Source organism: Rattus rattus, chromosome 5 (genome assembly GCF_011064425.1).
Source record: "Rattus rattus isolate New Zealand chromosome 5, Rrattus_CSIRO_v1, whole genome shotgun sequence".
Taxonomy (NCBI): domain Eukaryota; kingdom Metazoa; phylum Chordata; class Mammalia; order Rodentia; family Muridae; genus Rattus; species Rattus rattus.
Window position 1 is genome coordinate 10,956,832 of NC_046158.1, and position 136,433 is coordinate 11,093,264.

General features: G+C 50.9%; 2 protein-coding genes and 1 pseudogene across 4 annotated transcripts; 2 read left to right on the top strand and 1 right to left on the bottom strand.

Moving 5' to 3' along the window:
• Positions 1-6,721: 6,721 nt before the first annotated feature.
• On the top strand, positions 6,722-73,039 carry Nacc2 (NACC family member 2). Its single transcript, XM_032903051.1, has 6 exons — positions 6,722-6,825; positions 39,552-40,488; positions 64,102-64,266; positions 66,456-66,561; positions 67,101-67,198; positions 68,287-73,039. Exons 2-6 carry the CDS (start codon positions 39,612-39,614, stop codon positions 68,796-68,798), a joined length of 1,758 nt encoding a protein of 585 aa, XP_032758942.1. The 5' UTR covers positions 6,722-6,825; positions 39,552-39,611; the 3' UTR covers positions 68,799-73,039.
• Positions 73,040-102,099: 29,060 nt separating this feature from the next.
• Positions 102,100-103,520, bottom strand: LOC116900015 (annotated as a pseudogene).
• Positions 103,521-105,497: 1,977 nt separating this feature from the next.
• On the top strand, positions 105,498-128,150 carry Ubac1 (UBA domain containing 1). 3 transcript variants are annotated; one of them, XM_032903052.1, is made up of 10 exons: positions 105,501-105,838; positions 110,529-110,649; positions 111,850-111,923; positions 116,053-116,160; positions 117,352-117,454; positions 117,639-117,747; positions 118,867-119,101; positions 119,936-120,022; positions 121,185-121,323; positions 127,626-128,150. In XM_032903052.1, the coding sequence occupies exons 1-10, from the start codon at positions 105,701-105,703 to the stop codon at positions 127,739-127,741; spliced, it is 1,230 nt and encodes a 409-aa protein (XP_032758943.1). In that variant the 5' UTR covers positions 105,501-105,700; the 3' UTR covers positions 127,742-128,150. The 3 variants fall into 3 exon arrangements, with proteins under 3 accessions (XP_032758946.1, XP_032758944.1, XP_032758943.1); XM_032903055.1 differs by lacking the exons at positions 121,185-121,323; positions 127,626-128,150 and adding an exon at positions 120,319-120,375 and having other exon boundaries at positions 105,498-105,838; positions 119,936-120,112; XM_032903053.1 differs by lacking the exon at positions 121,185-121,323 and having other exon boundaries at positions 105,499-105,838.
• Positions 128,151-136,433: the final 8,283 nt, after the last annotated feature.

A 136,433-nucleotide genomic window follows, 5' to 3' on the forward strand; every position in this document is an offset into this window, starting at 1 on the left:
CTGAACCAAGTCCTCTGCAAGCGTAGCGTGTTCTTAACCGCTGAACCATCTCTCCAGCCCTGCCGTGTGACTTCTCCAGGCCCCCGCCTGGCCACATTTCTCCAGCCATGCATAGGACGCTAAATTCCCCATATCCTCATCAGCCCCGATTGTTTCATTTTTTCCACATCAGCTGCCGCATTGAGGGTGATGTGGAACCTCGCTTTGTCCTCCTTACTTACTCAGCAGTCAGTCTCAGAGGCTGAGAACAGTCTAGGCCTAGATAAGATTGTGTGGAGGCTGGAGGTTTCCAGGACTAGCAGCCGGTCTCAGGCCTTGAACTTACCATGACACGGAAGATGACCTTGAACTCCTGGCCCTCCTATCTCCATCTCTCAAATGATGGTATTAAGAGTGCGTACCACACCTAGTTGATGCAGTGCTGAAGACAGAACACAGGGGTATGTGCATGTTGGGAAAACACTGTGCTAACCTGTACCCAGTACCCAAAACTTGCTGATACAGTGTATTCACGGGGTCTACCTTCCCTGCTGAGACAGAGGACCATAAGAAGCTTGTTGCAAGATCATATGTGAACCTTGAGATTGTTTTTATTATTAAAAAGACAAAAAACAATTTCTAGTCGTGCTGTGGCCCAGCCCTTTGCACCTCAATCCCTGGTTGAAACGCACAGATACATCTGGCCTTACTACACACATTTAACCCCAAGCAATGAAGATAAAGTTAATTTGTAGAAAGAAGTACCCATATTTGAAAGTGATGTCTAATTGTGTGGCAGATAAAGTGACAAATCAGAGGAAGATTTGACAGAATAGGATATGTCCAACTCTCACAAGAAGAGAGAGGAAGAGGAAGTCACTCGAGGAGTAGTGCAGAGAGAAGAAAGGAGGCAGTTGTACTGGGGGAGTTTTACAGGTTGAAGAGAGAATGAGCCAGAGACGGAGAAGAAGCCAGAAGATTAGAACAGATTGCCAGGGGCTGGAGAGATGGCTCAGCGGTTAAGAGCACCAACTGCGCTTCCAGAGGTCCTGAGTTCAAATCCCAGCAACCACATGGTGGCTCACAACCATCTGTAATGAGATCTGATGCCCTCTTCTGGTGTCTGAAGACAGCAATGGTTTACTCATATACATAAATCTTGAGAGAGAGAGAGAGAGAGAGAGAGAGAGAGAGAGAGAGAGAGAGAGAGACAGAGAGACAGAGAGACAGAGAGACAGAGAGATTGCCAGAGTTAGTTTGAGGCCAAGCAGAGCAACTTAGGCTGAGGGAGAAGCCAGACTGAATCAACCTCTTGGAGAGGAGTTGGAGCCAGGACAGCTGAGTTGGGCCAGCCAGCCAGAGCTCAGAAAGAGCTAGAAAGGGTGCAGGTCCCTGAAGCTCAGGGTGACTCCTGGTATGAGGTAGACCCTGTGCAGGGACTATTGACATGGCCTGTGGCCCCAAACAGGGAATGGGTGGTCCATACCCATTCACAGGATGGGTAATACTAAGAGACTAGAGGCTAGGGGTGGGATACAAGGGAAGAACCTGTGTGGGATGCGCTGCATGGGGGACGCCGCTCATACACCCCAACTTCCTGTGCCAGGTAAGCTGGATATCCAGCCTCTGTGCCCGGAGATAAGATAATTATGGTCTGCTGTCCAAAGCTGACCAACAGGACTGTGCTCTGGCAAGAGTTCAGTTTGCAGCCCCTGCTCGGTGGTGGAATGAAACCCTGATTGTGTTCTAGACTAGTCTTGCTTGGAACAGCCTTTGCCCATTTGCATTCCTGGGAGGTTTACTTTGCTGGGTTTCTATTGGGGAGCACAGCCTTCCTATGGGGAGGACACAGCCTTCTTATGGAGGACACAGCCTTCTGAGTCTAGCACTTCAGGCAAAGGCCTGTGGAAGGGTCTGGTCTCAATCACTAGGCACCCCGGGTACCTAGTGCAGTTAGAGGTGCCAGCACTCAGGCGATGGTGAAGGTATCTGTCCCTTACCAGCCTGTGAACCTCCCATCGCGTCCCCGGGCAGTTCCCAGGACAGGGAGACAGACAGCCTCAGGCTCTCGGGCTGCAGACATCTGTGGGTTGCTACAGCCAGAGCCCAGACAGTATGGAGAAACAGGGCCTGTACCTGTATATGTAGGTCAAGCATGGACAGGAGTGCCAGGTAGCCCATGGGACTCTTTCATGCAGAGGGGAAATGGCATTTATAAGACATTCGGGGAACTAAGGATGTGACTCAGTCAATAGAATGCTTGTCTGGCATGTACAAAGTACAAAGACTGGGTTTGACCTCCAGCACCAAATAACCCCGGTACGGTAGTACACGCCTGACCTGTGACATGTGAAGAGAAGGAGCAGGGCCAGAAGTTCAAGGGCATCTTAAACTACATGGTGGGTTCAAGGCCAGACTGTGTCACTCGAGATGCTTTAAAACAAGACGAGGAGGAGGTGAATTTGTGCTAAAAACCTCACTTGGGCCCACAAAGTAACCGAAAGCAGGACGAAGGCGTATCTGCCTTCAACTGTCTCCTTTCTTTGGCTGAAGGCGACAGATATAAATTGTCATCCTTAATCTTCCCCTGTAGATCCCTCTTGGCTTCCCAAGGCCCACGGGATAGACTTTCCTCCTAGATAAAGATACGAACCTTCAAAATGAACATATTAGGGCTGGGAACAGAGCCCTAGGTCAGTGGAAGAGTTTTTGCATAGCCTGTGTAAAACCCTAGGTTCGAAAGGCATTGGACATGTTAACAGTGTAATAGCTTATCAGTCCGACCTACAGGACAGACCAGAGCAGAAACCATGATGGGCCAGTGGTGAGCAGGACCACAAGTTGGTCAGGGACGCTGAACTCTTTTTTTTTTTTTTTTTTTTTTTGCCCTCTGTTTAATCCTGAACCTGTCAGAACCCTGTAAACATTCTTTGGACTCACTGGCCCCTTTGCTTGCCCCTCTTCCTAATGTAGACATATTGGATAAGATTCCTTTGTTTTTCTTGTATTCTGCACACTTGTGTGCATGCATGTGTGCATGTTTGGAAACAGGAACTTACTATATTTGCCCTGGCTGATCTGAACTCACTATGTAGACTAGACTGACCTTGAACTCACTTGTCTCTGCCCCACAAGTGCTAGGACTAAAGGCAGGTGCCACAATGGCCCAGACTTGCCTTGAATTTGCTATGTAGCTGAAGAGGACCTTGGCGTTCTGATTCTCCTGATTCCACGAGCTGAAGACCTAGGCATGCTGGCAACCAGGCCCACTACTCGTCTCTTTGTCGTATTTGGAAATGGGTAGCTAGGCATAGCTAATTCTCATGACAGCAGGGACAAAGGCACTGGGGCAGGAGAGTCCCAGAACTGGGGTGGGGGAGGCAGCTTATATCTGGGGTGTGAGAAGGGTGACAGGAAGTCCATCCAATGAAGCCATCACTTGTTATAGTGCTGAAGGTGGTTTGTGGGTATTTATTGAGTAACATCATGGGTGGAAGAAGCACAGGCCTTGAATTGAAAGAAGCAGGTCTCATCCTCGTCCTAGGCATTCAGACCCACACCCTGGAGCCTACTCAGAGGCCTCTGGGGACTTCAGTCCTCAGGGCGAAAGCTCCTAAGCTTTCAGAATTCCCAAGAAAACAAGAGTTTTGTGTGGTAAAGTTTCTAGCACGTGGGTGCTTAGGGCCCCGCCTTTATGGCTACCCCTAGTCTGGTGTTTTCCAGATAAAAGGGGGAAGACCCTGAGGGCTGAGGTGGAGGTGAGCCTGCCCTTCACAGACTTTGTTGTTAGCAAGGCTGATGGTCGGCAAAGCCTCATGCAGGACAGACAAGCACTCTGCCACCAAGCTATGTCCTGCGGCCACATGCTAGTCTTATTGCACACTGACCAAGTGCAGGGAATGCACTGCACAGGCCCTCACTCTGCAGACTCTCGACTACAGAACATCAAATAGGTGAGCCTGGGCTTCCCACGTCTTCCTCCTCAACCGAATTCTTCTCATGTATAAAACAGGAATTAGGAGGGCTGACCTCAGGTTCGTCGTCAATGCTGCGTTAGGCAATGTTCTCAGTATGAGCCCAGGCACAGGCCAGAATTTGTAACTATTCCATGCTCGCAAAAGAAAACATACAAGGAGACAAGCAAATGCTCGCGTGCGTGTGAGAAATAACTGCTACCTGTTGCCTTCTTCTGCACAGGTACAGTTGTTTGTGGGCATGTGTGGGCACGCGTCTGCACATACATGTGGAAGCAAAGGATGATGCTCCTCTCCCTTTATTTACTGAGGTAGGCTTTTGACCTAAACCCACAGTCACCAGTCATGTCCGATTGGCCCTTATGTGAGTCTAGGCAACCTGAACCTTGGTCCTCGAGTTTGCACAGCAAGGGCTTTATCCACGGAGACATCTGGTGTTTTCTTAACATATCATTGAATGAAAAAAAGAAAAGGAAAGAAAAAGAAAGAAGGGGGCTGGTCCTAGGTATGGTAGAAGAAAAGGTTTATTGTAGATCTGTGGGAGTGTAGTCAGAGGCAGGGACTTCTAGAAGAGTGCAGAGTAGACATGACTAGACTGAGCCGGGCCATGTGGGGAGGGGAAGAGGGGAAAGAAAAGGGGGGAAGAGGGGAGAAGGGAACCAGGTGCAGCAGCCAGGAGGCCCAAAGTTACAAAGATCGGATAACCAAAATGGTCGGATTATATAAGGAAAAGCAACCCAGTGTCCTGGGTGGGACAGTTCAGGGTATAGGGCTGGGCATGCCAACTAGGAGGACCCTGTAACCGGGACTGTGGGCACTGGAAGAAGCTGACAGCCAGGTTCACCTACTAAATAGGCCCCTCAGCTGTTTGTCCCAAGTCTGAAATCTCACACTCATTAAAGAAAGTGTTTATGAGCCAGGTGGTGATAGCGCACACCTTTCACCTCAGCACTCTGGAGGCAGAGGCAGGCAGTTCTGAAAGTTCGAGGCCAGCCTGGTCTATGGAGTGAGTTCCAGGACAGCCAGGGTTACACAGAGAAACTCTGTCTTGAAAAAACAAACAAACAAGCCAAAAAATAGTTTTTTGGGCAGGGAGCAGTGCTCCCATTCAGCATAAGAGGAAGTCCTGGGCATTGGCTTTGCCACATGTTTCATTAACAGTAACTTTTACAGAGGTAAAGGAAGAACCAGATGTGCACTGAAAGGTGCTAAATGGCTCAGTAGAGGGTATGGGAGAGGTTCCTGGCACCATCTCCGTCTATGGGTCCCTTCTGTACATAGTGACCTAGCCCTGGTCACTGTGTCTCACGGACAGCCTCTGGTTTCCTGGAGCTCACCGTGTAGACCAGGTTGGTCTCGAACTCCTCCTTCCTCTGCCTCCCAAGTGCTGGGAATAAAGGCACTGGAGCTGGAATTTAAAGTTAGGAGCCTGAAGGAATCCTCTGCGGTTACGGTCTCCAGCCTGGCTCAGGCTTGGTAAAGCCTTGCTCCCACTCACCTGTATGGAGTAGGTGGCAGGAAAGCATCATCGCTGGTGCTTCCGGCCGGCTTGCTTAGCCAAGTTACTTCTAGTTCAGCCACGTGTGGTAGAGGGTCTCCAGCGTGTAGACTCTTGCTCCTTTTCCTCAGTTTCCCTGAATATAGCAGACAGCCATCAATAGGCTGACAGTGTGGGGGTGGAGGTTTGGACCTGGGACCAAATTTAGATTTAAGTGGGGTTCTGGGGAAAGTCAGGAGTGAGGTTCCATATCCTTTTTCCTGGTGGGCTGAGCTTGTGTGTGTGTGTGTGTGTGTGTGTGTGTGTGTGTGTGTGTGTGTGAGTCTGTGTAGTCAGGGTAGGGTTTGGGGTGTAGGAAGTGTTTTCTAGAAGCAGAGCTGAAGCCAAGTTTAGGCTACGAGTCAGTTATGACCAAAAAGCATGGACAAAGATTGAAGCCAGGGTCTGAGATGCTCTGCCAAGCAAATGCCTAATAATGACCTTAGTCAGCAGTTAAGGTCTTGGGAGGGATGGGCCAACTTTTATTCACTTAATGCCCTTCCTCCCCAGTGACCTTGCTCATGACCTCTTTCCTGCCGCCATTCTCTCTGCAAGCACCCTTATGTGAGCATAGGGTCAAAATGGCTGCGACCCTTGCAAGGTGCTGGTGCCTGAGCACTCACAAGGACTCAGGCTGGGAGGGCAATCAAGGGGGCTCCTGGTTACTTTGAGGTTGAGGTGCGTGGCCGGTTTTATTTCTAAGCACTTGACTTAAAATCAGATCTCTGTCCATGAGAACGTGGCCTCGAGCAAACAGAGAGCACAGTTGACCATGTCTGGAGACACTGTGACACGCCTGAATCCCACTGGGCCTGAAGTACTGCCAGAGCCTCCTCTACATGGCTGTAAGTCGGTGGGCAGCAGGCACCAGGGCCCGGTGGTACTTATTCCAAGGCTGCTCAGTCACGCAATTTCCCATCCAAGGCTGGTGGGTGCAAATGCGGCCACGGGAAATTAAAAGGTTGAGGCTCGGTGCCCCAAGTCCTACTCCTGTTCGGCCACTGATCCCATCCCCTTCGGTGCCCGGTGCAGGCTCGGACGCTAAGCGATCTGAAGGCACGGCGCAGCAACTCTCCAGATCTCCCACCCGACCCTTCTAGGATTCCCACTCCCGCGCCCACCTGGCGACGAGTGCGCGCGCGCGCGGTCGGCGCTCTGTCCCTTTAAACAGCCCGCGGGCGCCTCCCCCGCGCCCCGCCCCCGCCGCGGTGCGGCCGCCGGTGCTGGGCGAGGTCGGAGAAAGTCCGCGGGCGCCGGAGCTCGGGGACGCCGGAGCACTTCCTGCCGCGGGCGGCGCCGCAGCTGCCCAGGCCGGACTGGGCCGGGTGCCCGCAGGTACGGCCAACTTGGCGCGCGTCGCGCCGTTTCCCTGCGGGCCAGTCGTCCCGCCTGCACTTCCTGCAAACTCTGGCGGCGCGGCTGCCCAACTTGCGCACCCGCCGCCTGCCGCAGTGCCCGCCGCGCGCCCGGGGTGCGGCCGAGTGGGGCGCGGGCCGCGCTGAAGCTGCGCGCTGGCCCCAGGACGGAGAGGCCGGCTCGCCGAGGTGTCCCGGCCCAAAGCCGGGCCCGGGCTCGGCGAAAGCCGGCACTCCGGGCGCGCTAGCGCCTTCCTTTCCCGTTGGGGTCGTCTGGCCACGGGAGACCCCGGTTCGTCCCGCACTGGAGGGGAAGCCCCGATGACACTGGCCTCTGGCCAGAGCGCAGGGGACACACCCCTCCTGGCCGGCCAGGTCAGAGGCAGCGCGTCTGCGCATCAGATTCGGCCCGCGTCCGTCTTCCTTAGCTAGGTGGGCCGTTTGGTGCCAGGGGTCGTCACTGCCTCCCTTTCTCCGGTGCCAACTCCAACTTTGGGAGACACTGGGTTTCGCTGCAGTGGGAGGGGGCTCTTGGCTTGTCCCTTTTTCTACATCTCAAAGTTGTTCATGTCTCCGGACTCTTCTCCAAGAAAACTCAAGGGTGTGTGGGCTGAGGGAGGTGAGATTGGCAGTCTCCACGGTTTTTCGCTCGAGGCTGGGACTCGGTTCCCGCTTCTCTTGTGCATATGTTACAGGAGCCTTTGGGGTCGCCTCAGCCCTGCATTTCATGGGCAGATCTGTTCCGCGCTGCTTATTGCTGATCTCCTCCTGGTGCTTCTTGAACCCTAGGGTTTGCCCCCCCCCCCATTTTGCTCCTGGGAGCTGACCTCACCGGCAACACCCACTGTGCCCTACTCCCTCTCCTTGGAGATTCTGGATGGAGGTGTTTGTTGGGCCCTATACTCAGAGCTCAGGTGTAGCTCTGAGGAGTGTTGCGGCTGAGTCCGTCTAAGGTGGAGTGGGCTGGGCCATGATCCTGGCTGGCCTGGCTGGGTTCTTGGTCCAGTAAAGCCCTTCCTTCTGAGCAATTCATGTGCATATTCGTGTGTGCGCGTTCATGTTCTGGTCCTCTCTGGTGCAGCCCTCTGGTCCTGCTCTTCTGCCTCTGGTTTCCTTTTCTGTCCTCGACTAGAAATTCTTGACTGCTACTCCCTTTTGTTTCCGTCTTGATGAAGGGTGAGAGCAGGATGTTCCATGGTGCCCTGCACACTGTGGTCTTTAAAGACGATGTCCTGGGAGGGTTAGCTGTGACTTTTCATTGCACAGTTGAGGGGACAAAGCGCGTTCAGCTACGGGGTGGACAGCCAACATTCCTGTCTCACCCTCCAACTATTTTCTCCAGGCCCGTGGAGCCAGCCACTCTTCCACCAGGGTCCTTTACCCTTCCTTCCCTCAAGGATGCTCTGTGACACTTCCTCACTGGGTGAGACCCAGGGCGGTTGGCCACTGTTCTTTGGGCCAGCTGGCTGGAATTAGCACAGTAGAACAAGGTATCTCCTGTCACTTCACAGTGGCCCGGATCTTTCCTCAGCAGTCATGCCCATGGCAGGATGGTGCTGGGTGATTCCGGGAGCTGGAAGCCATTTAGAATGCTGGGAAACACTATCAGAGAGAAACGCTTGTGCTGCAAGAGTTGAGCACCAGGCTGCTTCTGAGCTGCTCACCCTCCACCATCGGTCTGCTCTGTGGACTAACGGCATTATGTGTGGGTGCCCAGAGTGTGCTTCCTAGGAGTGGGCTTGCGTGTGAATTGGACAACCTTCCCAAACCTCTTTCTTCAGACTAGTTCTGCACTGTCCTATCAGAATAGTGGTTTGAGGTGGAGAGCTGGGGTGCCACAGAGTCCTGTTTGCCATAGAGGTCCTTTCTGCCTGATTTACATGGTGGCCAGTGTGATCTAGGCAGGTCTTGGCATGGGGTCCAGCACTGATGGGGCAGAAACTGAGGGCTGTGGTTGCCTTAACAGAATGTGAGTCCCTGCCTCTTAGATCCATGCCTTTGACATCCTTGATCCTAGAAGGTGTGTGGCACCCAGTGCCTGCCAACTCTGGCTGTCCATGTTTTCTGTACTTGATGCCCCAGACCTATTCTCTGCATGCCGTAGCCCATGAAGTCACCCCATCTCCTATCTTCCTCCCACCTGGTGACTTCCAGGGAGTTCTCTGGAGAGCTTACGGTGGATCGAAGTCTCCTTGGGTGTAGGGGTGAGGTGAACCACCAGGCCTCCCTGCCTGCTGAGGGTGTGTGTGCTGATTGTTGGTCCAGTGACCATGAACCACTGTCAGACCTCAGTCCCTTCCCTTCCTCTGCCACAAAGCCACACACCCTCAGTGTAAGGGTCAGAGAAAGGGACTTGTGTGCACATCCCTGGCCCAGTATGTGCTGCTGTCTCTGCAGGTCCCCACCCTTGCCTTGGTAGCTGCTTATGTGTGTCTGGCCCATGCTGACCTCCTGCTGGACCTGAGTTCTCAGGCTGACATAGGCTGCCTTCCAGCTCTGAAGAGTTGTGGCTAATGGGAATGGAGTTGGATGGTGATGTTCTAGGGGTCACCCTGATCTGAGGAAACCTGCGTGGACTTTGAGACCTGTTTTTGCTTTGCTTTTTCTTTTTTCTTTCTTCCTTTTTTTTTTTGAGTCAGAATCTTCCGTAGTTCAGGCTGGCCTTGAACCCAATATGTAACCGAGGATGACCTTGAACCCTTGATCCTGCAGCCTTCTAAGACCCGGGATTACAAGTATGTGTCCTTACACATTCTCCAGGCCTGGCCCTTTGGAGAAGGGAGCAGAGCCATGTGGTAATGCAAGAGATACTTTTTCAATGCAAGGGGCAGTTACCGCCAGCCCCTGGGACACTGGGCTTTCGCCGTTCCTGGCAGGTGTAGGCTCCCTGCACTGGCCGGTGGGAAGTGTGTAAAGTCTGCTGTGCCTGAGTGTCATCAGGTGATGAAGGGGTACCGCCGCTCTCTCCTCAGGCAGTGTGAGCAGCCTGGCCCTGAGTTATCATGAAGTGGTTGGGGAAGCTTAGTTAGCGCCCAGCAGTCTCTACCAAGTTTCTCAGATGTGAGTAGCCCTGCTCAGAGCCTTGCCCACCATTGCCTCTTTCTGGTTTTTCTTTCTTTCAGCCTTACACCATCCCCACCCCCACCCCTAGCTGGGCCCCTACTACTGTGGAAGCAGCATGTGATCTGGCTGAGGTGGCCGCTCTGGCCTGCTCTCCAATGCAAGGATCCTGGCAAGCTGTGTTGCTGCTTGAGCAGATTTTCACTTTTCCTAGGCTGCCTCCTGTTGGCCTCCTGCGAGTTCCTAGAGCCAGACTGCTCTCTCTGCTGCAGGTGGCCGGGCCTGTCGTTGACATTGGAAGTTTGGGTTTTAGAAGCAGAGCCCTCTGTGTCTGGTTCTCCCAGACTACAAGCCTGTGAACATAGAGGAGTCTCTGTGTCCTCAATTTGGAGCTCACATTGTCTCTTGCCCAGAGAGGAGTCTGAGCCTAGCAGAGAATGAGCAGACAGAGAACGGACTCTGACCCAGGCTCTGCCTGCCCTGGAGTCTGCAGTGCCAGGCCTGGGTTCTGGGAAGCTGCCGGATTAGGAATTTGAGGCCAGATTACTAGAGATTTTGCCCTCTCTCAAGGCTGTGTGACCCACCCTCCCTGGGATCCACCCTAGGTCTCCAAGCTGGCTCTGCCTGGCCTAATGCCCTTGGGGTGATGAGACCCTTGGTGAGAATGTTGCTGGCCCTTTAAGGGGAGGCTGGTTCAGTCTCAGGGAGAAGGAGGCTTTTTCTCTAGAGTTGTTTCCAGGTCCCCAGGGAAGGGCTGGCTGGGGCTCTTAGAAATCATGCCCCTCCTCCCTGCACCAGGCCTGGCATCCAGGAGGGCATCCAGCCACAGATGGGCCTCCAGCTCCAGGCCCGCCCCTTGCTGGTGTCTGGGAAGCAGGCAGGGGTGGGGTGGGGCGGGAACAACTTGGGGCCTAAAAGTGCCCATATATAGTCACTGGGGGTGAGCAGGGAGTCAGGCCTGTGAGCTGTCTGATCCTGGGGTGGCCATTGCCCCCTGGCATTCCAGTGGGGAGGGATTGCCTTCTGAAAGGCAGGAGGATCTACAGTAAAGTACACTGGGTCCAGCAAAGCCAGCCCTCAAGGAGTGTTTGTTGATTGAAAATAAAATGTCCCGATTCCTCTGTAGACAGATCCAAGAACACTTTGAAAACTTCCATAAGAGTCAGAGGTAATAACTATGTCCATAGTCAAGAGTGGTTTGCAGCCCCTGATGGGATGAATAGGAGGGTCTGGTACCTGATGGTGAGGCCATCTTTCCACCATGAGATGCTGAAGCCCCTTTTATGGGGCCACTGGGTGTCTGTTCTCACTCACAACCCTATTTGGAAGAGAGGGGCATGCTTGCCCATCCTCTGGTGGTTCCTGAGTCTTTCTCTTCCGGTTCCTATGTTGCTAGATGGGGGATTTGAATGGTGGGGTTGTTGGGGATGTGGGCTGCTACCTGTGTGTAGGTCATCCCCTCCCTACCGGAGCCTGGGGCTTCTTCCTTAGCCTGCCTCTTCTCTGCCCATTCACTCTTTGCTACACTTGACTCTACTTTTAAAAGTCACAATGTTAACACAGTTTTTGGTCATTCAATCTAGTTACTATTGTGCTGCTAAGCGCCTTTGTTAAATTTTGTATATTGATACTTTTTGTTGTTGTCAGCAGTTTTTTCTTTCTTTCTTTTTAAGATATAAAGCCATTAGGGTGAGAGAAGATTAAAAAGATACATTACAATTAAAATGTTAATGAAATCTGCATCATGCAACTTTCGAAACCCTTCAGGCATTTATCTTGCCTGTGTCATGTCCATTAACTTTGGCTATTCTTATTCCACACTGACCCCTGCTGAGAGATTTGTGCTATAATTGGATTTTTTTTTCTTAAATAAAAAAAGGGGAAGGGGGGGGGAAGCTTTTAAGAAAATAGAGGTTGAATGGCCGGTCCTGGTCCTGAAATGAAGAGAGGAGAAAATGGGAAAGCTCGCTCCCTCACTGGGCAGGCTCAGAGCCCATCTCCCTCCTTGGCCTTAAGATGTGTATTTGGGGTGTGGCTTTGCAAGATGGAGAGGCTAGAGGGATGAGCATGTGGGCCAGGTTGGGGTATTGGGTATACTCATTCCTCAGGGAAGAGCCAAGATGCTGGAGTGTGTGTGATAGGAGACCCCCCCCCCCATCGCTCCCCTTTACCTGTGACTATTTAAGGGCACTCTGGTGTTTCTGGCTAGGGCTTTGGGCTATAAAGGGGGATTCCCCAAGTCTTCCCAGGACAGTTGAGAGTTCAGGGCAGGACTGTGTGACTTCCGGGCAGGCAGGTGGGATTTGTGTGCATAGGTACGCATATGTATGCACATATGCAGTTGCGTGCTCATGTGGCCCATGGCCAGCAGCTCCTCTCTGTCCCTGGGACTGGCTTTCCCGGGACAGCTCCGTGGGCACCTGGCAGTGCTGGAGCTGGTCAGGTGGTTGGCAGTGGGCTGCAACAGACAGATTTCATGTCTATGTTTCTGCAACACCTTTCTATAAAGGGAAACATAATTTAAAATATGATTACTTAGTGTTGTAACAGAGCCCCAGCCGCTCTGCTGTGAGGGAGATCATTATCAGTCTGATATTAACTTGCAAAGAATATTATGCAAATTGCCTGTGACTTGGGAATCCTGGCAGGCAGGGCTGGTCTGGCTTCCCTGGAGCTTGGGCCCTTGTCCTTGGGGCTGAGGCTTTTTCTTCTTCTCTCCTCGCACATACCAGCCTCTGCCCTCAAGGTCCTCATGTCCTAGCAGCGGCCCTGAGCCTTAGGTCTGTGGGGGCCCCACCCACATCCTTGACTCCACTTTGCTACAGTGATAGGAAACTAGAAGCCTTTGGCAGGCTTGCTGTGATGTGGGGGTAGCATTTATCTGGGGTGACAGTACTGTGATGATGATTGTGGCTGGGCCTCGACACAGCACTCAAGCTCCTGTGACTCAACAGCCCCTGAGGAGTAGACAGAACCAGGGGAGGCAGTTGTCCCACTGGTTGTAGGACCACTGGGTTTGGGCTGCTTCTAGAGTATAGGGTAGCACCTGGGAAAGGGGTTACTCTGAGCTACACCATCATAGGAAGGAAGTGTTCTCATGTATCTACCTTCCCAGTTCATCCTAATGGGCGTAGCACAGTCTGGCTAGGAGAACATTTTTGTTCCACTGTAACAGAGCTCCACAGAGCAATGCCCCTGACTTTAAACAGCGGAAAGGCCTGTTTTGGGGTTCTAGAAACAGTGTATACCTGCTGCTAGTGAAAGCCCAGTAGTTGCTTCCCTAAAGATACCCACTGGGTGTCACTGAATCTTGCTGTATCCCTAACTCCGGATGCAGTGCCAAGGTCTGCATGGGAAGTGGGTACCTGCCTGAGTGTTCCCAGAGCTGGGGGCGGGTGTGTGTGACTGCTGGCACCTGGTAGAGAGGTATTCTCTCCCCAGAGCAGGCAGGGGCACTTGCAAAGGCCAGGAATAGATAGAGGCATCCTCAAGGATCATATTGATGCTTATTCCAAGTGGTTCTACCCATAATGCCCGGTTTTCATACCCAGGGTCCTCTTGGAGTGTGGGCCCCAACCCTTACTGCAGTTGGGTCCTGATCCAGGGCCTAGGTTCTCTGTGTATGGAATGAGGGAAGTGGATCATGACCTCTGAACTGCATCCAGCACCCGACTTTAGTCAACAGGGTCTCTGGCCAGGGCTGATCCATGGTGAGCTCTGGGAAGACCACCTTGTATCACATCAAGCTACCTTCTTCCTGACTTAGCCAGTCCCTCTCCTGTGTGCTGCTACTCTGCCCACTTAGGATGGCCTCTGGAGGACTTTGGGTGCTATGCACACTTGACCTTACCTGTACCATTCTCCCTGCTCTCTCCTTGTCTCTGCCTCTTCCCTTTAACTCTGGAGGAGTTCACCTCAGCTTCTTAACCCACCAATGCCCTGTTTGTGAATAAGGTCCTGTTGGAGGTTCTGGTCCAGGACAGAAAACCTTAGTGCTGGTGTCTTCTGCCGTACGTGCCAGCAGGGTGGGCTTAGGCAGTATCTGCTGCTTCTCAAAGCCTAGCGGAGGCTATGTGAGTGGCAGTCCAGCTAGAGCTCTTTGAAAGAACAGAGCAGAGGGGACCGAAGGCGGGAAATGGGGCCAAGGCTTATGTAAGCTGTGGGATAGGAGAGACAGACACTGTGTTAATTATTGTAACCCAGTTTAGCAGTGAGTCTGTGTCACATGAAGTGGCCTGGAAACTGAAGCGCGTGGGTCACAGTGAAGCCCAGGGGTGACATGGCTGACACAGGAACAGTGTGGGGTGCATTCCAGCCGAAGCTGTCGGGGAGGCTGAAAGAATGAGATATCCTTGGGGTCCTAACCACCCCGTATTGCAGGGAAGTATTGCTCCACAGGCCTAGGCACCCTTGACCCTGCCTGCGCCAGTGCTCTGTCTCCTTGTCCCACCTCTTCTCTCTAACTGCAGGTGAGCTCACCTCAGCCCCATTCGTACCTGGGACTGAGCGTCAGGCCAGGCACTGTCTGGACCAGCAGCGGCCTCGTCAGTCTGATGTCTCTGATGTCGGTGTCGGTGGGGTTAGCTTGTGCAAAATGACAGCCTTGGCTTCTCTCCTGTCACACAGCAGGCTCCCAGGTGACCAAGTGTGTGGAGGATAGAGCCCATGGACCCTGGGGTCATGGGAAGCTGCCCTGAGGTTTGGCTCTAGACCACTCGGGAGGTTGTTCATGGCACTGGAAGTTATGTCATGATGTCCTTGAGAATCCCCACTCCATCCCCCAAACACTGTATGGGACACCTCAGGGTTTGGAGACACCTCTGTCCCTACCGGCAGGGGCCTCTAGGAAGGCCGACCACTACCTTTCTTGCTGGGAAGACCTTGGTTATCTTCTGTGTGCTTCTTCTGAGGGGTGACAGAACCTATAACCCATAGACCAAAAGTCTATGATCCCTTCTTTGGGCTCCGATAGGGTGACATGATCTCCTCCAGCCTGAGGCCAAGGGTTGTGGAAGGGTAGCCCTGCCCTTCTGAGCACTCTGAAGTGATTCTGTCTACCCTCTATCCTTGCCCCGCTGACCACCGCCTCCACTGATCCACTGGCTACCCAGTATTGACAGGTGACATTGTAGTTCAGATCCTTGAGGGAAAGATTAGCAATAATGAAACTTAGAGGCTGCGTGTGCTGTTTAAAGCACTCTTCCCAGGTCTCTTAGGAGTAAGTTACCCTGCATACTTTAGTGTATCTTGTTCAGACAAGAGCCACCTGCTACCTACCGGTGCCAGTGCAGGCTGTGACCCCCCTGGCAGTGCATGCTCCAAAAACTACTCAGCAGCTCTTACCTGGGGACATCCCTTCATAGTAAGACATCTGGTGCAGAGGCCACTTCTGGTTACTTGTGTGGCCAGAAGGTAACTTTATGTTTTTAGTGAATCTGTGGGATTTATTATTTTATTTATATATCTTTTTTCAAAGAACAGTTTATTGGCTACACTGCAATAGTAGCAGTGGCTGGCTGGGTGGTAACTAGAATTCGGATTCCAGTGTTGTTTGGTTTAATTTTTTTAACATTAACCCCCTCTCCCCTGCCTTGTGTGTGTGTGTGTGTGTGTGTGTGTGTGTGTGTGTGTCTGTGTGTGTCTGTGTGTGTATGTATGCGTGTGTGTCTGTGTGTGTGTATCTTTGTGTGTTCTCATGTATGCACAGTGTGGAGGTCAAAGGGCAACTTGTAGAAGAGAATGCTCCCCCCCCCCCCCCCCCCACATCTCTACCATGTGGCTTTCAAGCATCAAATGTAGGTAGTCAGGCTTGTGGCAAACTGCTTTACCCCACCGAGCTATCTCACTAGCCCTGTTTGTATTGGAGTATTGGGGGTTCTGTTTGCTTGTTTGTTTTCTTGAAAACAGTCCCCACTGTGTAGATCAGGCTGGCCTCCGAGTCCTGATCCTCCTCCCCCAACCTCTCCAGTCCTAGGATTACAGGTGTACACTGCAAGCCTGGTCCCCTGGGGTAGAGTCCTGACCCATCCCTTGAGGTCAGCTGTGGGATCGTCTGCTCTGATGAGGACTTTCCTTCTCTAACATCTTCCAAGCTCATCTGCCTTGTGAGGTACACCTTGCTGTATGTGACGTCTGGAGCACTCGGTGTGCCTGGTGAACGTGCTGCTGCTGGGAATGCAGTTAACAAGCACTGTCCCTACTGGCCTCCACTGATACGATGGCGACCCTCCATCCTTGCCCCTGCTGACCTGGGATGGTCCACTGTCTCTTCTCAGTTCTTTTGGTCTTGACCCAGAGGCCAGGCCAGTTGGAAGGACGTTGGGTCTGCCTGTGGCTTCCCTGATTCATACTTGTCATCACACATGCACCACTGTGTCCTCTGGTGTCCCCTCTACAGCTAGAGCTGGTGGCATGCTCCGTGGCGTGCTCCATGCCGTGCACCTCATCACTTGGAGAGCGTGTCTGTCTGTTGTTTGAGGTTTCTCTTTCTGGTTTTGGGACAGTCTCTCACTGTGCCCCAAATGTCCTAAAACTAGCAGTGTAGCTCAGACCGGCCTTAACTTATGGCAATCCTCCTGCTTCAGCCTCTTGTGTCCTGGGATTATAGGCATGAGTTGCCACACTTGGCTCATTGCCAGAGTCTCTCAGGCTGGACTTGGTTGAGGACTGTGTGGCTACAGTGGAGGAATGTCGGCACATGGGATCCTGAGTGTGTGTGTCTTTGGTAGAAGCAGGAAGCTGTAGAGTTATGGAATGGTGAGGGATGCTAGAGGCATGTTATGACCAACAACTGTTTCTAGAGAGGCAGGTTCCCCCAACCCCTTCCTGCTTTTTGAGACACAGTCCCACTATGTAGCTTGGAACTCCACGTTGAGAACAGTCTGGCCTTGAACTCAGAGTTCTCCTGAGAGGCCAGAGGCGCAGGTCTCATCCTGGATGCAAGCAGCATGTTCTTGGGGATCCTTGGAGCCTGATGTGCCCACACAGAGAAGCTCAGAGCTGGTGCCAGGCTGGCCCTGCTGCTGTCCGTCTCCTGTTCTTTAGATTGTGGGACTGTGGGGAAGAGGTGGTGATGTGTCCAAGCCTGGCATCCCCATACCTCATGATTGGAATCTGTCTCTCTCTTGACCCTGAAGTGCTTGGGTCTTCTTGTTTGATACTAGCAGGGTCCCTTCAGAGCTGCGGCAGACAGTGTGGTCAGGACAGCCTCGTGAATGGGACCGCAATTGGGAAGGACTAGGAGCTGGAAACGTAAATCTTTCTGAAGGGCAGAATGTTTACTTGAGGTCCTGTTAAGTGGCACTCGTCTCGTACAGGCCGTGGGGAGTTTCTCTTGCCCTGGCCAGCCTGCGGGAGTACCAGCAGCCCCTGGCCTGAGCTCAGGTTCACAGTCTGGGCTTCTATTGTCTCTCGGCCCGCGTCTCCATCTGCATCCTGTTGTTGGAGTAGAATACCTAAGACTGGACAATTAGGAAGACTAGAGGTTTATTTGGGTCCACAGGCCTGGATACTGGGATGTAGAGTATGGTACCGTACCTGCCTTTCACAGCTCCTGGATGGGGGCGCTGATGTCGTCCCAGCTCACAAGGGAAGTAGATGGACAAGTGGATCTGAACCTCAGGTTGCTTTGTGACCCCCCTCCTATAGCCAACCTGTTTATTTTTCTGCTTTGTTTGTTTGTTTGTTTGTTTGAGACAGGATTTCTCTGTGTAGCCCTGGCTGTCCTAGAACTCTTTGTAGACCAGGCTGGTCTTGAACTCACAGAGACTCCTGCCTCTGCCTCCTGAGTGCTGTGGTTTAGTTATTTTTTTTTTTTTTTTTATGGTATGTGACTGCATATGCATGTACACTACATGAGTACAGTGCCCCTTGATGACAGAAGAAGGCAACAGAGCCCCTGGAGTTGGAGTTTGAGACAATCGTGAGCTGCCATTCAGTCCTTTTCAAACATAGTTCTTAACTGCTACACCATTTCTCCAACCACAGGAAATCCATATTTGAAGTTACGACTCGAGGACCTTCTCCAGGGTCACTGCCCTGTGACATTCATGCTCTCTCTCTCTCTCTCTCTCTCTCTCTCTCTCTCTCTCTCTCTCTCTCTCTCTCTCTCTCTCTCTCTCTCTCTCTCTGAGGCAGGGTTTTCCTGTGTACCCCTGGCTGACCTGGAACTCACTCAGTAGACCAGGCTGGTCCTGAACTCAGAGGTCTGTCTGCCTCTGCCTCTGCCTCTGCCTCTGCCTCTGGAATGCTGGGATTAGAGGAGAGCACCAACACTGCCTGGTATCCTGGTCTCATCTTAGTTTGGTTCCTTACATTCACAGAGGCCCTGGTTTCTGAGCTTCTGCGATTATGTGAAGTTTGGATCTCCCATTACCTGTTGTTTCCTTTTCTCTCTGAGCGCTTCCTCCATACCCCAGTGCCAGTTCTGCTGACTGCCAAGTAGCTTCCCCAGTTTTGGACATACTGATGAGGGTACCCTGAATTAATTAATTCTTTCTCTCGTTCCCTCTCACTTTGTCCCCCTTTCCCCCATCTAGTCTTTCTCAGTGCTGGCCTTAAACACAGAGGTCCACTTCTCTCTGGTTCCCAAATGCTGGGATTAAAGACATGTGCACCATGCCCAGGTGGCCCTTAATTCTTTACCAAACAGGTGAGGTGGCATGCACCTGTGGTACCAGCTGCTTGAGCCTGGGACAGGGCATTGTTTGGGTCTAGGAGTTTAAAACCAGCCAGGATAATATAATGAGTCTTTATCTCAAAAAAAAAAAAAAAAAAAAAAAACACAAAACAAGTGAAATGCTACTGGTATGGCAGCTCATCCTAGAATCCTAGCACCTGAGAGGCTAAGGCAGGAAGTTTGCCAAGATTTCCAGGCCAACCTGGGTTCCAGAGTGAGTTCCAGGTCAGCTGGGGCTACAGAGTGAGGTTGTGCCTTTATGTATATGAGTGATGCATATGAGTGCTGTACGAAACCTGTATGCCAGAAGAGGGCATTGGATTCCATTACAGATGGATGTGAGCCACCATGTGGTTCCTGGGAATTGAACTCAGGACCTCCAAAACCTCTTAACTACTGAGCCATCTCTCCAGCCCTGAGGTTGTGCCTTTAAACACCCAAATAATCAACAACAGAAACCCAGTCCTGACCCTCAAAGAACAGTTGCCAGCAGTCCCTGCCCTCTCCAGCTGATTTTCCTCCCTGGGACCTGAGGGGCTGAGGGGAGGACATATTGACCTTCAGAGCAGAGGTAGTGATGTTTCTGGAATTGAGGACCAGCACAGTGTCAGGAGGGCTCTTTTCAAACCTCTCAGTCCTACTAGGAGAAAACCGAATAGATCATGTCCTCAGCACAGGTCTACACTGGCGGAACAGCTCTGAGACAACCTGTGTGTTCCCCTGAGCTCTATAATTAGACAGGCCTGAGAAGGCTAGTGGGTAACTGTGGTTTGAGGTAAACTGTGTGAGATGGGAAATGAGTAAAAAAGCCAGTTTGGTTGCCTACAAAAGACAGTGTCTGATTTTTCCTGAGAGGAGAAGAAAGTGAACCCAGGAGTTGTGCTGACTGTGCAGTGGCGTGGTTGGATGGCGGCCTTGCTGCTTCAGGATCCATGCAAGCTGAGTCCCCCAAGGGGGCCACAGGAGGGATTTGTGGAGAGGTGCTAGTAGGAAGGCGTTGTTTGGTAGGACTCAGCTGCCCCAGTGCTATGGGCCACAGATCTCCTAGGTATGCTAGTTGGTCTGCCCTGGGCATAATCACACTAGCCCCCTCCTCTTCAGGGAGGACACAGGTAAACCTGAGCCTTCAGAGGCCAAGCTTCTGACTCAAGGAAACCAAACAGATAGGCAGAGCTAGGCTTGGGGGTTCAAGGCCCTCCACTCTGCAACAGGGCAGAGGGATCTACGCGAGGCCTGTCCCCACACCAGCTAAGGCAGGGCAGGGTCTGTGTCCTGACTTGAGGAGTAGGCAGCCTTCACCATCTGTGGGTCCAGAGCTTCCCTAAGGCTTCAGGTGCCCCTCCCTGTGATCCTGACTGAGGCCAACTGGTACGGAGTGTCCTGAGCCCCTAGGCAGTGGCCTGTCCCTGGGTTTGCCTTAGCTCTACTTGGGGAGAGGAGAGAATAAGTTCATTACCTCTGCCAGCCAAGCTCAGGCAAGCAGTCCCACACCACTGTCTCCCTGCCCTAGAGGCCCAGGTGGCTGCTTGGGTTTCCAGAAGCCTGAGGGATGGAGAGTTCCAAACTGGCCTCAAGGGTCCCATTTGGCCAGGGATTCCTCCTCCAGGGATCGTTTCCTGTGTCTTCTTTGGTTCTGGGATACGGGAACACCCTGTTATTTTTCTCCAGGGCTGTTTGCCTCCTTGGTCACAGGCCCAGGTGACCATGACAAAGCTTCCAGTGCACTTGGGGTATCTGGGACAGGAGGGGACAACTGTCCTGGACATGTACCTCCTACACATACCTGGTTTTGCCAGGCCAGCTCTAAGGTGGTTCCATTTTTCCTTCTGCCCCTTCTGTGATGCCTCTTTTGTTACTCAGGCTCCTACCTGGTCTACACAGTTACACTCGCAAATTGGAGAAGAACCCCTGTGGGCTACATTGTGCTGTCTGCACGGCTGGAAAGATTGGTGCTATGGGATGCAGCCAAACTTCCTAAACTCCGCTTGGCAGTGCACACCCCATCTTGTGGTTCAGAGAACCTAGACTGAATTTTGGATGCCTTTGGGGGGGCACCCCAGGTGGAGCAGCAAGGGGGCCCAGGCCAGAGAGGAGTGTGTGTAAGAGAGGCTGCTCTGGGAAGGGAAGGGGGATGGCCATACTCTACTTTTTGGGTCTCTGTAGAGTACAGTAGTCATTCCTGAGGGGTATGCATCTCTGTGCCTGGTGGGCACTGCTGATCTTGGCAGCCTTTAGCAGTTCAGACTCAGAGGGCCTCCCTAGCTTGGTAGCAGGGAGCACTTGTTTGCAGCCATTGTCATCCGGGGCTCCTCTTTCCACAGCGACTGCAGTGAGTGACTTGCAGGCCATTCCCACGGGAATGAGGGCACATGGGTCTGACTGCTCAACGCACAGTGTGAATTTTGGGATTTTGCTGCGTTTTTGAGACTTCCTGGGATTTTTGGAAACTTCCTGTCCCTAGACACAGAATAGACCACCGAGGGATAGACCACCGAGGGAGGCCTCACAGCTTCCTGTTTTCAGGTGTAGCCAGCTCCAGGCCTCGGTGAACACATTGACATCCAACATGAGCTGGGATTGGGGCTCCTGAGATCCATGGAAGGAGATAGAGGGTCTTGAGCTCCAGGTGCCCTCAGGTCCAGCTCCACCTTCCCACCCGGAGAGCTTTGCCATTCCTTTTGAGGGGATCTGCACCTCCATGTCCTTTCTCCTGGAACATATGATCCCCTCGGCTGGAAGAAAGGAGAGGCTGGCCAGGAGTCCTGCTTTTGACTGTACTGTCACAGTGTCCCTGTTATCTAGTTGAGAGCTAGGTGTCTGTCTGACTGTTGCCTGCAGAGGACTTCCAGGAACTTTGGCCTGGATGGCTCCCAGAGTTGGCACAGCAGATTCAGTGGTTTATGCCTTGTGCTTAGAGAAAATGTCCCTTGCTTGGAATCCAGGATGGCACCCACTGCTCTGGCCAGCAGGGAGGGTGGGGTGGTTGTGTGCCAGACAGACCAAGTAAGAATCCCACCGTACCCGGCCGTACTGTGGCACTTTGGGTAAACACCCTGCTTCTCACTGGTCTCCACACCCACCCAAGAGGCGCTGTTGCTTACTCTGGGGGAGCATCCTGCCTCCTGGTGCCCGAAATGGGGGCGTAAGCCTCCAGTTGCTGAGGACGTGCAGTGCACACACATGTCTAAGCGGTTCTTAGGATCTGAGCCCTAAGCTAATATAGCATGTTTTTTTTTTTTTAAGCCATGATTGAAGTCAAATTAACATATTTACCTTCAGCGCTCCCGTGGGAACCGTTAGAGAATCTAAGAGGTGCGGCGGCTGCATTGCACTAGTGACAGTGACGTGGATGTTAGCTCCCAGGGGACAGGTGCCTGAGCCTCCCCATGGCTTCCTGGCTGCTTGTAATGTTCCCTAGATGAGGTGAGAGACGTATACAAATGATTCCGGCTGAGGCTATGAGGTGATTTCTGAGACCTACCATAGTCTCCTGAGGGCCGCTTGGCTCAGCCTGGCCTGCTCAACCTTGTATGTCTGCCCCACTATGGCCAGATCCAGTGTGGTGGTTTGAATGAGAATGGCCCCCATAGGCTCACGTATTCGAATGTTTGATCCTCAGTTGGTAGAGGCTGTTTGCAAAGACTGAGGAGTTGTGGCCTTATGGAAGGAAGTGTAAAGTCTTTGGAAAGTCGGTTGGTTGGTGGTCTGCCGGGGCGCAAAGGAATGTTTAGCTGAAGCAGACACAGTGGAAGGATGTTCTGCGAAAGCAAGCATGCGAAAGGACACACGAGGAAAGTTCTTCACTAAGAACATGCATGTATTGATCCACCTTACATTTCACATTTCTCCAGCCCCCCTCTACCCCCCAATATCCTTTCTTTCCCACTACCTTTGGTAGTTAGTAGGCTAGAAGGGAAGTTAAAACATTTAAGAACTATCATTAGGGGCTGGAGAGATGGCTCAGTGGTTAAGAGCACCGACTGCTCTTCTAGAGGTCCTGAGTTCAATTCCCAGCAACCACATGGTGGCTCACAACCATCTGTAATGGGATCTGATGCCCTCTTCTGGTGTGTCTAAAGACAGCTATAGTATACTCATATCCATAAAACAAATAATTTAAAAAAAGAACCATCATTAAAAGTAAGCCTTGAAAAAGTTAAAGTTGCAGAGGTCACTAGAGTCATTACAGGTGGGCTGTGAGGTTTCAAAGATTCCTCGCCATTCCCAGCTGCACCTCCCTGCCTCCTCTGTAGAGCATATCAGCTCTCAGGTGCTTCTGTAGTGCCATGTGTGCTGCCTGATCCTCCGCTTCCTTCCATGGCAGTGAGGGATTCACCCCCTGGAATGTCTACCCCCACATTAAACAGTTTTATAAGTCGCTTTGGTCACGGTGTCTTAATATAGCAATTAAAAAATAACTAAGTCCCTGTCTCCCCGCCTTCCCGCGAGTCTCAGGTGTTTGCACGCTGGCAGCTTCAGTTCACTGTAGTCAGGGGCGGTCCAGGGCGGAGAGCATGATCCCGCCTCAGATGTGCCTTGGGAGAGTGGGCTGCTGCACCTCTCTTGATCGTTTCTGAATCGTTGAGAGGCTTTGGCCCTTAGTCACCTGAATGGGACAGAGCCCACATGTGCTGTCCCCTTCATAGGCCCTGGGTTCGGAGAACATGGATTTTGGAAATCTGGAGTCTCAGGAATGTAGGGTGACAGGGCTGGGCACAGGACATGCTACAAGGTGGGGCTGCTTCTGGGCTACGGGCTGAGTGCCTAGGGGATGCCTGGCGCCTGCCTCCCACCACTGCTCTTTTTCGTGGTGCTCTAGATGGAAGCCAGGGTGAGACTCTGGGTTCAACTCCAGTATTAGAATAAAAAATATGAGATCAGGTGTCGTGGCGATGTCTAATCCCAGCACTCAAGAGGCAGACAGCTCTGGTCAATTACGGTTACATGGTAAGACCCTGTCTCAAGAAAAAAAAAAAGAATAAAAAAAATGTGTATGTGTGTGAGAAAGAGAGGGTGTGTGGTTTGTTCGAGTGTAAATGTTACTGATTTACATTTGTTAATCGATGTCTATATTCAGAAGAGATATGGAACCCTACTTTTCATTGTTTAAATATTTTTGCTTTATTTAAAAATATGTATCATTGCCTGTATGTGTTTGGGGGTAGTGCACAGGATGTGGGAGTCCAAGGACAACTTTGTATAGTCAGTTTTCAGCTTCTGCCTTCACATGGGTTCCAGGAGATTTACGCTGTGTGGTGCTTTGAATATGCTTGGCCCATGGAAGTGGCACTATTAGGGGGCCAACTTGGAGGAGGTGGGTCTTGTTAGAGGAAGTGCATCACTGTGGAGGCAAGGCTTTGAGGCCTCATATATATGCTCAAGTCTGGCTGGTTTGATCTAGACCTTCCTCTTGGCTGCCTTCTGTAGAACTCTTGGCTCCTGTAGTACCAGGTCTGCCTGCACAATGCCATGCTTCCCACTCTGATGACAATGGATTTCATGAACTCTGAACCATAAGTCACCCCCAAATAAATGTTTCTCTTTATAAGAGTTGCAGTGGTCATGGTGTTCTTCACAGCAATGGAACCCTGAGACACTTTAGGAAATGAGCTGGGGGCTGGTATGTAACTCTCTGGGTGCCTGGAGTGACCAAGTCTCTGAGTACATCCACCTTACAGTGAAAAAGAAAATAGCAAACTGGAAAATCCCTACATTCCTCAAGGGATTGTATGCAGAACTGTCTGCTACTTAAGCCCCAGTACGGCTCTTTGAATTTTGAGATTTCCTTTTGAAATTTTGAAATTTCCAGATTAAAATTTGAGTATCTTTAAGAAGTTTGTTTGAGCATGCTCTTTCACTGCATGTGGATCACGCACAGTAGAGTAGGTGTTTGCTGAAGAGCTGGTTCACTGGTTGCCGGCTGTCAAGGTGGGTGGTCCACGTGTTACCTTCACGGCAGGCGCTGGTATTGGTCTATAGTAAAGGCCTCTGCTTTCTTTTTCAGACTCATAGTTAATTTGTATATTTCCTTTTAAAAATATCCTTTGCACTTACTTGTGTTGTGTATTCAGAAATGTGCTGTTCAGTTCTGAGCGTTGATACTTTGTTGCTTTCTTTGTTGAGTTTCAACTTTATTCCTTTGTGCTGGTGGTCAGAGATTATTATTATAATTCCTCTTTCCCTCTCTCCTCCTCCCCCTGTGCTGGGTCTCAGGGTGTCTTTCTGTCTGTCTGTCTACCTATCATTTATGTTTCTTTCTTTCTTCCATTCATTCAAGATATGACCTTACTCTGACTGAACTAGAACTGACTCATTGTATCTCCCAGGTTGGCATCAAACTCCTGATGATGTCCTTCCGCTTCAGCCTTCTGAGTCTGAGCCACCATGCTTGTCATATTGCTTATTTGTGTGTGTGTGTGTGTGTGTGTGTGTGTGTTCATGTGTGTGTGTGTGTGTCAGTGTTCAATTATTGGAGGCAGAGTTTAATATGGCACAGCTGGTCTCCAACTTGCTGATGTGCAGTTCTGATCTTGAGCTCCTGACCTTCTTGCTTCCACCTCTCAAGTGCCAGAATTCCAGGGGTAGGCCACCATGGCGGGATTGATCCCATGGTATGTGAGGCTTAATTTCAAGTCTTAAGTTCCTCGTTTTTGTTTGTTTGTTGTTGTTGTTGTTGTTTGGTTGAACTGCTCTCTATCCTGTGTAGTGCTCCGAAGTCTCTGGGACAGTGAAGTCTTGAAGCTGCTGCTGGGTGGGGTGGTCTGCAAGTGATCTGGATACTTGGTGGAGTTTAGTTCTCCTGTTGCTGGTTTTCTGTTTGGTTGTTATGCCAGTCATTAGAGGGTTGGAAGGACTCCCATGAGCCTTTGGCTCCGCCACTTTCTGTTTCATGCTTAGAAGTACTGCTGTCGGCTGTCCACAGAGTGGAGCTGAGTGGTCCTCGAAGGCAGACCTCTATCCTACAGTGTCTCTCATTTGCTTTATACATTTTAATTACGAAGTAACCCTGCCTTCTTCTGATTATGTTCACATGACTTATTTTTTTCTGTTTCACTTTAGCCTGCCAATAGTATATTATTATTATTATTATTATTATTATTATTATTACTACTATATTTTTATTATTGTTATTAGATTTATTTTACTTATGTGAGTATACTGTAGCTATCTTCACTACACAGACACACTAGACAGGGGTATCCAGATCCCATTACAGATGGTTGCGAGCCACCAAGTGGTTGCTGGGAATTGAACTCAGAACCTTTAGAAGAACAGTCAGTGCTCTTAACCACTGAGCCATCTCTCCAGCCCGCCTGCCTATATTGTTACATTTGATGGTTTCAATTCTTAAAATGATATCTATGTAATTGTCAGTGGGGTAGGTATGTGCCTGTTGGTGAGGATGCTCCTGGAGCCAGAGGCATCAGAAGTTACAGGCAGTTCCGTGTGCTTCTGGGAACCTGACGCAGGTCCTCTGCAAGAGCAGTGCACGCTCTTAACTGCCAAGCCGTCCCTTTAACGCCATGTTTGAGGATTTCTTTCTTTTTTCGTTTGTTTGTTAGTTTTGTTTTGTTTTTCATGATGGAGTTTTCTGTCTAGCCTTAGCTGTCCTGGCGCTCCCTCTGTAGACCAGGCTGGCCTTGAACTGACAGAGATCCTCCTGTCTCTGCCTCCAAGACCTGGCATTAAAGTCATGTGTCACCACTGCCTGGCTTGAGGCTTTCTTATGCAGGACATAGAACTGGTTCGTACATTTAAAAAATGAATTAACTGCGTTTATGTATTTGTGTGTTTGTGGGGGGTGAAGGTTCACAAGCCACAGTGCTTTTGTGGAGATTAGAGGACAGACTGTGGGAATTGGTTTCTCCTACCATTTGGGTCGGAGGTCATCAGGCTTCATGGCAGACCCCTTTACCCACTCAGCCGTACTAGGATCATGCTCTGTAGCCCAAATTGGCCTTGAACTCACAAAGTAACCCAGGCTTGCCTTGAACTTGTGGTCTTCATGCCTCAACCTCTCAGTACCTTTTTTATTTTCTTTATTCCACCCTGCCCAACTCCCAACATACATGGAGTTTCAGTATGTAGCCCTGCCTGGCTGGCCTAGAACTTGCTGTGTAAACCAGGCCAGTCTCAAACTCAGATCTGCCTGCCTCTGCCTCCAGGTACTGGGATCACAGGCCTGCACCACCACGCTCCATGTGTTTTCCATTTGAGACATCTTTACTTATGTACTGCGGTTTACCCACGTGGTAGCAATGATTCAGACCTGGTTCATGAGAGCATTTTCATCACTCAACAAACAAACAAAAGTAGGCTAGGCTTAGTGGCACAGCCTTTAATCCTAGCACCTGGAAGGCAGAAACTGGCAGATCTCTGAGTTCAAGGTCTGCAAAAGCAAGTTCTTGGACAGCCAGGGATGCTACACAGAAGAAACCTTGCCTTGAAAAACTAAAACAAGGGGTTGGGGTTTAGCTCAGTGGAAGAAACCTTAAGGCCTGGGTTTGAAAAACTCGAAAAAAAAAAAAAAAAAAAAAAAAAAAAAAAAAAAAAAAAGAAAAAAAAAAACTAAAACAAAACAAAACAAAACAAAAAAACAACAGCCACAACTTTAGCAGGCCCTGTCCAGCCCCAGCCCTGGGCAACCTCTAATCTCCCTTATCTACCAATCACCTGTCCTAGACATTTTGTACAGACGGTGTGGCCTTGAGGGAAAGGCTTTTCCTTCCTGCGACATGGCTATCACACTCCTTCCCCTTTATTGCAAATAGCATTCTACCATGTGATTTTCCAAATTTATTTATCCTTCATTGCCTGATGCTTGGGTTATGCTCCCTTGCCTATTGTAACCAGTGCTTCTAGTAATCTGTGCTTTGCAAACTTTTGTGTAGATAATGTGTTTTCATTCCTCTTGCCTACACGCCTAGAAGTGGAATTTCTAGGTCATGCAGAAATACTGTTTGACCTTTAGAGGAGTCTGCATTTCATGTCCCACTATTGGTTATCGTCTGCTTTCTAGTCTGTCTGTCTGTCTGTCTCTCTCTCTTTCTCTCCTTTTTTTTCTCACTTCTTTCTTTCTGTCTCTGGTGCTCGCTTTTGTTTTGGGTACTGGGGATGGAAGCCAGGGGCTGGGTTACATGTTAAAGCCCTGTCCTGACCCAGCCCTAGCTGCATCTGCTCCTCACCGTGGTTTGACTCCGGTGTTCCTGCTGGCTAATGATACTGAGTGTCTTATGTACATATTGGACATTTGTGCCTATTCTTGGTGGAAAGTATTTTTAGATGCTTTGCACATTTTTTGTTAACATTCTGGGTATAAGTCACATCAGAAATATGACTAGCAGGTGTTCCTTAATAGATTTCCCCCTACTGTGCGTTTGGGGGTGGGGTGAGTGGGAAATGTGTGCATGTGTGTGTGTGCACAGCTATGTGTGTGCATGTGTGCGTGCACAGCTATGTGTGTGTGTATGTGTGTGTACACAGCTATGTGTATGCTTCTTCCGCAGTCAATCACTGCCCATCATATTTTTTGAAACAATGTCTCTCACTGAACCTAGGGCTCTGTTTTGGCTAGACTGGCTGGCCAGAGAGCCCCTGGAATCCACCCGTGTCCCTTTCTCCCAGTGCCAGGTCACAGGTACATGACACTGTAGCAAGGCTCTTCTGGCTTACGTAGGTCCTCACACTGGTGCAGGTGGTAACCACTGAGCCACCACCCAGCCCTTATTTAACTCCTTGCTGCCTTTGAATTCATGTTTCTCTGTGGTTTGAGGTCAGGGTCTGCCTCTCACACGTGCTTATCCTGTGGAAGGGAAGGCCTTGGCATCTTTATTAAATCAGTTGGCTATGCACATGTGAATTCATTTTAAGACATTTCTACCCCAGTGATCTACACTTGTTGTTGGTGGTGGTGGTGTTTTTGTTTTGTTTTGTTTTGTTTTGTTTTTTTTTATCAGTACCAGAGTCAGAACTACTGTAGCTTAGAGAGTAGGAGTGTGTGTTGTCCCTTGTCTGTAGATGGTCTCTGGCTGTCCCAGAACTCACTATGTAGACCAGGACAACCTCAGACTCACCATCTTTGCTTCTTAAGTGCTGGGGTTAAAGGAGTGCACTCCCACACCCAGGCATGAGGTCGTAGGTTTAAAAAACCATTTGTTCAGCCTGTGATTGTTCAATCTGTGAGCCTATAGGGCCCGGCTCTGTCTTGCCTGTTTTGCTTTGAGGCATGTTCGCAAAGCCCATATTAGCTGTGGATGACCTTGAACTCTGACACCCCTGCCTCTGCCTCCCAAGGGCTACAATTAGAGGTGTGCATCGCCACGCTGGTCCCTTTTTGAAGTTCTTAGTCTTGATAATAAAGGACTTTACAAATGGATTAAGAAGGAAGCTTGAGGATGGCTTTATCGAAGAGAAAACTAACAAAGGCAGGCAAGCTCTAATCTGGGCCAGAGGAATGAGATGGGAGAGAGCTGTTTAAGTTGGGTCTGAGAGAGCTGCAGGTTTAGCAGTGGGGTTTGGGGCTTTATGGGGTGGCGATGCGATAGGTGGTTATGGTTTTCCAAGGAAGGAATTCTGGAAACAGCTGCCCTAGGCCAGAGGGCTCTCTGGACCAGGTTGATTCCTGGATGGTCCCTTCCCTCACCACTTGTCCCTGGGGTTTTTGTTTGTGACAGGGTCTCATTAAGTGGCCTAGGTTTATTTTGAATCTTCCTTGTCCTCCTGCTAATCTGGGATACAGGTGTATGCAGCTCTGCCTGGTGAACCCCACTGTTTGATAGTTCTCAGCCTGTTAACATCTGGGAACAATACTCCTGGCTCAGGCTCCTTCTCTGTTCTTGCTTGTCTGAAGTCCAGCCGACCCATTTTATCATCACCAATGCTGTCTGCTTGGATCCGGGATGCAGGTGTGGAGTGGCCTCTTGAGGTCAACACCCATCAGCCCAGACCTGTTCATCCTCCTGTTCTTCAGTCTTAACCTCAAACCAGAAAGTTTACCCTTCTGTGGGTCCAGTGCTTGAGAAGGGCAGGCTAGCCTCACCTCCCAGGTTGTCCTTTCAGTCTTGGCCTCATTGCATGCCTTAGATCTGGAAGGACCTAGCAGTGGTTGACAGAACAAGGCCCCTGGCGACTGTCTCTGGAGGTTATCAGGCTTGGGCCTGGTTCTTGTTTTGTTCTTTGTTTGAGACATAGCCCTCGCTGTCCTGGAACTCACTATGCAGCCCTGGCTGTCCTGGAATTAACTATGTAGCCTGTACTAGCCTTGAACTCAAAGATCCACCTGCCTTTGCCTCTCAAGCACTGGGATCACAATACTGGGTGCACCACCACACCTAGCTTGGGCCTGGCTCTTAAGGAACCACACCCCCAGGTCTTTTCACAACCCAGCAGATGTTTGTCCTGATAACCTGGGCGCTCACCACTGAGGCTGGGCAGTAGAGTCTGGAGGTACCAGCTTGGCCCTCTGGCTTGTGAGGCCCACATGGAGTAGCTGATGAGGCCATCATGCTCAGCCTTCCCAAATGACTTTGTTTTCTGAAGTAGGCTGTGACTGTGGTGGCTCCTGGGCCTCCTTAGTGGGGATGGACTGGTGGTGAGTCTTGGAGCTGTGAGAGATACCTCAGTATCTGGAAAGAGTGACCGCCACTGTTTGCTGTTGGAGTCCCTGACTGAGAACTCCTGGAGCTGGGCACTTGGGGTTTTCAGATCAGCAATTACCTTTTATGGCCTGCGGTACAGCAGCCTGGGCGCTCAGACGGTTTTGTAGTCCTTGAGCCCAGTGCAAGTCCACAGCCCTCCTTACCGGACTCAATGAGTGCTGTGCAGGAGTTTGGCGAATGGGTTTCTCGGTTAAACTATGGCGTAGAACGTGAACACAGCTCTGTGTGTCCCTAATTTGCCCCCCCAGGATTCCTGCCACATTATCCATATTTCCTTTAATTTGTGGGATTTCTAGTAAATGGGCTTAAAAATAGTTCTGGGCCGATTGCCAGGGCAGATGCGGGCGGCAGTCATTTCACCAACAGCGATGGGGGTAACCCTTGTGTCTTTTGGGCCCGTGCCTCCAGCAGGTCCTCCAAGTTGGCACTCCTAGAGGGGAAAGGTACAGCATGCCACCTGTGGGTAGGAAGTCAGCTTGGTCTTGACTGAGGGCTGGGGACGTGTGACACACACACACACTCATACACACACACACTCATATACACACACAGACACACACACACATGCACACACACAGTCATGCACACACGCACTCACGCACACACACACACAGACACACGCACATACACTCACACACGCACACATGCACACACACACAGACACACGCACACACACACACAGTCACACGCACACACTCACACACGCACATACACACGCGCACACACACGCGCACACATGCACACACACACTCAACTGCACACTCACACACGTACACACGCACTCACGCGCACACGCACACATGCACACATGACTCACAAGCATGGGTAGATAGATACCCATGCACCACCCTGGACCCCCTGCACAGAGAGGCCCATTCTGCCGGCTGAGAACCAGTTCTGTCTGGTTGGGTTGGTAGCTGGGACTGCCAGCCCCTAACACTTCACTGAAAGGCAGAGGTGTTTACTGCCCAGTGTCTAACAGAGCCCAGCACACTTCTGCACTAGTATCTCTGAGCTATAATAAGTAAGGGTGGGGTACCTGAACCCTGTGCTTGGGTCAAGATACTGCTCTCTGCTCAGTTTTCTCAGCCTCTTGCTCAGCCCCTGGTCTTCTGTGGCACTGACTTGGCACGTCCTGTGTGAGACAGGCCTGCCTGAACTGGTGTCTGGAGACTTGGAGTGCCCCTCATTTAGCCCTTGGCTTCCCACTCAGCACTTCTGGTCCTTGTATTGCTCTTTCCTGGTGGCCAGAAGTGTCCTGAGCATGTCTCCGTCCTCAGCACAGGGAGCCGGCCCTTGTCTAGGACCCTGGTTTAGTCTGAGCCTGGGAATGGCTAAGCACTGAGGGCTGTCCTTTGTCTGATGTCTAGGTCCAGGACTCTTCAGGGTACCCTCGACGGAGTCTCAGCGGTATCCCTTCCCTTAGAGTTCTGTGATCTGTTTAAAGCCACCCTCAGGTTAGTGCCACATGCAGCAGTGTGGATTCCCAACTTGTCCCACAGCCCCTGGGCTCTGCCTCCACCTCTGGCCCAGAATTTCCCCATCCTGTAGGTCCCCATGCTCTTCTCCCTCAAGGTAGGGGAGGTGGGCCTCATCACCTCTGCAGGAATGGAATCTTCAAGGGACAGTGCTGTCATTCAAGGTGGGGATGGGTTAAAGCCCTGGGACCCTTTATTGACCCTGGTTCTATAGTCAGGAATGGCCAGAGGAAGGGGAACATCTGATTCCCCCCAGAAATCCATTCCCAGATAAGACTATAGGTAGTACTGATGGGCGTGTCCCCCCCCTCCCTCAGCTAGATATGGCCTCTGAGAGCTTTTCTTCTGCCTAGTGCTGCTACCCTCAATGAAGTGGGGGCTGGGCATCTGTTGTGGGTAGGAACTGTATTGGGATAGGAGAGCGAGTGGGAAGATGCCTTGGTCCTATTTTAAGGGACACACCCAGGTGAGGCTGACTTCCCCAAGGTCATACTTGGGTCCTTTGGGCCTGTCACTAACAGCTACATTGCTAGGGCATGGAAATGGGGGGCTCCCGGGCTGTGTCCTCCCCGATGATTTAGTGCTCCTCTGTGTGTCTGATTTACATTAGCTTTTTAAGCATAATTAGAAATGCAGGGGCTCTTTGTGTCTTACCTTGCCTCTGACTATTTATGGCATGATATGCAGATGAGGAGATCTATGAATATTAAAAATGGGGTGTTCTGGGAAGTGGCTGTCTGTACTGAGTTGGGTGACCCATAGCCCAGCATGCATCTATGCCGCTCGCCCATGCTCAGCTCCCTCACAGCACCTGGGATCCAGGTGACCCTCCCCTGGCGCCCTGGTGGGGAGGGTCAAGGTCGCAGACTGCTACGGGACCTGTGGCAAGTCCACAAGTGAAAAGGGTCAGCAGAGACAGCTGCTCCTGCTGTTGGCTGTGGAGTACCCCCTGGTGGGCCTGGAGCAGGGATCTGCTTCTGCTTCTTAGGGAAAGCTGAGGGGCAGGTGCGTGTGCGCACGGAGCTGCACTGGCTTTTTAAGTTATTAAACTATGCCCGAGGGAGACACTCTTCAAGCTTACGTTATTTAAATTACAAATACGAGTAGGGAAGATTGTCGGCTCTTCTCAAAACACTACTTAATTCTTTGGAAACCTTCTGGAAGCAATCTGTAGCTCAGGAGAGTTCTGAATAGTGGGTCTGCAGGGCTGGGGAGCCAGGGGTCAGAGAGGGAGATGGGTTTGTGGAGGGACATCCCTAGTGCTTAGACCAGTAGCTCTCAACCTTCCTAATGGAGTTCCTTTAACACAGTTCCTCATGTTGTGGTGACACCTCTCCCCCCACCATAAAATTACTTTGTTGCTACTTTATAACTGTGATTCTGCTAGTATGAATTGTACTGTAACTATCTGATATGCAGGGTATCTGATCTGACACCACAAGGGTCAAGGCCTCCCAGGTTGAGAACCGCTGGCTTAGAACACATAGATGGCTGTTTATGTCTCAGGTAAACTGTAGATGTCAGAACTGTTACCTGCGTTAGCTGCTCCCTGTGGACATAAGGTTCTACTGGGCCATACCAATCCACAGGGTCCAGTGTTACTAGATGCAAGACTGACTGACCACCATGAGGAGAAGTAGCAAAATCTGTCTTTGTGATGCTTGGATGTGGTGGTTGTGGTCCATAGAAGACTCGTGCTGGGTGGTCATAGGTCATGTCCATCTGTCCGTCCATCTGTCTCCCCTCCCCCCACACATACCTCGTGCATTGGTTTGCTGGTCTCTCTTTTTTTTTTTTTTTTTTCGGAGCTGGGGACCGAACCCAGGGCCTTGCACTTGCTAGGCAAGTGCTCTACCACTGAGCTAAGTCCCCAACCCCAGTTTGCTGGTCTCTCAAAGGACCAGCAAAAGAGCAGCTCCTGAGGGCAAAAAGATTGACAAGTCAATTTTTGAATTGGTGTGCCTCCCTTTTCCTCTTGGGGAAAAAAAAAAAAAGAAACCAGCTCACAGACAAGCACTGTGTTAGAACAGGATTTTGTGGCTGCTGCTGGTCCAGACCTGTGATCTGGAAGGAAAGAGCATCATCTACTCGGGTTTATGTGGTCCCTCCCTGCTTCTCCAAGGAAACCTATCATATTGGGGGACCCTATGCAGTGCTAGCTCTGGTCCAGTCAGTTGAACAGGGCCAGTCTTCCCCTTCTTGTTCTTTTCATTTGATGACCAAAGACTCCGGTTATGCTCTGGATGTCAAAATTAGGAAGCTAGATTATCAGATTTGATTATCAGATGTCCTTGACTAAGGCAGCCCTGGGCCTGCAGCTCCCAGGTCTGTGGTCCTGGTCTTCTCATCTGTACCATGTAGAGGGGTTCGAGTGGGCCGAACCAAGCAGCACATGCAGGTCCCGTGAGCACTGTGGGAAGGAGCATTGGCTTGGGTCCTTGTGTGAGATGCTAAAGATTCCATTAGCGGCAAGGCCTGGGGCAGCCTAGCTCTGCCTGATGGTATTTTAAAAGTTTAATGCAAACCTCAGGGCCAACCTGGTGCCTCACCCAGCTCTTGGAGACCTGAGCGCACCCAAGCTAGCAGCCAGGACGCTGGGTGGGTTAAGCCAGGGCCCTGGTGCCCCTCCCCCTTCCTTGGTGATGACATGTCTGGTCAGCTGTTGGGAAGGACTTAATAAAGAAGGTGCAGGCCTCCCTTTCTACCCTACACTGTGGTAGAAAGGGGTTTCTTTGCTCTTCACTGAGCTCCTGCCAGGCCGTGTTCCTGAAACCCCACATGCTGTGTGCTCTGGCATTTTCCATCTGCTGTCCCTCCTGGGGTTGCTGCCTTGCACAGACCTCCTTGTGCTTCTTCCCTGCCCCGGGGCGGGTGAGAATTCCTGGGGAGGGCTCTGTTGCAGTGCCCTCTTCCTACCCATGTATGCTGAGGTCTAAGCATTATTAATTTGACAGAATTAAATCCTGCAAAATAATTTAATTTCTCCTTGTTTTCCTTGCTGGTGGTCACCATGTAGACACCAAGCACCACCCTTTCCACTGGCTAACAAGTTCCTAGTCTTTGATGGGATGGAACGGCTTCTGTCAGATTCCAGTCAGGACATACAGGCCCTGGAGCTGAGACTGGTTTGGAGATGATGGGGAAGTTGGCCTCTGCTTTTGGTGATCCTGCCCTGTCCTTGGAGTTATCCTTGGAGTGGTTTTGTGCCTTTGCTTCCCAGGGGTGTGGCTCTAAGATCCAGGTACACCTTGGAGTGCCATGTGGCTGAAATCTGGGCCCTCATTTGAATCTTTCCTGGGAAGTTAGCTCTGGCAGGCTCTCCCTTCTGCTTGGGGACTGAACTCTGGCCCCTGTGTGCACGTGTGTCTGGATATAGTTCTAGGGCCTTCACCTCGGCCCCCAGTGCCCCTCGTCAGTTTTCTTTCCACATCTACCCGTTGGCTTTCAAGGGACCGGTAGGACCCTAGCCTCCCTTGAGGGATTTTCTACAAAGACCTCAGCCATCTCTTATCCTGGAGATGTCTGGGAATTCCCAGGAGTCTCCTGTGTGGGACAAGGACAGGAAAGGTGAGCACGGCAGCAGGGCTTGTGTTTGGCCTTGGGGTGTTTTCATAGATTTCCCAAAGTAGAGTACGCCCTGAAGATTTTTATGAAGAAACAGTTTCCTAGTGCAGACACTGTGAAGATGGATGGGGTTAAGCAAAGGCAGAGACTACCAGTTTACTACTTGACTCTAGAAACGTCCACAAGCAAACAAATACAGCATAGCTCACTATGGAGAGAAGCCATGCTGGGCCAGGAGGGGAAACAAGGGAATTGAGTTACAGAAGAGCCAGGAGGGTGCAGTGGTGCAGGACACCACTATATAGGGCTGGTACAGACAGTCATGAGAAGGCCTTGATGCTGGAGCCAGGCTCTGCCCTTCCCACGGAGCAGGCAGCCACACTTTGGCCCACTTAGATTCGAGGCTCCTTCATTCCCCAGCCGTAGCCCCAGGGTCGGCCCTGGCTAGTCTTACTGTCATGGGGCGTAAGCCAAGCCTCTGTTTGATTCTTTTCTCCTAAAGTTCAGCTTTGTCTTTGCCCCAGCCAGGGCTTCTAAGAAAGCAACCTAAAACCAGCTCTGGTCTGGTTCTTGCAGGCCGGGTGCAGGCATCAGCCTTGCCAGCACAGGTGGCCTGAGGACAAGGTAGCAAATGAGCCAGTTGTCCTCAGTCCCTGGGGACCTGGTCGGGCCTCGGCACCTTCTGGGAGGATAATGGCCCCTTCTCTGCAGGCGCTGGGCTGGCCCGGGTCCTGGGCGCCAGCCCCTGAGGCATGCACATAAATGCCTCACCTGCTCAGGTCAAAGCAAATCAGAGACATCAGCCTACAGGGTAGCAGGCCCAAGCTGCAAGCTTTATGGGTTTCTGTCTTGATTTGTGCTCTGTAACTTCCCCAGGGTCCACCCTGACCCCACCACATGACTGACGGGGGAGACTGCAGGTCATAGGAAATGGCCGGTGCTGACAGTTCTGAGAGTTTAACTTGGTCCACAAGCCAGGGCCGCTCTGTTGGAAGGGGCTGGTCCCATGGCTTTGCTCTAGCCTCTGACTCTGTACCTGGTTACTGATCCGCTTAGCCCTGAGAATTAGGACCCTTCTGGAGCTGGGTCAGCTTTGCTGGCCAGGCTTCCGGCGAGCCTGTTTGGTTGGGGTTGCCTGTGGCAGAAGCTGTGGCTCTCTGAGCAGAAAGCGTCTCTGTGGTGGGTGCTGTCCATTAGGGAATGGGGCCTCTTCGTGTGTGGCCAGGCTCAGCTGTTAGCCAGCAGCACATACAGCCCTGAGCACACCTAGTCTTGCCCAAGGTGGGCTTGTGAGGCCTGTTAGATTTCTGGAAAGAAGCAGCCACTAAGGAAGGGGTGGGAAGGTGGAGGACGGTTCTGGGTAGGGTATGGCCCAGAGGTGATCCTGCCAGGCCCTGGGTCTCCTGGCCTTGTGGAGACCCTCCCTTCAGCGGGACCAAACACTAGTTTGTAGTCTTCAGGTCCCAGAGCACCTCGTGGCCAGCCACCCTGAGGGTTCTCATTACCTCCTTTAAAGAGGCAAAGAGGACAAAGGCTTGGAGGGCGCTGCAGGCTGGGCTTGCTGGCAGCTTCCACTCCGGGACTCCCTTCCCTTCATCCCTCTTCAGGGGCTTCTTGTCTGGAGCTCAGGGTGTGTAAGTAAGGAGGTGCCAGATGGCTCTTCTTTATTGTTGTTCTCTTGGCGTCTTAGAGGGTACACTGGGAAGGAAGGGCCATTAATACTACCACTCTCTCTGAGCCCGTGTCACCTTGATACCACCATTGCCAGCCTCGACCCTTTCCTGTCTTGCAGGTAGGATATGTTCTTTCTGGAAGCACTGTTAGGGACAGTGAGAGAAACTGAGGCAGGCTGTCCAGTAGCTCTCCCTAAGGCCCTTGTAATTAAGCAAATGCTGTAAGCCCCGAAGGAGACCTACCCTTTCTTTCCCCAAGCAGGACATGACTGGCCCTTCCCAGAAAAAGATCCCATAAAGGTCATGGGAGACACCTTACTTAGCTGCACAGCTAGCTGGTCTTTATTCGCAAGTGTTTCAGGGAGCTGAAGGAGCAGGCACCCTTAATCTCACAGGGGTCTGCTGGGCCATAAAGTTCCTCCTTTCTTAAGGAGCCAGTCAGATATGAGGAGATGAGAGTGAGGTAGGGTTCTACTGTTAGGGAGCCTGTGGCCCAGCAGAGTGCTTGGCTCTGAGGCCCTGGGGAAAAGTGGGGGAGAGAGCTCCGGGGTCCTAATCTCTTCCCAGTCTGTGCCTTGTTAGGGCCCCTTTGGCATTCTCCTTCCTGCTCTTCACTCCCCATCTCCTGGTTGTGCTTGTACCCCATCCCCATTCCCTGCCCTGCCTCCTGCCCAGTCTCTTGCTACCCAGGAAGAGTTAAAAGTTCCGATGCTCTGCCAGCTCTGCAGACTGTTTGGAATAGTTTAAATGCTTTGACACTGGGTCTGTACAGGATGGCAGGGAGGCAGTTTACTGGGTAATTCATATGCAAAACTGCACTATAAATTTCCAAGCTGTCTCAGTTGCCGTGGCACCACGAAGCATTTCTCCACGTACAGTACAGTATTTCTGCCATCTTTGTTTGCATTGCAGTGAGTCATCAAAAGTCTGTCTTGCACCAACACCCGGAGCCGTGCATTCCTCTGGCACCAACGCGCCACTGTTTTTAAAGCTGGGGCTGGGAGCTGGCATTTACTTCAGCTCCCAAATCAAAGGCGGCTATTCATTCCCGAGAGCTGCCTGGATGTTCGTCTGCATCCGGCTGCTTCATTGAGATGCTGCGCGCTGCCCGGGAGAGCCGGCCTGGGTGCAGCTGAGCTGCGGCCGCCGAGCCCAGCGCCCAGCTCTCTGCCACCCCCACCCCTCCTGCAGGGCTCCTCACGCCCTCCCCACCTCAGGGTTCCTTGCTGCATTCCCCGAGCAGCTGGCGGGCCGGTGTGCGGGAGCCTGCTGCCAGGCTGAGTGGGCAGTGTCTGCCGCCGGCCACAGCCGCTAAAGGTAGGTCTTTCCTCTCCGGCTTGTGCCTGCCGGCCAGCCCAGCAACTTCTCTGTAGCGGGGGCACTGCGGGACACCCCGGCGCTGCGCCCACCTGCCCAACTCCTGGCGCAGGGTGGCTCCGCCCTCCTCTACAGCCACCCGGCGCCTCTGCGGCCGCCCGCACTTTCCTCCCGCGGGACACAGCGGCCCTTTGTGCGGCTCTGCAGAGTTGGGCCAGGGCCTGCGCCTTCTCCGGTCACCCCCCTTCGCCCCCCGCCACAGGCAGAGTCCTGTGCTGATAAACAGTGGCGGCCTGCCCTCTACCCCTGCCCCCTGGCGGGCTTCGTCCTGAGACCCTTCTGCTTACCTGGGCTGGGACCAAGCCAGCTGGGATTGGCCGGTTTTGGAAGTGGGGCGGAGGGAGGGCGCACAGGCGGGAGGCTGCTCTGCGACAAGCACCAACTCCTTTTGCATCCCTGAGGGTGCTCAGGACCAGGGTCCGGGTTTAGGGCGCCGCCGGGAGCTCCCAGGAAGTACAGAGTGTACCCAGAGTCCTTCCACCCGGCAAGTAGAGGTCTGTCCCCAAGGAAAGAGCAGAGGAGGGAGCCCACTGAGTTCTCCCTTAGTCCACCTTCCTTGTTCCTCCTCATCTGACAGAGGAAGCTTGAAGCTGAGCAAGGGCTATGAGAGGGGACAGCTGCTCTGCAGTTCCTCAGAGTGCCCTCCGCAGGCTGCTCAGCGGGCAAAGAAGAAAAACAGACCTGAAACTAAAAAGCCCTCCCTGCTCTGGGACGTCCTTCTCGGGGAAGGCTGCACAGTGAGGGGCTTTTGGGCTAAGGGAACTTTTTCCCTCTAGAGGAGGAGTCCCTGAGATTACTCCTGCCTGGGCTCGGCCTCTACACCTCCCACCCCAATCAGTGGGTGACTTCTCTGTCCAATTCACTCCTGTCTTGTTTTCTGGAGGGTTCAAGCCTCTGTCCTGTGTCCTCTGCATGGATGTGGAGAACAAAGCCCTACCCTCAGAATTGTTGGGAGTAGTCCATGGGTTCTGTGACCGAGTAGGTGACAGGGGTTCTCATGCCTGGCTAGGTTTAGGATCACTCTGCCCTACCTCCAAACAGGATCCGAATCCAGAGACACCTCCCTACCCCAAGTCCTTCTGGGAGGAATGTTCTAGCTAAGGAGAGTGTCTTAAGCAGGGTACTGCCCTTCCCTTCCCTTGTCCGAGGCTGGGAGCAGGTTGCTAGACAGGGGTGAGGGGGGATCTGGCATTTAACTGACCACAATGTTCCCCCAACAGATGTGCCTCATCCAGGCTGCCCCACGTTGAGTCTAAGACCCACCCACCACAGCACCCACCATGTCTCAGATGCTGCACATCGAGATCCCCAACTTTGGGAACACAGTGCTCGGCTGCCTCAACGAACAGCGCCTGTTAGGCCTCTACTGTGATGTGTCCATCGTGGTCAAAGGCCAGGCCTTCAAGGCCCACCGTGCAGTCCTGGCCGCCAGCAGCCTGTATTTCCGAGACCTCTTCAGTGGTAATAGCAAGAGTGCGTTTGAGCTGCCGGGCACGGTGCCGCCCGCCTGCTTCCAGCAGATTCTGTCCTTCTGCTACACAGGTAAGCTTACCATGGCGGCCAGTGAGCAGCTCGTGGTCATGTACACAGCCGGCTTCCTGCAGATCCAGCATATCGTGGAGCGGGGCACAGATCTCATGTTCAAAGTGAGCTCACCCCACTGTGACTCGCAGACCGCCATGATCGAAGATGCCAGCTCAGAGCCCCAAAGTCCCTGCAACCAACTGCAACCGGCCACTGCTGCCTATGCCACATCTCCTTCTGTGCCCATCCCGCTTCTGACCCGTGTAAAGCACGAAGCTATGGAGATGCCACCGGCCACTGGCCCAGGCCTGGCTTCCAAACGCCCACTGGATACGGGCCCTCGAGATGGTGTGGCGGTAGCTACAGGTGCTGCAGGGACACCCGGCACAGCCCCTCTGAAGCTGCCTCGAGTCTCCTACTATGGTGTTCCGAGCCTGGCCACTCTCATCCCCAGCATCCAGCAGGTACCCTATCCCCAGGGGGAGCGGACCAGTCCTGGGGCCAGCAGCCTGCCCACCACTGACAGCCCCACCTCCTACCACAACGAGGATGAGGATGACGATGAAGCCTACGATACCATGGTGGAGGAGCAGTATGGCCAGATGTACATTAAAGCCACAGGAAACTATGCAGGTAACACACGGCAGGGCTTGGCACGCGCCAGCCTTGCAGACAGCATTCAGAGAACATGTGCAGAGTGGGACTTTATGATGATTGCAGCCTGGTGTGGAAGGTCAGTCACTGTGCTGCAGCCAAGGTGTGTGGTCTGGAGGAGTTGGGCAGGAGCCCAGACCCTGCGAGTGGGGTCCGACGCTAGTCCGTCAGAGTTGTAGCAATGGTGCAGAGTTCCTTCCTGACAGCGAACTAATGAAGAAGCTGGGGGCTCTAGTGGCCCAGGAGGCCCTTTAGCGTTTAATGACTCTTACACTTTTGTCTAAGTATTTCCGAATGGGGCTCAGGGCCTCCTGGGTCTGGGTAGATAGCTTCTGTTTCCTTTTCATGAGGAGAACTGGAGCTGGTTTTCTCCTGATAGCAAGATACAGTGCTAGCCGCTACATTGGGCAGGGTGAGCAGACCCACTACAGTGAACCCACCAGTGTATATGGCCTTCTACTCCTGCTGACCGCCAGTTAGGAGGCCAGGGAAGGACCCAAGACCCCTTTGTTCCTGGGACCCCAAGGCTTGGAGGTTTCTGTAATACAGAGCCTATTAATAGTGTCCTTTCCCACTATGTCGATGGCTGTGCACAGCTCTGATATGGGGTTGGGGCAGAGTCCGTGTGAGCTGAGGGCAGGGGATGGTCGCCGGAATTCCACAGAGCCAGGAAGGGGTCCAATCTCTACTCATCCCTCAAGACCATCCTTGCCCATCCCCTACGCCCCCAGTGCCCTTGGCTCTGGCTCCCTGGGTGGAAGAGGGGGAGCAGGGCAACGTGTACCCGGTACCATGTGTGTTGAACTCGCCCGCTCACTGTCGGTGCTTGGGTAGTCTCCCTAGCCTTGCCGACACAGGGACAGCCCAGCTGCTTCAACAGGTTTCCTGAGGAGCCCGTCGGAGCCAGTGGCTTCGGAAGGTTTTGCAGAGTTGGCATGTATAGGGTGGGGACAGGAGGCCAGGCAGCTCTCAGCCACTCTTGGTCAGGCTAGTTGAGTACTTCAGCTCTCTTGGTTCATAGATGGTTCTGAGTTTTAGGGGCTGTGGGACAGGGACCTTTCCAGGGGTGTTCTGTGGGGCCTTGGGTGTCAGGAGGGAATCCGGTTTGACCCATTTTGTGGTGGTGAGGTGACCTGGAGCACGGACAGGCTGTGGGGCTGGCCCTGCTCTGTTGGCCCCTGTGCACAGTCTAGCTTTACTTGTCTTTCTCTTCAGCACGCTCGTAAGTGGGGCAGAGAAGGGGGTGCGCAATTTCTTGGTTAAAATCTAGGTTATTTGGTGGCGACGCTGGCTGTGCTTGGGATGGGAGTCATGGGATGAGCAGGTAGAGGGAAGACCTGGCCCTGACCCTGGAGCTGCAGGCTCCCTATGTCTGGCTTTGACTAGGGGGATAACCTCATACCTACCACCTGGGCAGGTGGCCCATTGCTCAGACAAGATGCCTAAGTCTGAACCGATGGACTCTGGATTATTCTCAGGTGCCTCCCTCTGGCTTCAGTTTCCCACCCCGAGTGAGGGGCTGGCCAGTGCCACTCAGGGACCGACTGTCTGCTGTGCGTCCTGAGGTGTAATGGTGGCTAGGATCCCCCTCACCTGTAGGAACTGTTTCCAGGGTGCTTTTGTACCACTTATAAACAGCACTCTCTCTGAAACCAGGCGTGCTGATCTGCCCTGTAATTCTAGCACTCGGGAGGTGAAGGCCGAAGGTTCAGAACTTCAAGGTCATTGGCTACATAGGGAATTGGAGGCCAGCCTGGGACACACTAGACCCCATCTTAACCTCCTCCCTAAATAATGCGGCACCCTTGTAACCCAGCCCTCTGTGTCTCGAGCCATTTTAGTCCCCTCCCTCTGGCTGCTGCTCTGAGCTTAGATGTCAGGCATTGCTGTTAGAAGCAAGGCCCTTGAGCTCTGTGGCGGGACACAGCCCCGCCTTCCGGAGGCTTGACCAGCTCAGTTTACACAACAGGATGCCCATCTCCGCTTCCTGCCCACCCCATCTATCTCAGCCTACACCGGGTAGCCCTTCTAGTGCCCAAGACTCTGCAGCACGGTAACAGGCAGAGATGGGCTCCTACCCTGAGGTGCTGCCAACCTGGGAACTACATGTTGTCATAGAGAACTCTGAGAGAGGACAGGCAGGTGTCCAACGTCACTCCCTTTGGGCTGCTGTGAGCCCTCTCCAGGAGTGAAGCACACACATACACTGTTCCCCAAGCCAGAGAGATTGTCAGTGTCCAACACTTCAAGAGCAGGAGGATGGTGCCCCAGTCCTGGATCCCAAGCCTCTTCCCCTCTCCTCCCTTACCCCCACCCCATCCTTCCCTGGCCCAGGAAGCTTATCTGAGCTCTCAGAGCTCCTGGCTGGGTTGTGTTGTGTCCACACAGCTAGCACTCAGGAGCTGGGAGCTGCCTTGGTCCCAGCAGCAGGCCCAGTGGTGTAGTGTGGGATCTGGGCTACAGAGACCAAGGGCCTCTCTCTGGTTCTGTTCCCCAGGCAAATCTGGCCTCCCAGTCCCTTAGAGGCAGACACGTTGCTGCTTCACTTTCTGGGGATCATGAGTCGTTACTGAGCTGTGGTTGGTGTCAAGGAAGGTCATGCCACCTTAAGGAGGTTACCCTGGTAGGACAGGCTGGGGCTTAGGTTGTAAACCCAAAAGGGCATGGAAGTGACCAATACCAGGAGGCCTCCCTGTCCTGTCCCACAAGAACCTGACCCAGGCCATGGAGCTCACCGTGTTCTGCCTTTCCCGATGCTTCAGCGTTGATGGCAAGCCCAGCTCTTCTTTCCCCGGGAAGACCCTTAGTTGTTCTGTCAGCTCCCACCCCCTGTACGTCTGAGTTAAACCTGCCTGCTTTATGCCATCTCCCCTCTAAGGTACCCACTACTGGGTTCTGCCCATTCTCCTGACTCTGTTCTTTGAGACAGGAAAACTGTTATCCATTTCTGCAGTCCACCGTGTGAGGGCTGCCCAAATTTAGGGGAAGTGGGGTTACTCCCAGAGCACTCACCCACTATCTCCACTTGACGTGGACGTATGCCATTTGGGAGTTGTACCAGCACACAGTGGCATGACTGACTGTCCTGATGCCACCTTCCAAAAGAGATCCCCAAGGTGGTCCTTGGTGTTTGCAAGGGGAGGGGTAGCAGATTGCTACTGTAGTTGTGTGGGGCACTGGGAGACCTGTGTGGGGCACTGGGAGACCTGTGTGGGGCACTGAGACCTGTATGGTCATTTGGTGCTTCAGCCATGCCATACCTGAGCTCACTGGGCTGCCTAGGCCTGTCCAGAGCCAGTGTAGCCAGGGAGGCTCCTGTCTGGGTGGCTAGTCCTGCTCACAGCCTCCTGGTTTTCCTAGCACAATGCAGTTTATAGTAAGACTCTCCTGTATGGCTGGCATGGTGCCCCTTAGAGGGTGTTCCTGCCACATCTCCCCATGAGTAGAGAGAGGGGCTGGATTAGGGTGCCGAGTCTGTAGGATAATCCCCTCCCCCAGCACCCCAGTCATGTGCCACTCTTAGCCTGGGCAGGGACATATGGTCAGAACCCAGCTTGTCTCATAGAGCGGCTCAACAGGAGTGTTTTTTACCCCTGGTTTTTACCCCTGTGTAGACCCCGAGAAGAAGTCAGTGTTGGTGGGGCACTGCTGGCTGCTGCAGTCGGACCTTCTTCCTTCTAAAGGGCAATGGAAGGCAGTGCTGGCCTCGTAGGTTATACAAGCCCTGGCCTTGGTTCCCAGTTTACTCTTGAACCCTAAGATTTCCACTCCAGGCAGTGGCTGGCCTAGGCTTCCGGCCTAGGGGGCTATAGATGTAAACCACCGTGTTCATCATCTTAAGCCAGGCTTTTATTTTCATTTTTATTATTTTAATTGTTAAAAAACGATGTGCATCCATCTGTGTGTTTTTCTGTGTGGGTCTGTGCACATTAGCCCAAAGAGGCCAGAGGCATCCAGTCAGTATCCAGCGCACGCCCCAGTGTGCGTGTGTGTGTGTGTGTGTGCACATGTGTGTGTGCGTGTGTGCACGTGTGTGTATGAACCACCTGCGTGCCTAGTACCCACAGAAATCAGAACAGAGCACTGGATCCCCTGGAGGTAGAGGTAAAGATGGTTGTGAGCCACCGTGTGGACTTGAACCTGGGATCTTAACTGCAGAGCCATCTCTCGGCCTCTCATCTAGTTTTTTTTTTTTTATTTTAAAGAGTGCTGAAGAGTTCCTGCTCTAATTTATAAACAAGTTCTTTTCGGATATATGTATAAAAATGCTTTCTCTAGCTCGCTCAGTGTCTCTGCTATCATGGTGTATATTGCAAAGACAAAGAGTAAAATGTTTTGTTGAATACCAATGTTTGACTTGTTTTTGAGACAGGGTCTCACTATGTAGACAAAAAAAGCCTCAAACTCACAGAGTTCTGCCTGCCTCTGCCTCCTGAGTGTTGGTATTAAAGGTGTGAGCTTTCATGCCCAGAAAGACTAGTTTATTTGTGTTTTTATAGCCAACTAAAGATTTTATTGTATTTTATTTTATTGACAAGGTCTCACTGTATGTCCCTCACCAGCCTGGAACTCACTCATCGTGAAGATGAGGCTGGCCTCGAACTCACAGAGCCTGCTTCTGTCTCCAGGGTCCTGGGATTAAGGGTGTGCACCATCAAACCCCTCAGGTTTCATTGTGCTGTGTTGTTTGGTTTCATTTTTGAGACAGGGCCTCTCAGTCCACGGTTGGCCTTGGGTTTGTTTTAGTCTTGCCTCAGCCTCCCCTGTGCTAGGGTTTCAGGCCTGAGTCGGGCTTGGTGAGATTCTGTCTGCCTAATGCAGAGCTTGGTATGAATTTATTCTTCATATTCAGATCACCGGTCCCCCTTGGGGGAGGCCTGAGGGAAGAGTTTGTTTTTTCTGTGTGGATGTTTGGAATTGTACTGAATTCACACCTGTGAGAGGGCCTGTTCAGGAGTTCTGTTTCTGTCAAATTCCCCACTGGCCGAGTAACTGTACTTTTAAATAAGTCACCACTTCAGGGGTGTGAAGCCCTTTCTGTTTTCCAATTCAAAAGTGTTTTTGCCACCCTAGCCATTATTGGTGTCCGTAGGACTCAGCCATAGGGCACAGTGGGCAGGGCCAATCTCTGAGCCACTGGAGCTCCTTCCAGCGTGGCTTCTCACCGTACCACGCACGTGGCAGTTCTACTGAGGTTTCCACCAGTGGGCCGTATCCATTGCTCCTGAGAGCATTGCAGCTCAGTGGTTTGGGATCATTCCCAATCAGGTAGCCATCACCCTGTCAACTTCAGAATGTGGTTCTCGCTGCCCACCACACCTCGCCAGCCCTGGCAGCTCCTGCCCAGTCTAGTGTCCAGACTCAGTAAGAATCATTATTACTGAAGAACGGATAGCTGCTTTATTTTTTTCTTGCCGAGTAAGATTCTGAGGCGGTGTCATCCTTTCTCTGGAAGTCCGGAGCTCACGGGTGCTTGGTGCCAGCTCACAGAGGCTGTGAGCAGGAAGTGTGTCCAGCCGCCCAAGCAGGCTCTTGTCCTCCTGTGTTTGGCACAGACCTAGGGGTTGGTTCGAGTCACTGTTTTCGTGTTATACTGCTTGTGATCTTATTTTCATTACTATGTACTCTTGTTTGTTGGCTCGAACCTACCACCTTGTGCTTCGAGTCCGGGGCCCTCCAGAGTTCTCTGAAATGTCGCTTCCCCCTGCCTGCCATATGGGAGCAGCATTTCACTGCCTCCTTCCAACTTCGGGGATCATCCCACCTTCCCTCAGCCCCAGACAGGGTTTTCTATTAGTAGCCGTTCCTATCTTGAACTGTCCCCGAGTTGTTGTGACATGACTGCACCTTCCAAGTGCCGTTTGCAGTTCTGTAGAGAAAGCTCGTGCGTCCACGAAAGATCTGTGTTCTTGCATTTTCATCTGTTTGTCCATTAGGCCAAGTGTCTGATTGTCTGAAACAGAGTCTCCTTTTGTAGCCCTGCCTAGCCTGTAACTCACGATGTAGACCAGGCTGGCCTCATACTCACAAAGATCCCACTGCTGGAGCTAAAGAAGTGTCACCTGCCTGATTCAGCAGCAGGGAAACGCTGGCCCTGTGTTTCTTACCCCCACTGCTTTTTAGTTTTGTTCTTTTTTGTTTGTTTTTTGTTTCCTTGTATTTTTTTTATTGAGATATGGGGACTTACTTGTGTAGCTCTGGCTATCCTAGAATTCCCCAAATAAACCAGGCAGGCTTTGAAGTCACAGAGCTCCTCCTACATGTGCTTCCTGAGTGCTGTGGATCACCACACCAGCCATATTGATTTACTTTATGTGTGTGTGTGTGTGTGTGTGTGTGTGTGTGTGTGTTCGTTTCCTGTTCTCGCACATCCGCAAGAGCACGCACGCGCATACCCACAAGCATGGACCTGAGTGCACTGAGCTGTCGTGTCCCCTGGAGCTGGAGTTAGAGGTGGCCGTGATCCTGTAAGTGATGTGGGTGCTGGGAACTAGACTCAGGTACTCTGAAAGAGAATACACACTCTTGACCACAAAGACGTCCCTCTAGCCTCCTCCTCTGTTGTTTTGAGAAAGTTTTTATCAGTTTGGCGATATTTCCTGCTTAAAGTCTGGATGGGAGTGTGTCACTCGAGCCTCCTGCTTGTTGCTCTTAATTGTGGGAAGGCTTTAAATTCTCAGTTTATTTTAACTGCCAGTATTATTACCAATTACAATTTCCTTTAATTCCCTTAGATGTGGCACCATCGAGATCCCCCCCCTCTCATTTTGCTTCTGTCATGGTAATTTGTGTACTTCATGGAACTTACCCATCTCTGAAGTCTAATTTGATGGTAATAGGCCCAATGCAGCCCCTCCCTCTCCTCCCCAAGGCCTCAGTCACTCGGGGAAGGCAGGCGCTCTACCACCGCAGCTCCAGCTGTCGGACGGCAGCAGCCTGATGGCCCCTCACCCACTTCAACACTCCCATCTGAAGTGCACTTCTGTACATGGCGGCTGGCTGACCCAGCCTTCTGTGGCTGAAGTACCGGCCCCAGCCCACTGTCATGCTGCAGCCGCTAGGTCTTATTTCTTGTGCCCCTTGCTTTTCCCCCTTAGCTGGACAGTTCTTGCTGCTGTTGGCTCAGCATGCGTGTGCAGCTCCAGGCTGGCATCTGTGTGCTCTGCCCTTCTGCACACTCCCGTCCTCCCTGCATCCTCCACGTGCTGCTGTGGTCGCAGCCTCTCTCTCCTTTCTCTGAGCAGTAAGTCTTGAGATAGGCTATTATTTTTACCTTAAATGGCTGGTTATCATTTGTCCTCCCCCTCTTTGCTAACTTTTGGCGTTTGCATGAGTAAGAGCTACTCCCTGGGATACAGCTCTCTAAGGATAAGCCGATATCAGGAGTCCAGGAAACCCATCCACAGTGGAAACTCGCAGTGGAGATGCAGGCTGATACCCCTTCTCCACCAGCCCCTCAAGGGCATCTCTTTCCTTTCGTCTCTTGGCAACCGTGGCCTGTTTTGTGTCATATAAATGGGGATCCTAAGCAGCCTGTGCTTTAGAGCCTCACACAGCTGAGGCTCAGTCAAGTGGTGTCTCTTGCGGTTCAGCTTGTGCCGTTAGAACCGTGCGTATTCGAGGTTCAGTCACGTGCTGCGTGTTAGACGTTTGTTCTTTTTATGGCCAAGCCAATCGCCTCCCATTGCAGTAGACCCTCATTGGTGAGTACACTGCCCAGTAAATGGCATCTCAGTTTTGGGCAAGTGGATATCGGCGTGTTTGCCCAGGTGTTTCCTCTTCTCCTCGTCCTTGGGCTGTAACATCACTTCCCTTCTGCTGGAGAATTGCTCTCGATGGCTCTCAGAGTTCAGCCAGTGATGAATCCTGAAAAATCAGAAAATTACCCGTAGCCTTGCTTCTTCAAAGCTTCTACCTTGCTGAGCATAGCAGTGCATGCATTTAATCCCAGCACTTGGGGGCGACGGCAGGAGGATCTCTGTGAGTTTGAGGCTAGCCAGGTCTACATAGTGAGTTCCAGAATAGGCAGGGCTCTGTACAGAGACCCTGTGAATAAATAGATAAATAAGAAAAGTAAGAATTATATGCCACCCATTTATAGTCTTCAGATGTGTTTTCTATGTGTAGCTGTCGTGCCCTTGCTTTTGAAAGCTGCTTTCACTGGAGGTGTATGCCAGCCTGGCTGTACCTGGCTTTGGTACTTCTTGTCTTGTACAGTGTGGTAAGTCTTAGCCATGCTGCCCGCTCCTCTCTCTTGGCCGCTGTCTGCTTTTCGAATGCACTCCAGTGCACTGCGCTGGTCCCACAGTTTCTGCTTGTTTATTTATGAACTCTAGGGATTTTTTTCCTTCTCTAGCCTTTAGGTAAGCTAACTTACTCATGCCCCGGAGCCCCTTCTGCAGCTCCATCTTGTCTTCTGTTTCTAGTGCTGGTCATGCTTATCGTGGGCAGTTCAACCCGTGTCTGAGAGTGTCAGCATCCTGCCGCTCCTGGGTCAGCTCTCAGGAGTTGAGTTTTCTTCTCTCTGTGCTTCTCCACATCTTTTACTTGGGAAGTAGATTCTGGCGTTGCCAGTGCAGAGTGTCTGCTGTATGCTGAGTCTCTCCAGAGCTGTCACTTTTCCCACACTCAGGCATCCTCCTTAGACATATTTAAATGTTTTGTCCCACTTTTTGTTGTTGTACAGAGCATCATCCTGGGACTCACTATGTAGCTCAGGCTAGCCCCAAACTTTCTATGCAGGCGAGTGTCCAGCCTTCACCTCCTAAGTGCTTGGAATTGCAGGCATGCACCACCATCCCAGCTCTTCAGACACACGTTACAAATCTCTGCTCTTCAAGTTCTCCCTCCCTCCCTCCCTCCCTCTTCCTCCCTCCTTTTTCTCACTCTCTCTTTTCTTCTTCATTTCCAGTGTTGGGATCTCACACATGCTAAGCAAGCACTTTTCCATCGAGGTGTACTCAAAGTTAGTTAAAATTTCAAAATCACAGCTTCTACACACTATTTGAAGAGCTCTCTCTCCCATCCTCTCATGATGGTAAAGAACGAAACCACTTTAATTTGAAGTCATTTTAAACTCACCTAAAAGTTGCTAGGCAGAGTTCAAAGCTGCATCCCTAGCGTGTCTCGTGGTCTCAGCCACGGCTTGCCACGTGTGTAGCTTGTCCTTTTAGCTTCACCTGTAGTTTCCCAAAGCATTCCGAGTAAGCTGCGGACGCCATGCCTCACACGCCACATGCTCTTACAGTCACCACATCCACCCAGTGTCCCAGCTCTGATCTGATCTGCAGCCCTCCGACATTCTCATTTCCAGTTACTCATGGTGGATACTTTCGTCCAGGCTTCACTGTCTGCCGAGCTCGGTTCCTTTGGTAGAGCATCCTCCAGAAGGGTCCCTGCTCTGGGCGCCTGCCTTCACTTCTGTTGTAGTGAGACAAGGATTCCAGTACAGATTTGGCTCAGTACTGGTGCCGCTGCCAAGGGTGGGTTTGGAACTGCTCTCTGGCGAGGTCACCGCCGCCGCCGCGCCCCCCCGCCCCCCCCTGTGAGGTCACCGCCCCCCTGTGAGGTCACCGCCCCGCCCCCTCCGTGAGGTCACGCCCCCCGTGAGGTCACCGCCCCGCCCCTGTGAGGTCACGCCCCCGTGAGGTCACCGCCCCCTCGAGGGCATGGCCGTCCTGTGTAGGCTCCTCCCTCCTGTGGCAGTGCTGGAGATGGATGCCTCTCAGTGTTGCAGGAGTGCCCCGTCGTTGTCCCACCGACATTGCCCGCTGATTTATTCTCATCCTTCAACTGTTGCTGTGATGCATTTACCTTGTTTTTTAAAGAGCTTTCCCCTACTGCCTTAATCAGCAAAAGCAATCCAGGTTCCCCCACCCTTCCTGTTGGCTACTCCTGAATAAGTTGTTTTTAATTTTCAGTGGGGACCTCCTGTCTATTTTAGTTTTCCTTTCCTCTCCCCCTCTTCCCTTCCTCTTTTCTTCTCTACCCTCTCCCTTCCCCCAGTCTTTCCTTCTTGTAACAGGTGGTATGCCACGGCTCAGGGATGTTTAGGGAAGCTGATCTCAGGGCTGGGTTTATTTATTACTGAATCATATCTCTCTCTCTCTCTCTCTCTCTCTCTCTCTCTCTCTCTCTCTCTCTCTCTCTCTCTCTCTCTCGGCAGGGTCTCACCATGTACCATGTAGCCTTGAGAGCAATCAGAGCAGCCTGGGAATATAGTGAGACCCTGGTGGAGGGGTCGGAGAAGAACCACCAAATGGTGAATTGGAGCAGTTGTCTCCAACACTGACCGTCTGTCATGTCCTCATCTGATGATGATATTTGCTCACTCGCTCCCTCTCCCTACCCCCTTCTCCTGGAACTCATTCTGTAGATCAGGATGGCCTCAATTTTACAGAAATCTACCTGCCTCTGCCTCCTGAGTCCTGGGATTTAAAGGTCAACAAGCCTGGTCACCAAGTTACTCCCCCAACCCCCACCCCTTGGAGACAGGGTTTCTCTGTAGCCCTGGTTGTCCTCAGATCACTATGGCTGGCCTTGAACCTGGAGATCCACCTGCCTCTCCTCCTCATCCCTGATACCCCCCCCACCACCACATGCTGGGATTAAAGGCTCTCCCTACCACACTGCCTGGCTTCCAGTTACCTCTTTTTTTTTTTTTTTTCGGAGCTGGGGATCGAACCCAGGGCCTTGCGCTTCCTAGGCAAGCGCTCTACCACTGAGCTAAATCCCCAACCCTCCAGTTACCTCTTAAAGGTATGCTCCTCTCTGAGAATGGCCTGGCCGCAGGTTTTGGGATCATACTCCCTGCCACTTTGGCACTTTTTGTTTTTATTGAAAGGGACATCTTACACGCCACCCCATACCAGTGCCCTTAGTTCAGGCCTCGCTGTCCTGTTGACTTGTTAATCCGGAGCCTGGGAGGGGCTTCTTTTCTCTGCCTTGGAACTGTTCAGACTTTTTATTCCCGCCATCCTTGACCTTGGCCTGACCTTGGACTCATTTTCAGTTATTGTTGAGAATCAGGGTACCCACTGCTTCTTACAAGTGTGACCTGACATGGCATGGACTCTGAGATTCAGCCATGGCCACCTGATGTCCCAGATTTTCTCACCGTACTCCGAAATCTTTCATTACATTTATTCCTGGAAATCCATTCCTCATTTTAATTCCGTGTTTAAATTTCCTTCTGTAGTTGCGTGCTGCTCTTGATAACATGCAGAAACAAACTGGATGACGGGGTTTCTGCCTTATCTAATGATTTACCTGCCGTGCCTTCTGAGATGTCTGTGTACACAATGGTACACTCTGCTAGCAGTGACTCATCCCTCCTCCCTCCTTCCTTCCAGCCCACCTCCGCTCAACTTGATTTGTTTATATATTTATTTTCGTTTGATACAGGGTTCGTCTCTGCAGCCCTGGCTGTCTTGGAACTCTTTTTGTAGACCAGGCTGGCCTTGAACTCAGATCTGCCTGCAGCTGTGTCCCCAGTGCTAGGACTAAATGTGGGCACCATCACAGTGAGCTTCTTTCTTTTTTTTTTTTTTAATTGGATATTTTATGTCTTTATATTACAAATGTTTTCCCCTTTGCCCCCCCCCTCCTATGAGGATGCTCCCCCTCCCACCCACCCACTCCCACCTCACCGCCCTGCATTCCCCTATACTGGGGAGTCGAGCCTTCACAGGACCAGATTTAGTTGTATCAGGCTAGCCTTGACTCTGGCTCTTCTGTCTCAGCCTCCCAGATATGGTAATTACAGGCATAAGATACTACTTTTAGCTTGTTCTTTTCTCTTTGTCTCCTTTCTTCCTCTTTTTTTTTTTGCAACAGTGTAGCCTTGGATAAAATGTAGCAGAGGCTGACCTTGAACTGCTGATCTTCCCGCAGCCACCAACTGCTGGTATTTCAGGCGTGCTCCTCACACGGGATCTATTTATGTGGGCAGAGCTTGAGCTTAGGGCTCTGTACATGCTAACTACATTCTACCGAGTGAACGGCAGCTCCTGTCCAGCCCTGGACCTCATTTCCAAGGTTAACCTTCCAGGTCCTTTTCTTGCCTTGTAGCATTAGCTAAGATTTCTTGTGTGCTTTTCATTCCCCAATTCAGGAAAAGCTTTTGGTCCCACAGTCTGCAGTGCTGCTCTAGGCCTGCTCTGATGTGGTTTTTGTTGTTGTTTTGTTTTTGTTTGTTTCTTTTTATCAAACTAAGGATATCGCCCCACCCCCGCCCCTACCCCCACCTAGTAATAGCCACACACCACTTGCATTAGTTACCACTTGCATTAGTTAGTTTTCTGTTGCTCTGATGAACATGCCATGACCAAGGTAGCTTTCAGAACAGTTTGTTTGGAGTTACAGTTCCAGAGGGAGACTCCATATCAGCAGAGGTTAGAGTGGGCAAGGCAGCAAGCTCGTGGGACGGAAGCAGAGTTCACATCTTCAACCACAAGTATGAGGAAGCTGAGAGACCAAGCTGGAAGTGGGAGAAAGCTATAGGCCCTGCAAGCCTGCATCCGGTGATGCCTGCATGCGGTGGTGGACGCCCTCCATCAGGACCACCAGAGTCGCCAATAGAAGCCTGAAGTGCTCATCCACTTGAGCTTAATGCTGGACTGCACTGGGCAAACCGAAGGCAGAGCACATGTCCTGTGTGTAGCTTCTGTGGATGAGACATGAGTTTCCTGTTGTGTTTTGTTAATGTTATTTACCTTTGGGGGTTGGTTTCTGAATTTTGAGATGGATCTCACTGTTGTCCCTGACTGTCCTGGAGGAGTTTGGCTATTTAAGCCAGGCTGGCCTTGAACTCAGATATCTGCCTACCCCTAATGCCCCCAAATGCTGAGGGTAGCATATGCCACCATACCTGGCCTCGTGCTGTTTATTTTAAAAGAACTTTGTGTTCTGGGATAAAGCCATCCTAGCTGAGATCTAGCTTGCTAGTTTCATCTTTCAGAAGGGGCCTCAGGCATGAGAACTCAGTGGGATGCTCATGGCTGGCAGTTGCTAGAGCCAAGAAACCAACCTCTGTAGCCAGATCCCCAAGGCTGTGCTAGATGGCTCTGCCTTTGTTGTTTCCAACTCTGGGCCTGCATGGGACACGCCCACAGCCCCTCAAGATCCCAGAATGCGGAGGTCCAAATACAAGGCCTGGTTCTGTGCCCAGATGGTTGAGTCCAGTAGCCTTGCATCCTTCATGGTTTGGATGGGACGTGCTCCTCAGGCCATGTTTTCAATGTTTGGTCCCCAGCTCTTGAGAAATTATGGAAATGGAAGCAAGGGGGTGCCTAGCTAGGGAGCATAAGTCTCATGGAGCTGGGGGGTGGCTCAGTAGTTAAAAGCACAGGCTGTTCTTCCAGAGGACCTTGTTCAATTCTCAGCTACAGCATAGCCAGTCACCACTGTCTGTAACTCCAGTTCAAAGGGACCTGAATTCCTCCTCTGTCTGTTAAGGATGCTGCATACTCATGGTATGTAGATGTCCGTGCATGCTAAGCACTGGTACACATAAAATAATTTTAAAAGAGAATTCCCAGTCCCCTCCTTTCTCTCTGCTGCCTGTCTACCGTGATGTGAAACGTCCCTCCCTCCATGACGGACGGAGCCCTGTGAACTTGTGAGCTAAAGTAGTAGGTTTTTCTCTTGAAAAGTCACGTCAGTCATTTTGTTATGACTTAATGAGCACCGAGTGATCTGTGTGGACAAACGCCATCTTTTTTTGTTAATACATTTAATAATTAACAAACTAATAATTTATTATGGTCATTACAGTATTCCCTTGGGTTTTTGAGATAGGGTCTCACTATTTAGCCCTAGCTGACATGAACTTACTACGTAGACCAGGCTGGCCTCGAACTCCCAGAGATTCATCTGCCTCTGCCTCGTAAGGGCTGGGGTTAAATTCACGTGCCACCATGCCTGGCTCAGGTTTTCTCTTACTGAGCTCCTCTGGATCCCTCCCCTGCATAGCCCACTGTTCTTATATTGGCTTGTAGTTAGTTTCTTGGTTCCTTTGTTTTAGAGAGTATGTTGGGGGACTTGTGCGTGTCCCAGTGTCCCATGGCTCATGTATAGAGATCAGAAGACAACATCTTGGTTCTCTGCTGGCGATCCAACGTGGATTGTCTGGTTTGACAGTAGGCACCTCTATCCACCAAGCCGCCTCACGTCCTGCTTGCTTGTTTGTTTGTAGTGTCTCACTGAGTAGCTTTGGCTGGTCTGGAACTCGCTCTGTAGCTGAGGTTGGCCTGAAACTCACAAAGTCCATCTGCCTACTGGGATTACAGGGATGTACCATTATGCCTGGCTTACTGCATTACATATGTTTTAGTTTGTTTACAAAACCAAAAACTAGGGACCAAGTGCACTGCCTGCTCTTCCGGAGGACCCAGGTTCAATTCTGCACCCACATAGTAGCGTACAGCCATCAGTAATTCCAGTTCCAGGAGATCCAGGCTTGTACATAGTGTACTGACTATGCAAACAAACCACAGACAGACAGACAGACAGACAGACACACACACACACTCACACACACACACACACACACACTCACACACACACTCACACACTCACACACACACCACTCACACACACACTCACACACACACACACACTCACACACTCACACACTCACACACAACAATTCCAGACACTAAACCCCACGGTAAGTAATTCTACTAAAATAAACTCCATGCTTAGGCCTGTAAGTCGTGCTTCTTTGGGATGGAGCCCAGTGCTCCTTTGAATCCATTCTACCTTGAATGCCAGGTGGGGTTCTACATGTTGCCAGGTCGTTACCACAACATATTTTGGTGTGTCCTATTGTCTCTATTATCTCCATAAATAGTTTTCTAATGTACGACACTCTTCCCCTCTCCCCTCCCATGGCCCTTGCGTTTATGACATCTGCCTCATTTCCGAGCACCGTCAGAATTGGGCTCATCTGAGCAGACTGGATCCTGTGTGGTCCTGGAGTGGGCTCAGACTCCTCCTCTCTCTAGAGTCTGCGGAGTCTTGCTTGGTGCCCTACTTAGTCCCAGATGTGCCAAGAGGAGGTTGCATGGGCCACCTTATAAGCTGTGCCGAGGTTTCAAGGCAGAGCTGGGAGTTCTTCCAGTTTGGCCTGGTCTTGGGCGGACACAGAGACAGCCTGTGACTGACTCTCGAATCCCGCTGCTGATTGCTGCTGTACTGGGTGCATGCTAATCTCAGGCTTGTTTTCTTGTTACGAAGTAAGCCCCATTAAGACTGGCAGTGTTTTCTTACGTTAATTTCTCTTGGTCTGATGTTCGTATAGTACCCAGCTCTCTTCTATGTACAGTGTGCCTAGACTGTCTTTTCCGCCTTTTGCTTTATCTTGTGACAGGATCTCACTGTGTTTCACAGGCAGGTCTGACTGCCTGATATTCTTCCCCTCCATCTCCTGGGTAGCTGGAACCCACAGTGCCCGTCACTCCCTCAGCTCCTAGGAGTCATTGGCGTATGTGGCCCACTCTTATTTCCTAAAACAAAAGGTTTGATCCCTACTGTACCCTAAACATTGCTTCACCTTCCTTTCCTTGTCCCTTTTTACATTAAACAAATGTCCTTTCTTCTAGGAATAAGGCTTGTAAGTTTTTACATTGTTCTTCTAAGGCAGTGGTTCTCAACTCCGAGGTCACAACCTTTTTGGGGTTTGAACGATCCTTTCCCAGGGGTTGCCTATGAGCATCTTACACATCAGATGCTCATATTGCAACTCATAACAGTAGTACAATTGGGCTGGAGAGATGGCTCAGTGGTTAAGAGCACTGACTGCTCTTCCAGAGGTCCTGAGTTCAATTCCCAGCAGCCACATGGTGGCTCACAGCCATCTGTAATGGGGTCTGATGCCCTCTTCTGGTGTGTCTGAAGACAGCTACAGTGTACGCATATACATAAAATAAATAAATCTTTAAAAAAAAAACAGTAGTACAATTACAGTTAGGAAGTAGCAACGACAATAATTTTGTGGTTGGGGTCACCACGATGTGAGGAACTGTATGAAAGGGTCGCGGAAGGGTGAGGGCACTCGCTCTGAAGGCAAATGGTTTCAGAATCTGTGCAGTGGGACTTTCATAGTCTCTGGGACATTTACTTTGCAGTTGCCAAAGCCCAGGTTCTCCACTATTTGGATTTGCCTTTTTTTTTTTTCTAAATGAAAAACCTGTAGTGGTATTTCGCCTCCGTGTTTGTCTGTGCACCATGTGTATGCAGTGCCCGCAGAGACCAGAAGAGGGCATTAGATGTCTCTGGGACTGGAGTTAGAGGGGGTTGTGCCCTGCCTTATGGGTGTGGGAATTGGACTGGCACCCTCTGTGTGAGCCACCAGTGCTCTTTACCACGGAGCCGACTCTCCAGCCCTGTCTTCTGCGCTCTGATTTTCTTCTTTGTTTTTCTGCCGACATCTCAGTATTTTACTGGATTATTTTCTAGTTCACAACTCTTAGCTGCTCTGTGGGATTCTTCTCCAAAGCGTCCTTCTGAACTCACGGTTGTAGTTACCGCCGAGTTTTATTTCCTTATTGATTCTGGTTTTCTTTGAGCCCCCCCAGTTTTGTTTCCTTTCCACACTCACAGCAGATGTAGGGTAGTTTCTGCTAATGATCGGATCGAATGTCTTTTTTGTAAGTTGCTCTTTTATCGTTGGATCTGTGTTTAACGTCCTCGCTGCTGCTTTCTGGTCTTCCTGGCATTGTTCTCTTGATGAAGCCTAAGCAGCTGTTCCGACAGGGCCTGGTGGCTGGTCCGCCCAGGCTTCGGGGAAGGCCCTGGGTGGGCCAGCATAGGCTCAACCATGGCTGCTGGGAAGCCAGAGCTGCCCGGGCAGACTCAGACCTTGTCTGCCTCCCTGGACAGGAGCCACCAAGCCATGTATCTTGTTTTCGAGTCTTGTCCTGTATACTTGCTTTTTAGTATTCTATGAAGACAGCCAGGGCTGGTGTGGAATGGTGCTCAGAATGCCATCCCCCAGTCCTGTGCCTCTCCCCAGTCTCCTATACCCAGCCCTTAGTGCCCTATCTTGCCTGTCTTTTGTGTCTTTGGGGTCTTAGCCCCTATCCCTGGCCACTGAGGAACCCTCCAGTTTATTTTATTATATTTTATTATATTTTACTTTATTTTACTTTTAGGCACAGCTCCTACAGTTGTTCTCCACATTGAAGCTCTTGCCCTGGTGACTTCATAACTGCAGCACGGTCTCTGGAGGGTGGATTACTGGTTAAATGTGTTTATGTCTTCATAGCTAAGCACTGACTTAATTTAGAGACCATTAAAAGGGTGTGCAGTGAACACTGCTCGCTAGCTGGTCTGTTTCCTGTGGCAGCCATAGGTACCATATTTTAGGTGCTTTTCCAAGCCCAAGATGCATGCGTGCATGTGTGTGTGTGTGTGTGTGTGTGTGTGTGTCTGCATATGTGTGTGTGTATGTGTGTGTGTGTGTGTGTGTGTGTGTGTGTGTGTGCATGGATATAGGTGTGAGGTGTTAGTTTAGCCCTGTACTGGTTTGGCCTTTATACACGCAGATCTCTTTACTTTGACCTATGCCCTTTGTGTGACTGTGGCCTGTTCTCTGTGCACCACTGGTCAAGGGGGCCACATCCTGTCCTGTGAGGGTTGTACTGTGTACCTCTTGGATGTCACTGGACAACCTAGAAAGATTCATGGCAGGATGGAGAGCGAGGAAGAGGCTTGGTCAGCATGGTGAGGAGCATTCTGATGGAGCACAGAAAGAGGGGGCAGCCTTGGGGGTGGTAGGAGGATTTAGCTGGATTCAGGTGCCAGAGACTCTTGGGGATAAAACCATTTCACCTGCTAGGCTGGGCAAGCTAGGCTCAGGGAGAGACATTAGCCAGGACCACGAGTGTGAAGGCTGTGCCAGCCAACAAGCCTGGAGGACCGACCAGGCCACCCACGGAAGCCGTAAAGATCCTGAAAAGAGAGGGTAGGGGACCACTTAGTTCCAGAAGCTTAGTCACTGGGTCTGACATGGGCCCATGCGTCGGACCCTCCTGGTCCCCATGTGGGTGCTGTTTGTACCCTTGCTGCCTAAGTCTTCTGTTAACTGAGCATGGTGAATCTAAGACTGCATGGCCCTCTGTTCTATACTGGGAGCCCACATCAGCCATGAATGTGTGCACATCCCCTGGTCCAATATGCACTGTCCTCTCGGATCTCCCCAGCCAGCTTGTCTTGTGTATATAGTTTGCCACATTTCCTTGACTCTGAGATGGATTTGTCCTACATGTTGGCATCTGTGAAATGGGTATATCCAGGTAACGTTCGTAACATGTCCGACCCCTGTCACATAGTCCCTCTTGGCAATTAGAGTCTTGGCTCCCTTTTTGAAGGGCTCTGGAAACTGTGGGAAGGGACACTGCTTCAGAAAGCATCTGTACTGGGTAAGTCCCATGTGTGGTATGCCCTTATAGGATGACAGGCCACTATCGAGCAGGTTGTGCTGAGCCAACCCAGACAGAGCCGACCAAACCACAGAGCCTGCCCTCGGCAGTGGGTGAAGACATGGTACCCGGAGGAAAGAGAGCCACACTAGGCGTCCTTAACCTTTCAACCTTTAAGTTCCTGAGCCAGGAACTGCTGATGACCCAGGCCTGGCTGGTGTTGGGCAGGAGTCGGGGGCACAGTGCTCTGTGAGGGGCCCCCCTTGCCTGGGTGCACAAGCAGTATCTCCCACACCCTGCCCTCCTGCCATCAGTTACCGAGGCCTCCCCTGCAGGCTGCCTGCTCTTCATCGCTGTAAACCCGTGGCCCCAAGACTGCTGTGTTCAGGTGGCGTCCTTTACGGGAATGACCGTGACTGTCAGACTCTGGTTAGTGCCACTCGGAGGCCTGCAGAGGTGGACCATGTTCGTTTTTCCTGGTCTCCCACTTGGAGCCTCCATGACACCGGTTTCCCAGGTGGCTCCCATTGTGAATTCACCAACACCACAAGGATGCCAGGCTCCACCTTCATCAGCGCACAGCCTCATGGCTTCAAAGAACAGGATAGGATTCCACTGTGGTTTCAATGTGCATTTCCTGACAATGTTAAGCCAGCGCTTTCCCAGTGCAGGTTCTCTTCTGTAAATCCTTCTACATGGGGCATGGTTCTGTTTTTAAATGTTTATTTATCCATGTTTGTGGATGTACATCGGCACACCAGAGGGGGATATTGGAATTCATGGGATTATGGTTATAGCTGTGTGTTATGGTGATAGCCGGTTGTGAACCACCATGTGGGTGCTAGGGACTGAACTCAGGACCTCAGGAAGAGCAGTCAGTGCTTTAACCGCTGCGCCATCTCTCCAGGGTTTGTTGTTGTTGTTCTCCCTGTGTAGCTCTGGCTGTCCTGGAACCTGTACTCTGTAGACTGTGAGGGCCTTGAACTCAGAAATCCACCTGCCTCTGCCTACTCACACAGCTGTTTGTTTCTGTTTCGAAGTGTTGAAATTTTCTTTCTTCCCTCCTGTCTGTAGCCACCCTGCTTCTTCACACAGGATTTGGTTTTGTTTCGTTTTTGTTTCCATTCTGCAGACCTCACGTTTCTGCTTCTTTTAAGGATTTGTACCGACTGAGAGCGGCCCTGGCTTTGGTTTGGGGTGGCTGTGAGAGGCCTGGGCCTGCTCTGCTGACTGGCGTGGTCTGTGGGGCTCTGTGGTGAGCTGCCTGTCTGACTGCCCCGTGCTCTTGATGACTCAGCTGTATAGGTACAGGGAGTCTTCCGAGGTGTGAGTCAGCCGTTTTCTCTAACCCCGGGCTCCTTTACTCCACTCATAGTTAAGACTGAGGTTTGTTTCCGATTCTGGATTTCCAGGGGGTGGCGTGTGCATCTAGTCTGCGCAGTGGCTCTGACCTGAGTGGCTCTGCCAATGGCAGCCGTCTGCATCGGCCTGGTTTCCTGATGGGGTTCCAGCAGTGGGGTTGTCATGCTGCTTCTGAGAGGGAATCCAAGGGCGTTTGTGGATGGGGTAGGAGAGGCTGGGGAGAGGGAAGCTCCTGCTGGTACCCTCCCCAGGGCAGATCCTGTGGGGAGAAAACAGTCAATGGGATCCATCCGCCTTCCCTGCCGCCTACTTTCCTCTGCCGCCTTCTGGTGCTGGCAAAGGCACCCAGGGCCTTATCCCAGCTAAACAAGCTCCACCACTAAACTACACCCAAAGTACTTTCTTTGCTGCTGCTCCTTTCCTTTTTCACACACGGGACCTCATGAAGTTGACCCTTAATTTGCTATGTAGCTGAGGATGACCTTGAGTTCCTGATGGTCCTGTCTCTGTCAAGTGTCAGGATCACAGGCTCGAGCCACCATGTCCAGCCGCCGCCTCCTCCTCCTCCTTTTCGATGTGCTTATAGTACCCTGTGATAGTTTGCAGTCATTTTCAGTGGCATCTTTATACTGTTCAGCCATTGCTCTTATCCACAGAGCTCTTCCCAAACTGACAGCTTCCCTACACAACATCCACATTTTCTTCTTGATTCTATGGGGTTTGATAACTGACTTAGCCGCCTTCCTGGGTAGCCACGTTAAGGGTCCTGGAATGCTACCCACAGTATCATGTGACCACAGGTATCCAGTTTGCTTCCGTGGTGTAACCCAAGGGTCACCGATCCTGGAGACGCCCGAGTGTCTAGGGGCACTTATAGAAGAGCTTTCTGCCAAGACTAGGAAGTGACTTCACTTCAGCCAGTGGTCAGTCAGCTTTTCATAGCTGACCATGTCTCTCGTGCCCTCGCCCTACCGTGCTCGGTCCTAGAAACCAGAGCCTTGTCATCTGGCCTGGGGAATGTGGAAGTGACATTGATACCACTGGGACCAGTCCTGAATGATGGGAGACTTAAGTCTCCTGGTACTGAGACCGGGACACAGGAAACCTCATGTGATCACAGGATCTCCCCTCAGCTCACAGTCCTCTTGGGGGAGGGGGATGGCACAGGGATGACTAGACAAGACTTCCAGCACACTCTGATACTATCAGAACCCACTGAGGTCTGTGTGTATGTGTGTGAGAGAGAGAGAGATCGAGAGAGAGAGAGAGAGAGACAGAGAGAGAGTCAGAGAGACAGAGAGAGTGTGTGAATGTCCAGTCTCCTCTGGGAGTAATTCTCTAGAGTCGGATATAACACCACCCTGTAGCCTAGGTGGTGATTGAAGCCACTCAGGCTTGTGATGTGGGGACTTGGGGAAGGGACGGGGCACTCGAAGGAGCTCAGAGCACCTTTGCAGATGAGCTAAGACTCAGATCAGTGTATTTTTAGCGGCGGTAGCATGCAGCACTTGGCAGGGCAGAAATAGAAGAGGTTTTTTGGGGCTCTGGGCTGACAGTCTCTGGCTCTTGGGGAGCCAGGCGGGGAGGGGTGTGCATGTGGAGCACAAACAACTTCTGCTGTTGAGAAAAACATCTCGAGAGAGCGCTGGCTGCGGATGGAGAATTATTTCTGTTGGTGAACACTCTTTATGTAAATGCCACGCACAGCGCACAGCGTTGGCGCTGTTCGTTTGCATGTGTAATCACAGCAGGCGGGGCGAGGGGGGGCGGATAATTATGTTTTAAAATACCATCCGGATTGTTTGATGTGTTCCCTCAGTCTCTGGGTAATTCCGGGCTGTAAAGATTCTTCATTACTCTGTTGGATGGGAAATGCCACCTGGCTAGTCTGACCACCAGTTGGTACCAGGGGTATTCACCTCAGCACTTTCCATTTCCCTAGCTTCTGCCCTCTCTGCATGTCTAGCAACCCTCTAAGACGTCCACCTAACACAGGTAGAGCTGTGCTTATTTTGAACTACATCAAAAAGTAGTGGGCCTGAGGCACCCTGCTCTGAGTCTAGACACTGGGGCTCTCCACCCCACCTTTCAGGCTGAAACCCCTCCTGCATTCTCCAGTAGTGATTCACTGCTTCTTAGGGTATCAAAACCCAGATATTGGTCATTGGGAATGGGCACCCCAATACCTCTCTTAGGGGCAGGGTGTCAAGATGGCTAGCAAGTCCTTCCCGTGCAGGACCCTCCCCTGCCACCTGCCCTTAAGGGGCCCCTGCACAGTGGCCCCCTGCCGAGAAGGGCTGAGAGTCCCTAGTGTGCAGTCATTGTGAGAAGGGGCCGGAAGCTAGCCCTGCTGTAGCAACCAGGTGCACCTGTGTCTGCTCCTGGAGCCGTCTCAGGGCGAGATCTAAGTGTGAGCCACCTGCCTGGAGCTGCCAGGCTCTAACTAAGCCTGTGAGGCCAACAGCTGTCCTAGAACCTGTACCACACCTACTTGCACCACACAGACACGTACAGAAACACAGGCCCAGATATAGACGTAGACATGACTCATATATTCATACATACAGACACTTAGATACACAAGCACACATGTATGAACATACGTAGGGCACACACACAAACACATGCATAGGCACACAGATACATAGAAACACACACAGCTGGGAACCACTGGCTGGGAACACAGGAAGGAGTGATATGACACCTGAGGTCCCTGAGCAGAGTGGCTCTATGGGTTCCTCCAGTCTCTGTGGTCTGTGGGAGCACAGACCAAGGACTAGCTAAAAGCCTAACCCAACTGCAAGGCCTCCTGGGGAGAGAGACTGGAGGGGCAGTGCAAGAATGGAGGACCAAGACTGTGCAGGATTGGTTAGCACCACAGGTCCTCCTTGGTCTTGTAGCATACAGGGTGGCCAGCAAGTTGTCCTTATTAAGGAGTCTTGGCCCAGGCCTTCTGTGACTTGTAGGAGACGGTTCATCTTGCCTTATGGATGTTGATGCTGGTATCTTGCACTCTGGAGCACACTCATATCCATGACTGCCTCTGTGGGCAGGTGGGTGTCACTGGTGTGGCCTCAGAGATGTGGGTACAGAGGAGCTCTTAGGCCCAACTGCCTGTTCTAGAAGTGGTTTGCCAGAACATTTCCAGACAGGGATGCCAGACTGCCTGGCTTTACTCCTGACAAATATTTAGGAGCACTTCCTGTGCCAGGTCAAAATAGTCCAAAAGGATAGATATATCCTGGACTGTGCTAAGATCCCTATCCCCTTGACTGCTAAGTAGAACTAGTCACATCTGGTTACCTCTTGCATGAAGCCACTTTGAGGAGAGCCCAGTTCCCTGCTTGGGGCCCTGTTCTGTTTGCTGGCCGTCTCCTTCCATGCGTTTTCCTGACGGCAGAGCCAGCAGCTTCACTCTGAAAGGCGCAGGCTGCTGAGTTTAAGCTCCACCTGCAGCTTCGAGGTCTCTGGTCAGTCTCTCCTGTATCCTGCTTCCAGCACATATCCTCTGGCCTCTCCTTCAGCTCTCCCCACCCAACCCATAGCCTGTTGGCCTGACACCTCTGGGAAGCACCATTCACCCCAGCAGCCTGTTGCCAGGCATAGGCAGGCATTCCTCATAGCAATCTTATTCATGCTATCAGACGTCTTTGCAGGACAGTGCTGGATGTGGAGGAGGAAGACGCATGGGTCCAGGCTGATAGGGAATGCTTCTGACCTGGGCCTTGGGGAATGTAGTGGACAGCCACCGAACAGCATGGGCTCACCCACAGACTCCAACCTAATTGGGTTAGTTTTTTTGCCTTAGTGCAAGAGAAACCAGAGCCAGTGCCCCTGGAGAGCCGCTCCTGCGTCCTCATCCGTCGAGACCTGGTGGCACTTCCAGCCAGCCTCATCAGCCAGATTGGGTACCGCTGTCACCCCAAGCTCTACTCGGAAGGCGACCCTGGAGAGAAACTGGAGCTTGTAGCAGGTGAGGAGGCCCCACCCACCACTATATGCAAATGTCCTACCCAGTATTTTTCAGAGCTGTGAACAATACACTCATCACCAATCAGTCAAAAAGAAAGAAAAAAAAAAAGAACATCTTAAATTTCCTCTAATTTCCTTTTAGAAGAATGTGTCATTAAGAGGAGTTATTCAATTGAATTAATTTAGCATTTTAATTGAGTCCCTTGAGCTGGCCAGGCTCCTGATTGGCAGGGGCTATATCCATGATGCATTTTAATTTAGGTCACAGATAGAACCAAGTCACACAGTTACCAGTGTCTCTCTTGCCCCAGTGTTCGGTTGTAGTGTCTGAACAGTAGCGCACGGTGCAGAGTGGAGTCCAAAGCCCTAGGTAGGGGCCAGCGCCTTTTCACAAACATCATCCCTTTAAGTGTCGGGATGCTTGCATTTTGTAAGGCAGTGTTGAGCAAGATCCAAGTGGGTGGTGCCTCATTGGCCCCCACAGTTTCCTTTAATTGCCTGTTTGAGAGAAGTCTCTCTATATAGCCCTAGATTTCCTGGAACTTGATATGTAGACCAGGCTGGCCTCTAACTCACAGAAATCCCCTTGTCTTGTCTCCTTGGTGATTGGATCGAAGGTATGGGCCACCATGCCTGGGCTTTAATTGTTCTTTTTGTTTGCTTGGGAAGCTCTAAGCAAGCTGGACAGGTTCCTCAGCCCTGCACCTTAAGCTCTGCCTTTGAGCCACCCTCTCCTGCTTCTGTCTTGACACCCTCTACTGGCACATCCTGGGTAGCATCCTGAGGCCCACTCTCTTAACAGAGCAGCAACTTCAGATTCTGTCCCATTGTTCCCCTCTCCTGGAAACCACTGCCTTAGAAACTTCATCACCAGCCAGCTCTCCGGTAGGCAGCAGCAGTGTAGTTTCCAGGGTGGTATGGGGTAGGGCTGCTCCAGCCAAGTCCTAGGGCAGAATAGAATCTCTGGAAGCCTCAGACTGCTGTGATGCCTTCTAAGAGGGTAGACGTGTTCCTCAGGCAAGAAGAACAGGTTCCTGCTAAAACCTAATAGACAGGACTCATGGGAAGCTCCAAGAACCAGGCATGGTGTGCACACCTGTAACCTATGCCTAGGAGGCTGAGGCAGGGGGATGGAGAACTGAAGGCAAGCTTAGACTCTATAGTAAGAGCGCGTCTTGAAACAAAACGGTTTAGCCCATGCTCTGTCAGAAACAAGGTCAGCAACCAGGTGGTGGCGGTGCACACCGTTAATCCCAGCACGCAGGAGGCAAAGGCAGGTGGATTTCTGAGTTTGAAGACAGCCTGGCCTACAGAGCTAGCCCAGGATAGCCAGGGTGACGCAAAGGAAACTCTGTCTTGAAAAACAAAAAACAATCAGACGAAGGGGCTCACGTAAGTAAGTGGGAATGCACAGCCAGAGCCACAGTCTGGGCACCTCTCATTGTTATGCACAGCCAGAGCCACAGTCTGGGCGCACCTCTCATTGTTTCTGCCTGTGCTTCCCTCCACCTGTAGCAGCACCGTGTGAACAGAACCCCCGAATGCTGCTGTTCTAATCTCCATAGGTTCTGTCCTCTGCTCACCTATACTATACAGGGGTTCCTGGCACATTGTCGTTCTCTTCGGGGCCTCTGGCTGGCAGTGGCTTCCCTGGTCACGCCTGAGCTAGCCAGCCCTTCCTTGAACACATGAGGTAGAGAGGCCAGTGCTGGGCCAGGGGAAGCCTCAGTTAGATTCCCCAGACGGCTGTCCATCTCTCCCAACTCCTGCCCATGGCTCTTTGGTGTCTGGGAAAAGGACAAGGTACAAACCCGAAGGCAAAGCTAGCCCCAGAAAGTTCCCGAGGAGGTGGCGAGGGCTGAGGAACTCTAATCTTGCCCACAGGCCTTATCACAATAAAGAGAGAGGCTGAAGGTAAGGGGTTTGCCACATCTTTCCCCAACCTCGGTGTCTTATCAGCGAGGATGGGGCTATGACAGGGAAAGGTTTGGCCTTGGCGTCCTCCAGCCCCAGTGTCTTCCGGCAGGTGAGAACTGAGATTGCTTTTGTCCTAGAGGCCTCTCTTCACCTCCCGCCCCTCCTTAGGCTCCCCTGCAGCCTTTCCTGGCCTCGGCGTCCCCTTAGAGGGCATGGGCCCTGGTTTACTTCACAAGGCTAAAGACCTCACGCCTTGGTGTTTGCTGGCTTTAGGCTCCGGGGTCTACATCACGCGTGGCCAGCTCATGAACTGCCACCTGTGTGCGGGAGTGAAGCATAAGGTCCTGCTGCGGAGGCTGCTGGCCACCTTCTTCGACAGGTAGGTGTTTAGAAGGCTGCAGAAGCTTCCGGAGTTTCTCCTCCAGCTACGAGCCGGCTTGGTCATGAATGGTTTGAGCTTTTACAGCCTTCCACTTTTTCCTACCGCAAATGTGGGTTAGATGCCCTACAGAGGCTCCAGAAAGGTCCTCGTAGGTTAGGGCTCAGTCTGGAGAAGTACCAGCTGTGCACCCCTCCCCAAGGAAAGCGAAAGGCGATGTGTACACTGCCATGTGCATGGGTCAAAAGAGAGCCCCCTCCCCAAGGAAGAGCAAGTCACCTAGCTGACTCAGGGTCTCCCACGGACAACGCCTGGGTTAGTCGAGTCCTAGTCTGGTCACTCAGGTTGCCCACTCATGGGAGTTCCCTTAGAGGAAGACGGGGCCTTCCTCCAACGCTGTGCACGGCTCAGAAGACAGTGCAGGGGAGACACGGTGGGTGTGGGAATTTGAGCTCTTTCACCTGGTGTGTGAGCGGGGAGCCCTTTGCCTTGGGTCACTTCTGGGCCAACTCTGCCTCCTTGCCTCCTCCCTCCTCCAGGAATACACTGGCCAATAGCTGTGGCACTGGCATACGCTCCTCCACCAGTGACCCGAGCCGAAAGCCACTGGACAGCCGAGTCCTAAACGCTGTGAAACGTGAGTGGGCAGTGAAGGATCGCCGGGCAGGGTGGGCCCGGGAAACTCTAGGAATCCCATCTGGACATAAGATCTCACTCGAGGCAGGCTAAGGCCCCCGGGTCATTCTGGGCCACGGGCTCCTGTCCCGAGTGCTTGCTTTGGCCTGCAGCGCTGGGACCAGGAGAGAGAAAAGAGCAGCAAGTAGAACTCGTCTCGAGGTGTTAACGTCCTTGGTAGGTTTCCAAGTGTGATGAATTCAGCTGCGAAACTATTTTAATATGTGAAATAGATCTAATTTTCCTTTTTGAACAAAACCCCTTATTTACATGTTGAGGTTATTTTGAGCCTTTGCCATCTGTTCGGCCGGCTTCTGCCTCCCGCTCCTGCGTGGTAGGGCGGAGCCCAGTCCATCTCTGTGGCAAGCCACCGCCCAGCCCTGTATCCTCAGATGCAGAGGAAGCTGTACCGCCCAGCACACATACAGACTGGCCCGGAGCACAGCTGCCTTGGGCCACTGGCCCGAGAAACGTCTTGTTCTCTTACTTAGAAATGCCCTTTGTGAGGCCGTTCCTGTTTTATAGAAGAGGGGAGTTACAGTCCCAAGGAATGAAGTTATCTAGAGAGGCCGGAAGGTAGTGAAGCTGGGCTCGGAGGGACCTGCTCTGGGTTGGTGCTTGTGGAGATCTAGGCCTGACTTTGGTCTCCAGCTCCTTAGGAAGCAGAGGCTTTGTTTTGTCACATTGACGAGGACACCCACGCTCCTTTTTGTCTGCCGTGTCTGAAACCAGCGATGGTGTTGGCAAGCCAACTGATGGTGTGGGGAGGACCAGACCTGTCTCATTTTTCAGGGGGAGGTGGGATGGTTAGACACAGGTCACCTAAGCAAACTTACCTTACTGTTATAGACACTGTCCCCAAAGAGTCACATGGGCCTCCCGGGCGGAGGAAAGAAAGGTGACTTCTGGATTGACAGCTCAGATGAGGGGATACTGTGAGAATCAAGATTGCAGACACTCCAGCCCTGGGTATCTTACTTCTGTGGACACTCAGGCCACAGCAGGCGGGGAGAGGCTACCCTTACCCCTCTTCTTCTCTCTCCCATGTAGTATACTGTCAGAACTTCGCCCCCAGCTTCAAAGAGAGCGAGATGAACGTGATCGCCGCCGACATGTGCACCAACGCTCGCCGTGTCCGTAAGCGCTGGCTGCCCAAGATCAAGTCCATGCTTCCAGAGGGCGTGGAGATGTACCGTAGCGTCATGGGTGCGTCCGCTGCCAGCCTGCCCCTGGACCCTGAGTTCCCGTCTGCTGCCTCCCAGGTGTTTGAGCAGCGCATCTATGCGGATCGACGAAATGATGCAGCCACCATCGTGGCTCTGAGAACTGATGCTGTGAATGTCGATCTGAGCACCTCGGCCAACCCTGCCTTCGAGGCTAATGAGGAGGTGGATGGGGCTGGCTCGGTCATCCAGGAGGTGGCTGCCCCCGAGCAGCTGCCTGCTGATGGCCAGAGCTCCCCTCAGGCCTTTGAGCAGGGCAACACCAGCTCCAGCAGGCCTCAGACACCAGTGGCCACAGCAACAAGGAGGCCGGAGGGCACCTATGCAGGGACCTTGTAAGTGGCCGGCAGGGCCAACTCACAAGGGACCGAGCACTAAAGCTGCTTGCATGCATTACTAATACAAACAAATGTGATCAAGCCACTTACCTACTGAACTGCTACTGCTGCCTGACAAAAATGTGATTTTTATCCTGCCTGTATTTAAAATGGATGAAGGAAACAAATGCATTCATTATACTGTAAACATTTAGGCCACTGGCCGCGCTCTGGGACAAAGGTCCCAGGGCAACTTTTTGATATCCCCCCCAGCTCAGTCTCCCGTGGTAGTGCTCTCTCTCCCTTCTTGGGGAGGTAGAAGAGGCCACCAGGCCCCTGATGTCCTGCCCTGACCCTGCCTCATCCACCCTTCCTATTCCCCCTGCTCTGAAAGCAGAAGCTGGGGCAGCAGTGGCCTGGGGCTGGAGGGGCAAACATGACACTCCATGCTTTACCCACAAGGACCCCACTGCGACAGTGGGGGGAGTGCTGGGCCCCCAGGGGCCAGACTTCTCTTGTTTTCATTCCTCCCTAGAAGAAGCCGTGTGTGTGTGTGTGTGTGTGTGTGTGTGTGTGTGTGTGTGTGAGAGAGAGAGAGAGAGAGAGAGAGAGAGAGAGAGAGAGAGAGTGTGTGTGTGTGAGTGCTTGTATGTTCGCAGGAAGACCAATGATGTCCCTGTAGGAGCTGCGGCTGGTCACCTGGGGGTGGGGGAAAGATGAGGTGTTCCCCCTCCATACCTGCGTCCTCACTCTGCTCCACCCAGACCCCCAGCGGCTGGCCTGCTGACCCCCCTAGGGTCTCTTTGCCCCTGGCCATGGCTGCCCTCGCCACCTTCTGCCTCTCCAGCCACTCTGGGATTTTGCTTGTTTGCTGTTTTTGTTTAGTTCAGATCTATTTCGTTTGTGGTTTGGAAACTTTCAGACCGAACAGAGAAAAAAAAAAGAAAGAAAAAAAAAAAGAAAGAAAAAAAAAATTGAGAGACTAGTGTCCCTGTCCCCAGCCTGCTGCGGATTTGGTGAATTCATGCCCACAGCCCCACCTTGGCCTCCCACTGGAGGCAGAGGGGCCCAGGGAAGTACAGTTATCTGTACACACCCACGCTGGGCTAGCAGGGCACTGCTTCCTGGCTTGGGCTCACTGCTCACTGTGGGTACCTGTGAGGTTGGCGGCAGGTATGGGCCCTGCGCGCCGGGGCCAGGGAAGTTGGCAGGCGTGGATCTCTGGGGGGACCAGAAGCTTAGACTGTCATGAGGATGCAGGGAGGGGTTGAGGACAGCCGGTGGGCTTGAAGCTGGCGTTTTATAATTAAGTGTGGACTGTGCTCCTGAGGCCACTTACCCAAGTGTCTCCTCCTGGACTCTTGTCCGGGGACTGCCTGCCCACCTACAAAACCTAGCAGCTGCTGAGGTGCCCAGGGACACTCACGATAACAAACTTGAAAGGTCTAACCCCCATCCCTCTACACATCTTGAGTTTGCTTCCCTTTGAACCCCTCCTGTGTGCCCACAGGCTGAGCAGTCTCTTCCCCACTTGGAGGGTCGGAGACCTGAGGTGCAGTCTAGACTCCCTCTGTGTTGCCTTTGTTTCGCAGGCACTTCCCTGTCTTGGGGGCCTCACAGGTAGACCCCGTACTGTGCTGACTATACATGTCAATACATGTATACATATGAATACATGTATAGTCATGTCTTCCTCTCCCTCCTCTGCAAGACCTGTGGTGTGGGGAAGGGAAAGGGGCATCATGGCGGGCTGTGGGAACCGAGCTGAGCTCCTCCCCCTGCTCCTTGGTAACCCAAGGCCTGCATTCCTAGGGCCAGTTAGTTCCGAGGCTACCCAGTATCCAGCTCTGGAAGCAGCTGCCCAGAGACGAACCTCTCACCTCTCCCGTTTCTATCTTAGCCCTAGGTAGGTTGGAGCCAGCCCTTTAGTGACTTGGACCAAACCCTCCTGGTGCTGGGTGAAGACCATAGCACTGTAGAGAGTATGGCAGGATTGGGGCAGGGCTGTGCCCTTCCCCTCTGGAATATCCCTTCATCTGCTTCCCCCACCCAAATCTGCACTTTAATTTGGCCATCCTTGGGGACCTTTGGGACAAACCCACCTGTTTTGGCTGGTGGTAGAAGGGCTCTTCTCATCCCTCCACTCCAAGATGGGCATGGTCCCCACCCTGGGCCAGCATAGGGAGAGCGCCCCTGGCCATTAGACGGTGGCCGCACAGAATGCCTGAGCACTGCTCGGGCTAGCACAATGTCCTCAGCCTCTGTCCCTTCGTGTTTATGATTGCCATCTGTTTTGTTCTGGGTAAGGAAGGCAAGAGCTATAGGTAAAACTTCAATAATATTAATTAAATGTGAATGGATTCCGAGCTCTCCCTGTGCCCCGGGTGGGCCAGGCAGAGCGTTTTGCACTAATGTGTCCCATGGTGGACGTGGTGGGGAGCGTTTGCAGACATGCATGGCCAATGACTGTACCTGCTTGGGGGCGGGGGGCACTCCCTCTGCATCCTGAATGTACTTCGAGGCAGGCAGGTGGCAGGCCTGGGCTCCGAGGGGCCTTCCAGAGTGCCTTAGCATCTTTTGATTATTTTTTTTCCAAGGAAAACCAATTAAAAAACCAGACCCCCCCCTCCTTTGTTTACAAGATGACTAATTCCAGAATCGGGGCTGTCTTGTCCTGTCATGTGACCCTGACTCGTCCAGATCCTATAGGGGAGAGCCTCTCAGCATTTGTCAGATGTCTACACCTCTGTTCCTAGCTTGACTACTAGCAATATGCACATACTATGTACAGTCGATTGTAGAAACTATTGCTACATCAGCGTCTTTGCCGTGAGGACAGTTGGGACTGGATCAGGTTGGAGCTGCTGGGGCAGGCTGGGTCCAGCCGTTATTCTTCTGTCCTCCCAGAGCAGACAGTAGTCCCTGAGGCAGCTGGGACGAATACAGCAGGTCCAGGACAAGGGACCAGAGACAGGGCTGATAGTGTGAGCTGGGAGAGGCTGCCTGTCTGCCCGGCTGTCGCAGTACTTGAATTCTGTATTGTTTTCTATACCAGTTGCTTCAGCTAACATCTGATGCGGTGTCTTACTTTGCCCTTGAATGTGGATGTGTGAAAGGTAACTGAGAGACTCTGAGGGGTCCTTCATGGTGTGACTGAAGGTGTGGGCCTTGAGGAAAACTAGCTGTGTGGTGTTTATTTAGAACCTAGAGGAAGGCAGAAGAAAGGGCCTGTGAGGGCTTGACAGGTTCAGTTCCCTCCAAGGGACTGTGGGGTGCCTGGTGCTACCTGGTTCAACAGCAGGAACTTCCTAAGTCCAGTGCTACCCCATGTCTTGCTCTGCCCCACTGTGCCCTGCTTGGGTTCCCTAAAGATGATGATTCTTAGCTGGCGTGGGAAGGGCAGGTGGCCCGTCAGCCAGCTGAAAACTCGAAAGACCCTGTTAGAATCTGCTTGCTGTGGATCCCAAATTGGAATGGCGACAAGCATGTGACATCTCAGCTTTACCCACTGCTTGGAATGGTGCTGCTGCTGTGTGGTTCTGCATGTCAGGCAGCCCAGCCCGTGCTGTTGGAAGAAGGGCTCAACACGAAGTGTTTCAAAACGGCAAAGGTGTTCGCTTTCGTTTGTTCTGTTTTCCTAGAGAAGGAAAAGGATGCGGGATCTAAAACGTTCTGGTTGAATAGCCTCTGCTTGTGTCCCATCGGCCGCCTCATTGCAAGCATTTTGCACACGATTGTGATTTTTATGTCAAAAGAAGCCAAAATTTGCAATACTATTTTTAGCAGACAAAAAGAGAACTCAGTATAAAATGTGTAAATATTTTTGACTTGAACATTTTGGGTGGCTCTGGGTGCAAGGAGAACATTTATCCCTTCAGTGGGATGTTTGTAGAAAAGGACCCCAGGAAGAGGGTTGTTTTGAAGGCACTGTCTAGGGGTTAAAGTAGCATCATAACTCATGACTGTTAGAAAAATAATAAAGTCAGTTGCTCCCCCTACCTCTAAGGAGGCCTTCACAGTACCACTGAGCTAGAGCAGACACCATTTCTTGGCTTTCTTTTGTTTAAGGGAGGAGGAGGCTTTGTTTTTGTTTTGTGGGGGTTTTTCTGTTTGTTTTTGTTTTGTTTTATTTTTTGACCCTCCAGCATCCTCCTTTCTCTGTGCTGTGACCCTGTAGTGACAAGACTGTTACTTTGTAGCCATGGCTGAAAACATTGTATCAATAACAACAAAAACAACAAAAATTAAAAAAAAAAAAAAAAACAACCCACAGCAATGTCTGCAAGCTGACCAGGGAAACCCGAGAGCTGTGAGCCGGTGCTCAGAGCTGTTTCAGACGTGGAAATCCATGGCAAAGGATGTCATCAGTAATTGTAAAACGCTTTGTAAAGTTCACATTTACAGAATAATAAAGTCAATTCAAACCCTGCTTTCCTGCACGTTGCTTGACTAGTGGGATTGGGACACAGTATTGGAGAGAAGGGAAGAGATTTGGCTGTGGAAGAATATAGGCTACCTGTCCCCGACGAGTCCCTATTTGAGAGTCGGAGGACTGTGCCACTGCCTAGATTGAGTCATGGTTTTATTCAATTTATTGTCTACGAAATGTCTCTTCCTCATCACCTGGCCCTCCTGCCCTCTTTTCTATGTGTGGCTCCCTCTGTCCCCTCCCCTTGGCCGGGCCTGCCCCCAAGTGGGCAGAGGGGGAACTGCATGTGGGTGGAGCTTATCTGGGCTGAACTGGGGTTCCGAGTTTGGACCTGGCGGCTGTTCTCCCCATTTCTCACTGCCTTCAAGTCCTGGCTCAGCTCACTCTGGGCTCTGGGATGGGGTGGGTGACCAGGCTTTAACGTGAGTCTCTTCAGAGGGTCCTGGAAGCAGCCCCTGGGGTCTTACCCTTGAACCCTGACTGTATGCCTTATTACTGAAGATCCCCTACCTTCCGATCCCTATGACTCATGTTTTTGCAGCCTTCGAGGGTTTCTCCAGGGCCACTTTTGGTCACCTGATAGGTTCCTAATCTCTGGCTCCCTGTTCTGTGGAGTTCAGGATAGATTCCCTAACTCACCCGTGTTTGTTTGTTTGTTTTTGTTCATCAGGAGCTAGTGGGTCTGTGCCATGTGTATGTCCCCAGAAGAAGGTGTCCTGGAGCCCTGTCCAACACAGCATGATCACTCTCCTCCTCTTCCTCCTCCTCCCCTTCTCCCTCATCTTCCTCTTCCCTTTTTTTTGTTTTGTTTTGTTTTGTTTTGGAGACATGGCTTCTCTATGCAGCCTCAGCTCTCCTGGAACTCACTCTGTAGATCAGACTGGCCTTGAGCTCAGAGATCCACCTGCCTCTGCCTCCCAAGCGCTGGGATTAAAGTTGTGCACCACCACCGCCACCCAGCTCAGTCAGTCACTCCCTTACAGGGGTGTTTGAGGTAGGATACTGGTTTAGGACCATCCAGAGCCATCTCCTTTGGGAGCCTCAACGATACACACCGTCCCCATCAAAATGGTCAAAGAGCAAGGTCACAGGTGTGAGAAGTGAGCGTTGACACCCTGCTCTCCCGCCCCCTTCACAGTCAACTCCGGCTTGGACCAGAGTCAGTGGATCCATGCCCACATTCTGGGGTGGGGCATTAGAGATTCGTTACCCTGACTCCAAAATCCCTCCTCTGCTGCCACTACCCCCACCTCGCCTTCATCTACTTGGGCTAGTAGATTCTTAGCCATGCACCTTGGCAGTTAAGGGACCAGAAGGGGCCATTGGATGCATACCCAGAAGGCCCCAAGACCCATAGTGTCAGAATATTGGCACAGGTTTTGTCTTAGCAGGAACTTTGAAACTGGTCACTCAGCTCATGTCAAGTGCCACAATCATCTTAGCTTTGCAGAAAGAGAAGGCTGTGAGGTGCCACCAGGAGTTGATCCTCAGCCCTGCCCTGCCATGACCCTGTGACCTGGAAGCCTCTGACAAAATCCGGCTATGCTCGGAAACATGTATCAACTTCTTACATTTGTGCACAGTCCCTTCCACCCTTGTCTTTGCCCTTCCGAGGAGGAAGTGGGGGCATCAGCAGGCCCCTGGCTTTGCCCAGCTTTCTAATCCTTCAGGGAGTTGCTGCTGGCCCAGGGAGGCCTGCAGAGGGTGGGTTTAGGGGACATGATAAACTCACTTAAGTCCTTAAGTGCCATACTCCTGCATTGCTCACAGGAGGGCCAGCCCCTCCCTGCCAGTTTAAGAGGGATCTTAATGTGGTTTTGGCCAGAGCCAGCCCTATCAAGGTGAAAGGATTCAGTTTCTGCCATCACAACTCTGCCTGTGAAAGATCATGGGCCACTTATCAGGGACTCTCACAAAAGAGGAAAGCGAGGGGTGGGAGGGCACAAATGGCTTTAATCCCAGCACTCAGGAGGCAGAGACAGGCGGATCCATGTGAGTTCGAGGCCAGCCTGGTCTTCAGAGCGAGTTCCAGGATGGCTAGGGCTATACAGAGAAACCAACAGAAAGAAAGGAGGAGGGGGGAGGGGAGGAGGAGGAGGGAGGGAGGAGGGAGGAGAAGGAAAGAGAAAAGAAAAGGAGAGGGGAGCAGCAAGGTGGGCAGCAGTGGACAGGCAGAGGACCCCTTTCTCTTCCATCAGTTAGGGCATAGGAGCTTCAGAATGAGGGCAGAGCCCTGCAGCGGTAGGCGGGCCAGGCCTGCTCTGTGTCTTTGTGCCCTGGATCCCCACAGGCTTCTGTAGAAGGGCTAAGGGGAGGAAGGGAGGTCTCTGCCCCGACAGAAGTATAAAGCTACCACATTGACTTTGGACCTCTGCTGGGGCCCTAGGGCCAGGAAGGGACCAAAGGGACCAGGCTCAGAAGGATGTGTGCAGGCCCTGCGCTGAGTGGGAGGGGCTCCATGACTGGGTGACTTGGGGGTTGTGAGGATTCAGAGCCAGCAGGGACACTGGGCCAGACCCCCTGCCATCCTTGGACTCAGGCTGCCTCCTCAGGGACCGTGGTAGCTGTCTGGGCAGGGTAGGGGCAGAGTAGGAAAAGGAGTCGGGATTTCTATGGGGGAGTGGCCCCCGTGTGTATGTGGTTCTATCCTTAAGCTGCCTCAGGAGCAGACATTACCTCAGGAGGGTTGGTGAGTACCTAGGGGTGGCGTACCTGATGACCTAAATTCAATCCCTGGAATCCACATAGTGGAAGTAGAGAACTGACGCCAGCAACTTGTCCTCTGATTCCCAAGCATACTCTGTGCCATTTGTTTCTCTTTCTCAAGAAATGTAATTAAAAAACACATGTCACCCTGAGCTGGAGAGATGGCTCAGCGGTTAAGAGCACTGGCTGCTCATCTAGGAGTTTTGAGTTCAATTCCCAGCAACCACATGGCTATCTGCAATGGGATCCGATGCCCTCTTCTGTCTGACGTTCTCTTCTGTCATGCAGGTGTATGTGCAGATGGAGTGCTCATATACATAAGTAAATAACTCAAAAATGTGTGTCACCCCCAGAGAACTACATTGTGATAATGTATTCTGATCATAGTCACCCTTCTCTCTGTCCTTCTCCCACTGATACCCTCCCTCTTTCCAACTGGTCCCCTTTGCTCCTCAGCCTTTTGATGAGTTTCATTTGGGTTGCTTACTGAGAGGCATGGTGAAGAGGCTGGAAAGACAGTTGAGCGGTCGAGAGCACAGGCTGCTCTTCCACAGCACCCAAGTCTCACCTCACATTCTTCCAGTTTCCAGAGGATCCAGCGCCATTTTCTGACTTCTGCAGTCACTGCAACACATAGCCGTTCACACAGAGAAACACTCATACATACAGAATAAAAACAAAGGCCAAAAAATAAAACAACGGAAACCTGGGTGAAGGGCTCTTTGCAGGAGCATAGGTGACTTACGAGTGGCTACACCACTGAAGATAATGTCTCTCTCTTTCACTCAACATCCATGTAGTTCCATGTAGATTCTAAGGGAGAGGTAGGGCCTTGTGAACCCTCTTTTCTCTGTGACAGAACGTTGACAGGCCTTACACTCATGTGAGTGTGCATGTGTACACACACACACACACACACACACACACACACACACATGGGGGGCACCTTTCAGGGACTTAGGGCCTTCTCTCAATCCCAGTCTTATGCAGGTAATTATAGATGCTATGAGTTAGTAGAGAGTAAAACACCCATGTCATACCCAGGAGACAGCACCCCACAATGTCCCATCCCACACTGAGCTCTTTCTGCCTTTGTGATGTTCCTGAGCCTTACAGAGTACATGGTATAGATATCCTATTTAGGGAATTCAACCATCATTTTTTTTTTCTCAGCACTTTGACCGTCTGGTGTCCTCTTGACGGGGCAGGATCTGTTTCTCTTAACAGAAGCTTTGGGTAGCCCCTGACACACACACAGGCCCATCCTGTTTCTAGCTAGGCTCTTTGTGGAGGAGAAGGCAACCATGGCCTCACCCTTGCCTTGTTAGCCTTACCCTGGTTTGTGAATATGGGATAGGCCTCTCCCAAAGAAGCAGCTGTGATCCCCAACCTGGAAGGGCGGTCACAGAGACTCCACTGACAGCTTTAGCCACCTGGGTGACTAACAATATGCAGCCATCTGAGGGTGGAGTTCCTGGTCCCTGATTGTAGGTCAGCTCTCACCAAGCCAGGGCCTCCCCTGTGAATTCCACAAAGAACCTCCAGGACTTGGTTCAGGGTCTGATGTGGGGCCTAGGAGGTATCGGGGCCAGGCATTTCATATAGACCTTTCTATATAATTGGATTGGGGACTGGAACTACCAGTCTAGGATTTGGGTTTTGATCTGGCACCTGCCTCTGTGGAGTCAGCCCAGCATGGGCAGACCACACACACACACACACACACACACACACACAGCAACACAAAGGAATTTCTCTAATCTTTACCAAGGAGGGGACAGTGATGAGATCCAGTACATCATCAGTTGTACCTATCAGAGGAGTAAGGTGCTCAGAGACTGGTTCTTGGGGTTGGCAGATCTGAGTCAGGCAGTACTATAACTCCCCTGTGCCTCCATGTAGGAGGAGGCTAGGCGCTAGGTAGAAGGAACTCTCACGGAGCAATGAGGATGTGGCCCTGAATTGCTGTTGCTGCACAAACTCTCAGGGCACCATTTCAACAGGAAATAAGAGCCTAGTGTCTACCTGTGGTGAGGGATAACCTGCAGGTCAGGCCATACCTTAGAATACCACTTAGGAAGTCTGTCATCTGCCCCCACAGGGATAGCCCCCAAATTCTGGGAAGTCATATGGGACTTTACTGAAATGATGTCCTTAGAGTCCTCCAATCCACAGAGACAGATGGCAGAAAGTTGGTGTCAGGGTCTGAGCTGGCTGAGAAGTCAGTGTTAGTGGAGACTTAGGGTCTGCTTGGGAAGGCGAGAGCCCTCTATGGATGGTGGCAGTGACTACACACCAAACTTTAAAATGGTTAGAACAGGCTGCCGAGATGGCTCTTTTAGTAAAGCACTTACGGTATAAATCCGAGGACCAGAATTTGGGTCTCTAGAACCCATGTCAAGCTGGATACAGGGACACCCATCTGTATTCCCAGTGCTTATATGGCAAGATGGAAAGTTAAAGACAGAATTCCCAGAGGCTTATAGACCAGCTAGCTTGATGTGCTAGGTAACAAACAAGAAATCCTGTCTCAAACAAGGGCTGACACTGAGGTTGTCCTCTGCCTTATACACATACACACAAATACACACACACTCACACACACACACAAACACACACACATACACACAAACATACACACACACAAACACACACATATACACATACATGCACATACACACAGTACACACACATACACACAGAAACATACACACATATACACACAAATACACACACACTCACACACACATACGCACAAACATACACACATATACACATATACACATACATGCACATACATACACATACACACAAACACACACACATACACACACAAACATACACACACACAGTACACACACATACACACACAAACATACACACATATACACACAAATACACACACACTCACACACACATACGCACAAACATACACACATACACATACATGCACATACATACACATACACACAAACACACACACATACACACACAAACATACACACACATATACACACAAATACACACACATACACACAAACATACACACACATACATACATACATGCACATACACACACATACACATACATGCACACACACACACACTCCATGGCACATGGGTCTCCACATTCACACACATACAAACAACCATTATGTATTTTATATATATGTAAAATATGTTTAAAATGTTAAATTTTATCCCCCCCCCTTTTTTTTTTTTTACAAAAATATGTATCTGTTGGGCATTGTTTAATGATGGATTAGATTCCGAGAAAAGTCTCCTTAGGAATGCTTTCTCACCAATGTTAGGAGATATGGTACTCTCAGTTAATCTACATTGACAGGGGGAAGGAATCAAAGCCACTGGCCAGAGAGATGGCACTTGCCACTAAGGCTGATTGATGGTCTCACGTAGTAGAGGGAGGGAACTAACCCCCACACGTTGTCCTCTGACTTCTGCATGTGAGCCATGGCACCCTGTCCCTCACCACCCAACATCACAGCTAAGCATATAGGTTCCCCATTCAGAGCCACCTGCATCACAAAACATATTAGATTGTTTTGCTTTTGCTTTTTCTGTGGGGGTGGAACCCAGGGCCTCATTCATGCCAGACAAGGTCTCTATCCTTAATTGTTTTTTTTTTTTTTTTTTTTTTTTTTTTTGTTTTTTTTCGGAGCTGGGGAAAGGGCCTTGCGCTTCCTAGGCAAGCACTCTACCACTGAGCTAAATCCCCAACCCCTTAATTGTTTTTCTGAAACCTCTCTGCTCACTGGCCACCCAGCAGGTCCACAGGCCACCCGCCACTGTTGAGCATCCTGAGTGTCTTCTGATTTTTAATTGGGCGTTCATCTCTGTCCCCACACACCCACCGAGCCCTTTGTTAATAGGCTGTGGGCTTCTCCTGTGGCTCTCTGTGTCTTCGTGACTTTTGCTTTCCTGTGGGTGAGCACTGGCCAGTGTTGTCCTTCTTCATCTATGAAACATGGACTGCACTTTCCTCCAAGTAGTGAATGTGATGATGCCTTGCCCAGGATTAAGTCTGGAGTTATGCTGGGCCCTGGGATCTTCCCTGCCCAGCTCTGGCCATGGAGAGGTTTGCTGTGGAGTCTGAGAAGAACCCAGGCAACATTGTTGCACTTCCCTGCCTTAGCTGTGTGCTTTAAAACACTCCTTTTGGACTGGAGAGATGGCTCAGTGGTTAAGAACACTGACTGTTCTTCCAGAGGTCCTGAGTTCAATTCCCAGCAACCACATGGTGGCTCACAACCATCTGTAATGGGTTCTGATGCCCTATTCTGGTGTGTGAAGACAGCTACAGTGTACTTATATATAATAAATAAATAACTCTTAAAACTACTCTTTTCTTTTAATTAATTAATCAATTAACCAAGACAGTGTCTCACTATGGAACCCTGGCTGGCCTGGAACCCACTACTTAGACTAGCTTCAAACTCACAGCGATCCATGTGCCTCTGCCTCGAAAATACTGGGATTAAAGGTGTGTGTCACCGTCTATTGACTCCTGATACCATTTCCAATAGACCCAGAGCTGCCTGTGAGAAAGTACGGGGAAGAGGGGAAAGACCAGCTTGTCCTGGGGGCTGTCCCAATCTAGTCAAGAGGTGTAGGGAGGGTTGACAGGGTGGCCTTGAGGCCTTGGGAGGGCTACCTCTCTCATTTCTACCTAGAGAAAATAATGAAATGTGGCGAACATTGCCTCTGATGGGCCTGGGTGTAAGGAATTGGATTCAGGGCACATGGAGAACTCTACAGGAAGTATACTGGAAGACCTGGCGTGTCTGAAGGACCTAGGACTTGACCTATGGCCAGTAGAGGGAACCTATGCCCTCTGTGCTCAGGGCCCAGGACTGGGAGGTCATTAGTCTCTGGATTAGTGGCTTAAGCCTCCAACACTTTATTGTATAACTTAATGTATCCAGAAGATAAAATGTATCCAGGCGGGGAGAGCCTTGGGTTTGCCTAGTCTGGGATTCTAGGAGAGTTCCAGAGCTAGAGAGAAGACAAACTCAGATCTGCATTGAGCCATTGCAAAGGGAGGCTTGCACTGTGGGTATGGAAGGCTCATCCTTGAGGCCCTTCAGGGTGGGATGAGAAGAAGCCTGCTTGGCAGCCTGGCCACCTATAGACTCACATGGCAGATAGGCTGGCAAGTGACCCTTCCCGAGTGGGAAACATAAATTATTAGGCCTAAAAGCTCAGGCCATTTAGGTTTTACTCGATTGGCAGAGGCCCACCATGCCCTCTGCTTCTTGTTGTTGGATTATACATCTGTACCAAGCGCCAACTGCTCAAAATACCATTCCTGGAACGGAGGCGGACAGCAGGACTCTCTGGAATGAAAATCAATTTGATTAGAGAGCAGTCAATTACCGTGGAGACCGCGGCTGTGATCTGGGCAGAGAACCAGCTCTGAAAAAAATGTGTAAAACTTTCAGAGGAATGGCCTGTCTGGGGGAGGGGTGCTAGACCAAGGCTCGCAGAGTCTGTCCACAGCTCTAGGACAGAGCTGAAAGAAATGGAAGAATCCCAGCCACTCTTGCCACTTGGACTTGGCTTTGGTTTAGTTCTTAGTTCTGGCTTTTCCAGTTCGCTGAGGTAACACTGATGCCCACTGTCAGGGTAGGAGACTTAAGTGGTAAGTTTTGCAAAGTACCCACCAGTGCCTGCTGGTGAATAGTAAGTACTTGGCAAATGTGTCCACAGGGACACTGGGACCCCTCGGCCCACCTGGCCCTAAAGAATCGGAGAGGTGGCTCAGCAGTTAAGAGCCCTGTTGATCTCGCAGACGACCTGGGTCCAGTTCTCAGGACCACATGGCGGCTCATAACCATCTACAACTTCAGTTCCAGAGGAATCTGATGAGGCCCTCTGTGGGGATCAGGCATGCAGGCAGTGCGAAACTCTCGTGCACATCCAACAAACGAACAAATAAAAAACCTGAATTATTATAAAAAGAATTTCAGGATGATTTCATACCAAGAGTTGAGGGAAAGCTGGGTCCAGCCACCGGTGCCTGCCTGTGACAGAAAGAAAAAGATCCTTGTTTTATGACTCTGGACACCATGACCCTCAATTTCTCCCTCTATAAACAGTAATAACGCTCCCTGCAGGGTAGTCAAGGAAGGAGGGGTGCCTTGTGGCATCCCCCCCAAACCCTCTCTCCTCTTTCTCTTTCATTGAAAGCTAAAACATTCTTAGTCTGAACCCTCAGTTCCAGGAGGTAGCAAATACCACACTACCCTGCCTTCTCTCTCAGAAACCTTGGTTAGGGCCTCAGGTCTCTCTGGCCTCCAGTCTTCTCCCTTCTACTCCATCCTCAATACTCTGAGGTGAACCTGGCACATCGCGCTGTCCCCAGTCCATTCCTCACTCTGTAGGGATCACAACGAGGTGTCTCTGAGCATTGCCAGTTCATGACAGAGCAGAGAAATAACAGGACTGCCCCTGTTGCTGCTTCAGTCAGACGTCTCCATGGAACGGGCCACCTGTACACGGGTGGGAGGTCTTCAGAGTTGTATGAACTCTCTGAGACTTTGAAGAGTCATAGTGGCTGCCTGAGTGGGGTGTGTGGGCCCTGGAAGTCCCATGGGCATTTAGGATGCCCTGGGTACAGCAGTGCTCAGGTACATTAGTAGTGGGTGATAGTGAGTGCACCTATACAGAAGGCTAGGTTCCCCGGTGCGGTGGTGCACACCTCTAATCCCAGCACTGGGGAGGCAGGGGCAGGCAGATCTCTGGGAGTTTTTGGCCGCCCACTAGGAGCACCAATCCAAGCTAGCTAGGTAGGCACGAGTGGGTTGAGGCCCAAGTGAGACTCCTATAGCACCCTGGGGTTGGGACCTCCCTCCCCCAGCATACGCCAGAAGCTTCCGTGGCCCAAAAGCGTCTTATCCACAGCCTGGTATTGTGGACAGAGCCTTATATCGCCAGGGTCCCTGAGATACTCAGACATCACATCCGGCATCAGCCCCACTCACCAGCCAGGTTGTGATGGTTTGTACATGCTCGGCCCAGGGAGTGGCACTATTAGAAGGTGTGGCCATGTTGGAGTAGATGTGTCACTGTGGGTATGGGTTTTAAAAACCTCATCCTAGCTGTCCGGAAGCCAGTCTTCCACTAGCAGCCTTCATGAAGATGTAGAAACTCTCGGCTCTGCCTGCACCATGCCTGCCTGGATGCTACCCTGCTCCTGCCTCGATGGTAATGGACTGAACCTCTGACCTGTAAGCCAGCCCCAATGAAATGTTGTCCTTATAAGACTTGCCGTGGTCACGGCGTCTGTTCACAGCAGTAAAACCCTAACTAAGACACTGGTGATTTCCAAAGTCCTTCAATGTTTGTCCACAGGATCAGTCTTCCTGGAGCTGTACAAGGTGAGGAGGTGACGTAGCCACTCTGAGCGATGTGCTTACTGCATTTGTATTTCAGTACAGCCACCAAGCAGATAGCTGTGCGAGGAGACTTTAACTCAGATTTCCACTCAAACGCTAAATTTAGATTTAGTATGACAGCCATTATATGGAAATTAAAGACTCATTGGTTATTTGTGAATATTGGTGTCTGACAGTTCCAAACTGATGCTTGCTGTATCAAGCACTGCCGGGGTGGGTAGAGAGGTGGCTCCACATACCAAGTGGGTAGAGAGCCTCTTCCCAACCCCCAAGGCCAGCTCGCTCTCCCTCGCTCTCCCATCGCTCTCTTCTCCTTTCCCCTCTTCCCTCCTCTCTCTCACTCAGGGGCAGAGGCCAGTCACAGCAGCTCCTGCTACCTGGTACACAGCATGGGGTCCTCCTTGAAGCTGCTTTTTCCGCTCTCAGGTAGGGCTCAGAGTGGGACCTGTGTAAGTAGCTCACACTAGAGGAGGGAGACCTACTGACTGGGAGTACCTGGCCTAGGAGGAGCCTGGGGGCCTCCCGCAGTCTTCCTGTCCACAGGCCTGCCCACCCTGTGGGGGAAGGGATGATTCCTGGAGCTGCTCCTGCTGCCCCACTGGCCGGCCCACCTCAGCCTCTCCTCCATTTCCCCTCACACCAGATCAGGAGGCCGCTAAGTGCTTGGGCGATCTTATGCCTGCAATAAATCTAATCACTCTGTCCCTCCAGGAAGAGGCGGAGCCTCTGTCTCTAGCTGGACAAGCACCGGCTCTCCACACAGGGCGGCTGCGTTCCCACCACACTTCCTGTAACGGGCATTTGTGCTATTAATAATCAATCTGGTGGGCATTTATCACCTCTTTCTGGGCAGCTCAGTGGCCTCCACAGGGGTTGGCAGGTGCTGGGCCCTGTAGATCTGTGGTACTGGGTGGCCCTGAGAGTTAGTGCCCTCTCTGTGGGTGGCCCACAAAGCAGCCACATACACCTCTGGCCTGGATGGGAGCCCCACCAGCCAAGGTGAAGACTCTCTTGAATGCAGCATCCTGGATTGCCCGGATCAGATGGGGAAGATTCGATGAGATGGCCTGAGCCCAAAGCCGGGGACCGCCACTTGGAGAGATTGTGCGGACCAAGGCTCACATGTGCAAGGCGCGATCCTTACATCCTGCATTACATTTTTCCTGCGTTTAAATAAAGGGATGTATCCAACAGTAGAACACTTGCCTGGCATGCACAAGGGCTTGGGTTTGATTCCCAACACCGCAGAAAAATCCTAACAGCGACGTTGGTGACTATATTTCAGTAATGTGCTCTGTTTTTGCTCCCAATAACCCAAGAGTCCAAGGATTCCACCGATTGTCTTAAAGTCGTTTAGTTATGGGCTGTCTGAGGGCAACCAGTTTAGGGACACAGTTTGTGGAGCGGAGACACTGCCGGCAGCCCCTATGGGCGTGGAGACTGGGTCACAGGTATGAGCTGTCCAGGAGGGTGGTTCACCAAACAGAATTCCAAGGCCTGGACAGAAGCCCACAACTTCTCTATCCCCTCCTCTCTCTATTGTCCCCTGCCTCAGGGCTCTTCTTTCTGGTCTCTGTTTCTCTTCCTACCTCATCTCCTGCAGAGCTCCTAAAACAGACTCCCTAGGTCTTTGAGTACATGGGGTATCAGAACCACTTGACTCAGTGGCTGATACCCAGAAAAGTATATACGTGTCAGCTCAGACACATGGGGACCAAAGCACTCAGGACCCTCCCTTGAGGGGGACAGGATGATGGGTTCCCTCTGGTCAGTGTTTTAAGGCCAAGGGTTCCTCAAAGAGAACCCAGACAAAGTGTGATGGTCAGGAAAGCAATTCCCCTAAAATACAGAAGGGAGGGTGAAGCCTTCCTGGTTCGTAGCCTTGGGATGGGAAGCTGGGTTTCTGGGTGTCAGTCTTAGACCCAGGACTCAGAGAACAAGCCAGGTCCAGATAGGGCCAGTAGATACTAAGGGAGCCCCCCAAAGGCTCCAGTCACCCTAGAACAGCCCTATACATCTCCTGTTCCCTGCCTCTCTAGTTTCTGTGGGCACCACGCACTCCTGTGTTTACCCAGGGCAATTTCAGCTGCGAAGCTGTCAGCGGCAGTCTGCAAACAGCCCCCGACACTGCCTGCCAAGCGCCGCCAGCCGCCAGCTTGCTTCGCAGGCGGTTCGCGCAAGCTGCCCGGCCTGGCACCAGGCTGTTAGCTGGCCTCCCCCAGGAGCTGGCGGCATTCCAAGGTGTCATCCCTTAGTGTCCTCATCAGCTTCTCTCCAGCCACCTTTGCTGCAGCCCCTGGGAACCCCTAGACCAGGAGGAAATGGGGGATTTCAGGGTTCAGTGACACCCCAGGGGTGATTAAGGAACTCTGGGGAGATGGTAACCCTGGAATCCCGCAAGACCCTAGTTAGGGATATACAGTGCCATTGAGACTTGGGTATGGGTCACCCGTGTGGGACCTCATGCCCAGGCAGGGATTGGCTCTGTGTCTCACCTGGGGCTGGAGCTCTGACTACCCTCAGGTCTCCTTATGAGACTGACAGCCAATCAGTTACAAATTCATTCAGCAGCACTGAGACATCTCCTTTTTAACCCCGAAGACCCTGGATACCGGCACTCAGTCCGGCTAGAAGAATAGCCACAGACCTGGACTCTCCTCAGTCTGAACTTCCCGGCCCTAGACATACATGTGGGTGGTAGCTCTTCACTGCTGGGACAAATACTGGGAAAAGTTGATGAGCTCCTATCTGCTCAACGTGGCCCAAGCTCATCCTTGTGGATGTGAGGAGTTGCTAGGGTCACACCCAGTCAGCTCTGTTGCATGAGATCCCAGAACTCAGGCTCCACTGGCTTCCTATCAGTCTAGACCTGTATTACCAGGCCTCCTCCTGTGGGATAAAGCTGTTAGAGCCTCCAGCAACTTCCCGGCCCTGGCCCTCTCAGAGACCCCCACTTCATCTCTGAGCTCAGACAGCCCTATTTTTCCTGGTTCACTGAGGCCAATGCCACAGGGCCAGGGCTCCCTGAAGCCGGGAAGCACCAAGCCTGGCCCTAGGACCGGGCTGCACCCCTTCAGATTAACAACCCTGCTGTGTCCTGGCCTCGCAACTAAGTGCTCGTTCGCCCCCATTATCGTCAGAATGATTTGTTGATTTCTGGGTATGAAAAGTCCACCTGCTGAGTCGGGGGCCTGTGGGCTGCTCTGCTAGGACTCCTGAGGAAAACTGGCACCCTCACCTGCAGGAGGCCGCCAGAGGAAGGGATGGAGTGCCCGCCTCTGGGACCAGGGCTCCTCTGTCATAGCTTTCCAAATGTTAACCCTGGGACTCCCTTACCACACTCAGGAGTGCCTGAAGCTAGGGCTGGCTTGGCCTTGGATGTATGGTCTAGTAGACCCCACTGGACAACCTTAGAGATCAGAGATGCTGCAAAGCGAGTGTGGAGGACCCCAGAGTGCTATGTCCCCACTTGCACACACACACACACACACACACACACATTCACACTCACACACACACACACATACACACACACATACACACACACATACACACACACACACACACACACACCTGGCTCTCTCCAGGACAGGGTCTTTGGCTTCTTCTCTCTCCCGCTTCACTGTCTCCACCATCATAAAGGGGAGCAGATCCCTGTCCCCCATTTCTGGGCTATACAGAGAGGTGGTGCAGCTGCAGTGCACAGCCGGTCTTCCAGATTTGCACCCCTAACCCAAATCCAGTGGGCCCCAAGGCACTCTGGGCCAGCAAAGTGCACTCTCTGGGCCACATTCTGTCATGGCAAGCAGGTATCGTCGCCTCCTTGGATGCTGCTTTGTGAGAAGGTCCCCGGGAGCAGCCCCAGTGGCTCAGATCTTACAGGACCAGGAACCTCATCTGGCTTGAGACCCTGTGCTCTGGAAGAGAAGAGGTTAATAAGCTCTGATTAACGAGCTGAGTTGAGGCTCCTGGCCATAGCGGTCACCTGGTGGTCACCCTTTTCCATTCCCATGGACTGTACTCTAGCTCACAGGTGCCAACAGTGGAAAAAGAGGTTCACCTTCTTCATCCTATGCGCGCCCTCTGGTTGAGGAAAACACCTGCCCACCTGGAACTTAGAGCTACCTGGGTTAGTGGGCCAGTGTTAATACTTAGCTGGACACTAGAAACACCCATGTCTCGGGGCAAGTCAGGCACCCTGTAACCCTACACCATGGTTATGTATAGTACCTGCAGCCACAATCCACAATGAACACACAAAGACTGATTTATTTTACTTGGGGCTTTTTTTTTTTCCAAGTTGGGCCTAAAACATACATAGTAAGACCTCACCACACCCCAACCCTGAAGGAAGAGAAAAGGTGAAATCATGAATTAACAAAGGATATTTGGTCCAACATAACCTCCCTATAAGAATCGATGTTAAAATTACAGTTATTAGCCATATTTCCTTTCAGGAGCAGTTAGAGTCACTTCGGAAGGTGAGGCAATTAATTTTTAAGTTTATGTTACACATTATAACACAGCAGGCCATTAACAAGATGGCAACATTAACCTTAATGTACTTGGCAAAGGCTGCTGTGGACGTAAGCTGGACAGGCTCCTGAGCTGCATGGACACAGGACACCCAACAGGACAGGGCTGAGGGGCTTCACCCCATGTCCCCAACCAGGTGAAAGGCATTCTACAAGTTCACCAGGCTGGTGGTTGCTGTCCCCCCTTGGGTGGGAAGGCAAGTGCCCTGCTCCAGGCCTTGGTAGAAAGGGCTCGCTCAGACTCTTCCCGGAGGTTAAGACCTTGACAGACGCTCATGGGGGTCCAGTAAGAGGCTCGGCTCTGTGTGGGTTGGGATCAGAGATTAGAGCTCAGTCTGGAGCTAGGGTTAGAGGGCAGAGATGTGTCCCTCGTGGCCTGAGAATTTCTTCCCACAAGCCCTTCAGAGTGGGCACCGTGGTGCTCCCACTTTCCAAGAGATGTTCCAGCTCAGGCAGGATCTGCTTCTGTCAGTGCCACTAGATAGGGCTGACCTTCCTGCCTGCTGTGACTTCAGGGCCAGTGAGCCTGCCCTTCCTCCAGGCCCTCACATACCCTGCTGTTCCACTGGCCACTCCTTACCCACAGTGTGCCCGTGGTGGGCTCTGTACTAGTACTCAGGAGTCTAGACAACTGGGAGAGGGCGAGCGTCCAGGCTGGGACTGTGGCTCAGGGGCAGAACACTTACCTCGCACGTGCACAAGGGAAGCCCTGGGGTCATCTCCTGAACACGAAAGGCAGGCAGGAAGGTGGGTGGGGAGACTCTTTAGCCAGGACGAAAGATGTAGAAACACAAGCATAGTGGACGGGAATTGACTTGAGAAGCTGAGGCCCCTCAGGCCCCTCAGGCTACTTGGGATCTGCACCATCCCCAGGGAACACAGGGGTGAGACTTGGCTAGGGCAGGGGACAAGCCTACTCCTCTCCATCTGACTTCATGGGTTTTAGCAAGTCCACTTGACGAAGATTGCATCTGGGAGTGGCTGGCAAGGAGGTGTGGACTGGGGTTGTCCCTGGAGTATCTGGCAGAGGCGGGGCAGGCAGGGGAAAGGTTTGCCCTGGGGATACAAGCCAGGGAACCGGATCTGCCTGGGATCTTTTCAATGGTGTGAGGCTGCTTCTCTAAGGTCCCAACGCAGACACCAGCCAGCTGTTAAGCCGTGGGAAGAACTTGGAGCATGGAGAAAGACCACAGCAGTGTTCCACAGCTGAGCAAAGGTGACAACTTTGAAAAAGGTAGGGACATTAGATCTGGAGATGCAGAGTGGAGGGTCTAGGAAGGCTGGGTCAGACTAGAGACCAGTGACAGGGGCCTTTCTGTTGTTATCTAGGGAGTGGGCTGATGGCCACCTCCAGGAAGCTTTTCTAGCCTAGCTACCCCAGCAAGGTGCCCCCTCTCAGTCTTTGTGGCTTTGGGGACAAAAGCTTTGTGGATGGAAGTATTTGGGCAGAGCTTAGCGAGATGGGGCTCACACTGAGGTTTCTCTAGGCATGAGGGGTGCCTCCCTCCTTCTAAACAAACAGCAGAGGCCACGGCAAGCGGCAAGCGCACCTGTGAGGCATTCCCCAGCAGATCCTAAGAGCCAGAGCTGGCTTCCAACTCACATAGTCCTGTCCCTTGTCCCCATTTCCTGAGTGACCCACGCAGGCACCTGTATTATTATACCTCATGGCTGGTCAGGAATAGGTGGCTTTACAGAGGAACTGAAGGCAGAGGGCTGGAAAGAGGAGTTTCACTTGTTCACTCACTCACTCATTCATGTTCTCATTCACTTACATAGTCACTCGCTCCCTCAATGGTGGTGTTTCTCAAGGCCTGAGCCAGTCCCGGTGAGCAGCGTGGGGCATATATAGCATCCTGAGCCCTGTGCTACGTGGTTCAAACCTCGGTGCTGAGAGCTCCTCCCTCAAATTCAGGTGTCCCATGTCTCTTTGTGAGTGGGCCTGCAGCTGCAGAAGGCACTAAAATAAGCCCTTCCTCCTCATTGAGCTCCCCGTGGTATCAAGGGCCCCTGCATTCTCAGCCTCCTGTCTGTGCCTCTGTTGCCCAGAGTGGCTTCTCTGCCTCTGTGTGGCTGTATCCTGAGAACACAGGCCACGGCAGTCATGGGTCTCTACTCCATGTGGCCAGACCTTAACTAATTAATTACATCCCCAACAGCCCAACCTAGGTAAAGCACATTCTGAGGACCTGGGTGGGAGTCAGGCCGAGGACCTACTTTGGAGTCTGCTCTCCCTGGCTCTTACCTAGCACTGACAGCTAGAGACAGGCAGCCCAGGGCAGAGATAGATAGACTCAACACATTTCCTCAGCCTTGACCTCCTGTATGCTAAAGCCAGTCCACGTAGTCTCTTCAGAAACTCTGAAAAACAAAACAAACAAAAAACAAAACAAAACAAAACCAAAAAAAGCAACAACAATAACCAAACCCAACTCAGCAGAATGGAAGCTACCTTGCCCACTGTGTGAGAGCCTGGATGGATCTCGCCACTGAGGACCCCCAAACTCTGCAGTGCCATGCTGCTTAGTCACCCCTAGACACCAGGTGACACTTGAATCTTGAGACCCCTTTGCTACTTATGCTACTGCCCTAGCTTGTTCCCTAGGAAGACCCTTCCTCCCACCCTGTAGGGCCAGTTGTGACCTCAGTTAGCACTGGGTATCAGAGAGTAGGAGAGCGTGGAAGCAGAGCTGACGTAGGAGGAGGGACAGGGGACCGGGACAGCATTCCTCTTTCCTTCCGTCTTGCCCTAGATCTTTGTCAACAAGACTCCGATGTATCGGAGACGAGCCTGCTGGGCCTCACACCTATAACTTTAAATTTAAAAAGCCATGTGCCATTCTGGGCTCTAGCGGCAGCCCGGCGTGGCAGCCTCATAAAGATCATGTTATAGTACAAGCCATTACGCGCCAGTTTACTGTACACACATTTCTAAATGGTTCGGCAAATAGCAGCCTTCTCACGGGCAGGGAAGGAGAACAGCTTCATTTGGGGTAACAAATGATCCTTGATTTGATTTTAAATGCAATGACAGCCGAATTTATTTCTTATTTAATCACTTCCCTGCGCCATAGAGAGCGGGGCGATATTAAGTCCACAGTGAGCAGGCCGCGCAATCCACGGAGAGCGATGACTCATACATTATGTTTACAGGGCAGAGCGAGGCTGCCGCGTGAAGCGCACCACTAGAATGGGTATTTTTGTCATTTACACAGTAGCTTATAACATTATTTCTTTCTGCCTCCAATTTTTCAGTAATAAAAATATAGGCAACGCAATTCTCTTTGCATTACAGATAAACCATCTTGATTCTTTATTAAATATTTTTATTAATCTGAAGTGCTGCAAAGTGTCGGGCAAATAAATCAGGCTGGCGGCAGCCATTTCCCTCTGCCGGTAGGAGCTCCATCAAGTGGCTTCGGCAAAGCACAGTGCCCGGAAAGACTCAGCCACATCACTAGCCCCTGTCTGCCCTGCTTTGTAGACATGGACACTTGGCAGAAGTGACAGTAATGGGATGTGTTTGTCCTTCAAGATCCAACTGTGTTGGGAAACCACTCTACAATCCCCTGGTTCTCGTTCTATTTAATTAGGAATTACTTACTCTTGGTTTCACTCTTTGTGCCAGGTTGGGAAATGCACTGCCACAGGAGGGCTAGGTAAGGAGGGTTTCCTTAGAACCCCTAGAGAAGCAGGGTGTATGGGGGGGTTAGGCTCAGGGTCATACTGCAGCAGGGGCTCGGGGCTTGACAGGGAAGGGTCTCTACAGCTGAGGATGGGCAGGGCGAAGCAGTCCTGGCTGACTGGCTCCCCTCCCCAATTCCTCCCTGTTTGTCTTCTCTTCCATGGTGAAGAGATGCAGTGAGAGAAAAGGGGGAGGATCCTTAGAGGGCATAGTTTCTTCCTGGAACATTCTCTTTCCAGCCCCTGCGATAGACCCATTTCAGAGCAGGGCACAGCTATGGAGCCTGCCTCTCTTTCATAAGCATCTCTCCCTCTGTTTCCCTAGCTGTCTTGCGTCCTAGGGAAGCTGGTTGGTACCACTCAACTCTGACACAGCTGCACTACAGAGAAGTCTCTGGGGTTATGTCCTCTCAGATGTTGGGGGTCATTGCTGCCTAGAGAGTTCTGAAGTATTTGCTCTTGGGTTGGGGTGTCTGACAAACGAGAGGTAAGTTGTTCCCAATCCCCAGACACAAGGCTGGACCTGGAGCTCAGAAGAATTCCAAGGGTCTCCTGCTTCAGTGGGGCATGATGAGGAGTCAACCGGTCGTCAAAGGCTAGAATAATGTGTGTATTGGTGCTAAGGCTCTATGACCTCTGAAATCCCATAGTCATGAGGTCGGGTGGCCTTGACACCTGTCCTGTCCTAGATGGCCTCTTCAATGACAAAGTCCTCTCACCTTGGGTTGTACTCTTCTCCATCCTTGAATAGAGGGCAAGGGTGCTAATTCCATAATGGAAAGCTGTCAAGAATTATGTTAGCTATGACCCTGCTGTCCTAGGCCTGGTAATCCAGACAAGCCCTGCCCCATGGCTAAAACACAGCTTCTGGCTCGAGAGTAGCATGTCCACACCCATATTCTAGCCTCGTTTCCTCAGTCTGTGGACATAAACCTGAAGGATACACTGGGCATGTTTCCCCAGGTCATGGTGGAGGCTTGGCTTCTGTGGAAGGCCCCATTAAGTGGAGTATACATAAGGGGCCCACAAGAGATGATCCAGGGGAGGCTGGGGCAGGGCACACCAGGAAAATGGAAAAGGACGGTGCAGTGGGAGAGTCAGACGGAGGACACTGGAAGAGGAGCAGGGAGGACCATCAGGGTGAGTCCTCAACTCTATGGTCCTGAGCACTTGAAGTAAAGGGAGTTCAGGGGACACGCCCAGAAGACCCATGTATTTGTTCTCAATGCCAAGAGGTGAGTGCTGAGTGTCTCTGTGATAACCTGTGGGGATGGAAGGTACTCATGTCCCTATTTTCCACCACCTAGGCCAAGAGTTATTGGTGGCCTGGCTCTACCACATGGGGCTCCTGATCTCCTTCAAGCCTATAGGTCCCTCACCTATAAAACCTCCTTTCAAGTAGAGGGTGTCTCTGGGGTGTGGACTGTAAGCTATGTCTATCTGGGGGATGAACAGTGCCCGAGACTCAACACCTGAGTTGGGGAGGGCTGGGGATGCTGTCTGGCTGAGCACCAGAACACAGAGCCCCTGCCACCTCAACGGGAAACATGAATCCATCACTTATGTCCCAGCCTGCCCGAGGAGCTCTGGTACTGACTTGGCCACTAGGCTTAGGCCATCCAATCTGACACCAGGAGGGCCAACCGGGCAGAGCCAGCCTACCGAAAGTTCTGGTTTTGCTGGAATGATAAAGTAGCTGGGGTGGGGAAGGAATGAATATCTGGACAACAACTCAGGCAGACAGTCCCTCCCTTCATCTGCCTCAGTTTCTGTTGTGGTTTGCCCTGGAGTTCTCTGTATTTTGATGCTAATTCCACTGCCCCAAGGACAGCTGCCTAGTCACAACTCAGTGATCAGGTGACTTCACCAGAAACTTCTCCCCCATTGAATTTGTAAAATACTGGTGAAGGCAGGTACAGGATAGAAGGAGGCCTGTCATTGGAGGAGAAGGAAGGAGGGGGAGGGAAGGGGGAGAGAGAAGGAGAGGGAGAGAGAGAAGCCTTGGCAGGACAATATGGCGGGTGACGTTAAGATTCCACGCTGTACCTTTACAGGTTGTTACAAATATGGCGGGTGACGTTAAGATTCCACACTGTACCTTTCCCCAACCCCTGTTACAAATGTTCTTAAGGGATGGATGGTACTGGGCTTTGTATGTTTAGGTGGGCAGTTATATCTTACCAATTGGATCAGAGGTTATTGCGTTGTGTGTTCTTTTATGTGGTGATTTGAGTGTAGCAAAGTGTGCGGCAGCAGGAGACACTTGGGCTGCCGAGGAGTTGGGATGTGTTTCCGCCAAGATATCTAGCAGACATCTTGGGGCACCACGGTGCTGGACCTAGCGAGGTAAAAGACAACCATGCTTTTTTTATTTTTTATATTTTACAGCAACAAGTTTCCAATGACAGTGTGGCTATACTGGGGAGCACATTTCCGCTGCCCAGGCCAGACACTGCCTCACAGGGACCGGGTGGATGTCTGCTGTGGCCACTGTGGTAACTAAGACCCTGGTTGCTGGGCTGCATGGGCAGTGCCCAACTCACCATTGCCCCATGAGCTCTTGAAGGACACCCGGGGTGTAGGAGATATGTGTAGTCACCCAAAGATGGAAACCTGCCCTCCCAGTGCCTTCTGTCATGGCACTAAAGCACAGAGACTACAGGGACGGTAAGAACGGTGGCACCTTGGTTCCAGCAGCGCTCTCAGCCCAGGACGAGGCAGTTCAGACACCAGATGGGGGCTGGATCCCTGAGAGCTCCTGTGGGAGGGCCCAACCTCTGTCCTAGCAGAGACATTTCTAGACGAGAAGCTATCTAAATGTCCCAGGGGGAAGAGACAGTGTACCCATGTGGCCTCCTGTTTAGAATAGTTCAGGGCAGGTCCCTGCCATCCTCCATGGCTCAAATCCTCTGAGACTCACTAATGAGAAGGCCGAGTTTAGACCTGGAGTCTTGGACAGTGGGTGTTTTGTGCTCTCATTCCAGCGTCCGAGTGCTGTCCTTGAGACCCTTGCGACTTCCTCAAGCCTCTTGGGGGAAGAAAGGAAGGACCTTATCCAGGGGCAAAGATGAGGGACTTGGCAGATTCTCACCTAAGCACCTGTGCACCTGCAGGTAGAATAATGGAGAAAGGTCCTGCCTATGCCCTTGTGCCCACCTGATGCCCTGACACGTATGTGTGAATATGTTCATGCCCTGACAAGGCGCACGTGTGGAGTTCAGTGGACAACTTGTGGGAGTTGCTTATCTCCTTCCACTATAAGGGTCTTGGGTATTGAACTCGGGTCATCAGAGCTGGTAACAGACCTCTTTACCTGCTGTCACCTCCTGTACTGTTGTGTGACTTGCTGCATACCATGCCCCTTAATCAGGTCGGTTAGTTTGTTAAGATGATTTATGGGGTTCAGGATAGTACTAGTCAGGACCCTACTTCATTAGTCACTAGTTCGTTGTTTTCTATGATTCAGTGCAGTGAGATCCTGGGCGATGCCCAGGAGGGGAGTGGGAGGTCCTGAGTAATTTGGGGGAGGGCCCAATTCCAGCACCGTCTCACTTAAGCTTCAAGAAGATCAACCCAACTGAGAGGCTTCTCAGAGCCTCCATCTCAGAGGCGCAGTCCTCAAGTTCAGCCTCCAGCCCTGTCTCTCCCTGACGTCTAGTGGTGACAGTACCAACTCTATCCTATGTTCTTCCTGAAACACTCATTCTGAAGATATGGAGGTTCCCCAGACCCCCGCCACCTCCCTAAGCCTCCCAAAGTCATTCTTACCTCTGTGGCATTTCTAGTATTTGAGGAACTTGTGTCTGGAACCAGGAACGAAGGCCAAATACATATATCTTACTATAGTTTGGGAAATTCCTGGGGATTGTCAGCCTTATAAAGGAAGAAGTTCTGATGCTACTACAACACTGATGAACCCTAAGGTCTACAGTGTGTGTGTGTGCATGTGTGTGTGCGTGTGCGTGTGCACGCACAAGTGTGAGTGTATGTGAATGTGTGTATGCATGCACAAGTGTGCGTGTACGTGAATGTGTGTGCACATGCACTCTAGTTGAGTTAAAACTTACATAACTGTGTATTTGGAAATCCTCAAGGGGGAAATGTTATGTCTTTGTCAAAGGGCACAGGAGCCCACCAGAAAGGCCAACAGTGGAAGAAGGCAGAGCCACGGTAACAGAAGCCCTGGGTTATAACTGGAGTGTTTTTGCACCTTGGGTCTATGTTAAATGGAGTTAGTGAGGAGGCAAGTGGGTGATCAGAGACAAACCTCTCACACAGAGGAAAATTCCAAGTCACTTAGGTGCTTGATTGCCCAGTCTTCGCACGAGAGGGACACTGTGACTTGTTCTTAGGGCAGGAATGGCATTGTAGCTTGTAACCTAGCACAGGCTCCCCCAGGCTCTCCCAGGCTCTCCCAGGTGGGTGGTCAAGCCTGACCGTCTGCACTGACGGGTGGGGGGAGAGTGGCCTCTGCAGGCCAACGCCATGGTCATGTAAGGTAGAACCCAGCCGAAGGGTGACAAAACCCTGTCCACATGGACTCTGAGCCATCAAGGCCTCCAAAGGAGGGAATGTTTGAGATGCTGTCACAGCCAAGTGGAACTTAGGCCAACACTGGACATGGTGTGTAGTGTTCTGGGACAGGATGGGTCATCACGTAAGGCAGCAAACCCGGATGTGGCTTCAGTTATTGAAGAAGAGTAGATTCCTGGGAGAGTGGTGCCAGGAACTTCTGAGGTATAATTTCACTTTGGATAAGCCACACAGTTCATAGGCTGGGATATGTGACCCAGGTCCAGCCTCAGACCCCAGGCTACTTTGTAAAATGGCTCAAGGCCTAGTCCTGGCCCTGACCATCTATGGGCACAGAAGCTTTCCAGCAGTTTCTATCTTATGTCACAGCTGTGATATACAAACTCCCCACAGAAGGAGACTCTGATAGAGGGCTGAGGGGCACTGTACCTCACTCTGGGAGGAGGGAGGAAGAAAGAGAAAGAGAGAGAGAGAGGCCGGAATAACCACATTTTAACCCATCATAATGTGGAGAGTTTTGTTATGAAAAACACCAGAAAGCCATTAATGTAAATCATGAAATATTCATCAAGGAAGTCACTTAAATGTCTTGTGTTCCCAGAAGTGGCGCGGGGTTCTTCCTGCATCCGGGCGCGGAATACCAGCCACTGAATCTTCCTATGCATTAGTGCTGAGCTAGAAGTCATAGCTCATACCACAGGCAGCGGCCTCTGTGCCCTGGATCACCTAACAGGAGTAGGACGATGTTGTGGAAGCCGTGACCATCCTCTTCCTTTACGTGTCACTTAGAGTGACAATTGCCTCACCAGAGATCCCCTGGATCAGACCATGAACACGCAGTCCTGCCTGAGAGCCGCAAGAAAGGCCACTTCTGGGGTGGGGGGAGGGGGAGATGAATCACGGGTTAGGAGCCATTGCTGCTCTTTCAGAAGGCCAGCTTCAATTACTAGCACCCACACGGCTGCTCGCAGACACCCTTAACTACAGTTCCAGGATACCCCCGCCTGGTCTCCATGGGGACCAGGCACACACATAGTAGACATGCACGCACTCATGCATGCACACGTGTGCACACACACACACACATACACACACGCACACACACACACACATTCATGTGCACAAGCAAAAAAGTCATAGATAAAATCCCAAAAGACAAATAAGTCTTTTAAAAAGAGGGCATGAGGCTGAGCAGTGGCGGCACAGACCTTTAATCCCAGCACTCAGAAGGCAGAGGCGGGGAATTCTTTGAGTTCGAGGCCAGCCTGGTCTACAGAGCCGGTTCCAAAATACATAGAGAAGCTTTGTCTCAAAACCCAAACCCCAAACCAAAACCAAAACAAAACCAAACCAAACAAACAAAAAATAGGGCATGAAGGTGTGAGGGAGTGGGGATGGATTTGGAAGGAGGATTTGCCTGGGAAATGGAGGTCTATTTCTCTCTGGGCTCTGCCTCTTCTTGTCAGTGGCAAGAGCAGAGCAAATGCTCTGTGAAACGTCCCAGGATTCCTCAGAACTTTGTCCCTACAACTAGGTATGCGCACAGCTCCCTTGATGATGACAGAAGGTGAACCTCCTGGGGCCATGCACAGCCAAGACCCCAGCCCAGTAGAGGGAAGGAATATGCTGGTGGCCCACAGATAGTCCCCAGTTGGGGGGGGCTCCGGAAGCCTGGGTCTCATCTTCTGCTGTAGCGCAGTATCCTGGAGAAGGTGGTTCTCATCTTTGGGCTTCTTGGCTCTCTCCATGTTCTAAGGAGTTTCCTGGGAGGCGGGCATTCAGGGTCCAGAAGAGGCTGGGACTGGAAGTGAGGAAACTTTGCCTTCTGCTCTTTGCTTGTCTATAACACCCGGCCCGAGACTTCCCATCCAGGGTGGTGGGACCCCAGGAGAGCTTGTCATCCTGTCAAAGGGAGACCAAGGGTGTGCTACCGAAGGTTAGTGCCCATTACTGTTCATTAGTGTCCAGGAATCAAGATGCTAAAGACTGCTTACTGCATGTGCAATAGCCTCACCCCACTAAGGATCCTCTCCACGGTGCTGCTGTGTCAAACCAGCATTTCAGTGGAGAGCACGTAGCCTTCTAGCAAACCAGGCCTCATGCTCTCAGATCCCAGGCATGGGTCCAGGATGGTTAAAGACCCTGGTGACAGTAAAACTTTGATCCCAATTCGATAAATTCCATGGGTATAGCCCTCTGACATGCACAGACAGAACTGCCTACTGTTTGGTGTCCCTGAGGTTGACCAGGTACTTGGCACCTCAAACCTGTTGGACCATACTCTGATTCCCAGCAGAGGGGCACCGTGGGTCCACAGGGTACCAATCCCACCCCTCTTCTTTTTTCCTTCTCCTCCATTTCTCTCTTTCGTTTTGAGACAGGTAGCCTCAACTGGCTTGGAATTTACTACATAGACCAGGCTGGCCTGGAAATTGCAGTAATCCTCCTGGAAATCACAGCAATCTTTCTGTTTCTGACCCCCAAGTGTGGGGATCACAGGTCTGTCAGCATGCTCGGGGAGGAACCTTGTTTTCTACGTAACCTCTGTGCTATTGTCCTGACACATTCCACAGGGAGCTGCTCTCTTAGGCCTTCACAGAGGGTTGGTCTCTGTCATGGCCTCCCCTGTAGTCTTCCCTTCTCAGTGTTGAGGACAAAACTCAGCATCTTGAGCTTACTAGGCAAGCTTTTCACCTTCATGCTAAATCCCCAGCCCCTCATCTATCCTTTCTAAACAGCCAAGGGCAAATATGGTGACCACCCACAGACACACAGGCATACTGGGGAAAGGGTCCCAGGAGGACCTGAAGAGGCAGGCCACGTGGGGTTCCAGATGTCTGTGAAGGCGGAGTCTGGGGAGGGAATGGGCCTTACTCTGAGCCCGTAGGCTCTGTTGTAGATACTGCCCCAAGTGAGTCGTGGGGCAGGTGAGGGGCAGCGTCTGGTCGCACAGGTGAGCATCTGGTAGCAAATGGAACCTTTGAAGGTTGGGAAAGGAGGTTTTCCCCTGGGATAAAGCAGCAGCCCCAAGGGGATAATGCCTGGAGGGGTGGGGTCTTTTTGAGAGGAGGCATTTTGGAACATGTCCCTTCCCACAAGAACAATCAGGGAATAGCCTCGAGAAATCTGATTTTTTTTTTTTCACTTACTGTGAATTTAGTGAATTGCTATGGTTTATTGGGCACTTGGGCCAGCCTATAATTGCCTTAAACAGTAGAAATAGCCCCGGGAAGCTGCTCCAGAGAGGCTGCAGTAGGCTCTACGACTTCATCCAGTTCCAAGGTACCGCCATTTCTCCTAGCGCAAAACGGAAGACTGACATCAGGCCAGACCCCTGGTCTTTGACTTTTGTTTCAGAGACACAGAAGATGCAGAAAGTCCAGCTAGGGGTCCAGTCTTGGTTCGCATTTCCAGACAGAAAGCCTGTGGAGGTGAAGGGTTGCATAGGTCTAGCCTACACCACAGCTGGGACTTGAATTCAGGGTCTGTGCTGGTCTGGGTCAAGCTTCCCATCCTTTCACTCCAGTCACAGAAGCAAGAGACACAGAGTGGCTGTCAAGGTCTGGGAGCCTAAGAGTGGACAGAATCCCCTGTGTTGGGCAGGGGGTGGAGGACTCTTGGTTCTATAACTGATATTCCCTTAAGGTGACAGAGTAGCAAGATGACCTGGTGTCCCCTTGTTTCCTTGAGGAAGAGACAGAACCCTGCAGCACAGTTGAGGGCCCCGCTCCCAGATGACTGGAATGGTGTCTGCTATCTCATTATTTTGGGAGCTGGGAAATTACTATTCATGACAGTAAACTTAAAAATGAAATAATAAGTCTGTCCTTATAAAAAGCAAATTGCGATGTCGGAATATTCATGAGCTGTGACTTCATGGGAAATGGCAGCGCGGGGAGATTAACATTTGGTTAAGTCAGCAGCAGCAGAACTTAGGGAAATGCGCCTGTCAGTCTGAGGAGATGGTGATTAATACTTCCTGTTTGCGGCCCCTTAACGGGTGCATTTTAATGTAATAATTAATTAACCTTGGGGATCACTCACATTTCCCAACTCCTGATGCTGTGGCTTGGGGGAGGGGGTTCTTTTCGCCCGGTTCCTATCCACCTCGGGCACCGGATCCTTGGGACTGACCTCTCGAGGAACTGAGGTCAAAATCGAGCCCAAATGTCACTGAGGGGCTTGTGTGTGCAGGATGGGGTGGCATAGGCTGGACAAGGGACAACAACACAGTCCTGTGCTAGTAAATGCACAAGGCCTCTCCGTTAGTGCTGCACGTTGAAGGTCCCCGCACTCATGCCCACTTGGAACCTGAGGATGTGGCTTTGCAGGAGTGGGTCTTTCCAGGTCCACTGGTCTCAGATCTCAGATGAGCTTGGTCTAGAGTTTGGTACTAAATCCAGCAATGGGTTTCCTTATAAGAGGAGAGAACACAGACTCATCGGGAATAAGCCAGCTATTTGAGCCAAAATTAAGGACATCCAGGACATGAGAGCCATTGGAAGCTGGGAGGGGCCTGGAATGGCCAGTCCTACTGGGAACTTGATGCTGACTACTGTCCCCCCTGCACATGTGGGAAAGCATTCCTGTTGTTTCGAGCCACATACTCCATTCCTGGAGCTGTAGCTATCCCAGGACACTAACAGTGGTCGGCCACAATGGCTGGTGTTGAGGCAGCTCAGGGAGGCCTTAGGGGGAAGAAAAGGGACTCTTTAGAAGCTGGATCAGAGGACCCGGTACTGGCTTTGTCTCCTCTCTCTCCTACTGTTGGACTAGAGATACACTTCTCAGACTGGATCCCCTCAGCACACCACAGGGGAGCATGGAAGCATGCCCTTCTATGCCCTTCACTTGCTGCCTGGAAAACACAGCTTTATCCTTCATAGCCCATTCCCAGCCCCCTCCTCTGGTGGTGCTGCTCCTCAGTGCTCTAACCCATCCTGCAGGCTGGCACTGTTTCCAGACAGCTCCAACTCTGAGCCCTGCAGAGTATCTGCTGATTAGAGGTAGCCATGCCAAGCCTTGGGGTCCCAGGGTCACACCCATACCTGCACACCTGCACACCTGCTCATGCATTTATGTGCAGCACATACATACCAGTGATGACTGGTATGCCTACAGACACAGGTGGCACACCGCATACTCCCATATAAATGCATCCATGTACACAGACATATGTACATCTACATATATGCTTGCACAGTAATGCACACTCACGCTACACAACCAGCCAACTCACAAAGACCTGCTCTGAGCTGGACAGCGGCTTATTCGCACCTTCTAGTGGCTGGCTCCAGGTACTGCAGTATCCTCTTCATAAAATTTGCAGCATTGGGACTCTGTCCTGTTCAGGGCCAGCCAGCAGGAACATTTAATTGATGCCCTTTTGCAGGGAGACCCTTCTCAGCTTGTTTAACATAGTTAATGCCAACATAACATGTACACTGACACCACACAGGGCATGTTTCCCCAGGGTGCTTGCCAGGGCAGAGGGTGGGGAGGACATGGGAAGGAGGGCCATGTTCCTGTCAGCCACCTCCTCCAGTGAATTCTTGGTGCTGGGGCAGAAACCAGTACCTGGTTGTGGCAGCCGTCTTGCCAGGGCTGGCTCTTTTCTGACTGCAGGCTCTCTGGTTCCTATGTGGATCCCGGACCTGCCACATTCAGACCAACTGGGGTGGGGAGCTGACCGGCTCTGGGGCATCCATCTGGCTTGTTCTGTCCTTGAAAACCATACGGACAGGAAGGTGTCCCTAAGGATGTGAGTAGTGCTGCAAGCTGAGGTTGCTTGGATCTTACTCATCAAGCTTTGTGGGCTAGGGTCTGGAGTAGGGGGTCCAGTGTGAAGGTAGGTTTGCCGTAGGGGTCATGTGTAGTATGACCTTGGGGACTTTACCATGGTTCTCTTGGCCAATAGAGGTTCTGAGAGAGCTCTCAGGAACCCCTCTGTAGATTCCTTTTCTCCCTGGAACGGTTAATATTTTTAAAAGACTTAATTCATTTGTTTTTCTGGTATAAAAACCCTTATGTGGTAGCCACAGCTGGAGCTTGGATCCTCTGGACAGAGACTCGGGTGTGGGTTTTCACAAGATGATCAGTGAATTCCTGATAAGGAGACTTGGTGAGCACAGTCTCTTTCCAGAGGCCAGGGTCCCCGTAGCTGCAGGTTTTGGAGATGGCACCAAAGGTGGCCTTGGCAAAGTTGCCCAGGGTGGCAGTGCAGCCTCTGTCTGAAGTGTAGCAGTCATCAATACCGGCCATCATCAGTAGCCTCTTGGGCACAGGAGCAGAGACAATGCCAGTATCTCTGAGTGCAGGGATGAGATGCACCAGCACAGAGCCACAGCGGCCTGTCACCTTGCATGGCACAGTGTGGGGCTTGCCAATCTTGTTCCCCCAGTAGCCTCTCCATACAGGGACAATGGAAAGCTTGGCCAGGATGATGGCCCCTTGGACGGCAGTGGGTCCTTGGAGCACTTAACACCAAGATCAGTGTGACCACTATTGTCTTCAATGGCTACAAAAGATTTGAACCTGGTCCACTGGCCAGCCCAAGTCTGCGTTTGCACTGGCATGATCTTCAGACCCTCATCCTTTAGGGATGTGCCCAGGAAAAAGTCAATCACCTCAGACTCTTTAATGGGCAGGGAGGACAGGACTTGATCTTCCTGTCTTTAACCATGCTTGGTGACAGGGATTTACTCCTTGTCTTCAGCCCATGACCATGGCTCCTAAGACTGCTGCTGAATTCTCTGCGGAAGCTGCCAAGGCCTCCTAATCCCGACACCCCTCTCCCCCTCCATCCTCTGCTGCACCAGCGTCATCTGCTGCTGTTTGGTGTTTTCCAGAAGGAGGAGGAGGAGAAGAAGAAGAAGAAAAAGAAGAAGGAGGAGGAAGAGGAGGAGGAGGAGGAGAAGGAGGAGAAGGAGAAAGAGGAGAAGGAGGAGAACAAGGAGAACAAGAAGAGGAAGAGGAAGAAGGAGAAGAAGGAGAAGAAAAAGAAGAACAAGAAGAAGAAGAACAAGAACAAGAAGAACAAGAACAAGAAGGAGAAGAGGAAGAGGAAGAAGGAGAAGAAGGAGAAGGAGAAGAAGGAGAAGGAGAAGAGGAAGGAAGAGGAAGAAGGAGAAGAAGGAGAAGGAGAAGAAGGAGGAGAAGAGGAGGAGGAAGAAGAGGAAGAGGAAGAAGAGGAAGAGGAAGAGGAGGAAGAGGAAGAAGAACAAGAACAAGAAGAACAAGAACAGGAAGAGGAAGAGGAAGAAGAAGGAGAAGAAGGAGAAGAAGGAGAAGAAGAAGAAGAAGGAGAAGGAGAAGGAGAAGTAGAAGGAGAAGAAGGAGAAGTTAGCAGCAGCTAAGTTGTTTTAATTAAGAGTCTTCAGAGCCTCGTCTGGCCCACCATAGGAACACAGGATCTGCCAGCCAAGGAGCCTCACCTGCTGCATCCCCAGCATAAATAGCAGGCACTGTGTAAACACGCACCTTTCTATGGGCAGGCAGGGAGGGGACAGCACGTTCTGTGAAGCAGAGACTGAGACTGGACAAGGTAAAGAATGGTACCAGATGGGCAGAAACCGAGTCTCCGTGCCTTAGCCAAGCCGGTGAGTAGAGGGAGAATGGATGAGTTCTCCCTTGAATAATACACGAGCGCCACGACTGCTGCTGGGCTTCTGTAGGAAGGCTGACCTGGGAGGCTGGGCAGCCCATCTTTCATCAGAGTGCTCTGTGTGGTATCTCTGTGTCCACATAGGAGCCTGTAGTTTTTGGAGGAGGGGACCTGTTGTCTCCAGCTGGGAAGGGATTACATAATACATTGTGAAGATCACTATCTCAACAATTCCTTCTGCTCACTTCCCCAGTCCTGGGGATCCTGAAGAGCCAGATCTAGCACATGGAAGGGACTTGTCCCATGTTCCTTTGGGCATTTCTTTTGGCATATCCAGTGGTAGGGTGCTGAATTTGGGCTATGGGGAAATACTTTGCAAACATTCTTACTATGCAAACCAGTAGGCCTGGGGCAGCAGCCATGACAGGTGGCCAGGAGAAAGAGGACATAAGACCGTTGAAGAATGGGCTGAGTTACCTAGGATTTGGACAAAGAGCAAGGGGTTTGTTGGGGAGAGGCCTGGGGGACTTGAAGACAGTCCTCAAAACCTTTATTGCTTAGTTCTGTACCATCTGCCAAGACTCAGATCTGTGGCAAGATCTCCTAGAACTTGTCAAAGATAACTATGAACTTGGACTCCTGTTCCTCCTACTTCCACAACACCATTCCTGGATCACTGATAATTGCTTTTTTTTTTTTTTTAATTAAAAAACATTTATTTGGTGAGTATTTTGCTTACATATATGTGTTAACATTACCAGAGTGCCTGGTTCTGAGCCACCATGTGAGGTCTGAGAACCAAACCAGGATTGGCACTTTGTGTGTGTTTTATGCAGGCTTGTATTCCAGGGTGATCCTGAACTCATTATGTAGTTAAGGATGACCTGCCTGATTCTCTGGTTGTGTCTAGGTGTAGGATTATAAACCTGTGCCAGCTTTATGCTGCGCTGAGATCAAACCCAGGGCTATGTGCATGATAGACAAGCACAACTGTGACAAATTTCTAGTGCCCTGACCCAGATGGTTTTTTTTTTTTTTTTTTTCTTTTTTTCGGAGCTGGGGACTGAACCCAGGGCCTTGCGCTTGCTAGGCAAGCGCTCTACCTCTGAACTAAATCCCCATCCCCTAAACAATTTCCTTGGAATGGAGCTGACATCTATCTCAAAATACTCCTCAGCAATTTGGTATGAATTCCGTCTTCTGGTACACAGGGTTATTACTTTATTTTTCTTCCGGATCTACCAATTATTGTATTTTAAGTCAGATGTCTCTAGAATGCCGCAGGCCAATCAAACCTACTCACTTCAGAGTTACCTAAATTCATGGTTTTGCATTCGCTGATACTCAGGTTCTGCTGATTTTGTTACATCTCATATAGACTGGACATATGCATTAGAAGTCATTTTTTTTTTTTTCCCGGAGCTGAGGACCGAACCCAGGGCCTTGCGCTTGCTAGGCAAGCGCTCTACCACTGAGCAAAATCCCCAACCCCGACCCAGATATTTTATACTTTTCCCTGACAACTCTGAGATCCGTTCGAACAGACCAGCAAATCAGGTAATAAGGCTGGGCAGTGCTGAAGGAACGAGGAACTACAACTCCCGGTAGACATCTGACCCGCCTCACACATTAGTTTAGGTAAGCGGGCGGTGAGCCTGCCTGTGAACCACAACTCCCGGCGTGCATCGGTATACTTCACCTATTTCCGGCGCAGTGGGGGCAACAGCGGAACACCTACCAAAGAAACCACATTTCCCGGCATACCCACGGGCGCTCATTACGCATTTCCGGCGCGGCTGCGACAGCGCGCTCCCGGCAGCTACGGCGACGCGGGCAGTGGCAGCGAGGGTACAGCTCCTGCCCCTTCAGTGACGGGCGGCCAAGCTGACAGGAGCCGGGGCGGGGCGGCGGCGGCCAGCGAAGGAGCGCGCGGCGGCCCGGCCCCGCCCCTGGTCCTCCCGCCAGCCCCAGTGACCTTCACGGGTTCGGGCGGCGGGTGCAGGCCCGGGCGGCGGCGCGATGTTCGTGCAGGAGGAGAAGATCTTTGCGGGCAAGGTGCTTCGGCTGCACATCTGCGCAGCCGACGGCTCCGAGTGGCTGGAGGAGGCGACCGAGGACACATCGGTGGAGAAGCTCAAGGAGAGTTGCCTCAAACATGTAAGGCCGAGCTCCTTACGACCCAGTTCCACCTCTGCCTCTGTTCTGGAAACCAGAAACCTAGACTTCTGTCCCAGACTCCGCCCCAGCCCCCCAGACTCCCATCTGCCCTGACACTCCTCTCTCTACCTAGAGGATGCAGCCTGCTGTTCCCAGCCTTCGCTTCTCTGGGCAGGGGCAGCGCCTCCCGCTCCTTTTCTCTAACACCTCGAATCACAAACCTAGCGGCTCAGAGAAGAGCATCTGACCCAACTGATGGGCTAGCTTTATTTAATTTCTGCAACGTGCTACGGAGGTGAAGGCGAGAGTGAACGGAGACCGGGAGAGGCAAAAGCAAGGGCTTATGGTTTTCTTGTCTTGGGCTTGTCCGCTGTTGGGATAAGGTTTTAGTTTTCTCCAGAAGCTGGAAGTAACTAGATCCCATTATAAGAGGGACAGCTTCTTGCCTGAAGAGCCAGCTGCTAGGAGCCGGGATTTGGCACTTAGCTGTAGTCACTTAAAATAGTGCCACTGTGGGACAAGTCCCTAGGCTTCTACCTTCTGCTAGGGCAACAGTTGATTGAGTGGGAAGGTCCAGGACAATCGTCTCCTTGCCAGCAAGTGGCATTTAAGTTTACTTACATTCAGTGAGCTTTGTACTATAGTTAGCCTTTTAGTTTTAGATAGTAAAGTCTTGGGATTAGTTCTTGAAGCCTTCCTGGCTCTAACTGCTCTCAGTTAAAGGTGAGACAGATGCCTGTTAGACACTGGTGGTCTATGGAAGCATTATACCAGACACGATTAGTGCCAGAATTTATGTTGAAAGTCCCCTGCTTTTTAAAGGGGACTCTTGGGAAAGTTAGAGCTCTACAGTGGTAGGTCGCATTAAAGTTCAGCATTGTGTTTCCCTCTAAAGACGATCTTCGAGTTACTGTAGCAGCTGCTTGCAAAGGCTAGTTTAACATCCGTGTGCCTCCTTCCTGTAGTCAGTGTGTAATGATGTCAGGTAGGCTCCAAGAGATCTACAGTGCATTAGATGTTGAGTAACCATGGGTCTTGGTGTCTGTGGTTCACCTCAGTGAGGCCCTATGGTGAACAAATGTATTTAGATTGCCCAAGGAGTCCTCAACCTTTAAGCTTGTGCCCAGAGGCTCAGCACAAGCTTAAAGGTTGGGGACTCCTTGGGCATCCAGACTGTACCTAGCATCCTCGCTGGTCTAGTACTATGCTGTGTCATCCCCTGGGTCTGGTTCCTCAGGGCTGAGCGTGGAATACCTTGAAGGAATGAAATGTGGTGTTAGCCTCAAACCACGTCAGCATGGGATGTCACCTTCACTGCTGTGGTGTCTTGTCTAACTCACTCATGGTGTAGATTTACATAATCAGCATGGCACTATTTTATGAAGGGAGTGAGGAGACGATTCATAGATGCTTATTAATAGATTTTAGGAGCAATGGGGTTAGGCAGAAGGTTTTGATATGATGCTAATTTGTGATACTTAATATTCTAGTTGACATGTGGAGTTGTATCATTTTGACCATTTTTGTCATTATTGTTTAAATTGAGACTTTATTCTACTCCACATTCTCCAGGTATGAGGGCTGAAGCAGCAGGAGAATTTCACAGCACATGAGCTGTTGTAAAATTACAGGACTAGAGAGCAGAGCCAGCAGAATTGACCCACCTCCAGGTCCCAGCAGCTCTAGGAGTTACAATGCATTTATTAGAAAAGAGGATTTTCTTGTTGTACCTGACCGTGTACCTGGAAACCTGTCCTGCATAAGATGTTGCTGTCTTGACTTGACTTCCTTTTTCTTTATTCTCCTGTGCACACTGGTTACTGGGGTTGTTATTACTATTATTTTTTCCTTCTTTCTTTCCTCTCTTCCTGAGGGGTTTGATAGAGTCTTTTAAAATTTTTCTCCCACAGCACTCCTTGATACAGTACAGCTTGTTATTAAAATTCTTAAGGAAATAGACTTGTTTTTGCCTTCCCTTTTTTTGTTTTATCCAAAGTGACTTCACAGTGATATTCCCCAGCTTCCACTGCCTATGTCTGGGAAGGGGGCACAGTAAGCCCTCCTTTCTGAAGCGGGTTAGTAGTGGTATGGTATGATGGAGTTGCAGTGTGGAGGAACTCTTCTGTGGTATCAAGCATCTGGAGGAAGCACAGGACTTCTCTTCCAAAGCCTGAACTGTCCCAGGTCCTGTGGAGATTCACGCCCTGTCGTCTTTCCATGGTATACACTACCAGATATGAGCAGAAGCTAACGACAGTCACCTACAGGCTATGTGCATGCAAACATAGGGTTGTGGTGGTGTGTGGTGTGACAACCTATGTCATGTTTGTTCCTCATGTGCTGCTGGCATGCCTCAGACTACAGATACTATTTTTTAATTGCATTTCAGACTGTATTCTGAACTTGACAAATATGCTAGGATTAGCCAGGGATTTTAGAATTTCAAAGCATCCCACTTAATATTTTTGGAAGCAGAATGGGTGTTCCACTGTTTAGGGATGTTTATTTTGGCTCATGGTTTGAATATGGTTCTTTATGTGGTGGTGGGCCGTGGGGTGTAGTGGCAGGCGGCTGTGTGGTTGGGAGTTTGAGGCCGCTTGCTCACGTCTTTGGATCAGGAAGCAGAAAGGGCAGTGCTGGCGCTTGGTTGGCTGACTCCTCTGCCACTCCAGCCCTTGGGATGGGGCTACAACATTCAGGCTTGGTTTTCTTCCCCCTCATTTAATTCTCTATGGAAAGCTCTCATAGGCATCCAGCAGTGTGCCTTATCAATGCCGTAGGTGTTTCTTAATTCAAACAAATTAAAGAGCCATTTTCAGGTTCAAGGAAAGTCAGGTTCTCTGCTTCGTCACAATGGTGAAGAAGTCAGTTGTTGTGGGGTGGATTTATCTCATAAGCCCTTAGTAACCTTTGTCTGTGTATGATGGTCCACTTTTTAAAACCGGTTCCAGTCTGAGACTGATGCAGGATTCTGGTACTCTGAGATTACAGGGTCTAGAGGGAAATGCATGCTTTAGTTTTTCCTTCTCTTCTGGTTAGCAGCCATATATACGGAGGCCCTTCATTGAATGTATGCATCATGGTACCCGAGATGCCTTCCAGAACATCAAGGAAGGCCTGAAGAACCCTGTGTCCTGAATGTGCAAGGTGGCCCATTCTGAGACAGGCCAAAGCTTCCTCCTCCTCCAAGCCTGTGTGTCAGCCCCTTTCAGGTTTTAGAAAGCATTAGTGAGTCCTCTGACTGGGTTTCCTGGACTTCTTCCATTCTTAATCTAACACCAGGGACCCATAGTGGCAAGAAATATTTATAGCCCTTGGCCTTGTTCTGAGTCTGGAGAGGGCTGAAACTGACTTGGTATCATGTGTAGTATGTGGACCTGAGAAAGTCGTGTGATGCTGGGCAGTGATGGACTTGTGGAAACGTCTACAAACTCGGTGAGTACACCTGGTGACAGACACACAGGCACAGTGAGCCCCCATTTGTGCTATGTGGTACCAGCAGTGTGTTCTTGGTCTTTGTGGGACTCTGTCATTGGGGACGGTGTGTTTGCATTCTGTGTGGGTGAGCTCTGGAGCCTGCTGAGATTATAAACTACGTTTGCCAGGCCTCTGTCTACAGTCTGGTGGAGGATTGAAGGGACTGCACAGCCTCCACTCAGTATGTGAAGTCACTTGTCATGAGGCAGATGCCTGTGAGATCACCCGCCGGGTCCCTTCAGAGCACGGGTGGTTTGCTTCCCACCTCCTCTGCCGATGCTGTCACTAGGGTCTAGGGCCCTGAAGGCATAAGCACTGCCGTGTGCTCCCTGGTCTCCTGGGGTGTTGCTTGGGCCCAAGGCTGGCCGAGGCCAGTTGTACCCTGTGACCTGCTGAGGACTTTTTGGTAGTCAGTGGGCAGGTGTCGCCTCCTTGCTCCTGGAAAGTGGTGGTCTTTCTGTGCAGTTCTTCTGCCTTTCGTGTGTCTGCTAAAGAAGGAAAAACAGCATAAAGCAGCTAGAGCTTCAGATCCTCAGGAAACAACAGGCATATATTCATCTAAAAGTCATTCTCCAGATCTTTCCAAACTGAAGTGATTTGGGTTGCAAGTTCTTATCAGTGGGATCTGTGTTCCCAAGCTCTTAGCCATCCCAGGAGTCTACTGTGGGCTGGAAATAGGCTTGAAAGTGTGGAAGGATTGTGTGTGGGACTCTTTACTGTCGTTAATGCTTTAATGTCTTGACTGGTATGAAAATGCAGTAATTCCATGGGTTGGGTGATGGCGCAGTTGGTAACATGGCTGCTATACAAGCATGAGGACTTGGGTTCAGATCCCAGTACCTGTGTAAAAGCCAGTGGCAGCAGCATTTCTGTAACCCCAGCATTAAGGTAGGGGGAGGACGAGCTTGTTGGCCAGTCAGCACAGTTGCATTGATAAGCCAGGTTCAGTGAGAGATACTGCCTCATAAATAAAGTGGGTAGTTGAGGAAGACCGCCCAACATTAGCCTCTGGCTACCATATGCTTGTGGAAACACATATACCTACCCACATGAAAACACATATTCCTACACACATGAAAACACATATACACTACACACATATCCAGGACACAGAGACAAAAAAGACAAGAAACCTCAGTAATTCCATGGGTGGCTTGAGATGTATCATAATTTACTTCCAATTTAGAGATTTGTGGCTTAATTCTTCCCCCAGGGTGCTCATGGGAGCCTAGAAGACCCCAAGAATGTGACTCACCATAAGTTAATACATGCTGCTTCAGAGAGGGTGCTGAGTGACAGCAAAACGATCTTGGAAGAAAACATCCAGGACCAAGGTAAGGAGGCCGTGAGGCGGAGTCCACGGAGCATGGAGCCTGTATCCCAGGGTCACCCACAAGGCCTTTTCCGAATTTAGACAAGAGCAGGAGAACCAGATTGACTCCTTTTTTTGTTGTTTTGTTTTGTTTTTAATTAAAAGTAGTGCGTGTGCTGGGGATTTAGCTCAGTGATAGAGCGCTTGCCTAGCAAGCACAAGGCCCTGGGTTCGGTCCCCAGCTCCGGGAAAAAAAAAAAAAAAAAAGTAGTGCGTGTTTGGTTGTACTTGTGAAAAACAGCAGAAACCTAAACCAGACAACTGGCAGACATCTGAGAAGCCAAACTCAAGTGTTAAATTTAGTCCTGTTTTAAAGCAAAGCCAGATTCTGGAACTCCTTTCTGTGGCTTTATTTTTGTGCTGGAAGTACTCCTCACAGGCTAGTACTGTGGCCGGCTGTTTGAGGGTCCGAGTGCTTTTGTTCTGTACACCCACTTTTTATTTATGCTTGGCTCTGGGACAAAACTTGTTTTCAAATAAGGACTTATGATGAGCTATGACCAAACTCAAAATGGAGGGGGAGGTAACCCCACGTCCCCTCCCCCACCATGGTGAACTGGCTGTAGGTTGTTCATGCTTTAGATGAGCCCTTGAAAATAAAGACATTATGCAAGATGTCCACTAGTGCTCTGTGTGGTTATCAGGGATGTGCCGTGCCTACCTCTGAAGCCTCAGGTCATCTATGGTGACCTAGTGACCACTTCAAAGCTGAGGAGGGGATGCTGGCTTGGCTTAGGAGGGACCCAGGATCCTGCTTTCTAACTTCAAGCATTAAGCACTATTCTTGTGTGTCAGGTGCATATGTGGTTTGTGTGTGTGTGAACACACAGATATGTATGCATGTGTAAACATGCGTGTGGAAGTCTGGGGTTGACATCTCTTAACTCATTGAGGCAGAGTCTTGCTGAGCCTAGAGCTTGTCTATACAGCCATCCTGGCTAGCCAGCTTACTCTGGGGATTCCCAGTCTCTGCCTCCAAGTAGTACAACTACGGGCAGGCTGCCTGCCCACCTGTCATTTACGTGGTTCTGAGGATCTGAACTCTTGCATAGCAAGCCTGAAAACACGGAGCCATCTCCCTAATGCCCATCTAGTACCTTTTATGTCATTTATGGCTATGGGACAGTAACTTACTTCATCACTGTAATTTACTTTTTTCTAGACGTCTTGTTATTGATAAAGAAGCGTGCTCCTTCCCCAATCCCTAAGATGGCTGATGTCTCAGCAGAAGAAAAGGTAAGTTTCAACATTCGGAACTAGGGCTCTTCACTGCTAGGTGTCTCTTATGTGTCAGACTTCAAAGAAGTCCTTGAGTTCTTTTCTGGGACTGTATAGTCCCTCCACAATATGTGTGCTGTAAGGGGCCTTTCATCATGGCTGAGCCTGTTCTCTGAGTGTGTTTGTGATTGCTGAACAGCAACAGAAGAGCTGCCACTGGTCTGGAGGCAGAAGAGAGTGACAACACGGTTCTCGTAGGTGCTACCTCCGTACTGCTGCTAGTGTGGCTCTTGCACACAAGGAGCTGGCATGCAGATAGGTGACAAGCAGCTGGTTGGGCCTGTGTATTTCCTTGCAATTTTGCAGTTATGCTGAGTTCTATGTCCTGAAGCCTATGTTAGAGGGTGATCTGTGGCTTGCACCTTCTCTTCTCTAGGGGCCTTAGGAAAACTACCCCTTTGTCTCTTTTGCCCCAGAGCACATCCTTCAGCAAAATTCTCTAATGCAGTGCAAGATGTATCCTGTCAGTAGCCTGTCTACTCTAACAGCAGACCACATGCCTGTGCCTAGTGGGGAAATTGTTTATAATATTATGTTTTTATTTGTGATTTCTGTGAGTCTGTGCCTGCAGAGGCCACAAGAGGCTTTCTGATCCCCAGGAGCTAGAGTTATAGATGGCTGTGAGCCTCCTGAAGTGGGTGCTAGGAGCTGAGTGTGGGTCCCATGGAAGAGTAGCAAGCACTCTTCAGTGCTGAGCCATCGCTCTAACCCTAGGACGTGCTCTGCTAAAGGGCAGTCACCTGTGTTTAACCGTCTCAGGGCTCTGGGGTTTCTTATACGTGCGTTCAAATGCCAGGGAGTGAGCGTTAGTCTTAGGGAAGGATCACACCAGCTCTTGGGTGGACCTGTGACCTGATAGCACACGAGTTATTTTGGGATCTCTATTGGGGCCAAGGATGTAGGAGAGTGCCAGGCCTTCTCACCCTCCTTATCTTTGGCCACCTGGCCATGGCGATGGGTGGGTGTGGGTGTGGGTACAGTCAGCAGCACATGGGCAGGCTGCCCCATCCATCTTCACCAGACAGATCCTGGGCCTCTCCCTGCTTTCCTAACTGATAGATAGCAGAGCTCAGATTACAACTCTAACTGGATGTTCATCTTGAAGTCCCTGTAACTATTAAGAACATAGTTCTGGGGCTAATGAGATGGCTCAGTGGGTAAGAGTACTGGCTGCTCTTCCAAAGGTCCTGAGTTCAGTTCCCAGTAACATGGTGGTTCACGTTAAGGGGATTCAGTGCCCTCTTCTGGCAAGTGGGTATACATTAAGAATACTCATTAATAAGTAAGCTAGAAGCTTGCTAGAGTTGCCTTGACACAGTACATAACTGCAAAGTTAAAAATCATGGCATTACTTAAAATTCTAAGTCAAAATAATGCAGTTATTAAGAGTCAAAGAATACTACAAATCTAATAATAATTGACTCACGTTTCCTGAAGGAAGTCACTCAACTTGTCAGTGTTGGGGACATATTCTGGCTGCCTTATGCATGCCACTGGCACCCCAGCCCACCTCTCATTCTTTCAGCTGTTATCCTCAGTAATTCTCTTCCTGCTCTCTAGGTGCTCTGCATTCATTGCTCTTTCTGGAATGGCAGCGTTAGATGTGCCTCTTAGTGATAAGGACACAGCTCCCCTCCCAGCCTCTTCTTTGTGTGACAGGGAATGCTGGGCGAAGCCAGTCCTATTTACTTGCTGTTGTCATCGAAGCACTCATTTCTGTGAGAAGTATAGAGTATTAGGATTTCTTTTTCCTCTTGAGCCTTGGGATGTAGCTTAGTGGTTGAGCTTTGCCTTGTGTGCCTAAGGCCCTCAGGGGCTTCTCGCCTGTGTGTGTTGTTTGAGTTGCTACCCACCGTGCAGCCAGCTCTCTGATTGTCTTTGTGTTGGATGTTGGGTTCCTGTTGCCTCCTTTGGTTGCCACAGAACTGCTTTCTGAGCGTAGTTCTAAGGCTTGTGAGGACAGAAGGCTCCGCTGAGGTTGTGGGAAGAATGTGCTTCTGGATTCTTGCAATGACAGGATTCTGTCACTATGGTCAACCTTTAGTTCCTGAAGGCAGTTTGCATGGCTTTTCATCTTTGCCAAGGAAGCAGAGATTTTAGTGGTTGAACCCCCTTGTTGGAAAGAGTGATACCCTTTGTAAGGGTTCTAAGTGCCAGGCCCAAAAACCCATTTGCTTTTTCTACATTTAGCTGTGCCATGTGATGAAACCCAATCCAAGGACTGATCACCTCGCTTACATCTTAGGGTCTTGCAGACTTGGGGACTGTCAGCAGGAAACATGTGGCTGTCTGAGTTCTGTTCTGCAGAATTGAATACCGTCTGTCTTCCTTCGGTGTGTCAGACTTGGCATCACTGTGACATAACACCTATGGGAACATCCTAGAGGAGGAAGGTCTTATTGTGACGTACACTTTTCCGAAGTTTCAGTCTGGGATCATCAGCTGGCGTCACTGCTTTTAGGCTGTAACCGTGCAGACACGTGGTAGAAGAACCTGGCAAACAAAAACTGTCCACTGCATGCAGTCAGGAGGCAAAAACGAGTGACAGGGAGGGACAGACATACTCTTTAAAACACATATCTGCAGCCGGGTCCTGTGCACACCTTTAATCCCAGCACTCAGGAGGCAGAGGCGGGTGGATCTCTGAGTTTGAGGCCAGCCTGGGCTATGGAGCAAGTCTCAGACAGCTAGGGCTTCACAGGGAAACCTGTTTGGAAAAAAGCAAACAAGCAGAAAGACATCTTCAGAGCCACGCTTCGTCTGACCAGGCTCTGCTCTCCATAGTTCTGCCGTCTAACAGCTCCTCAGATGTTTAGGTTTTCAGGTAAGGCCTCGCTGTGTGGCTCTTGCTAGCTGTGCTCCTGTGTAGTCGATGCTGACTTTGAACTGGTGGAGGTTTTCCTCCTAAGTGCTGCTATTACTCCTAAGTGCTCCTAAGTGCTGCTGGTACTGATACGCACCAGCACACCTGCTTTCTCTGATTGTTCTTGATAATCTCTTTCTTGCTTTCTTTCTCTGTGGCTGCTGTTGGCTGGCCTTGTGGGCCATCCTGTGGATTTCTTAACTGTACCTTCTACCCATTCTCTAGCCCTTTTACCTGGCTGCTTTGGCTCTGGCCGGTGGCACCCTGGTGTGCACATACTAGGTGGGTGCTTGGGGTTGCTGGTACTGAGGTGCCCACCTCCCCTACCTGCTCCTCTCTTCCTCCTTCTCACTACTTTTGTTTTTCCTCATCTTGGTCTTGGCAGTGTTCCTTATACCCCTAGCCTCTGAGAGCCCTGGAGGCTTGTGTCGGCTGCTGAGCTCACTGTGCAGATGCCTTGTCGTGTCCCTTCGTGAGTCTGAGAAGCTGGGGTGAACAAGAAGTAGAGCAGTAGCTGGGTTCAGGAAGGTTCCCTTCCCTCCCTCCCTCCCTTCTTGAGTGCAGCCTCCCACTCTAGGGTCTCAGGCCAACCAGGCTGCTGTTGGCCAAGGGTGTGAGGCAGAGGTATCATTCTGTCTGGCTCTTGGATCCCAGGCCTGCTCTCTCTGGCTCCAGTGTTGTGCTGTCCTTTGGTAGGCTGGTCTAGCCTTGCTCTTGGTAGATTCTGCCCTGTGGGCTCTTGGCATCAGCCATGGCCCCAGCCATCCTCGGTGTGTATCTTCTAACCATTCTGTAGCTTGTTTGCCTGTACACAGGTCTCTTCCTGTACCTTCTGAACTTGCTGAGTGCTGCGGCCACTGCTGGGTTTGTTTTCTCGCTTCCTTCCTTATCTGTGAGCCTCTGCCACCTTGGCTTTTACTTTCATTCATGGAGGCGTGGGAGGCCTCCTCCCAGCCCCGATGAAGCACACAGGACTGCCACTCTGCAGCTGCATCCTCTCCGTCTTCACGTGCATGTGCTATAGCATGTGAGGCCATGTCTGGATATCTTTAGGCTTCTGGTTCTGGTTCTGTACACAGAATTCTCCAGAATCCTCTAGCTCAAGGGGATCATACCTAAGGCTTAGAAGGTTACTGTTCTCCTTATCTCTGGGCTGTTGTTCCATGTTCATTGTCATCCTCACGGTGCTGGGCACTTTTCTGACTTAAGTCATTTTCTCTGCAGAAGAAACAAGAGCAAAAGGCTCCAGACAAAGACGCTATTCTTCGAGCAACGGCCAACCTGCCTGCCTGTAGCACGGACCGGACTGCTGTCCAGACCACCATGAGAGATGTGAGGGCCTGCCTAGTGTGGGGTTTGGGGAGGAAGCTCTTTAAAAGTGCTTGGGGATGGTATGGTGACTGGCATGTGCTTGTGGTTCTGGCATCCAGGAGACTGAAACAGGAGGATGGCTTGAGCATAGGTTTGAGGCTAGCTTGGATGTTAGAGTTAGGACCACCCCTCACCCCCCAAAAAAGAATCTGAAACAGAATATTCAGAAACTCTTTTCTACTTTTGAACTGTTTCATAAATTACAAATTTTTCAAACTACAAAGTGGCTAAGATACCTGTAGTACTGGACAGACAGACAGCTGTTCACAAATGCAGTATCTTCGCTCTGAGTACAGCAAAGCGTCAGGGACTGGTCTGAACTCCCCAGTTACTTTGGACAAGGAAACTAAGCTAAAGTCAAAGCCTGCAGCGTACGCACACAGGCCGGCCATGATAAGGTGTGCTTGTGCGGGCAGAAGTTGGGGACAATGGCCACCACTTAAGTTCGTTAGGTCCCGATGCATGTGGACACTGCTGGGAGCTGGACCTCTCTGGGGACTCTTGTGAAAAGGTTCTTTTGATAAGAGCTTTGTAATTCTTCAGTGACTGACTGGGGATGTGTCCCTGCCTTCTGTGGGTCCAACCCTGGATCCACCCTCTCAGGAGGCTTTAGGCTTGTGGTGTCCCATCTCCAGGCCCTGTATTAGGCAAGGCACTGCTACACCAGTCTAGTGTTACGAGGCTCTTTGTTAGTTTTTTATTTTGTTTTTTTTTTTCCTGGAGCTGGGGACCGAACCCAGGGCCTTGCGCTTCCTAGGCAAGCGCTCTACCGCTGAGCTAAATCCCCAACCCCTCTTTGTTAGTTTTTAAGACAAGTCTCGCTGCGTAGACCAGGCTTGACTTGAATTCAGAGAGATCTGCCTGTCTTTGCCTTCCAAGCTCTGAGATTAAAGGTAAGGGCCAATGTGCCCTTTTAGATTCAGAGGGCTAGGATGGGATTTCAGATTTAAGCAAGCTTGTTGGACATTCTGAAAAATAATCCCTTTTTCTGTTTGGTTTTTTTTTTTTTTTTTTTTTTGAGACAGGGTTCTACTCTATAGTTTAGGTGGGCCTTGAACTCCCAGCAATGTTCTTTTCTCAGCCTCGCAAGAGCAGGGATTACAGGTATGTAGCACTGTACTGGGCCTGATCTCTTTCTTCATTCTACTGCAGTTCCAGACAGAACTCCGGAAGATCCTTGTGTCTCTCATTGAGGTGGCACAGAAGCTGTTAGCACTGAATCCTGATGCAGTTGAATTGTTTAAGAAGGCAAATGGTATGAGTGGGTCCCAGGCTGTACCTAAAATGTCCCCTGCCCTCACATTAAAAGCAAGTTCTGCTTCTGGTTAATGGGGGGAGAGGGTTTGGCGTTAGTAACTGCTAGGTGAGGTGAGCCTCTGCAGATGGGGTTTCAAAGGGTTTAGGAATCACCTCACGGCAGGTCTTGTCTTTCTCCTCAGCTATGCTGGATGAAGACGAGGATGAGCGAGTGGATGAGACTGCCTTGCGGCAGCTCACAGAGATGGGCTTTCCTGAGAGCAGAGCCTCAAAGGCCCTTCGGCTGAACCAGTATGCTTTCTTTCCTCTTTGCCTGGGCCTCCCTGGGCTTTCCTGCCATTCTCCTTCCGATCTCTAGTCATTCTTTCTTTCTTTAAGATTTATTTAAAATTTTTTATTTATCTGTGTTTATGAACATATGTGTGTGGGTGCCCATAGCAGCCAGAGGAAGAAGTTGGATCTTCTGGAGCTAGAGTGACAGACTGTTGTGAACTGCCTGACATAGGTGCTGGGAACCAAACTCAGGAGCTCCTCATCTTACTTTCTGAGCCAGCTCTCCAACCCGGTCGAGTCATTTCTAACTGTGTTTTAGTAGAGGCACCTTATTGTTGTGCTCCAGAAGTGCTTTCATGTATGGTCTTTTTGGGATGTGTGGGTGTGTGTGTGTGCATGCTTGGATTGAGGGTCTCTGTTACCTATGCTGGTCTCGAACTCCTGCACTTATGCGGTCCTCCTGCCTTAGGCTCCTGAGTAGCTAAGACTATAATACCTGGCTGTTAGGAGGGTTAAAAATCAGCCTGTAAGTGTGCCCTGCACTCTCAAGTTAGGAGAGCGCTGAGCCAGACCTGCCTCTGGCCAGACAGGGGTTCTTAACAGTCTTCTTGCTCTTCTGTTTGTTTTGGTTTTTTTTTTTTTAATATTTATTTATTTATTTTATGTGTAAGTACACTATAGCTGCCTTCAGACACACCAGAAGAGGGCATCAGATCTCATTACAGATGGTTGTGAGCCACCATGTGGTTGCTGGGATTTGAACTCAGGACCTCTGGAAGAGTAGTCAGTGCTCTTAACTGCTGAGCCATCTCTCCAGCCCGCTCTTCTGGTTTTAATACTCACTCAGATCCCACATGAAGACTGTAGACCAGAGCTAGTCAACAGCAGTGTTCTTTGTGCTGTGCACTTAGGACCTGCACTCCCTTCTCTCTTGTGTTTGGGGCATGTGTCTCTGCTTGTTCTATTGGGTATTGGGTGTTTGAGGTGAGAGCTTTGTGGAGGTTTCATCCCAAGAGGTCATCTGCCACCATTGCTGCTGCTGGTCTTGCTATGTCATTGAAATATGTTGGAGTACAGGGGATAGGAACGTTTCTAGTAACTCCTGGAGGAGTTAAGAAGACTCTTGTCCTCTCCCAGCATGTCGGTGCCTCAGGCCATGGAGTGGCTGATTGAACATTCAGAAGATCCAGCTATTGACACACCTCTCCCAGGCCATGCCGCCCAAGCGGAGGCGAGTGCTGCAGCTGCCACCTCCTCCTCCTCCTCTGAAGCTGCCGTGGGAACTAGTGTTGAAGATGAGGAGTCCTGGGATGAGCTCACAGAAATCTTCAAGAAGATACGCAGGAAAAAGGAATTCCGAGCCGATGCTCGGGTATGTGATGAGGCCTCAGTAGGAGGTTGTGCAAGGGCACCAGGGGCCTGGGGTTTGTGGGACTTGGTCCTCATATATATGATCCAGGCTTGGGTCTAGGTGGCTTTGTCCTACCCAGTGACATCTCTTGAAAAGCTGACCGTGCAAGCTTCTGTCCTCTACAAGTGCTGCTGCACCTGTTGCTGTGGCCTTTGGGTTGAGAGTGCTCAGAGAGCTAGAGGGACATCTTGTGGGCTGGTGAGGGAGGGGGAGTGCATCGTGCTGGCCACTGGATAAGGACCAGGATCTGGGATACCTGTCCGCCTTCCATCAGCTGCCACAGGTCACACTTACGGTCACACCTTGCCATCACTGCACTGACTGTTCTTTGCTGGAGTTCAGTTCTTCCTTTGGCCTTCACTTTCAGGTTGCAGATCAGCCCACCAGGCTGCATGCTGCCTGCTCCTAGATTTTGGCATGTTGAATAAATGGTTTTCTTAGGGCACCACCTGTGGCTTGTAATTTTTACAGGGATCCCATTGGCCGGGTTGGGAGGTCTCTGCAGGTAAATGGGGCTTTGCTTTTGCAGTGCTGGGGAAACCGCCCCTAGAGCCCGTGTCCCGTCAGTAACCCTGGGACAGACATGTGCAGCAGCAGATGCACTGCCAGGGCTCTGCCTTTTTTCCTCGGCTGCAGAGACGAAGCATTTCCTTGCTTTGCCTTGATTTTAAGAGAGGGTGCTCTTTTCTGCCTGTGACTGACTGTGACTGAAGGAGACCTGTATGGCATGTGGCACTGTGCTTTGGTGGCAGTGTCCTCTGCGGAGGTCCTAACCAGCTTGCTCGTCCCTCTTAGGCTGTCATTTCGCTGATGGAGATGGGCTTTGACGAGAAGGAAGTGATTGATGCCCTCCGAGTGAACAACAACCAGCAGAACGCAGCTGTGAGTCCCACTTTGAGCCTCTCACGTCCCCTGTACCTCATGTGACATGCATTGGGAATGTCCCTTGTGTCAAGACTTCCACACATAGTTGGTGATGGCACTTTTTTTTTTTTTTTTAAAGATTTATTTATTTATTATATATAAGTACACTGTAGCTATCTTCAGATACACCAGAAGAGGGCATCAGATCTCTTTACAGATGGTTGTGAGCCACCATGTGGTTGCTGGGAATTGAACTCATGACCTCTGGAAGAGCAGTCGGGTGCTCTTAACCGCTGAGCCATCTCTCCAGCCCCGGTGATGGCACTTTTTATGTGAAATATTAGTGCAGATGGTTCAAGTAGAAGCTGAGAATACCCTGGACCGGGTTGGGGATTTAGCTCAGTGGTAGAGCGCTTGCCTAGCAAGCGCAAGGCCCTGGGTTGGTCCCCAGCTCCGAAAAAAAAAAAAAAAAAAAAAAAAAAAGAGAATACCCTGGACCCACAGTGCTCTTTGTGTGCACAGTCTGAGGGGTGTTAGCCATGACAGCGAATCCCATAGGATGGGTGTGGGTGCACACCTTTAATTCCAGCACTTGGGAGGAAAGGCAGGCAGATTCCTGAGGTTAAAGTTAGACTGCTCTACAGAGCGAGTTCCAGGACAGCCAGATCTACACAGAGAAATCTTGTCTCCAAAATAAATAAACAAACAAACAAATGAAAAAGGGTTGAATATCACCATGAACACACAGAACGGCTGACAGGCAGGCTCTCTGTCTAGGGAGGCCTCTGTGCTAGGCCTGTGACCTCCTCACGTGTATGGAGTCAGGCTCAGACAGCTGAGACAGACACAGTTCTGGATCCAGACTCTCCAGGCCCATTGCTGTGGAGAGACGCTGTCATACTGCTGTTCCCTTGAAGAAAGCATGGTGTTTGGGACTGCCTTGTGACCAGGGCCATGGCTGTGGTCAAATTGAACTGCAGCGCCAGGTCTTCTAAGAAATCCAGACTGATACTTCCTTCTGTCTCTCTCCTGGCTGAACGTGGACCAGGTTTGTACATGTTAGGGCCCCTTCCAGGCATTGCAGCCATGGGGGCTTGTGGAGAGCCACAGAAAGGGACAGGTGAACCTTACATACTTTGAGAAGGAACTAACAGCTCGTCTGGTGTTCTTGGGTTTTTAGTGTGAATGGCTGCTGGGGGACCGGAAGCCATCCCCTGAGGAGTTGGACCAGGGCATCGATCCCAATAGCCCTCTCTTTCAGGCCATCCTGGACAACCCAGTGGTGCAGCTGGGTTTGACAAACCCTAAGACATTGCTAGGTATGTGTGTTTACTTAGGCTAGCTTGGGTGAGGAACACATGGCGGGTGGATTCCCTGCCACAAGACAGGTGCTAGTGAAATGGTTTGTGCACTGCTCCTGTGCCATGCAGGCTGGCTTATGCAAGATGGTGTAGCTGTGCTTCTGAAAGCCTGGGAGTCAGGCTCTGCTTGACGGGATGAGCTTCTGCAGAGGGGACTTGGACAAGCAGAGCAGTGGTCTGTGTGGGAATAGGAGAGGAGGAGACAGTATGGTTTGACTTTTGCCTACTATTTATAAGGAATTTCTTTGATGATTACCGTTTACTTGTAATATATATTAAAAATCTACATAATGGGGCTAACAAGGTTAGTGGGTATTTGCTGGTAAGTCTGAGTTTGACCCCTGGAAACCACATGGTAGAAGGTGAGAGCTGACTTCTGCTTGCACACTGTGGCATGTGCATCCCCCAAGTAAATAAATAAATGCTAAAAATATAAATAAAACCTGTCTGCCACTTTAAAAATAGGGCGGTGGTATAGTAGGGCTTGCCTTTAATCCCAGCACTCAGGAGACAGAGGCAGCAGATCTCTGAGTTTGAGGCTGGCATGGTCTACAGAATGAGTTCCAGGACAGCCAGGGCTACACAGAGAGACCTGTCTCACAAAACAAAAAACAAACAAAAAAAACAAAACAAAACAAAAAAAAACTAAACGAAAACAAAAAAGTAATAGAACTAAATAGTTAGGAACATGCCATTCAGGGTTGGGGATTTAGCTCAGTGGAAGAGTGCTTGCCTAGCAAGCGCAAGGCCCTGGGTTCGGTCCCCAGCTCTGGGGGAAAAAAAAAAAGGAACATGCCATTCATTTGAAAACTGTCATGGTGGCCATGCCTGTATCTCAGCACTTGGAAGGCAGAGGCGAGAATTGAGAGGTCTGGGTCAGCCTGTAGGTCTCCCCACACAGCAGTCACCGTTGGTGTCCACAGTCCTGGTTCCAGGAGTGTATGCAGACACTCAGGTCTCTCACGGTGGAACCCGGAGACTGATGTGACCTACACCTGCAGTCCTAGAGATTGAACAACAGAGTTCCAGGTCAGCCTGGGCTAAGAGTGAGATCTTGTCTCAAAGAAACAGCAGAGAAAGCATAGTATTGCTTGTGCTTATAGATTCCTTTGGCTTCTAATATGACATAAATGCCAGGAGTGTGGCTGTGGTTCTGAATTGTTCAGGGGGATGACAGGATGAAAAGTCTGCATGTGTTTATGTATATGCACTTTTTTCCCTTGAAGGTTTTTGTTTTTTGAACCAGCTACACAGCCTCCTGATTCAAGCTGGGCTTGCTTCAGTGTTTTAGTCCTGTGAGTGCAGAGCTCTGATCCATCTGGTCCCTACTCCCTCTGACCCTCACATGCCTTTCCTAGACATCATTGTCCCCTGCATACAAGTATGTCTGTGACCCCGAGGACTTACCCTCCTTGGCTTCTGTAGGGTTTGCACATTTTCTGTCTGTCACTTGTCCCTGCCTTATGATGTGGCATCACTTTTTAGGGCGTTTCTGAGGCTTACTGCCATATCTCCTGTGAGGTATTAGAGACTGTTCACCAGGGCACAGGAGTGATTGTACCCTGCTGTCCAGTGCTGTGTGGATCATTTCCTAGCGTGAAGGAACTCTTTTCTGTCCCTCATTGCTAATGGACTCCTCCTCCTCTGCTGCACTTCCAGGGCTCGGGTGAGCACAAAGAGAAGGAATTGCTGCCCAGGCCTACTGTGTCCTCGTGTTCTCTGGTCTAGAAGCTCAGCCATGGGCACAGCACAGGATTTCCACCTGTCTCCTTGTCTCTTTTCCTTCTACGTTCCTCCTTTTTTCATTTACTGAGGAAGTCCTTCACACAGTCTGAACTCTAGCTCTTTCTAGCTTACGTGTGTTGTCCCATTTCTGGTTTCCTATCAAGTGGCTTTTGGGAACAGAAGTCCTCTGTTTTCTTGAACTTTTTTTTTATAGTCAGAAAGGCATTTCTCTTAGGTTGTTGGAAAGTTTTGAAGTTTTTTAAGTCTGTCATTTAGCGAAAGTATGCATGTATGCGTGCGTGTGTGTGCGTGCCTGCGTGCAGGTGTGTGGTTGTAAAATGTACAGTATAAGGAACACAGTTGTCCCTTATGTATTTGAGGCTGTGTTTGGTATTCTCATTGTCTCTGGTCTTTCACACTGAGAACATCCCTTCCCTAACTCTTGTCAGGCTGTTTGTACATCTTTTTGTTGTTGTTTTGTTTTTGTTTTTTCAAGACAGGGTTTCTCTCTGTAGCCTTGGCTGTCCTGGAACTCACTCTGTAGACCAGTCTGGCTTCGAACTCAGAGAGATCCATCTTCCTCTGCTTCTAAGTGCTAGGATTAAAGCTGTGGTCCACCACCACCTGGCTAATAGCTTTTAAGAAATGTCTCACACTTCCACATTGCTGTTCATCACCAAAGGAAGTCAGGACTGGAACTCAAGCAGGTCAGGAGGCAGGAGCTGATGCAGAGGCCATGGAAGAATGTTTCTTACTGACTTGCTTCCTCTGGCTTGCTCAGCTTTGCTTTCTTATGAACCCAGGACCACCAGCCCAGGGATGGCACCACCCACAGTGGGCTGGGTCCCTCCCCCTTGATCACTAATTGAGAAAATGCCTTACAGCTGGGTCTCATGGAGGCGTTTCCTCAAGGGAAGCTCCTTTCTCTCTGACAACTCCAGCTTGTATCAAGTTGACACACAAAACCAACCAGTACAAGAAATAAATAGCAGGTGCTGTCTTGGGATCTGACCAGAGGACTTTTTTTTATTTTGGGCTGGGGTTTCAGCTCCTGGCGTGCTGAGTACACTCTGAGCTTTCTTTTCATATGTCAGTGTGGACTTGGCTGTGTGTATTGGTTAGTGTGTTTTAAGGTGCATTTGGCCAGATAAGAGAAACTCCATCCTCATTTTAGGTACTGGGTATCTAACCTTCCTTCTTTAGACTACCAGGTGTACATTTAGCTAGCGTCAGTTCTTTTTCTTTTCTGAAATAAACCACCGAAGTGAGCACACTTACTCTGTGCCTGGTGGGGTCTGGGCCCGGAGGGCAGGACAGAGATGTGTAGACTGCTCCTCAGAGCAGCACCCTGTCACAGGGCATGGCGTCAGCACTCAGCATGACGGGCCTGAGTTGGCAGTGTGCATCTGGCTCTCAGCCGTGTCTGCACTGCAGGGCTGCCGCCATCCCTGCAGAACTCCTGTGAAGGTCCAGAGCAGCCAGGATGGCCTGCTTGTGCAGTCTCCCGCAGGGATGTGTATCTTTCTCAAGCTCTAACTAGATATTTGTGATGTGTACTAATAAAATAAAAGCAGCTACCTTGGACTGGGGAGATGGCTCAGAGAGTAAAGATACTTGCCACCAAGTCCAACAACTAGGGGTTGATCCCTGGAACTCGCATAGAGAAAACCAGCTTCTACAAATTGTTCTCTGACCTTCCTGCACAATGAGGTATGCTCTTTCAATATATAAAGAAATAAACTTTAAAAATCAAGAAATTCCCAGTCCTGTGACCTTTATGTTTTATCAGAAATATATTTATTTTAGCAAATTTGTAAGTAGGAGTCACCTTGAAGCCCTTTCATGAGTCTGTGTCATTGTGGTGCTTCTATTTTTCAGAGTCTTGCTACATAGCCCTGGCTGGCGGGCCTCAAACCTGTGCTGTCTTCCCACCTTAGCCTTCCCTGTGCTCGGTGTGCCTCTGCCTGGCTTCCAGGCATGTGGTGTCTGTAGGGACAGTGGTCCTGAGGTACTGCTTGTGTGACTCTGACACATCACACTATGTTCTCACCATCTGAGGCAGTGTTTGGTGATTGCAAACAGTTGGCTCTGTGGGTGTTCTGTTACTTGGACAGCATGGTACCTGGAACCTGCTTTTGGTTCCTTAGATTGCTTTCTGTCTGGCTATAGAAGGGCATGTTGTGGCCACAAGCTTTTCTTGTGCCCTGTAGTCTGGGTACAGCTTGCTTTCCCAAGGATAAGCAGCATCACACGAGTAGGTGAGAGGCTGGGCATTGAGCTCTTGCTTATGTCCGTCTGAGCGCTGTGTGTCAGCACTGCCCAGTACTCCCTGTCGGGCTCTGCATTTCTCCTTTCCTATGTGCTCTGGGAATTGCATCTGTTTTCAGCTGTGACACTCATTTTAGCGCTTACGTAGGGAAGGAACACCTGCCCGTTGACGCTGCCTACCATGGTGCTGGTTTGGGCTGCTTTGTGGGTTCTTCCTACTACTCTTCTCCACCCCCCCTCTGCCCTTTCAGCCCCGACACTAGTTGGGGGAGAAAAAAGAATAGAGGGAAAGGGGGCGATGGTATCATTAGACTGCTTTCTGCTGAACTCCTAGGGACAAGCTTGATCTTTGTCCTCAGGATACCTAATTTCTTCTTCTTATTTCATGTTTGTGCATGACTACTTAATAAACGTGACCAACAGCAACCAACCATCCAACGGCAGCCCCCCCACCCCCTGGGGCCCTAGCATCTATGAACCCTCTGAAAAGTCTCCAGGATCCCAAACGTCACACGATCACAGAAACCATCTGCAGCTGGCAAAGTCAGTCAGCTGCCGTGGGCAGGCTGAAGCAGCCCCGTATCCCACACCTGGGATTAGAACAAAAACACAGTCCCATAATATTTTTGTGTTTTTTAAAGAAACCAAGACTAATTATTACTGCATTACCTGATGTTCCTGATGTGCCTTCGTTTTCTAGGGTCACTGTGTGTAGTATACATGCTTATGTGAACATGCACCTGTGCCTCAGATGGCTTCCATGTCACTGTGTAGTGTACGTGTGTACGCACCACATTGTGCAGATGAACATGTGTCTGCTGTGGACATCGGAGGTCAACCTTGAGAGTCATTCCTCAGCTGCCTACACATCTCTTACATTATTTATTTGTGTGAGGGTATGCATCAGCATGCGGATGTCAAAGGACAATTTTCGAGAGTTGTTTTTTTTTTTCCTTCTACCTTGTGCATCTCTGGGATTGAACTCAGGTCATCAGACTTGGTGGCAAACTCTTTTACTTGTTAAGCCATTTTGCCAACTCCCATATCAATTTTTTGAGACAAGGTCCTTTGTTAACTTGGAAATTGCTAGATTGGCTAGCCAGTAAGCCCCAGGGTCTCCACCTCCCCAGTATTGGGAACGTAAGTATGTGCTATCGTGCCCTGCTTTTATATGAATGCTGGTGATAATTAAGTCAGGCCCTCATTCTTGCATGGCAAGTGCTTTTATCCAATGAGCCATCTCTCCAGCCCTAATTTTGTGAAGCTCTAGAAAATCAACGTTTGCCAGGCAGTGGTGGCGGTGGTGCCCACCTTTAGTCCCAGCACTGTGGGAGGCAGAGGCAGGTGGATCTCTGAGCTTGAGGCCAGCCTGGTCTACAGAGTGAGTTCAGGACAGCCAGGGCTACCTTGTCTTAAACAGAAAGAAGGAAAAGAGGAAAAGAAAAGGTTCTTATTAAAATATACTTTGTTAATGTGTGCGTGTGTGTGCGTGTGTGTGTGTGTGTGTGTGTGTGCGTGCGCGCGCGCGCTTGTTTTAGTGATGTACCTGGGCCTGTGCATGCTGAGCAAATGATTACTGTTGGGCTGTACTGCAGTCTCCTGTGACATGTTCACTGTGTTAGGGTTGAACATGTAGGTTTTTCTAAGATGATGGAATTAAATCTGCTGGTAGCACATGTAGTTACTCCCAGTACTTGGGAGGCAGAGGCAGGGGAATTTTTGAATTCAGGGCTAGTCTGGTCTACAGAGTGAGTTCCAGAAGAGCCAGAGCTACATAGAGATTCTGTCTCAAAAGAAAGAAAAACCAATCTGCCGGAGCATATCTGTAGCAAGGAGTTTCACACAGCTGTCTCCTGTGCTGTGTGGAAAGGGATGTTTGCAAACCTGACTTCTGAGTCTTGCTGGAGGCTTTCCAGAGTTGGGGTCCCATAAGTCCAGGCTGTTGACCTCCTCACTAGTGGGCTGTGAGCACGCAGGCTGTCCATTGCCCTGTCAACGACATAACCATGGGCAGCTGACCACCCTATCCTGCTGATGGCTCTGAGCTAGGGTGCTGTGATCACACAGGCTGGCTATTTCCCTGCTCATGGCCCCTGAAGTCTGCTTGGTCAGTAGCTCAGGCACTGTGGTTGGTGGTAAGGGTGAGTGTCAGGGTCAGCAGTGAGCTCTTTGTGTCCCTGTCCCCTCTCACTACAGGGCCATTGAGAAGGCTCAGTGTGCTCGTGGGCGTCTGGGGGCTGCTGCTCAGCTCTGTTGTCTCCCCACAGCATTTGAAGACATGCTGGAGAACCCACTTAACAGCACCCAGTGGATGAACGACCCAGAGACGGGCCCGGTCATGCTGCAGATCTCGAGAATCTTCCAGACACTGAATCGCACGTAGGTGGTGCCTACTGTGCTCCTTGGCTGTGCAGTCTCAGCAGTCTGTGAGGCGGTGGGCGCAGGGCCCAGCCGGGATCTTGCCTGGACCACAGCTCCAGGGACTCTCCTTTCCTGACCTAACGGCTTGTCATCTTCCGCCACATGGTTTGAAAGTTGCAGTCCCAGCTTCTGACAGGTGTTACAGAGAGTGGCTATTGCACTGGGAAGGTGGTGATTGCTGCCCTGTCCCCTCCAGACACTCTGCTGGGCTCCTGAAGTGCTACTTGAATTGACCCTTAGGTGTTTGCTTGTGTAGCCCAATGTATTTTAAAGAAGGCATGTTCTGATCCAAAGTGTTATGTCAAGTGTGCTAATTTAACTAGACTGACTCACAGATGGCTTCTTTAATAAATAAACCCTTTTCCTATTTTTTCTTGTGTTACTTCATGGCAGCAAGGACATCACACGTATGCCCTAGGCTGTGCTCACGCTGCCTCTGCCAAGAGCGGGCGCCATTGCCACTGCTTTCTAGACAGTATTTCTGTGTGTAGCCTGGATGTCCCAGAACTCACTCTGTAGGCCAGACCGGCCTTGAACTCAGACATCTGCCTCCTAAGCACTGGGATTAAAGGTACATGCCACCCTACCCAGCTCTCATGGCTACCCCTTTTCTTGGAAACCTGAACCTTCTGGGCCCAGCTCAAGTTGGGTTTGGGGCTCTGCCATTTCTAGTAGCAGGGCTTTCCCCGGGCACAGCAGGTGGAGCAAAGAAGTCTCCTTACACCAGCCTTTTCTCTCTGTTCTTAAATACTATGTTTATTTTTTTAAAATTCGTGTGTGTGTGTGTGTGTGTGTGTGTGTGTGTGTGTGTGTGTGTGTGTGTACATGTGTGTACTCACGTGCACCTTGTGCCAGAGTGCAAATGTGGAGGTCACGCCTACCCTACCTTTCCAATTGGTCCCAGGGATCAGGCTCAGCTCATCAGGATTGTGCAACAGGACTTAAAAAACCAACACAGACACACACCCTTCTGAATCATCTTGCTGACTCATGATCTAGTCCCCTTCCTGTGACCCTACTCAGGGTCACTGTAAGAAGCCTTTAGCTCTCAAGCGTTCTAAGCATGTCTGTGAAGCAGCTGCACAGGTGAGACGTAGGCATAACCACCGCCTTGGCACTGTCTGTTGGAGCTGAGCCGGAAGAACGTGCTTCTAGGTGCTGGGAAAGTAGCTCAGAGGGGGAGTGTTTACTGCACAAGCATGAGGATTGGAGTTCAGATCCCAGCATCCAGGTAAAAGGCTAGGTATGGTGGCACACAGCTGTAATTCCAGTGTTTGGAGATGGTAAGTGGAGTTTTGATGCTGGGGGTTAACAAGATAAGCTGGGAAGTGATAGAAGACACCAGACACTGACTCTGGCGTCTGTGTGCAGGCATACATACAACATGCTACTGCCAGTCCCATGATGGGGGGTCTGCCTGTCTGCCTAGTATGTTCAAAAGCTCCGAGGGAGGGTAGAGAGATGACTTAGGAGTACTTACTGTTCAAGTCTAATCCCGAAGATCCACATTGGATGGCTCACAACCACTTGTCTGACTCCAACCTCAGCTCAAGGAGAGCCAATTCCCTCTTCTAGTCTTTGCATACATATCCCAAAACACAGGTCTTCTACAACTTCAAGGAACCATCTCTATGGGCTGTGGAGATCATGGGGAGTGGCCTGTACTTGGGGATAGGTCCTGATGCTGGTCCTTTGCCCAGGATGTGTGTGTGAGAGAGTGTGTGTGTGTGTGTGTGTGTGTGTGTGTGTGTGTGAGTGAGCGCGCATGTGCGTGTGCGTGCGTGTATGTTATGCAGCACAAGTATCCTCTGAGACAAGCAGCTGTGCTCATGTCTTAGCTTGAGGAGCTGACACAAACTGGCTCTGGAAAGGGTGTTCGTTTGGAGAGAATGGATTTCCTGCTCTCGGCTGTTCTTGCAGGTGTGTCCTCTGCTCGTTCGTGCCTTCTGTGGCCTGCTTTTAACCTGAGGCTGAAAATGCACTTTTCCTTAACTCCAACCACTGGTAAGCATAGTCCAGTGTTCCAATGGGGTTGTAGTTCTGAGACATTAAAAAGAATCTTTAATGTTTATGGTGTGTTGGGAGAGTATGAGCTATGATGCTATATGAAGATCAGAGGATACTTTGTGGAGTCCACTTTCTCCTTCCACCTTTATATGGGTCCCAGGCATCTAAGTCATCAGACTCACATGCCATGTTACTTGCTGAATCAACCCTCCAGCTCTGGGTCATAGTTTTAATACATTGTGGAATTTGGGAAAGAACCACAGTGGTGGTAACCATGGCTGCCCTGGGGGCTCAGAGAGTAACTAACTTAGTGCGTAATTTCTGCTCCTGCTTTGGCCACTGGGGAGGGCATAGCATCATCGTGTTGCCTGTTGTTTGATACACAGCCTGTGAAGACGCTGTCTGGCAGTCATTGCTTAGGGTTGATGTTGCATGACTGGCAAAACATGGGGTTCATTATTTCACACAAAAGCTGGGACCCAGACAGGAAAACATGCGTGCCTTGGGCTGCTTTAAGCTTAGCTTATGTCCTCACTGTGGATGGCCAAGTGACTTCTCAGCCAGCTGGGGTAGGTTGTGTGCCTCTTGAGTTATATCTGTCTGTCGGTGATGAGGTGTGGACGTCGGTCCAGTGACACTGAGGCCTGACATATAACAGTTGGCCTGGGGTATTCATTCTGTAGAACATAGGGCAGCTGTGTCATTTCAACTTCTGTACATCCATGTCCCTTAGGGAATGTGATCAGGTCTCTGTGCCGATCCACGGGTGACACTTTTTGCTGGGGGCAATAGGGAGCTCTGGTGGGGGAGCTGGATATAGGGAGGCCTTGAGGTCCATAGTGCACAACCTTGAGGGCAGGACCTGTGCTGAGATCCTACACTGGGGTCTGGTGGGCTGTGGGGGTGGTGAGAAAACTTGATGGAATGGCTGGAAGGGAGCATGGGCCTTCAGCCAGCTATAGATCCTGTTCCCAGAGTTTACATTCCACACCTTCGCACAGCCTGAGTGTGGCTGTGAGGAGACAGCTGAGGAGGCCAGTGTTTCACTGTCAAATACTTCAGTGGTGTGTTTCTAATTGGCCTTAAGACTCCTAGGTGCATTTGCGTTTGAACTCTGCACGTGTAGACTTAGAAACTATTGTCTGAGATGGCGTGTCAAGGGGCAGTTAAGGAAGTGGACACAGCCCTCAAGAGCTGGCCATATAGGTTTCTCAGGGTAACCGTGGATTGTGGGCCAGGATTAGGGTGTGCAGAAAGGCGTGGGAAGGTGTACATTGTGCTCTGAGGCAGGAGCATGAGCCACATACTCCTTTGTCAGTTGGTCTGTTGGCTCTCTGCCCTTGCTAGACCCCTGCCACTTTTACCTTGTTCTGCATTCGTACCCTCTGACTCTAACATGGTGATATTGACACTGGCTCCTTGGTGTGGTGCCCCTCACCCTGGCTGCTGCATGTTTTCCAATCATAGGTCCAACAGTAGCTGTTTATTAAAACATCGAACATAGCAATCCCAAGATCCCCAAAAGCAGTGAAAGCAAGCTCTCCAGCAGGTCCTGCACCTATGTTCTCAGCACAAGCAGCCACAGAGCCCAGGTGGGACAACCCAGTGTGTGTACATCCTGGGTCAGCAGCATACGGTCCATTCATCATATGGGGTGGTGCTCAACCTCATTGTCCTACAGTGGGGTTGACCTGGAGTAGTCTTGATGAATGACAGAAGTCGGAGACAGAGAGTGGAGTAGTGTGTTTCATAGGGACAGTTTCAGTTTGGGAAACACAAATTATGGATAAAAAGGATGGCTACAGTGTGAATGTGTTTAATGTACTGTCTTAGGGTTTCTATTCCTGCACAAACATCATGACCAAGAAGCAAGTTGGGGAAGAAAGGGTTTATTCAGCTTACACCTCCAATTGCTGTTCATCACTAAAGGAAGTCAGGACTGGAACTCAAGCAGGTCAGGAAGCAGGAGCTGATGCAGAGGCCATGGAGGGATGTTTCTTATTGGCTTGCTTCCCCTGGCTTGCTCAGCTTGCTTTCTTGTAGAATCCAAGACCACCAGCCCAGGGTTGGCACCACCCACAGTGGGCTGGGTCCTCCCACCTTGATCACTAATTGAGAAAATGCCTTACAGCTGGGTCTCATAAGGCATTTCCACAACTGAGGCTCCTTTTCTGTGATAACTCCAGCTTGTGTCAAGCTGACACACTAAACTAACAAGTACATGCACTAAGTGCACATTTATGGTGGAGTTGACCCAGACCTCCTCGGACTTGGTGGAAGAAGGTAAGTTTGTATGTCTTCATGATGCTTGGTAAAGAGAAGCAGGGGCCTAGTTAAGGGTGCTTCCTTGCACAGGTGGGTACCTGTGGGGCAGCGAAAGACACCCTGGTGCCTGGTTGAGGAGGTTTGAACCCCAGAGACCTTGAAAGGGACAGTAGGTGCTTCGCCTGACTCCTAGGAAACCAGGCCGGTCACTAGCCGCAGCCCTCCCTAGATTTGTGACCATCGGTCACCTAAGGGCAACGCCACATGCCCCTTCACAGGTAGAGGACATGACCACAGGTCACGAAGGCTAAAGACAGATCTCCATTATAATGAGGTACCTAAAAGGTGTTTAATCTCAGGCCCACTCTGAGAAGGGGGTACACTTTTACTCATCCACCTTCTGCCACAACAATAAATGCCCTTCGCCTACAGAGCTGCAGCCTAATCTCCCACATAAGGCCTCCCTGCACGCCCAGTGGGGCTGCCACCGGGCAGCCAAAGGCTCCCTGCAGGACCAGCTGGAGCTCCCTCTTTATCCCTCAGCCCCAGGCAACTCCAGCACCACGGGGTCCTCTGTTCTCAGCTCTTCCAGGGCATCCCAGTGGCCCCTGGATGTCCAAGAGCCCGGGAACTGACCATCCCGGCCTCCTTATAGGTCTGGGGACCCCTGAGCCACTCCAGCTGTGTCCCATGCCTCAAACTGTGTAGTGTCTCTAAGCTTCTCACAGCCCAGCACCTGCCGGGTGTCAGTGTTGTCATGGGGTAAACGCGGTCAAACTTCCCATGTCCAGCCTCCCCAGCGGCCCGAGCCCTGTGGTGGAGCAGACACAGGACCCCCCTTCATTTAATCCTACAGGTACCCTGGAAGAATTTCCTAGCTGCCTGCCCCTCTTTCTAGCTTCCTTGTGGCCAAGCTGTGTGACCCAGACTCTGCTGCAGTCTGTCAGTGTTCCCTAGGGACAAGAATGGTGTCGGTTCTGATCAACCTATGGGGTTCCAAGCCCAGGATGGTTGGCAGAGAGACCAAGATTGGTGATGTCGTGCATCCATTGAGAGATACTTGGATGTGGAGTACTGTGATGGTTTGAATAGGAGTGGCCCCGTGTGTCACTGTGGAGATGGCCTTTCAAGTCTTCTGTAACCTTATGCTTAAGTCTGCCCAGGGTGTTAGCCTCCCACTGCCTGTAGATGAAGATCTAGAACTCTTGGTTCCTCCAGCACCATGGCTGCCTGCATGCTACCATGCTTCTTGCTACTATGAAAACGGTCTGAACCTCTGAAACTGGAAGCCGCTTCCAAATAAATGTTTTTCTTTATAAGAGTTGTCATGGTCATGGTGTTTCTTCACACCAATAAAACCCAAAGGAAGACAAATACTGACCCCTAGAGAGGTGCCCGCAGGAGGATGTGTGACTGGTAGCCATGCTGAGGTCTGAGTAAAAGCAACTCAGGAAGAGTTGTGACTCGGGCTCAGACGCCTAGGTGAGGCAGGCACAGTCATCCTCTCACCTGTCCTGTCTATCTGTCCTCCATAGGAGCTGTCTGGGAAGAGGCTGTAAGGCCCCACTTGCTTCTACACTTCTGGTGTAATCCTGAAGGGAGGGTTGGCTTGGATTCCAGACGTCCCTACCTGCTGACAGGCCTGACTCCTGCTGCTGACTTGTGTTATTGACTTGCTGGGGCCGTTCACATCTTTGCCCCTAGTGCTTAGGCTCTGGTTAGATTATAAGGCGCAGGCCAGGGAAACCATGGTGCTGGTGGTGAAGGTGTATGGCTTGTGTAGGCCATCTAGCTCCTTGGATGACAGCAGCCAGTTCTGCCAGGTATCCCTATACATACAGGGCTGTGTCGTGCTTCGTCCTGGTGTGGGGGGCACAGCTTTGTCCTGGCATGTCCTCGTGCCCTGGCCCTGCAAGCTGAAACTATGCCACTGTGTCCTTTGGGGTAGGTTTTCCAGTTGAGAAGTGTGATGCCCTGCGTTAGGTCTCTGCACCCCACCACTGACAAACAGAGACATGTAACACCTAGTTTTTGGGGGGTAGCAGCTCTACTCCGTGGACTTCACTGGAGACTCCTGATCGCAGTGGTTCTCCCTGGATGCTCAGAACCTCTTATTCCAGGCACGGTCTTGACAGTTGGTTTTATCCAGCCTGTGGAAGACCTTTTGGAACTAAGGGGCTATCTGTGAGGGCTTTAAATCCCTATCTTGAGGCTATGCCTCAGTTTTTTCTTTTACCTGGACAAGAGTTTAGAAGCTGCTGTTGGGCGCCTCCTCGGACCTGGGTCTCTGTGGGGCTTAGTCCCATATCCCTTCATCCCTATTTTAATGTGGATCCCAAAGAAATGTGGCCATATCTCCAATGTGTAGAGACGGAATTGCCTCTGGCCACATAAAGTCAAGCATTGATGTGCATGCATCATTTACCTTCTCCAGAATTCAGAGGGTCCCAGGATGACGAGGACAGTGCTTATGTCCCAGAACCAGCTGGAATTGGGGGTGTGGCCAGAGGCACTGTGGACTTGGGTGACTCCAGGCTTGGACTCCGGTAGCATGGAGTTTTTCTACTTGCCACCATCCAGACCACTGTTCTCATTCACTGCAAAAGCTGGAATCCTGAGCTGGTATGGGTGAGAACCCAGCCTACATCCTTAGTTTGGGCTGTGTGGTCCACAGGTCCTGACTAATCAATAAGGAGACAGAGTCTAGGCCACTCGGTCCATTGTGCAGTTCCTGGTAGCATGTTGCCTACTGGGTGGAGTGCAGAGTTAGAGACAGATGTATGTTCCAGGAGGGCAGGCATGCCAGGTGCTCCACAGGAGGTCTAGAGCTGGGACAGGGCTATGCTGTCTCAGGAGCTTAGGAACTAGAACTCCGGGTGCACAGAAGCCTGGGAAGGCTTGCTCGTCTCCAGAGGCCTAATGGCTATGCAAGGAGCTTTAGGCCGCGAGTGTGCAGTAGACATCTAGGCAGAGGACAAGGGCATCCGCTGGGAGCTTTTGAGCTGCATCTCGCAGGACTTAGGGACAGATGGTGATATTAAGGAAAGTCAGACTGGGCACAAGCTGGGATTCAAGCTTGGAACTCATGGGAAGCTCAAAAATCTTAGCTGCCATTACAGTTTATGACCACTCAGCGCTCGGTTCTACCCGACTAACAAACACTACTGTTTAGTCTTCGAGAGGGATACCTTGAGTTTAATTAGTTCACTAAGTGTAACATTTTCTCCTTGGGGAGCAGTTAGGGGTCCTCATGCTCACTGGGCTCTGTGGGTGCCCAGTGCTGGGTAAGAGGCAAGGGTAGAAACACTCTAGCCCATTTCATACACTTGCCATCATAAATTCACCTCAATTAAAGTGTTTCCCAATCACCCACGATCACCCAGGAGAGACAACACATTGGGTGAAGCTCTGGTGGGGAGGGTGCTGATTTTTAGGGTCCTTGCTTTTTATTCCTAGCTCTTCCTTTATTTGGATAGCAGTCTCATCATATGTGGTCCAACATTCAAATATGATCCCAAGTAAACCCAGATGTTAAATACTGGCCTTCAACCATTATAGCCAGTGATGCCCCATATGCCTGTTATCTCTTGGATATAAACACAGCCACGCTTCAGTGGCCACCACGCTATCCAGCACAGCTTCCTAACTGGAAGCGGCTGAAGCGATCGGTTTCAGCACTTGGGATTGTTTTCTTTTCAAGGTCTGCATGGCTGTGGGGAGCTCAGCAGGGGTAGGGGGAAATGAGGCCAGCCTTGCTGTATGGCCAAAACGTGGCCAATGCTTTCCGTTTACCAGTGCTGGGACCCCCTTCAGGAGGTCTGAGCCACAGTCTCTCGCCCTGAACCACCAGGTCCCCTCTGGAGCTTGTTTGTTTGTTTCGGTTGTGTGTAAGTCTGTAATCCCAGCTTTCGAGCTTACAGGAGATCATGTGTTCCAAGCTAGTACGGAATACATGGTGAGACCCAGTCTCGAAAAGCAAAACACAAAACAAAAATTTTAAATTTTAAAAATGTTTGTATTGAAGAAATAATTTCCCTAACTCACAGGGATATTTTAAAATCTAGTTCTGCTTTTCCTGTTTTGGAAGTACATAGAGAAGTGGCTTGTGTTTGGAGTAAACAGCCGATGGGGTGTCTGTGTGTGTGCAGTGGGCTCTTTCCTTCTGGGAAACGGCATTCCACTGTTTACCTTAGTTGTCCCCTCATACTGGGTCGAGCGAGGATACCAGGACTATAAACAGGACAGATCCCATCTCTTCCACGACTGAATGAAGTGAAAATTGTATCACTCTAGGAACCAGTTCTGAGGGGTCATCCTCATTAGGGGGGTCAGGGTGGAGGGCTACTAAAGTGTAAACCTTTGATTCCAAACATGCTACAGTC

Excerpts from the sequence above, each read along its gene's own strand:
- Ubac1 (XM_032903052.1), top strand. The coding sequence starts at position 105,701 with ATGTTCGTGCAGGAGGAGAAGATCTTTGCGGGCAAGGTGCTTCGGCTG. Across the intron at positions 111,924-116,052 it reads ATGTCTCAGCAGAAGAAAAG|AAGAAACAAGAGCAAAAGGC; the intron begins GTAAGTTTCAAC and ends TTTTCTCTGCAG. Across the intron at positions 121,324-127,625 it reads AAACCCTAAGACATTGCTAG|CATTTGAAGACATGCTGGAG; the intron begins GTATGTGTGTTT and ends GTCTCCCCACAG.
- Nacc2 (XM_032903051.1), top strand. The coding sequence starts at position 39,612 with ATGTCTCAGATGCTGCACATCGAGATCCCCAACTTTGGGAACACAGTG. Across the intron at positions 40,489-64,101 it reads AGCCACAGGAAACTATGCAG|TGCAAGAGAAACCAGAGCCA; the intron begins GTAACACACGGC and ends TTTTTGCCTTAG. Across the intron at positions 66,562-67,100 it reads CTGGCCACCTTCTTCGACAG|GAATACACTGGCCAATAGCT; the intron begins GTAGGTGTTTAG and ends TCCCTCCTCCAG.